Source organism: Charadrius vociferus, unplaced genomic scaffold, assembly GCF_000708025.1.
Source record: "Charadrius vociferus isolate BGI_N301 unplaced genomic scaffold, ASM70802v2 scaffold52, whole genome shotgun sequence".
NCBI lineage: Eukaryota > Metazoa > Chordata > Aves > Charadriiformes > Charadriidae > Charadrius > Charadrius vociferus.
The window spans coordinates 3,521,718-3,622,764 of NW_009647572.1; the positions used below are offsets into that span (position 1 = coordinate 3,521,718).

At 38.6% G+C, this 101,047-nt stretch overlaps 1 protein-coding gene across 1 annotated transcript; it reads right to left on the reverse strand.

Annotated features, from left to right (window-relative positions):
- Positions 1-9,029: 9,029 nt before the first annotated feature.
- Positions 9,030-93,764, reverse strand: CNTN1 (contactin 1). Its single transcript, XM_009880886.1, is given in 24 exon segments — positions 9,030-11,569; positions 11,571-11,616; positions 28,679-28,835; positions 29,986-30,098; positions 31,600-31,786; positions 38,108-38,211; positions 41,833-42,067; positions 47,499-47,569; positions 51,128-51,277; positions 54,503-54,661; positions 59,775-59,895; positions 71,411-71,434; positions 72,588-72,757; positions 75,376-75,503; positions 75,999-76,149; positions 77,795-77,912; positions 79,876-80,000; positions 81,167-81,348; positions 81,501-81,597; positions 82,878-83,084; positions 84,115-84,210; positions 89,356-89,528; positions 93,391-93,605; positions 93,741-93,764. Coding segments are annotated over 24 exon segments (3,060 nt in total). The 3' UTR covers positions 9,030-11,562.
- Between the last annotated feature and the right edge of the window lie 7,283 nt (positions 93,765-101,047).

A 101,047-nucleotide genomic window follows, 5' to 3' on the forward strand; every position in this document is an offset into this window, starting at 1 on the left:
CGGCCCCATGGAGCTGCTGTCTTCCCAGCAGGAAGAGTTCCCAGCACGGGGGATGCAGACCTTTCCCAGGAAAGCTGTGCCGGTCCCTACCTGTACAAACAGATGCCAAACCGACCCCGTTCTCTCCCAGTAGAAATAGCAACTCAATGCTTCAGTCTTGTCTCGTTGCCTTGTGGTACAGTCGTAGCCTCTCCCTTCCTACAAAACTGTAGCCAGGGAGGCACGGAAGAATTACACAGCAAATCTCAGCTCTGCCCAGGGGGTTCAGAGGCTTCCCCCAGCCCTGCAGGTCAGGCTCTGCTAGATTTCAGCTGGGATCACAACTCCCTTGGCTCTTAGCTAGATTTAATCAAGCCAGAATGAAAGCCTGCTCTACAGAGGTCAGTGCAATGTTAAACAGACCGGGAGCTGACAAATGAACTCCCCTAACGTGCATTACTGGAGGGAAGTTAGTTCAGGGTATCTCCTGCCCTTCCTCATTGTTGAGGAGTGCAGCGCTGCAAAAATAAAAATTTAGGAACTCCTTTGTGGCTTTTAAAGTTACTCAGCAAGTGCTTAGAGTGCACAGATTGATTGGGACATTGCTGTAACAAACCGAAGAAGGCAGGAGATACATAAAAACAGCACAACATTTAGAAAATAAATGTTTTAGAGAGGAAAGCAATTCTTCAATACCTCTGCTGTTGGCATCCTCCAGAAGAAATCTTCCCAGCTTGAGTCTGCAGTACTATCAGTCTTTATATTCAGCACCTGCCACAAATGTCTCCAGGCAGGATCAGGTGTTGTGTTGTCCTTCTGGGGAGGTTTTTAAATGGATAATCTGATGAAAAGAATATAAAAATGTGTGGTTTGACGCTTTCCCCCCTCAGCCAAATCATTACAAAGGTTGATCTTTTTGATAATGGATCTATCATATGGGCATTGACTAAGTAAATAGTGGATGTATTCTTAATAAGAAATGAATCTACCTGTAGGTGGAACACTGACCACAAAATGCAGTGGAGAGGCTCTTATGATAGCTCTTAAGCTACTCTGTGCTGAAGTGAACATTTTTTTCCTCTTATTGTCTGTTAGAGAGCAACTGGTTTTTTACATCACGCATTATCGTTTAAAACAGGGTATATAGCCATTGCTCTCCACACTGTGGTTTACAGGCACATAAGCACAAAACACTTTGTGAGCTTAGTCATTATTACGCCTAATGATAAGCATTTAGGAATAGTTTATTAACATCTGGCAGTCATCAGCTGTTAATGAGAGGTAGTTTTAATACATCTATTCCAGAAAATTAATTTTTGATGCTTAATGGACAGAAACATTACCATCCATAATTGAAGGATTTTTTTTTCCAAACATCTTAATTCAACATATATTACTTGTTTTCATTTATTTTAATGTGAATTACTTGTATGTTCGTGTTGAGCACACACTTTATAAAGGAAATTAATGGAATCTTCTTATTAAGACCCAAAGGAAGTAAAAATCCCAAACAGATGGATGCTTTAATGGTTATCTTCACAAATCCACATAATGCTTTCTCATATGCCCTTAATCAAGTGTACATTTGCATTATCTAGAATCTGCTTGCAGTTATACCACAGAGAAGCTGGGAGATTGCATATTTGATATAGCTACTGTTTAACCCCTTTACACAGTTCTTTCAGCAGATTGGACACACAGATAACTTCCAGGTCTCATAGGAGATCAGGGTCAGGAACTAGAGACAAGAGACTGGGGAAGAGGGTCAGAGTGCCAACCATAGACAATCCAGTCACTGGTCAACAAAATATCCTGCATTGCCCCTTAATCATAATTACTGCCCCCGTGAGCAATGGCACACAGCTAACCACACTGCTGTTTAACATATGCTAGCTGAAGAGACCACCCAGTGTTGGTCACATCTTTGTGGAACAGAGCTCAGACGCAAACCTCGCAGTCCTGTTTGAGAAAGAGGTGTCCTCTCGTAGCTGTTGGTACCGATAGTGACAGCTTTTATTTATTCATTTCTTGTAATGCTTACAAACTGTATCCAAGACCTATGAATTATTTGGGCTTCTTCATTTAAAGCCCTCTGCTCCATGACCTTTGTCATGACCTTTGACCATCCTTTGACCATCCTTGACCATCCTTTGACCATGACCTTTGACCATTCTTGCTGCTCCCCAGTGAATCCATGAAGCTCAGGCATGCCATCTCACCGCATCCGCCAGACTAGGGGCTGCTCTCTGCTCACCTTTTGCCACTCTGCAATCTTCACTTCATGTCACTTTTTACTAGTTTTGATGCACAAGGGAATAAAAGCTTTCAGAAGGTCTTCTTAGTGCGTTCTCCTGCTCTTCCTAGCTTCAGCAGCTGCAAACATGCAGTAGACGTGATGTTAGCAGACATAATGTGCTGGAGATCTTTCCTCCTTGTCCGCGATCACAAAAGCAGCTGCACATTTGTGGGGGCTTAGCATGGCAATCCTGTCTGCTTGCTTCCACCCCAAGCTCTGGGGCAGGGGTACCGTGCTCCCCCTGGCTTGGTGTCCCCAGGAGATCCCCGGATCGCTTCCCCATCAGCTATGGCCCACTGCAAAGAAAAGTTTTTTTCTGGACTGGGAATGTCTCACTCTACATTTTAGCCTTTGATCCTTCCCAGTAGAGATTGGACCAAGAAAAGAAGTGAAACCTTCAAAGGAAATAGATCCAGCATGTTGAATGGGTCTGCAGAATTTGCTGGGAGATGGCTATCTTGAGACATGCTCTTCTTCCCCACCTGTTGTTCTTTCAAAGCCTCCTGCTCAGTTAAATCCATAAATGATGAGAAAAAAAACCAACCCAAAAACAAACCAGAAAAGAAGTCTGATTACCAGTCAGTCAGACAGATCTTATTTTCATGGATCCACTCCCAATCCGCCAGGCTGTGTCACTGTTATACATGAGGCACAATAACGCTATTACCCACTGTACATTTTACTTGATTTCAGAACCCCACAGATTTTTAAGAGTCTCTATGGCAAATCTGCCAAATTCAGCTCCTTCGCCACATTAGTTGCTTCAATACCTTGAATAGTTTCTGGTGCTGATATAGGAGATATCATAATGGCAGTAGGCAGAGCACGGCAAGGCTGGTGACCCATGGGGCATGCAAGGAGCAGGGCAGGTGGGGGCAGCCCCAGCCCCGGGCATCGGGCATCTCCCTGGGGATGGGGACGGGACAGGGACAGGATGGGGATGGTGATGAGACACGGACCTGCAGGTGGGCCTGGCTCAGCAGGGCCCATGGCCGGGCAGGGCAGCGCTGTGGAGAGCTGGAGACCAGCCCTGCTGCAGCACTGGTGGGGCAGGGGCTGCCCTCGTCTTTATATCTCTCCTTTGGCAATGTGTTCATGGAGAATCTAATCACGGGACAAAGAGCCGCAAAAGGATATAACTTTTTTTTTCATATTTATCCCCAGAAATCAGTAGAGAACACTAGCATGATTAAAATATATTAGTTACTAGACCAGGAATATGGAAATCACAAACCTCACCGCCACATTCTAGAAATAAACATGAAAAGGGAAATGCTTCAAATACTGATCATATATTTGTGATTGTTAGAAAAGGATCTTCTAGATGCAAGGTTTTACGTTGTAGTTTTACAAGTGTGCTTTCTCATGAGATTTTTTGCATCCTGTGTTTACTTGCATTTTTAAAGGTCATAAATGGAGTTGACTTCCTTTGAGTTTTGATTTTGTAAATTAATTCTCGATAGACATCACAGCTTCTGGCATAACATCAATATTATTGTAGTTTACATGCAATTATTCTCACAGTAGGTTCTAGTTCATTAATTCCTGAGAAGCTAATACTGTCAACAACACTTTGATTTTAATGATATCATTAGAAATAATCTTTTCACTTCTCCTTTTGTTATTTCTCCAGTGGCATATTTCACAGCACTAACTCCTTCGCTTTGGTTGCCCTGAGTTTCATCTGTGCTAGGGTGGTACAAATTCAATTTCTCTTGAGCAGGGATCCCACAGGATTTTACTTGTGGTATAATAAGGTTCCAGTATTTCATTGGTGACTAAGTTTTCCAACATTTCAAGACCTTGCTGCAGAAAACTCTCTGTTGGCTGCTGTTGTTAGACAGCTAGTCTTCCTCAGCCTCCCTTTATGTTGGTTGGAGGTAACCAGCCATCCAGGTGGATCCAACCTAGCTTCACCAACGAGCACAGCTATCCCAGGTGAGCTCTGTTGGTGATGAACAGAGGTGAGGGTGATCACCTTGTGTCAGGGCTGAATGGCTCATTGAGGACTGCCTGGCTGGCTTCCCATGCGTGGTGGCGTTAATGGAGGTACCCGAGTTGGGGTGGAGTAAACTTGGCTATGGCAAGTAAATCCTTCATCGACAAAAATATCCTGTCATCCAACGTAAAGCCAATTTACGTATTTTTCCCCCTGTTCTGCTATGCTGTTTGTTGGAATAAATGCTGGCATCCCACAATCTATCAGTTATGTTACGAAATTAGATGAGAAATTGTGTGTTAATCACCAGGTAATACAAAACGCATAGGTTTTTGCTTAACTTTCAGAGCACATAGCTTCAAATCCTTTAAGACATCCACGACTCTGATGCCAAGACTTTTTAAATCACTAGAATATATCCTTGATCCTCCAAATCTGATTCAGAGCTTTTGGAAGAAGCCTACGCAGGGCTTGACAGAAGTGGAAGTTATGCTGGTTTCACCTCTTTCTTGCATCAGAACTTTCTGGGAAATTGAGTGCTTGCAAAATCTCTTGAATGTGTGGCTACTCCTTAAGGAACTTTGCTTTGCTTCAGAGGTTGACCATGGATGATAATCTTTGCTCAGGTCTTTATATTACCAATGCTCTTTGGAGAAAAGGAAGAGAGGAGGAGTGGAAGAAAAAAAGAGAGAGAGAAGGAAGGAAGGAAGGAAGGAAGGAAGGAAGGAAGGAAGGAAGGAAGGAAGGAAGGAAGAAGGAAGGGAGAGGCTAAATATTTTTGATCATGGAAATAGCCATTTTAGTTTATGTTTGCTGGAGGACTGAGATCAGGGAGAACACTGGCCAGAAGCCACAAGGTTATCACATCACAGCAAGAATATTCTGGAAGAAGCAAGGTAGGGAAATAAAAAATAAGTTCATGCTCTCTGTGACCCCATGTTCCTGACAGAGTGAAAGCTTCTAGCTTGCTCAGTACTAGTTAAAAAATGACCAAGTCAGTGATTATGCTGTTTCTATAGAAAAAAACAAACCTGTTTTCCTACATCCTGGAATCAATAAACCCTAAAGGGGCGAGTTATTGTGCTATATACCAGCACACTATTACTAATAGGAAAACTTATGTGATTTTCTAGGTCATTTCTATTAGCATATGTTTGGCTCAGACTTCAGAGTTTGAATTATTGATTGCTCCCTTGTTTAAACAGAATTATTTTCCCATCTTTTCTCCGGTACCACTGTCTAAATCGTCACATCTGCGACATCATAGAAAAGTCAGTGCTTTACATTAATAATAGAAAACTGTGCGGAGCAGCATCCGGTGGATTCATTCTGTGTGCTCTTTCTTGGCTCTGGGAGCACAAAGTTTAAACTGTCTATATAAAAGCTGCCACAAAAATTGCAGAGCTCATCTGTGTTGGGTTTTTTTTTGCTTAAGGTATTATTTTTTGTCAGATTCTGTTACAATCCCAGCGCATGCTATAACCTCCATGTACGAGGCTCACAGATATAAAAACACCCACCCCCTATAGACCCTTTTGGGTTGTTCCGTCACATACTTTTTACTGGAGATCAAATGAGGGATTGAAGCTGGCTGAAGGGTCTTGGATTTGATGCCAGATGAGACATCATCTTGACCTTGGCACATATTTTGGAGGCCTGCAGTGGTACTGCGGTGCTCTGACAGGGCAGGCACAGAGGAGCTTTGTGGAGTTCTGGCTGATTTTCCACAGCTCTTCAAGCTGCAAGTCAATCCATAGGCAGCCTGCTATGCATTCTGCCAGAATACAGTTAAATTAAGGTCGGTAATTAACTGCTTCAGAGTGCTGTCATAGAGGAGATCTGACTGACGCATGTGTCTCAACATCTACAGCTAAAAACCTCCTGGGCAGAGAAAACAATATATAATTTCATGAATATTATTGGCTAAACATGGACTTGCAAGACAAATAATAGCAATTTAATTATGAAGTATAAGAGGTGGATCAGCAAACGCCTCGTCACACACAGCCTTGCCCTAAAGCCCTGTGCACATCCCCAGATGGGGTTTTGCACAGGGCTTCTCTTCTTGCAGAGAAGAGTTCCCTCTGAAAACTATTGCCAGCACTGGATGAGGAGAAGTCAGATGGGGAAGAGGGAGAAGTCAAGCAGGTCTTAATTTTTTCCTTTCCACACTCGTCCATTAGTGACATCCAGGGCAGATTATATTCCAGGCCGCATGGCATGGCTGCGGTTGGAGATGTGCACCTGTGCCATCCCAACACTCTTGGCTAGTACCTCTTGATGGGAACCAGCCTTCAGCGCAGTGGCTGCCTCTGCTGCCAGGCTGCCAAACACCTCCTCCTGGCGGGTGCAGAGCCCGTGTGACAGACGGTTTTTTTCACAGGGAAATTATTCCACTTTCCTAAGTGGAAATGTGGCAGCATAGCTGCATTTGTGCCAGATGCTTTGCTGACCCAGCATTTTGTGCCGGGCAGTGTCTGATTCTCTTCTCTCCCAGATGACATATGCTCTGGCACACCTCCCCAGTGCTGACCAAGCCTGGTATTACAACACAGAAGGGCTGTATTGCCACACCGCGATCTGCCGTGAGTAGAGGGCAGCGTGTAGATTCAAATCCTCAGAAACAGATCCCTCTACGAGTCGGATGGCACTGTGCCTTTTCTCCTGCCTGCTTTGGGAGAGAAGGAAATGATTTCATACCTTTTTGTGAAGCAGATAGTTAGTGGCTGTGACAACACACTAAAGACCAAAGGCATCAGGTTTTAAAGAGACTATTAGACTCTTTAAATATAGAGCAATAAAATCCACTCATCAATGCTCACTAGGGGGGTTGTCTGTGGAAGTTACCTGCTAAATCATGAGTTTTCTAAGTATTTGGGGGAGCTAAAATTGGTATAATTTCCAGTTTCATCCATATTAATCGAGAGACTAGACCAGATTTGAGATCAACTAAGGTGAAGGAAACACTTTTGTTGTCTTTTCAAGATGTCCTTCAGAGCAGACTTGGCTAATTGGCATCCAGGTAAAAGAAAAACATGTTAGCCTGTCAAGGAAGGAAAAGACAGTGCTACTCCTCTTTGAGATGTAAACATTATTTTTTATTTCCCACTCGTGGACTTTTGTGCTTTCTGTCCTTTCTTCTGTTTTTGGAAACAAGAAGAATGTTAAAATGACGAAACAAAAGGAGCTAGTGGTATAAAAGTTAAAGAAGAGCAGACCATCTCTGGAAAAAAATGGAGAGGGGCAATCTTCCTCTGCAAGACCTCGCTGCTCTGTGCAGAAGGCAGGTGGTTCCCACCAATCTCCTAACACTGTGAAAATATTCCACTGGACGACATGTGCAAGGATGAAGCATACACAAGTGCTAGAAGCTACAGAAATTTATACTGCTGCCAAAGGAATATCCTTATTTCATATTGTACTGTTGTAACCTGAAAGATAGACGTTTCCGTGATGTATTTAAATAAACGAAATCTCCAAACAATAGCACTTGGAACTATTTCAAGATCTGTACTGGAATGTATTTGGGTATTACCTGATGTCTGTTATTTTAATTCCAATAGGAAGTGTAGAGTAATGCAATGCTGAGGCAGATCAAGACTGGAAGATCTGGTCTTCAGCCACATATCTAATATTTAAAGGCATATTTTTTATCATCCTCTGTAGCTAGAGGCTCTGTAGTCTGGAAACAAAGAAGTCTCACAAACAAAAACAAGCTGTTCTTTGAAGGGTGGAAATAATGAACCTTTTCTCCTATGGATTTATGTTCTGTGCCCCATTCTTCCCCTCCTCACTCTGTCACTGCAATGATCTCAGCTGTCCCCTGGTGCTTCTCCTGCAACGCCACACGCTCAGGCTCCCCCAGCCTCACTCGTTGCAGGCAGGAGCAAGGGGAGCCGTCCCTGGCTTTCGGGTGTTTGCTGGCTGGGCATTCAGCAGGCCAAACGCAACAGGTAACACCAGTGACCATGCTGCAGCCACTTTCGATGCAAATTCCCAATTTAAATTTCTACCTTCTACTCGGATTGTGATTTTCTTCAGTAAAACGGTTGCTGCATTTGTCTGCCACTGCCCAATAGGTTCAAAATCATTAGCAGAAAACTGGCAGACAGAGACGCAAACCTCACTTCTCAGACACCAAGATAAAAATACAAAACAAACCTAATCAAAGTAGTGATAATCTCCTCCTCTCCAGGTCTGAGCCCTGCTCTGATTGATTAGACAGTCTTTTAGGTGCAGGGCACGAGGAACACATTCTTTCAATGATTCTTCTCATTTTGGTATCTCTGAAGATAAACGAAGCCAAGTTCTGCAATATGACCGTCAGCTTCACCAACTTCTTACATGCCATGTTTTGTGCGAAGTTCTAGAGCCTGAACGTGACCCCTCAAAGGCAGGCAGTATCTCAGTCGGTTATACTTGATGTCACCTCTTGATATTATTGTGATCACAGAAAGCATTTAATCAGTACGAAGTTTTGCCATTTCAGCCACCTTTCTTTGTCATCGATCTAATGGAGTAGAAAACATTACCTGAAAAAAATGCTCTGCTTGGTTAATTCTCACTTCCAGCAATTTTTAAGAGGTCTCAGGAGACTCTCTGTCATTGATGTTAGGAAATTCTTTCTATCTATACCACCTATAATCAAAGAAAAACGGCCACCCTTATCCCACAAAAGCTCTTTAACTCCAGCAAAACTCACAAGAAGGCAGGGCAGGGACACACAGGATCTCATTCCATCCACACCTTTACTGTCACAGATGACCACATCACTGCTATGGAATTAGAAAGCTCCAATTCAAAAGACAGTTATTATATTTTGAGTAACATTAATACATTTATTTAATTGTAATTTACTTTTCATTCATAAAAAGGACAAAGCACGGTCCTGCTCTACTCATTTGAAAAAAAAAAAAAAGATAAAAAGAAACTAAAAAAACAGTTCAATATTCATCAGTATCAAATAATAGTAATATCAAGTTTCCTGAAATATAAAGAAACAACAAATATGTCTATCTATATAAACTTTAATTAAGAACCTTGCGTTTTAAAGCAGATGACACATTAGTTAGTTTTTCTTGACAACAATTTGAAACTGAAGGTCCCAGTGGAATTTACACAATTCTGTGAAACAGAAAAATCTCCCAACTATCTGATCAGTACATGAGACCTACCTCATCCATGTTGCTGATTTAAAAAAAGAAGTGGCTTTCCTTCCCAGGTCATTTCCATGCAAAAACTAAACAGTTTTGCTTTTTACACCGTGTATTAGAAAAGTAAAAGGCAATCATGCATTTGGCAAAAGGTTTAGTTGTGGTTGTAGATTATATAAAAATGAGTCATACTGCAAAAGAACCAAACCAAATGAAACACAATAAAACACAATTTTTTTTTTGTACAGAAGGCTTACAGCGTATTAGTTTCTCATATATGAAGACAGCTCATTTCTCTTTCAAATAATTATACAATTTATGAAACTCAGTAGTGTTTGACACTTTGACATTCCTCTATAGGGAAGTTATCACTTTCACCTATTTAAAAAATTTTCATCTTGTAACAAATAGTTAAAATGAAACTAAAACAGTATTATTGATATTTCTTAATGAAGACTCTACACTTTTACATGTAAATATATAGTACAAAATTATACAAATAAAAGAAGTGGGTGTAAATTATTAATAGACCTATTCTTGCTTCATGTAAATATTATTATTACGGACCTCTACAGTATCAGTTCTAAAAAGATAAAATCTATTTCTAAGTAGCTAGCAAGGTTGTGCTAATAAAATATGATTCAAAGCTTATAATTCTTGAAGCATCAGACATTGCACTATTACTTGAGCCAGCTGATTCAATATCACTGTGTTTCTTCAACATTCACACTCAAACTAATTCCCAGCACACCATGGGAAATGAAAGGAATGTGCATTTCTTTAACAACTTAAAAAAATCCAACCAAACCAATAAAAAACCCAACACTGAAACACTCTAGACACAGTCAGAACAAAAACATTCTCTATCTCTAATAGAGTTCCCATTTTGCAAAGGCCATAGCAAACATTTAGCTTCGACTAACAGTTGAGATCTGACTTCCATGTACTAACATACAGTTGGATCATTCAGAACTCTATCAAATAGGGAAACGGTCTCAGAACTTTAAAACTCTTATTTACAACACTATGAACATTAGAATAATATCAAGTTCTTGAAAAAGCATATAATTCTCCCAAATGTATACCTTCGCTACAAGAAGGTAACACCTGGCATCTGCAGCATAAAAATGTAAATATAATAATTTTTTACTGTGCTACTCTGTTTTTGCCATTTATTGTATATCTTTTTCTTTTTTTACATTTTAAATCTTTTCACTTTAAAAAATAACATACGTTTCCTACCACATCGTGGTCCACTTGGCTGATCTTTAACATGGACTCCATCTTCAAACTCCTAAGTGTTATATTGCAACCTTAATAATAATAATACTAGTAATGATACTAAATCAAAACCAATACATTACGCTGCTTCCCTGAAAGCTGACATTTCACTCCTAAAATCAGTAACAATGACCATAACAGAATTTTTCAACAGAATTGGTTTAAGAAAAGAATACGGTAAATCTCGTGTCAGTGAAGCATAGCTCCTTTAAGCTGAGCACACTATGCATTTCTCAGGTGTTCTGAACACATTGAAAATAAAAAATTCCTTGTCACTGCCTTTTATTTCAAGTCCTTCAAATTCTATCCAATAGCCTCAAGAAATATAGCTCTAAAAAAATGAAATGTTTTTGCTTTGACTGTCTCTCTAAAAACCAGTAATCCCAATATATGATGATGGGGCCATTCAAAAATATGCAGTACACAAAACATATAGGATAGTACAGACAGACGTAGTACTCTTACATTTATCACATACAATCAACATTTCAATCTCTATTATATTTCACAATTTGTTATTCAAGTTAAAGCACCTACGTATGGTGATTTTACTTTCACTGTACAGCCTATGTTATTGGGTTTTAACACTGTAACTTGCCCCATTGGACCGAATCATGCAACTGTCGCAGATCAGCATAAGTGTTTTATAAGGCATATTGGAACAAGTTAAAAATATTTCTTAGCCTTTCAAAAGTTGATTTACTTCATGAAGGAGTTCCTGGATGCCTCAGTCCTCTTAAAGTTCATAGGAAATCGGTAGGGTAATTTATTTTAAAGTGTAATTTATTTGGCTTAGGATGGTGTCCCAGGAATCAAAAAGAGTCGTGGTCCTCATCTTCAAAGGGAGTCCTTTGTGTTAGGTGGAGGACAAGGTAAATCCAGCTACATTCAGAATCCCGAGCAGGCGAGGACACTCAGGGTAGGCACCACCAGGACCAGGAGCAGGGTCGGTACTCCAGCAGCGGCACCTGTGCATCGAACAGATAACAACACGGTGTTGGTCTTACTTCAGCATTACTCATGGCGGAGGGGAACAACCCTGGATGTGAGCAAAAACGTGGGGTACGAAGGCTGGAAAACCAGCTGGCGTATCTCAGTACAGTCCCTACCTGGATGGATAATATGAAACGGACAGAGACCTGCTACGGCACAGCGGAGGACTCGCTCTTTTGTTCTGCAAGAGCTGTTTCTGCAGCGTGTTTATACAAGCAGCAAGGCCATTCAGAACACATCAGTGTATTTTGATTTGGCCGGTCCAACAAGCCAGGAGGTTATACCAGGAGGTAAAAGGTCAAAATAAATATTTAAACATGTGAAAACAAAATTAATGGAGTCTTTGAAATGTGACGAAGCAAAGAGACACCTTTGGAAATGTTAATGTTCATATGACCAGCAATAATCTGAGAGATGTCAAAGAGCCTGGTCCGTTTGTTTACCTGCCAGATTACAAAGTCCAGATGCCTGACTTCTGGCAGTGTGGCATTTACACATTTACGGCTGTTAAAGTCACAAGGGTCTTTCTTAAACAAATATTTTAAGACAAAAAATACTAATCGACAGCTTACAAACTTTACCTGACTTGCTCTAGCAAAGAGGCATAAGATTGCTATTATGTCAAATGGCTTGTGTTGCCATGGTCCAGCTCCCTGTTAAGAAGCATCAATATGAGAATATAACCAGCCAAACTGTGCCTGGCTGTCAGTCTTGGAGACGGGCCAAAGGAGCTGGAGAAAGGGCTATTCTTTCATCCCAGAGAGGGCTCATCTACGTCAGGATGGTAGCGTGTAGGTCGGCAATGCGGGACACAGCTTACTGCTTGTCTTTCCTGTTGAACATAGACTAAGGACAGAAGTGATTGCAGCTGGTGGTGACAGTGCTGAGCAGCTGCTGGAAATGTCCCACTGGATGGCTCTCCCCCAAATGTTCTTCCGAAGGAAGAAAAAACATACTGAAAAGAACGAAGCGGCACAGATTTCAGCAGGCAGGCTTGTTTTTCCTAACAACAGGCACAGTATGACAAATTTCAAGTATTCTTTCATAGAATTTAAAGTCCAAAAAGAGCATTCACATTTTCTCATCAGACCTCCTGCAAGAATAAGTAAATCACATCATCTGGTCCGACACCATGCAGGCTTGTAGAAAGACAGATCTGTAGGCTTTACATGTCTGCCTCAGAAGTTTCTGCATCTTTCAGGATAAATAAAGAGCTTAATTCTTCATTTTGTGTCCATTTCAAACCTCCTATTACTAAGGCACTTTATTAATTTTAAGTTAGCAAAACAACATCTGGAGGGTTCAAAAAATGCTGGTTTGAAGTGGCCAAATAAACACCTGTAAGAGACCTTCACATATTTTTTCTTACAGTATTTCCTACCCACAATAACAAGGACAAAGAAAGGAAACTACGTGGAAATGAAACTGATATTGATAACAAAAAACATTTTTTATAAAGTTTGTGAACCAAGTCCAAATCAGAAAACTCCAGACTTCACCAGTTCATCAGTTAGCTGTGGATATATGGAAATGGTAGTATTTAGTCATTTGTGGTTCCTACATGCATAATTTCAGGGATTTTTCTCTGATAGGTTTTTCACAATGGATTTGATGTCCTTCAGATCAGCATCTCTGACATACCATACGTGAACTATTTGCAATTCCAAGATGAAAGCTTTGTCCCACAAACAATCTTAACTAAAGATTATCACATACATTCCTAATTTTTGTACTGGGCAGAAAAAAATCCAGATTTCATATTTAAGAACATCCACAGAAAATATATTCTGCCTTTTTCAGACCAGGATAATGCAGTTGGAAAGACATAACTAAACTCATGTTCTGAATGCTTGTAATGAAGGAAAACATGAAAAAAGTTTGCCAAGTGAAGTTGAATGATGAGCAAGTATGAGGAAATTTCTATTTGCATGTAACTATCCTACAAAAAAAAAAGGAATAATAAATCTTCCCCTGCGATGTGCTCACTGGCTCCAGAATTAATAGTTAGCAATTCACTCCATTACAGCAATTCCTTACAAGGTGTAGGCACTGTTGCAGAGATAGGTATAACAGCTCTCCGAAGTGAAGCAAATCCTACCCTTAGCACATTAACAGAACATTAGGAGGACAAATGCACATTAAACAGATCATCTCTTCTTTTTTTCTTGTTAGATTACTGACCCACATGTCAGGAACCATACTTTATTTGAAACGCCAGTCAGCAGCGCATGACAGCCAGTACACTTCTGCAGCTCATGAATGGAAATGAATGTAAGTTTTGCCTGAGTACCGACTACAAGATTTAATTCTCTGCAGTAATGCAGTTGTGATCTGTCAGTTTTAACAATCTTTAAAAACTAGAGAAATGCCTGATAAAAACTTAATGAATGTGTACAAATAAACATGTGGATGTAAATGAAAACAGAAGGATTACTAAGCTCCTTCTGAAGTCTGGCCAGGTATAAGCTGGATATATTTAGCACCTAAAGATTCATTCTCTCCTCAGTGTTATAATGTGTGATGTCTCCTCTCAACCAGCATCTTGCGTATTCAGTGTGCATGCAATTGCAAACTACAGTCATCAAAGTCAAGGCCAAATCCAAATCAGTATCACACGACCTAACCACCACTCGAATACACCACGTATGGACTTCATATCAACAGTCCTTGTTTCTTTCAAATAAACAATGAAACACACACTTAATTTTTTTTCCCCACCAGCCCTAAGCAAAAGAAGTTGTGAAATCTTGCTGTATTCCCATAGAGACCTTGCTACTGTCTGCTATAGAGTTCTCGTATTGACATTTTAAGCCCAAGACTAAACTACAGAAACATATATTCAGAATCTGGCTTAAAAAACAATACAATTTGTATTGGATGCATGCAGTTAACCTAACTTTTTTTCCTGCCTCCTGTTCTCAGCAGACTTCCTCACAAGTGGTTGTTTATCTGAGTAAATGAAGAGAACTGCTGGATGGGTTTTCCTTCAGCAAGGTCTTTGCATATCACAAGAACTCCTGGTAAAGTCCCACTAATCCACAGTTTTCTAGTCATATGTTAAATTCTGTGTTGCCATCTCAGTCACATGAAGCCTAGGATGAAATGATTTACACTTCTGAATAGTGATCCCGGATTTTACTGGCATCTCGAGCAGTATACAACAGTCTTCCAATTATATTCAAAGTAATGAAATCAATTTAATGCCTAAATGAAACAGGCATTAAAACAATTCAGACTTTGATATATTTCCCAAGCCTTTGTAACAATTTGTTATTAACAATATGTCATTATTTTACTTATCTTTAAGATATGACATTTTTGGCACTTTTCCCAACCTCAGTATCTTCTTATATTGGATTGTAAAAAAAAAATCAAGAAGCCTATTTAGAAATCTGACTTTCATCAGATCTGTGAACCAGGAAATTAGTTACTGGTCATCTGTGAAGCTGTCATATGTGAATAACTTCTCTTTCTCAGTGGGAAAGTCTTTGCCCTGCCAACATACACAAACTTCAGGCTATTCCTCAGCTAATCATGAGCTGATTCTGTTGTGGCAAAGCTCCTTCTCTGCTTTTGTTGTCAGGAAAGATTATTCAAGAGTTAATTTGTATTAAATTACATCAGTTTTCTTAGTTTCCAGGTACTGAACATCAAGGGGGATGTCTACACTAGTTTGAGGAGTGTGTTTTTCAAGTGAGTATCTCAGCTGTCCCCTTTATTGGGGCTTATTTTGCACTGTGGAGCTGTCTTGGATATCCTGTGCAGGTCTGGATTAGAGCTAGTGCAAAGTAAAACCTGACATGAGCGTACAGTGTGGAGCTGGATCCTCAGCACTGCTGTTTCTCTCTACAGATCCACTCCTCTTGTGCTGCACAAATTGTTTAGGTGGATGCAGACTGGCTACATGAATGATATAGCTGCTGCAACACAGTTTTCGTGACATACGTTGTCATACATTGGGTAAGACTAAGGAAAAGAGAAATCTTTCCTACAAGGGCTGATATTTCATACGGTTCATAACAGATTTAAGTTTGTAATGTTAACTTCGTAACTTGTTAAGAAATGAGTCTACCTTTGTGTCTGTTTTGCTAAATGGTTTTCTTTTTTTGTGAAAGAATGGCCAAACTCCTACCCATTTTCCTGTAAATAATATTCTCTTAGTGTCTGAGGACCCAAGACTCATCTTCCATCAGGGGTGTCTGTTTTTATGTTTCTCCTTTTTACTTTAAGAAAGATAACTGCAAGGCCTTCTCATATTCTGCTTCTCCCTGCTTGGAACTAAGATCATCCACTTCTCTGGGAAAAAATTGAGCCACCTGAAAATAAAAAGGATTTTGCTTGCTCTGTTTGTTAGTTCCTTTAGCATCTATTAGGCTTCATTAATATCTGTTCTCAGAGTGTTGTTGTATTTACCCAGGTAGAACAGAAAAGCGGGAACGGAAGAAACGTAATTTCTTCAGGTTAAACTAAATTGCACAAAAGAAGTGGGTGGGTTCGTAGTTCTGTCAACTGGCTTTTGAAAATAAATTCCACTTGTTCCAGCTGGAAATACTGTCTTCATGAAAGACTGCTGCAAAAGAAATAGGTAATATCAGCTGACATGACTTAAATTCTGCTATCCCTGAACTAATTAGAATATGCTTATCTTGCATCATTGGCATCATTGCGAAGTCATGGGTCCAACTTTCCCTTGTCTAGGAATATCTTTGTTTGGGCATGAGAAAATTTTCTTCTTGCCTGTGCCATAAACCTTTCAAGAAAGGTGCTATGGAGTATTTCACAACCCTGTAAATTACTGCTTTGCAGCAGAGTAGATGTACAGGATGGAACTAATGCTGTCTGTGCATCTGCTCATGCTTTGTGCCACGGAAAGGTTTGCTGTGCATCTGCAGAACAGCTTTAAAACTATTCTAAGAAAAAGAGAGAGAACATGAAGAACATAGATGAAGGGCTGCTGATGGTCTGGTGGTTTGTCCACTCCATGGTGTTCGTCTGTCTTCTCCTACTTGAAAATCCATATGCCAGAGCCGAGTAAACATTTTGGTTTGCTCTGGCAATGGCACCTGGCGTGTTGGCAGTGTTGGCAGGCAGCTACAGAGGCTTCTTTGCCATTGACTCTGGCCCTGCTCACCACCTGGGCTGCCAAAATGAAAAGATGCCTTGGACTCTGAACAAAATGAGACAATTTTCAGTCGGTGCACTACTACTTAGCTATCAATAAATGTGAAATATCTCTCAGCTACCTCTTCCCCTTCACATTCATTACATATTCTTTTGCATGGAGAGTTAAGTAGAAGATCACAGGTAATTTTTTTGAAACGTACTCTTTTAAAGTAGTATACTCCACAAATAATAGCAAGAACAATCTATGGGGGTCTTTCTGTGACTCAGGCAATAGTTGTAGTTTGTGTGCATTTTGTGAGTTGCAGGATCGCTTCTATGACCTAAAGGCTTGTCATACCTCTCAGCATCTGCCCTGTCTCTCCAGTTGTCAGAGATCACTCCAGACAAACTGGCTCACCAGCAGCACCAGGAGTACTGCCAGGGCAAGTAAGGCTGGATCATGTACTCAGCTAGGAGGAGGTGTTCACTGCTGGAAACTGCCTGCTGAAGCAGCAGGAGGAGCTTGAAGTGAGTTTCGGTAGCTCGTCCTTGTAGAAAAGCTTATCTGTGATCTGTCGTGGTTTAGGCTAAAACGGCTACTGGGCACCTGGGGGACCCTAGATGGGATCGACAGATGCTCCCCTCTACCCCTCTTCAAAGAGAGAGGCAGAGGAGGGAAAAGACATTTATGAGTTTAGAAGGAACTAAACTACCTTAATGAAATATTAATAATAAAATAAAAAGAAATAATGAAATATATACAAAACTGTATCAAGCTCCCGAGATGTCAGTCATGACACCGGCTGGCACTTGGGGCAGTCCCAGGCTGGACTCAGTGATGGATGGGAACTGGATTCCGGATCTGCATTCAGGATCGGGATCAAAGGCAGACAAACAGACAGAGTCCTCCTCAGACACCGGCCGTTGAAGAAAAAGAGCTGACCCTTTGATCCCTCAGCTTTTATACTGAGCATGAGGCAGATGGGATGGAATACCCTTGTTGGTCAGTTTTGGGTCACCTGTCCTGTCTGCTCCTCCCCGCAGGTGGGACCCCTCTATGTTTTTCCGCTTCTCACCCTCCAACGGGGCAAATAACAAAGTTGGTTGGCTTTGGCTGTTATAGCAATAAGTATAAGCAAGGTCCTCTCTGCATACCATGGCTGGGCATCAGCTATAGACATTGGTCTTATCACTCTGAGAGAGCAAACACTGTCTGCACAATATGCTGTTAATTTCAGTAGTTGGAAGAGACCTGGCTAAGAAGCAAAGTTACTGAACAAAATTGGTCCTGTTTTACCTCAAACCAGGACACACTGGTTGGTGTGGCAAAACACTTGACTGTGAATGTTCCCACATAAATGTATTCTGCATTGCCTCAGAATTATGGTTGATAGTCATTCAGAGGAATTCAATCATCCTCTGAGAGAGTCATTGACAGGTTTTTCATCAAAGGGCTAATTTTTCAGGAAAAAATGGGAGGCCAGGAGAGAAAGTTTCATTGTAACCCTGAAAAGAAGAAAGAGGACAGATCTTTGGCCAGCTGGCATGTCAGGGGATTTCTGAGTGAGGAACTTTTTCCTCCTTGTTCAAGAAAATAGGGATCGGTGTATGTTTTTTACAAATAAATTCATCCCAACCATACACCAGATGTGTCACTCCTTTTCACTTGCAAATAGTCCACATTTAAACAACCACATGGTACAACGGGTGAACAGTAGAAACTCTTCAGGGGCAAAATGGTGGTGAATTAATGGGAAAAATACTATAGTCTTGGAATTTCTGTGTTCTTGGGAACAAATGTGGCACATATAAATACCGAGGTACATGAAAAGCCTGTCTTGAGAATCTTCATCTTTCAGCCTGGAAGCCTGGCTCACTCATCAGAAGATGAAGAAGGATGCCCTCAGCTTCTAGATGAGCAGAAGCGCCCAGTCTCAACAGGCTGGACTACGGTGCTTGCTTCATGGCAGGGAGAGGCCACCATCCCTCCACAGCACCCGACAAGACTTGCACAGCATGTACAGTACAGTGCAGGGCTCATGCTCATGAAACTGGCATGTGCTATACAATCTTCATGTACCTGTAAGTCTCATCACTGTGCAGCCCTTGAGAAGGAAGGAGGTAAAGCAAAAGGCAGGCAGCGCTGCCAAAACACAGCCTCCCTCCCTCTGCTCCCTGAGCACAGCAAGCACAGAACAACGGGAACAGGAATTGCCCAGGGCTGGGGAGCAACACGGCAAATAAGCAGCAGAATCAACTAGTGGACTGAGAAGGAGCAAAGAAAATAAGTTAGTCCAACAGGCCAGCTCAGCTTAAATTTGGCCTTGCTACTCAGCAAGGCAGAAAAAATCTTAAATCAGGCATGAAAGTTACTGCAGAAAGGAAGAAAGCAAACAGCTGGCCTAGCACGTGCCTCCCTAGAGCAAAATAATGTAATTTTTACTGATAAGAATATATTTTGAAGATTTGGGTACTGTTGAACCAGAAAGGTCAATACAATTTTCCAAGGTAGCTGAGTAGCAGGATCTCTGGTAAAGATGACAGATAGGAACAGACAGGATAAAACAGCTTAGAGGGCTGCACAGGCTGCATAAACCAGAGAAAAAGTACACTGGTTAATACAGAACCTTTACGGGCAATGGTCTAATTTGCCCAGTTCCAAACAAAGGTAAAATAAAAGGAGGAACAGGTGAAGGTAGAAACTAGCAAGAACACACCAAAACCCAAGAGCAGGGGGTTAGTGTAGAAATTGTTCCTCGTTTGATACATTTGTTGGCAACTCCATTTGGCTTTCTAACAAAGTAATTTCCAGATTGTGAGGACTTCGTAAGTACATGCAGAAAAGGCTGTGATTAGTACCACATTCCCCTCCAGCTGAGCACATCATTTTACATTTTAGTGTCCTGGTACAGAAGTAGTAACAGCCATCGTAACTGAGGGCAAACGCTTCCTTTAAAGCCAGATAAAGCTTTTTACTGCCATACTGTGTAACATCAGAAAAATATTTGAAACAACCCATCGCTGGCTTCTATTATTACAGAAAATAATAATTTAGAAATTCATGAAACATTTGTTTTAGGGAGAGAGAGACAAAATCTTCTCATGTGGAGATAAATGACGGAAACATTTTTTTACAGATAATATCTAAATGAGCCAGCAGTGCCTAAACCCAGCTTTAAACAGCTGCTCATCTGTTCAGATGAGTGATATCCTGCCACATTAAATTCTACATTTCACTTATTTCTGCTCAGCAGTATTCGAAAGTAATGCTGAGTTACAGAATTAAAGCACAGAAAGGATCATTATGTTTTTTAATGTATATCCTATATCATCTAAATATTGCCTCACATACAACAGAGTTTAAGTAGCCTTTTACTTAGTTTCTTCTATACTGAGCCCAGGAAAATGGACTTTTCTAAAACACACCTTCTAAAATGGCTTGCAGCCTTGATTTAAAAACACCAGGAGTTGAAAAGCAAAAAATCAAGCAGATTTTCCTGCTTCTGGAGAAGAAATTTTCAAACTGATCTTCTGTTAGAATTTCTCTCCTGATAAAGTTCTTACTTCAGCCACTCTATAGCTAGAGCCACAAGCACCACGTTTGATACTCTGAAACACTGACATGCAGTTAGATGAAGGATCCTTCTGACATTTCCTACTCTGACAGAAGTAATATTCCTCCTTCCCTTCCCACTGGCTTAATGTAATTGTGTTGAACAGCCACAGAAGACGGACCAGGCAGCACTCTTCCAGTGTTTACTTCAAAGAACTGTTGTCAACTCTCCCTCTATTGCTTCTATGAACAGGCATTAGAAATATGGTGAAAGTAAAATACATGGTATTAATCTTTAAAGCCAAGAACATTTTGACATTGAAGCCCTTCGAGTATTCTGAAAAAGGCACAGAGAATTTCAATAAGATGTCATAAGAAGTACTATTTAATATATCTATGTAAAGAAGGCAAAAATACACACAAGTATTTCCTATATGCTCACTGGCACTTAAATGATATGTTTAAGTTAGCAAATATGGGATTTTATCTGATTTTTGTATCCGTAGTGACAAAAAATCTATTTATACATGAATACAAACCTGCCAAATAATCACAGTACAAACTGTGCTTCTAATGAAACGTTTGTCATTTAACGTACTGTCAGTAGATCTGAAGTTTGGAAGTTACACAGTTCATAGAAGTGCAAAACACCTGGTTGTACCTGGTTGTACCTCTGAGGCTCTCTAGTCTGACCTCCCACTCATATCAGGACTGTCATCAACACTGAATGTTGTCAGTTGCGGCTTCGCCTCTTTGAGTCACAGAAACCTCTGAGGATGAAAACTGCACAGCCTCTTTGGGTAACCTGCTCCAGTGCTGCACTACCCTCTGGGTGAAGTTCTTCCTAATGTCCAACCTGTTCTCAAATTGCCATTTTTGGCCACTGCCCTGTATTTTATCATCTACCATTACCAAGACTTTGGATTCACCATCTTTATAACCACTCTTTATACCGTTCTGTACTTCTGTTAGAATGCCCCTCTCCACCGTGCTAAACCTTGGTGTTTATTAAAGGAACTAGACTCTGTGATACTTCCTGAATACTAAAGAGCAGAGCTGTACACCTTCCTTACTACCAAAGGATGTTTCGGGAGTCCCTCAGACTTTGCCACTGAAGTAACTGGAAAACTATCACTGCTGCCTTTGTCAGAGAATCACTGGGTGTTGTTCTCTTAAGAGAGAGGTTTGATCAAAAGGTGTCACAGCAGATGTCTAACCTAAGTCTTCTGAATCACTCTCCTCGCTAAGAAGAACAAGAGTCTGGCTCGGTTAGGTGCATAAAACTGAGAGGTATGCGTACACCACCATTCCAAGGCACCCATAAAAAGTAAGATAGATTGTCAGCTGCTGAACTGAAAAATACCACAAGGATTTGAATAAGGCTGTTCCACGTCCTGCTACTGAAAATTAAAACACGTAAGAATTGTCATGACTAGAAAGTATTCCCTTCTTCATTCCTTCATCCCTGTGATCACGTCTGCAATCCTGTCTAGATTATTAAGGGGAAAAAATTAATGAGATGAGTCTTCCAAAGATTACTTTAAATCACTTTAAACACTACTTGGCTGGCTTTGATTTCTCAAAGCAATTAAAAATACTGTATAAATATAGTTCAATAGTTTAATGCCCTACCAAGAGGTGAAAGCAGAATATGCATTTGTATTAAATTAAATCATTATGCATCAAAGGGATTACACTATTAAAGCAAAATACTAATCTTGGCGTTTACTCTATGAGCGATGTGATTTTTTCTGTGATATTCTTTTCTGCTGTGTTGCTACATTCAAGTGCAAGAGAGTTAAATAACAATCTTTTGGATTTTTTCCATCTTGTTCTAATGGTAGAGTACAATGAATATAAAATACCAAGCATTTTGTTTCATAAAAGAGAAGGAATATAGTGCTCCTGTGTTGGTGTAATAAAAAACCTGAAAGTAGCTGTAGGATATATCTCAACAACTGGATAAATTAATGGAGAAGTATAGTTCAGCCAAACTGAATTTGAATGTCAGATCTTTAATTCATTGATGAGTTGATGGTCCAACTGAAACAGTTGCAATCAAAAGCTTGCTGATTTTTTTAAAAAGGTATTTCTGACTGCACAGTGAACCCAAACTTATTTTTCTTCTTCTCCTTACACATTTTAAAAGTCAGTCATTATTTGGTGGGTAACATCCAGACTGCTGATAACGGTAAAGAAAGTATTTAAGGGTTTCAGAAGAAGAAATAATCCTCAGTGCATCAACTAAGTATTATTCAGGCATTTCAAAGTACAGTACCCTGAAGCTGGGAGTATAGGGTCAGCTTTAGTAAGTCTGACCAGAGTCATAGGACACTGACTCCCGCAGTGGTCTGTAACAGATGCAGTGGAAAGGGGGGAAAAATATCACAGCATTGCAGACTACTACTTTCCTCATACTCTTTCCCACTTTGTGTCGAAGTAGCTCCTGAGCTACTTTGTAGCTTCTGTTCAGTAGCTCCTGAGTCAGAGTCTGAATATAGGGCACAGTTTTAAATGAGGGCTGATAGACCAAGCCTCTGTTTATAACTTTGTCCTGCACAACATCCTGTCACAGGAAGTTCCACAATTTAATTTTGTGCCATGCAAAAGAGCATTACTTTGATAGTTTCCAATCTGCTGCCTCCTAATTTTACTGCGTACCTTCATTCATACCTTCATAATGTGAAGAAAAGTGAATAATCTTTTCCTACTTACCTCTTCCTATTGTTGATGACTACCTTACTAGTCATCCTTACCCTAGCTGAAGGCTCCTTGCCTCTCACACGCCTCACACAGAATTCACTCCGCAGCTGTGGCACCCTCGTTGATTTTCTCTATACTTTTATAGTATCTTTCTTTAGTATCTTTTAGTATCTTCAGTATCTTCACTTTCTGAGATCCAACAAGAATCTATGTTTTCTGTGACAGTCACACCTTCCTATAGCCTTCTTGCAAGCTTGGGGATAGCCAGCAAAATCTCCAACGTGTAACAAGTTAAAACACGCAACAAGGCATATGCAGTTGCCATAGATTTCTTTTTTGCTAATGTTTAAAGGCGCTGCACAGTTCTCATGCATTCATGTGACCATGCAATAGCCGTCAGTGAGGATTTAGTAAGCAGTTCCCAAGCTCATGCAGACAGGCATGTAGCAACTCAGACTGAAGATGAAAGCAGGAGGAAGTTCCACAGTCCTTTCCAAGACAGTGGCCACTTTTTCTCTTTTCTGATGTACAGCAACTATGGATTCCAGTCTTGTCAGTATTCTCTGATAATGAGTAACCTATCCTGCTCTTGTTTTGTGTGATATTGTTCTCTTAAACCTCTGTTGTGTTCTAAGTCAAGGTACACTCACATCCAATTTCCAGCTATAAAGTCTGTCAACCACCACTGCACAGCTTGGTTTACGAGCCTTATGGCTAAAAATGAAATTTTGTTGTATTCACACTTTGTGCGTATCCAGACTGTCCCATACAAAGAAACATAAATGACAAAATACACAGCACTGGGATTATCATAGGATAATGCAGACTAAGAAAATGTAAGTAGATACGAAAACATTTCCGCAGTCTGTCCTACTGTTGAGTTCAAATACAAGAAAAAGAGAAGAAACTGAAATTAAGGAGAATACAGTTTTTCAAGAAAATGCTTGTTCTAGCACTGAATACATTGTAATGCATGGAATTGTCAAACCTTAGTTGTAAAAGTGAGGCTTGGAAGGAGGCAGTATCAATAAATTAGAACTGTGATGAAATGAAATGTGATGATGAAGAAAAATCAAGAGAAATACCAGAGAACTATGTTGTTTTAGGCAACTTTATGTACCAGGTTAGAGGGTATTCTGAGTATTTTCTACTTGATTTTTGAGCCATGAGATAACAGACAAATTCACTGTGAAAATTACCATTCTTTTAGAGAAGAGCTCTTTTGGAAATGTATTTTTAGTTTAGTAGAAGCTTTTTGCTACATTCTTGTCACAGATGCATAAGTTCCAAGATCAGTAACAGAGGACTGTCATACCAGTTAGAGGACTGTTTTCATCAGCATTCCTTACGATTTTTACCTGTGTTCTCCTCTTTTCTTATTGCTACAACCATCTTTGCAACAGATGGACATTTTCAAATTATGATCAAAAGATTTTTATTATACCACATGAAAAGTGAATGATCACCTGGTTTACTTGATACTAATATGTACAATAAATATTAATGTCCCCTTTAAATAATAAATTAAAATATAAAATAATTAAAATGTTAGTATGAGTTAGTTTTCCTTTGAAAAAGCTATGCTTCAAAGTAAATACTTTTTCAGGATCCTAAAACATGCCTCTGGCAAATGGAATTCATATGTGTATATATATGTGTGCAGTGAACACAGAGAAGCTGTAATTTTGTCTCTTATTATAAGCATAAACAATACATAAATTATTCTTTGTCCATGTCACTATTTAAACTGAGACATTAACCTGATTTCATATTTGAAGGTGAAGGTGTATATTATCTTCATTTTTTAACAATATTTTCCCAAATCAGAAGTTACCCTCCCCTCTTCCCCACTCTGGATGAAATTTTAAAATTTGATATCTTGATTCTATTTTCCCTTACTCTGGCATAAATTAATTGCACCGAGGCCACAAGTGAAGTGAGAAAAGAACCAAGCACCATGTGGTTTTAGTTCCTACTGATTACAAGATTGCTTTGATTACATTAATATTAGCATTACGACAAAGCACTGCTCTCCAAAAAGCATGCAAGAGACAAAAAAAAAAAAAAAATCTCAGATTTAATATATTTCAAAGAGAACAGATAAGCCCATTATTGGCCACTGAAATGGACTCCTTTGGTTAAACAAGTAGTTCCAACCTCCAACTGGTTGTGGTATCTCAAGAGTGAATTTTAAATTGTGTAGCTCGTTAATTTACTATAATGGGCTTGAAAAATATCCCCAAACCCCTAATTGTACAGCAGGCACTGGTCAATAAAATACAACAATTCATGACTGTATTTTACAGTGATTATAGCAATATGCTGAAATTTAGCTCACCATATATACAATGAGTGATTTTATGAGAAGCACTTATATTTCAAGATGTTCACTAAAAAGAAATGCACGTGAGATGGCTGTGTTTGGTAAACTTCCTTTACATCATTCTCAGCTAAAACACTCTATCACATAGGAAGCTGATTGGTTATATGAGAGAAAAGTTATTGCAGGAGGTTTGCCTCCCTCTTCAGCATGTGCCTCATTTTCTGTGAGAAGGAAGAGGATGAGAACATAAAAGATATTTTCTCCCTTAGAGAAGGGGTTGAGCTAGAAATAACATCTTTTTTTTAGTTTCTTTTACATTTGACTTTCAAACATAACTTTTGTTAGTTAAAATATGCTGTATTTTTAATACTTAAGTTAAGACCTCAGGGCCAGTTAGGGTTCCTGAACTAGATGTTCTTGTACTTAAACGTAATTCAGATCTAATTCAGCAAGTGCTAAGAATTACTCAGAGCACATCTACAACAGGCTGACAACACAGTAGACTAGCACAGCAACAGCAGTCACACAAATTAAGGAAATGGTTTTGGTTTGCAAAAGGGTGCAATTCATATGCCTGAAATACAGACCAAAAGGTGTCTTCTGGTGTCCTGCCTGGGCCCCGGTTGCTGATCCAGAAGACCTCAGGTCCCCTGTAGATCATGTCATGCCTGCTAGCATCATGTGGATGACCCTGGTAATCTGGGGCACCTCAAATGCTACATGTTTTGTTTAAGCTTTGGAATTACACCCTAGATGACAACTGATTATAATGGGAGCTTAGACACCTAACTTGGGTGATTTATGTAGGTTACATTGGATTTGATACCCAATGAACAAGAGAAAAACACCAACCTGGAGAACACATAGGTTTTCTAGACATTCTGCTCTCTTTGGTGCAGCCTTCCAGTTTGCTAAAGATTTGGTCATTCCTGGTCAGCATCAAGGCTATTTTGAATCCCTGCCCTAGTTGTTTAATTCTACCCACTCACTTATGCAGGAAATAAATTTGGTTTGCAAACTCTTGAATCAGATGTCTAAAGGTCAAGTAAGGCAATGGTCCTCTCTGGATTTCATAAGATGCCTTACATTTTGCCTTAGCTATTGTTTACCTCTTTCTGTAAATATGTAATTTCCATTTTGGCCAGTCAACCACCAGAACACACGTTCCTATCAAACTAGATCTTCTCTGCAAGTCTCTGAGAAAAATCATCATTACTTAAAAGCTTCTCACTACTCTATCACCCTTTCTGGGTAATTATTCTAAACCCTGTTGCACTACTGGAAAATTTCCTTAAGGATAAAAATTAGTAGACGTAATTTACCGTGTGTAGGTGTTAAAACTATGCTTCATTCTGCTCTTTGGAAAATGCATGGTTTGAGCCCAGAAATAGCCTGAAATGCTTGCCCAATTCTCTGTATACTGTGTATTCCAAAGAGATTACCCTGCCTTTTGTCTCCTTTTTGATCTCCTTTCCTAAACTGAGTCCAGGGAACCCTGGCTTTATCTAGGCCACCAGAGGCACAGTCCCTCGCTGTCTAGCTGGGGTATGGTAGAAGTCGTGGCTGAAAACTTGTCCGCAGTGTGGAAGATAGAGCAACACAAAACTCTACAAACTAGCACTTGTAGAGTGCTGGCTCTCCCAGAGGTGCTAACTCTGTACGGGCAGGCTTGGGGCAGGTCTTACTGGCAAGATTGACCAACTTGTGCTCAACATTGTACTGACATGATGGTCCTGCTTCCAGTCTGGGAAGTAATCTACCCGCTGCTACCTAAAGGGTCTTTGCACCACACTGATGATAGATGATAATATATGTGTGATACAAAGATGACCTAAGACATGTCCTAAAGATAGCAGTTGCTTCAACTTTTTTGCAACTCATAAAATACGTTAAGAGTGATTCCTCCAGAGTATGATAATATAATGCAATGTATTACGGCTTCTGTAAAGTGGTTGACTTGGTACCCCAAGACATTCTTATAGAAAATCGTACACACAATTAACAGAGTGTATGCTAAATGGATTAAGAATTCAATCCCTGGCAGATTTCAAAACACAGTAACTGAAGCATAGTCATTGAAATTCTAGTGTAATTCCACAGTGAAAGGTAACAGACCGAAGGCAATCCAACCATTTTCATCAAAACCAGAAGTGAACGGCTAAGGAACTGTGTACATGAACCAAAATGGCAAAGTAGTAGAGTGATGATGGCAACACATTCATACAGAAACCCAGACAGCATGGGAACTTAAGCTATTCACACCAGCTGTGCTTCATCATAGCCACATGCAAAATTATAAAACAAGGAAAGAAGAGACACTGCCACACAGATCAGGATGGGACAGTGTATCCTGGAAAGCAAAGATTCCAGGAAGGATTTAGAGCTGGTGTTGGACAAACAAGATTAACACCATTTTATAGCCCAGTGCAAGGAAATGAACGGCTAATGAAAGCTTTTCGTGAATAATGCTGGGAGTAGCAAGTGTAGGGAGGCGAGACTATCTCCGCAGACAGCAGAGTTGAAACAGTGCACATAGTTATAGTGCCTACGGTCCTCAGAAGTTGGAGAGGTGAAAAGAAGAGCTGTCAAAACCATTTAAGACCTGAAGAAAATGTTATCACGGAGAAATTCAAGGCGCTCAGTCTGTTTAGCATTTGATCAGTCACTTGACTGATATACATTTCTTAATGGGGAAAACATATGAGGCACAAAAAGATTCTTTAATGTAGGCAAAAGCTATAAAATGAAGCAATAGCCAGACCCCAAACCCAGATAAATATAGATAAAAAATTAGGTGAAAAAAATGTCAACAGTGCAGGTGATTAATCCTGAGAACAACGTATCCAGCAAATGATGGATTCTCCACCTCTTGATTCCATTTGATCAAGACTGGAATAGATGCTTCATACAAACAAAAATTTTCATACCCATGTGTTCACACTAGGTCATATGAGCAGTACATATTATTGAAAACCAGCAGATCAGAGGTTCACTCCTTTAAGAATGGGTAGTTTCTCTCACAGTCTGAGGACTGCACCAGGTAGTTATGCTTGTAGGACACTACTAAAGGTGGTAGCCTAACTGAGGGCACCAGTAGAAACAGTCTGATTTTTGGAAGATTGGCAGTGCTCCTGGGATTGAGCTAGACTGCTGCTGAAGTGTCCTACGTGCATTACGAGTCTTAAGAAAGATGTTAAGATAAACCCTAATTCTCAGTGCAGTCACTACTGAAGAACTACCTCTCAAATTTCAGATGTGAATGGTGTGCCCATGTCTGGATAGTGTACAAGAGGAAAATATTTAGTCCAAGATTTCCAAGGAGTGTGGGAAAGAAGAAGGGAAGTTATCTGCTCACCTGAAATTTTTATTTGAGCCACTTCTCCATCTCCTCCTTCACTGTGTGCTCGGACCTCAACAACATATTCACCATCACTGGGGACTGGGACCTCTATTGTGTGCTTTCCAGTTGAAAACAACTTGCCTTCATGTTGTCCATCTGGTCTATACAGTACCTAGGGAAGTCACAGTAAGTATAGTTATTGAAATGCTACATTTCCATGAAAACACAGTTACATATGTACAGTGTGTCAATGAAAATTTATTAGGTTTTTATTTATATATGAAGTCTATATATATCAAAACTTAGTGGCTGATATTACTTTTTCAATTTTTACACAGGGTGAATCTAGACACAATGTTTTTTCATTGTTTTCTCTGTTAATAAAATCATGCCACCTTTTGAAAAATAATTTTAGCCCTTACATTCAAAATAAGCAATTAAATGATGGAGGATAATAATGCAGGGTGGCAAAGAGCATCAAATAAAAACCTCAGAACTTAGCTGGGTCTTCTGACATAAAATTTATTACTATTTTCATAAATGAGACAATTACTAATTTTATTATTAAGTCTTAGTGCTTTTAAACTATTGCAAATTTGGTGTTATATGTCTTGTGGGACCTTTAGAAAAGAGCTCCACTCTTTCTGGAATCATCTCTGTAAAACATTGTCAGCAATTCCCAGGAAGCAGTTCAACTCTTCAAGCAAAATTTGTACACGTAGAACATGACACTAATTTTCTTACTGCCAAGCAAGCAGCAAGGTTAAACAGGAATTAATTTTTGAAGCTTTCTATACACCCTATAGTTAGTATATACACTTGCTCTAGGTATACAGTAATTGCATCTAACAAGGTTAAGTGTCCCCTCCCTTCCTCTACCTTCCCAGGCTTTGAAGAACTCATGTTCCAGGAACTGCAGCTCCCATGGAGATGGGAAAGGGAGCTGGAACAATGCATTCTGGTATAAGGAAAAACTATTAAAGTGTACAATTTTTGAAACATTATTTTTAAGCAATAGACAATAAATGTAATTATATGGGAAATCAGGTTGTTGCAGTTACCGATCTAAACTTTCCCATAATAAGGCTTACCACCCAAATGAATTTAATGAATTTCAGTGTCCCAGTGTTTTCTTGCCATATTTACTAAGCCGACTGGCTTTGCCCTAAGCCTACTGGATGTCTGTGATCTACGAGCATGATACCTTCATCTTTTGCATGCAACTATGTTTAAGTCTGATAAGGTACCAAAATTCAACACTGCCTATAAAATGTACCTCCTGTGGCATACATAAAGATTAAAAAAAATTTCATAGCTCATACTTTGTATCCTTCAACTGCAGACTCATTTGACATTGCTTTCACATGATCCCAGGTGATGATGTACCTTGAACCAGATCTTACAGAGCTGATAATTCTTGGACGTTGGCTCGGAGCTGAAAAGCAACATATGTATAATGTGCACATAAATGAGATTTCATAAACATTCAATGACATTTTTATTAAAACATGTAAAAATGTAAAAAGGGAAATTAGACTGATCTTTATATGATTAAGGGATAGTCTCCTTGCTGGAATGAGCTGTTACAGCTCCAGCCAGGCAATTTTGGATGGCTTCAGCAGTGGCTGCTTTGTGGCTTTGCCTTTCTGTGTTGCCAGAATGGAAGTGGCCAAGATTACCCTTCACTATGTTGCTGACCATGTGTGTTTGCTGGCATGCCACTATGTTCAGAACCTCCCAGAAATGTGGCTTAAGATGTATTTATTCATTGAGATTAAATATTTAATTAACCATTTAAAGGCACTTCTAGAGCATTTGACTCAGTAGAAATGGGAGTACCTCACTGCGGATACCATTAATTGTATTTCACACAATAGGCTTATAAAGTGGAGTCTTCTTATTCAACACAAATGAACCCTGCAGGTGCAAGTTGTTCAATACACTATGTACTGACAGAAATCCTAAAATTAGTTGTACATATTTTTAGCCCATATAAATGTATTTTAAAGACAAAAGATGTGTTTCTTACTTGAACATTGCTCAGCATTTATTAATGCTAGGTATCATCATTAAGACAGGAGCTATATCCAGAAACCTATTATGGCATGTAAATTCAAGGGTGTGATTCAGATCACCCACTTTTCAAGGCTCCCTGATCCTGGCTCCCTCTACTATTAATGAAAATGGCAATTGGTCACATTTTAATCATCAGAATACAATCTTTTTCACTATTGACTAAACAGAAAGACAGGGTATAGCTGCCTAAGTAATACCTGGTCTGAATTGTTCATCCTTTGGAATATCATGTCCAGCTCTGGGCCCCCCAGTACTAGAAAGACACTGCTAATCTGGAGTGAGTTCAGCAGAAGCCCACTGAGCTGGTGGGGAGCTGGAAAACTTGCCCCGTGAAGGGAGGGTGACACAGCTGGGCTTGTTCACCCTGGATACTGCTTTGGAGGGGGCCAAAGAGCCACTGTCTGTTTTTACAGGGAGATTAACAAGATGGATCCAGTCTCTTCAAAGCGGTATAGCAGGAGAACAAGTGACAAAAGGCACAAATTTGATTAAAGAAGGCTCAGACTACATGCTCAAAGTCAGGCAGTGAAACAGGTTTCCCAGAGAGGTTGTGCAGTCTCTATCCCTGGAGGTTTTCAAGATCCAACTGGAAAAAACCCCGAGCAACCCCGAGCTTGACCCTCCTATGAGCTGATAGTCTTAGTCTCTTTACCAGCTTTTGTAAGATATCCACATTGTACATGGCAACAAAAGAGAGGAAGGAGAGCCTTAGGAGAAATTTTCAAAGAACCAATACCACATAAAGGGAGAACATTGGGTATATGCATGAGAAGCCAAGTTTGAAAACTTGATGGACGTGATGCAATATGCAATAATGAAGTACATCACATCGCACTTAACCTAATGCTTCATTTACTTACGTGCTTTCCTGGTAATAATATCGATGGTTCTACTGGGAGGTCCATAGCCTGCACTATTGAAGGCAGAAACATCTACATGGTAGCGAGTATTAGGCTTCAGGTTTTCCAATTTGGTTGAATATTCTTGATTGCTCACTTGTACCCGCTGTGCAGCTGCTTCTTTATCATGAGCAGCCCAGTAACGAATCTGTAAGAAAGCAAATTGAAGGATTAAATTCAACATATTTAGTCATAAAGAAAGTTTATAAAAAATGGTGTATGCTGGTTGTTTCTACACTACACACTCCGGGTAATAAGTGAGCTAAAAGAAATCTAACATCAATAGCATCGAATTCCTTCTACAGTCTGTGATTTTAACCAAGTTGTATATAGACATAAAGAAACAGAAACAAATTCAGCTTTTATTACGAAACCTTTTCACACAATGGTTTAACTTGTTCTCAGCTAAGTCATTAGAAGTCTGGGAGATGGATAATGACTTCAGAGAACAAGACCATTTTCTTCTTGCTGTTTTGTTTGAGCATTTTGCTCCGAATGTTAATATTGTTTTCCTACACTACACTGTAGACTAAACTCTGCTAATGTTTTCCACAATATTTTGTTTAAAATGTCTTACAAATTTAATCCTTTTTTACTTCTATCTAAGGAATGAGAAGTATTCAGTCATGTTATCAGTATGTGCAGGTCTAGATATGTATAAATAACCATTTTCTAAAGTTCTTTGGCTAAATTCAATTGGATTTCATAGTACAATATGGCATTTGTCAAAGTAGATGAGAAAGAACCTGAAAATGCTTCAACTATGGGAAAAGCATCAATGTAAGCTTGTAACATCTTAAAATCCAACTTCAATTAACTGTACATAGAAATTCTGTGAGGCTGTTTTTCCCAAGAAATTGTTCCATTCTACTTTAATTCATTACGCATTACAAAGCACCAGTTTAAAAGAGAGTAATTCCTGTGGAGTGATGCCATTCCATAGGGTCTGTCCCATACACAGGGTCCTATTCTGCATGGCCTTGTGAGATGCAAATGAGAGTAAAACACTGTCAGTCTCTGGGTTTTGTCTGGTTTATAACCATTTGCATAAGACTAAATTACTGCACTAACCTGAAAGAGTGGAAAGCCATTCCCATTACATTTTGGTTTCGACTGTTTTTACTCTCAGCATTTCTGCTAGGCTTCTGCCTGCCTTCAAAATTATTTTTGGGTATGTTACATGAGGGCCTTTTCAAATCTTTTTCGGAAGAACATAATGTTGTTGGCAACTTCAGACTCTAGGAACAATCTTGCTTTGTAAGATTTGACTGGTGACATCAAGTATCCTGTTATTTTATCTTTTAAATAGCAACTGCTTTAATCTTCTGTTCTGCTGACATTAGCTTTCCTTGGAAACTTCGTTTAAGGAATAGGTTAGAAGAGCAGATAGTTTGTTGAGGTGTTAATATCACAGTTTCCTCTTTACAAATTATGGGCATGACCCTTGCTTGGCAGCTTGGCAAGGCCTTATTTTCTCCTGTTGATGTTTATATTAAAATGCTTAATGAAAACACTTGTTTTATCACAGACTGTGCTGTGGCTGAATGAGGAGAGGTGCAGCAGAGGATTTCTCTTCACCTACTTCAAATGTCTTTGGACATTGTAACAATCAATACCACTTCACAGAGTTTATGATCATTTAAATACTAAAGTCTCTTGGCAGCGTTTGTTGCTTCAGTCTTGCCCACCAGTGTTAGAGGTCACTCATGCTCTGGTTATTATAAATGTGACAATATCATAACGTCTTTTCCTCCTCTTTCCTGGTGCAGAGAGAAATCATGTTCTATCTGCAGGCCAAACTGGCTCCCATTTTTAAATACTGCATGTGTACCTGCCTTTCAGCAAGCATTTACGGGTAATTTTAAGTTATATAAATGTATGTCCTGCACAGCGTTTTGGAATTTTAATCCACTAGCATCCTAAACATCAGTTTACTGTAATTTAGGCACTCACTTGCACGAAACTCCCACTTATTGAGGTGACTATTTTACTGAGTCAACAGCCTTTGCCCCAAAATGAGTGAGGAATGTGCACCCAATCCATCCTGCAGGCTTCTCCAGCAGGGTGGTAACCTCCACTTGATGAATGGTTTTGAACTGGTGTGGATCTGAAACTGTCACAGCCATTTCACCTGAAGCTCTGACTATGATCTTCAAGTCAGATTTTTTAAAAAATATGATTATAATTAACAAACTGTTGTAGATGAGCTGTTGTGGTTGAATGCAACCAGCTGTATACCATAAGCTGTCAACTATAAGTGGCTGACTCAAATGTGAGAGGGTGTGTGCATCATGAGCTAGAAGACGTCATGTCTATCTCTGTCCCTAAGTTCAAACAAGTTTCCAGCCTGCAGCAGAGAGATGTCTGCGAAGTTCTACGTGGCCAAAAGTTTATTAGCTATGACAGGATCGATGGCAGCTTTGTTGCTGATATTAACTGGCCATTGAAGACTAATTAATTCATTTTCAGTATGTTCTATTATGTTAATTAAGTACCTGCTTTACCTAAAGATGGCAAACACACTTTATGGGAAGCTTTTGTTAATCATGGGGCATATGCTGGAAGCCTTTCAATACCTCTGACTTGCAAAACTTACTACAACCCTACAGTTCATTTGCACTACAGTGCTACTAAGGGCGTAATATAACAAGTAACATACAGCATCAAACAAGACAAGTGAGAACAATGCATGAAAATGCAAATTACTACACTAAGAGCATGTTATATTTCAGGCAGAAGTAATATAATGTAAAAATTAAACTAAATTTAAATCCCAAATACTATTGTTCTTGGCTGCAATGTTGTGGACTTAACCACTCCTATAGTGTGCGAGCTGTGTGTCACACAGAATGTTTTTCTTTACCTCTTCATTTAATATACAGTCATATCTACATATTTGGATTATTGTAACTACTCTTGGAAAAGAAAAAAATTTGGATGACTCCCTTGAAAGCTAAGTAAAAGAACGGTCTTCTTTAGGCTATTCCTACATTGCTCTTCTCACTTATTATTTAAATACTTTAAAAGTCTCTTGAAATAACTTGGAAATTTCTTTCACTCTCCTGCCTCTGTGGAAGTGATATCTAGAATTAAATGCCCCATTGTTTCAAGAAGTCATATTTTCTCACTTTGCTCTATAGCCCCTCTCTCTTTTTATTAAAGAGCTTGGACAATAATCCTGGACAGTCTGCTTTTTCCTGGTGCGCTGCATTTACCTTGGTAGGGTAACAAATTCCCAGGGGACACAGGAGGGTATTTCAGCCCAGCTCTAGGGTTTGTTGTAGGAGATAAGCCAATAGTGATCTGTAGGAAGGGAATGCCTTATCCATCATGGATTAGTGCAGCCTTCCATGCTGAAATCAGGGAAAAAACCTCTCTTTTGTGGTCCTCTCCTCTATTCAATTTTTAATATACTGAAATACACCAGAAGTTGTTTCCGTAAGTGCCATGGAACAACAGCTGTCATAGTCATGAAAGTTTTACATAGCAGAGACATAAAAGAGATACTTTACTCATATTAAGAAAGAATGCTAATAGGATATTTCAGTAAACAAGGGACAATGGTGGTGAATCGTGATAAATTTGTTTAATAAAATAAACATGTATCTATTACATGTCTGCATAGAAGCAGCAGGAAACACAGAGAGCGTCTTTGGTATTGCATGCACTGAAGAGCTATGGCTTTTAGCAGGCTGTTGCAAGAACTCATAAATCTTACATTCTCTATATGGATGGAGATAGTTTTCATACTTTATCTCTTCTTTAAGTGTGAGCTGAGGATACTCCTCCGTAATGGCAAAATGTATCAGCTCGCACTCATCACCATAAGGGCAGTCATCCTGACAGTATGCGTTAGTGTCAAGAAGATCTGACTCCTTCAGGTGTAAAAAGCATTGTGTCGCAGGTGAAACACCTTCAGGTACTTTGCTTAGGGTACTCCCACCTCTTAAACTCTAGCATTTAAAAGGTCAATTATGCAATTTTCAGGTAATAAGAAACACCAAAATGAAACCACGAAGGTGTTCTGGTGAAGAAGGGATTTTGCTAATTTGTGTTACAGCTGAGTAGTAATTAAAAAATAAATATTGGACTATTTCTTGATGCCTATAGAGATAGAGCCTTCCAGACATATTCACTGGAATTTTATAACATAGTTTGAGTGCTTTATCCCCCATAACTTGTATTGTATCTTCACAAAAGCTATCTACAGCTTTGACCTTCCAGAAAAGCCCTCTCTATTTTTGCCCTGTCTCATGGCTCCCTCGGGACTGATGGGAGCTATGATCTTCAGGAGCACAAGACTTTCTTTTTGCTCTCAGTGTAGAAGCACAGGCTTGCCCTTTGCTGCTTTCTCCATCACTAGAATGAAGCTGGTGATTGCTCTAGAGAAAAGGATCTCAGAATTAACAACTTGCTGAGCTCCGTGGGGCAGTAATTCATGCCTATCAGTCTGATTATTGTGTAGCCAGATGGGAACTTCTTTCCAGAGACCTGATAACTAGAAGGTTACTTCAGAAAAAGAGGAAGAAAAAGAGAAGACATTCATTCTAATGCCACTGCTCACTTTACGTATTCAAGCCACCCAGTTCATACTGAATTTGTGGAAGAGCAGTATTTCTCTAGGAATGAGTGGATGAAGTTACACTCCAGCTATCAAAATAAGGCCATACCCAGCATCTCTATATTCTGTCTAACAGAGCTCTCCACCCATTCCCAGGGTATCCCACCTTTCTTCAGAACAGCAGTTATTCTCTTTTCAGCCCAAAGACCCTCCACACAGAATTCTTTACAACTTTATTCCCTTTTTTCTATTTACTGTCCCATGCATCCTGTTCTTTCCTGCTGGATCCTCTCCCTTCCCTTCTTTACCTGGATTCCCCTGACAGCAATTCAGATTGCTTTATGTAAAATAAAGCAAAATTTTAAAAAATGGCCAAAAGTGGGTTGCCTATAGGAATATTTTCCCACCACATTCTTTCCCCACTCATCCTTCCCCTCCAGCCTTCCTACCCCATTCCGCATTACAACTCTCAACATGTGTTGTCATGCTCTATCACTGCTGCAATCCCAACCTCTCCATGCTCTCCTTGTGGCTGCTCTCTCCACTCCCCCACAAGTCCCCTGGTGTGTGCCTGCTGAGTGTCTGCTCTGGTTATTCAGGGCGTACAGGCTTCCTGCACAGTTTCTGCGCTGATTGTGCAGCTCAGGAGTGCAACACTCCTATATGGCTGGCTCCTTGAGCTCACAGATCAGGACACTCCACCTGGCTCTCAGTTAAGACCATGAATTTGGCTATTCTATTCTAGTTGCACAATCCCTATGAAACACCAAACCAGTGGGCTGCTTTAGTAAATTAGGAGTTACTGCTGATGTCAGTGTCTTAATTTTCAGCCCCAGTGTTCTCTGTTTGTAATCGTAAAACTTTATGTGGGTACTGTGTATAATCATGCTTTATATGGGACACTATGCTAGTTCCTATTGAGATCTTTGCTCTCATCATGTTACAGTACACCAAAAGTATTACATAAATCTCATGGAGACAGAAACAGAGATCAGGAAATACAGTAACAAGTACTACTAATTAAAAGAACATTTATTCATAGATTCCAGTCATAAAAATGCCTTCTATGAGCTTACTCCACATTTTTATGTGCTCATTTTGGAACATAGAGGCTACCATCAAGCAGCCGGCAACTTAACTCACAAAGCAAGTCACTAACAAAGGCCCAAATCCCTATTTTGGAATGCAGCCAAAGTAAGCCAGCTGTAAACTGCAGAGTTTGTCAGCATCCACTCTACATGGATGATGTTAAGGCTTCCCTGCTGGAGTACTACGTGGCCATTTCTGATTGCACCCACCCTGTGGCTGTTGTTATCACTGTACAAGGACAAGAACAATTTTTACTGGTAGTAACACTTAATCTTGGACCAGATGAACATAACTTTAAGCTCATTTTCATGTGGAGAGTAGAAACTATGAACAACACATTGTTGTCTGCACAATAGCACTGTCTCTGTTATACTGGATTCTGGGCATTTGTCACCTGGTCCCACTTACTATAGGATTTGTGGGTGACATATTAATAACTGCTGAAAATTTAAATGAGCCATGAGTTAGCTACAATTTCATGTCCTTGTTGACAATTACACCCAAAACTTAATTTCAATATGTTCTGAGAAGGTAGAGATAGGCATTCAATTATGTAACATAAAGAGATCAGATTCTGTTACGAAATAATGATGCCTTTTTTCTGTTGAATAGTGAGCACGTACATTCGTTAATATGTTTTAGTAATGAAGTATATAGCGTTAAAAAGAATCTGTTTCTCAGAATGTGAAATCTGTACAGAAAATTACAACTACAGAGAAGTGAACCCTAAGAGACAGAATGCTAGAGTAGGAATTATCTTGCATTTAACTACTGAAATTAAATGAATGAGAAGATATACAGTATCTTCTCTAAACTCACCTGATATCCTTCCACAGACTTATCAGTAACATGGTGCCAAGAAACAGACATTTCAGAAGATGACAAAACTTTCACGCTCACATCTGTAGGTATTTCAGTTGGAGCTGGAAGATGAAACACATGTTAAACATCCAATTTCAACCAGTGACATTGTTATACTCGCTTACACAGGCTCCTCTCACTTCAGTATTTCGTATAATTTTCTTAGTATCAGGGGGCCAAGCGTGTTAGTTTTTAATCTGTTTTTACTTGAGTGAACTTTAAATTCGGTGATGATCTGTATGGGAAATGACTATAAAAACAAAGCAATGATTCTATTACTTGGCTCAGACTATGTATTTTTATGCTTCAACAGATTCCATGCTGAAATCTGTGTAAATTAAAACCAGGCTTTGATAAATAGAATGAAGCATCCAGTGATCTTTTACTAAATTGGACAGCAGCTCACAGATTATGTACATCAGATTTTTTAACCTAGCTACACACAAATATTCACGTATATGTCACTTAGTCCTGATACAAAGTTTTTATGAGACTGAATATTAGTTATAGAGCTGGCCAGTGGCACATATAAACTTGAACATAGGTGTGAAATAATCCAAGAGCACCCTTCTATTAGGCATATGTCACAAAGCTGATTTTGTTTGTGTTCTTAGTTCTGGACAGCAGCCAATGCAGAATACAGACCATTATAATGTGATATGCTTTTTTTCAGGATTTAAATATTAAGTTCTAGTTTAATTATAAGAAGCTGTTAACTTCACTGTTGCTTACATTTTAAGTGAGGTAAGGAATTTAAAAAGGCATAAACTTAGCAATGCCTATAAAAGTTTTCCAAGCTAAGAACAGTTCTCTGTCGTGAATCTTTTGAAACAAGTTGCAACAGACAGGCATGGCAGCCTGAGCTGAGGAAAGCTTTCATATACTTAATCTTCCAACTGGGCATCCAGTCAACTATGCATCAAAACAGCCACTGTTAAGAAAAAAATCAGTTACATCGCTCATGAAAAGTATCCTAGGTAACAAAATAATCTTATATGCAAAGTTACCTTTTGTAATTGTCTTTCAATGACTGTTAATAATGCAAATGTATAATTAAAAAATGATATGTTATTGCAAAATTGTTTTCACAATGACAGGAATTTAGATAAGCAAGAGGCCTGTGCACTCATTACTAGCAAACATTACTCACTACTAGCAATGGCAGGTATGACTAGTAGTTGTCAGATATGGAACTTGGCTTAAAACACATGGGAACACAGAAATTCCCCAGTCACTACAGAAGTGAATAAATATGCCCACAGTTATAACTCCACACACATAGATATATTACAAAATACACAACTTAGTTGAAATGCTGTCATATTTATGTATGTGTGTATATTTATACATATCCATATGGAATATTGTATGACCATATTGCTTTAAAATCTCACTAATACCTCAGAGAACTTGTGTTTTCTGATAGTTGTAATTTCACTTGCTGATTCAGAAGTACACAAGTACAGGTTGAATAGATGTGATCATCTAATCTATTCCCCAATCACTGTCAGACTCTCCTCCATTGTGTGTTTCCTATTGAAAAGTTCCAACTGCCAGCCATTTTGCTGATACAATACTCTAAACAATATTTCAGTGCTTATGCTTGTTTATGAACTCCAAATAATTTATACCCCTATTTGGCATCTATGTTCTATAAATATTTTGCAGTCTTTCCTGAGCCAGAAAGATGATATCAGCTGCTTTTCTCCAGCCTTCTAATTCAGTAATTCTACCAATAAAAGAAGCAGTCATGTGGGCCTCACAATATGTTCTCTTCACTGAAAACACAGTGATCATCACACAATTATCTTCTAACCTTAACTATACAAAATTAAGGCTGGAAGCCAGTAAGGATGCTACAAGGTACTGAGGTGACTTTATGCAAGTCCTGATGCCAGCAGAAAAATACGCAGAATGTTCTTTGGAATAACTTTCATTACACCTATTGGAAAAATTCCTTCTAACCTGCCCTGCTGTTCCTGGATTTCAGGATCATAGCTCTGCACAAGAGCTGTGGGCATTACTGGTAAGGTTTGGAGCATCGTGAATCTGATTGTTTTGGTGACTCTTGTGCTTGAAAGCAAAGAAAAGTAGGTTCATTGACCTTCTATTCCTTTTGCTGCCTGGATCTGGCATATTTTAACCACAAGTGTTTCTATGAAGTGTCTGGACTTTGCTAAAGTCTATGTTAGAACATCAGCAGCCACTGAAGTAACTTATTTATCTAGAAGCTGGCACTACTGCACATTCGCTTTTCTTCTGTCTTTTGGAGCTATTAGGCTCTGCCATGTCTGTGAACTGAGAGAGCTATATGAACATACTGCCATTCCTGACATGGTTAGTGCAATCCTAACATAAACACATAGGAGCTTATCAGTCAGCTGTTGATAACGTCTCCGAGAAAGGATGTATACTGAAATGTTATTTAGCAGATATGGCCTTTATTACACCATAGCTATTTACTAACTCATTTATACAAAAAAACAACTGTTCTGTTGCTGTGGCAGCTGTTGAAGATGATATCCTAAGGTACGCTTTTCTGAGAAAAAGGATTAGTATTAACCTCTTGAGATAGTTAAGTGTCACTAGCTTGAATCCTGAATTATCGTAAGAACAAAAGGACTATTTTATCTTTTCTCTGTGTGTGGGCGATTTGTGTGCAAAGTTCCCATTAGTGCTAATGGGAATCATGAACATAAATCTCCCATAAAGTACACAGAATAAAGAACAGAGTCGGAAGTGTGAGAAGCGGCCCCGTTATCATATCCCTCCTCTTGGCTTTTTGGTCTGGATCTGTTGACTTTGTGAAGGAGATTCTGCTCTATGGAAAGAAAAATATGAGCATTTCTTCTTTGGGTTTCTGGTGGAAATTAATAAACCATATTTTTTAAAAAAATACTTGAGAGATTATGTTGCAATTAGGATGTTGTATATATTTCTTTTGATTGAAGGTAAACCTTCTTCTAGTGCTTCCTCTCTCCTGCTAAGTTTGGAAATGTCATTTAAACTTGAATCCTGATGATCATAGCATGTGAAATAATTCCAGCAAGAACTATGAAAAAGATTTTCGTGAAATGTCAAGGAGGTTTTCATCAAATTATTCACTTGATAGCTCTAACATCAAAACCAGAATAAAGAATGTGGCAGGGATAATTTATATTAATATCTAACATGCTTGAAATATAACCGGATACAACTGAACTATCATTCCTTCATAAGTTTTGGGCTAGATTCTGATGCTGATCTACTCTAATAATAGGCTTTAGTGTAGTCTGTTAAGAAGAAAAAACCCATATATATATGTCAAAAGTATTAAGATCACAGAGACATTGCTGGATAAAGATGTAAATGTTTTAGGTAAAAAGTATGAAGATGAGAATTTCTTTTTTTTTTTTTTTTAATTCTTAAATCTTTTAACAAGCTGTGTGAAAGATCTTGAATGCTTCTGTGTATTGCCCATTCAGACGGCAAGTACAGCCAAGTGTTCTGCATCGCATAGGAAATAGAGTCTGAAGTTGTTTATTCAGAACAACTGCAAGTGTTTTGTGTGAGCAATGTACACCCTCCTTGCTGAAGGTGTATGTTGCTGTATTAATAAGTGTCTAGGACCAGGTTTTCTCTGCTGATGTTGGCAGTGCTGATCTGGGCCCTCAGTGTAAAACTTATCTGGAACCTTTACTCACCATCTTGTGCTGAATAAATGACAGCAGTCAGACTGAATGGTCCATCTCCTTTGTTGTTAAAAGCTTTCACTTTTACTTGGTACTGCGTTGAAGGTGGCATTGATTCATCCTTGTGGACATACCGGCCAATTTCAGGATTAGTAACTGTGACTCTTCGCCATTCTTTGTCACCAAATGGCTTGAAAGCCACTATATAACCGAAGTTATTGCCATAGTGGTATTCTCTTGACAAAGGCTAAAGAGGTAAAAGATAAAACATTACTTTTTGTAGCCAACTAAACAAATGGATGTCTAATTAAATATAAATAATATAGAAAGCATTGATATGCGCATTGTAAAACCACTGAACTCAAGTTCCATTTTCTCCTGCTTTGCTTCTATGGCTTGCTCCCACCTCCTTTAAAAATACACCATCTTCACTATGCAAATCTGCAGTAGTAGTAGTATATCTGCTACTAAAACATTTTAAGATCTTGTTCCTCATCCGAACTCAGTGCAAGACACATCATGTTATCTCCTACAGAAATAAACCAAGAATGATTGTGTACTAAAACTGTTGTCAGCTGTAGCTGGCAAAAAAGGCTTTCTTAAGGAGTAAGTGGTAGTGGATATGTAGCACAGACACACTATGTAAGTACACAGGTCCATGAGCGTGTGTGGAGATAGATATTCTCGTGAAACAGAGAAGAAAAAAAATTATGTGGTTGGCCTAAATTATATTAATTTACCCAAACGTGGTTATCTATGCAGCTTCCGCCATTGATGAATAGAAATGGAAACATTCAAAGAATAATTCATCCTACCACTTCTCACTGATGATGGAGGGCGTACAGTTGCTGGTTTAGATTATCAACCTAGATTCTAACTGGTAAAAGTTTAAGTTAAATGACTCCCTCATCCAGCATAAGCATTAAAGGTACCTATCCAAAATATTCCTTAAAACTATAGCTGATTTCCTACACCTAAGAATTATGGAAAATATAAAATTACGGAAGACCATCTGCTGTAATAAATTTTGCTTCATTTATCAAAGCTCTACATTCATTGATCCCTCCACAGTCCACAGAACCTTTACCACAAGTATTAGACAATGCACCCAACAAGCCAAAATCATGTCATTCATCAGTGCATCTAAAGGCTGACGTGAAATAAACTTCCTGCATCACCTTTTTCCATACTGTAAACCTCACAGAGATGAAATAGCTTATCTTGAGGCAAAGGTCTTGCAGCAGTACAACAGACAGAAATTATTATTCTTAGGTGTTTGCCCGCTGCTGTAGCACTTCAGCCAACATGTGTGGAGCTATTCTGAGCAAGGGTTTATGAAACTTAAATGTTAATAGTGGAAAAAGCAAAAAAAACACCCTAGCTCACAAATTTTGATATTCATATTTCTTTGAAGCAAGAATGGAACTCCAAAGATTCTCTGAGAAGAAAATTGTGGTGAAAACTCACCAGATTTTTGGACTAATAGAAACATTTACATTTTGACTTCAGAAACGTAACACATTGATTAGAACACTGGTATACATAATACAACAAGAAAAAAATTAAGGCAAATACAGATGTTGGAACTCAAAATTTGAAAAATGTCTGATAAGGACATACGAACAATAATGGAACCTCTTTTCTTCATGACAAAGCTTCCAAGAGAAATGTACAGAATCAGACCAAAGGCTGGGACTTCTGACTTTACTCAGCTTAAGGTTAACTGACCCCTGCTCTGGGTATGCCCACTGTCAGATCCCATTGCATCCCATTCTCTCTGTTGCTGCTGCAAAGTTTCACCACTTTGCAACATCAGTGCTAAAGTCACAACAGTAACAATACAGCAATATTAAAAGCAGTCAGCCTTCAGCTGGTTGAAGACAGAAACCTGGTTCTAGATGACAGTCCCTAGACACCCTTGCCTCAGCATGGGATCATCACAGGATACAAGCAAAAAACGGCTGTGGGAGCAAGGCCCAGAATCCAGCAGGATCTACCATCTGCAGAGTTCAGTAACCACCAGATTTTCTCTTGCTTCCTGTTCTTTTTTTCCACATACTGCATCTCCCACAGAACAGTAGCTCAGTTCAATCAAAAACTGGAAAGTGGCCTCAGTACACCATGAATAGGGTTAGGGCACCCTTCCAGAGCATGGGATATGCATGGACAATCTTCTGGACTGAGTGCCTCTTGCTTCCTGGGTGGATACTCTAACCATGACTCCATGTTGCAGAAGACAACTGACCGACGGCAGGTCTCTACATACATAACTTCTTTGGCTTTTCTGAGGAACACAGGTGAAATGCTGACATATGACAAATCTGAATTATAATGGAGCTTTAGACAGTGGAAAGATATCCATCTACCTACAACATGACTTCTGAGAATGCATGAATGACTTAAGTATAATTGGTAATTAAGATGACTACCAATAGATAAAATTCAAGAAACCCCTCATGTGAAAACCGAGCTGGATATTCAGTCTCTAGCTGTGATGCTAATCACAAGCCACCAGGTGAAGACTTTAACTACAAATCAGCTATGAAAAAAAAAATAGTAGATAATCTATTTTATGTGCTTAATTTTTTGTGTGTCAGGCATATTCTGAGTGTACCTATTGGATGAGGTATAACTCATGTCTTAGCTTGTTTTCTACCTCAAGCCTGACTGGACATCAGGTAAAAATTGGATACCTAGTTTCCCAGAACAGCTAATGTACCTTCACGTACCTAAGTGTAGATTCACAGGCAACCTTGCAATTCAAAAAGTAGAAGATTTCATGGACTGGGTCACCTTCGATAGCTCATCTTCTGAATCTATCATTGTATGTAGCTGCTTAAAATAAACCAGCATCCTATCTCATAAGCCAAAGCAAACAGCTTGGATGCAGCCCTAGTCTCAGAATGATTTTCAGCCAGAGCAAACTTTAGAAAGCCAGGAATGGCGCTTAAACATTATATTCTGGAACGTCTTAAATAAAATGTTGAAAGCAGCTCGCTTTCCAATGGCTGCACATAATAAGCAGGTATATGTAGCTGAATCGTCTGTAGTATCCACTGAAAACTTTGAAAAACAAAAGAGAAGAGGGAGAGACAAATGGGGAAAATGAAGAAGAAGGGGCATGCCACTCCTAGCTCTCTTTCTCAGTTCTTCTTTCAAAACAAGGCTCAGAAGAGTTTTGATTGCATCTCTGGCTGTCTCATTCAACCTGGGCTTATGAATCATAGCAAAAGCTGAAAGGGGGTTGGCAGCAACATGTGAGCTTGCCATACATTTTGTTCTTCTCTTCTTAATTAAGGACTATTTTGAGTAGCATATGCAAATGTCATCACATTTGGGTGAATTAATATACACCTTTATCTTAGCCTTACAGATAGATATATTGTTGTCTGTCAGACAGGCTCGGTAAATCTAATGCCTCTATTCAAAAACACTTGCCAGACATAGTATGGAAGATTCTTAGGAAGTAAATATTTGAAGTCATGCTTAATATGTTTGTCTAAATGAGCTACTCATTACAGAACAGATGTAAAAAGCATGACACTAGCTAAGAGAAATAACTGGAATATAAATCTACTTGGGTGTATAGGAGGACTGAAATGATCTTGTACTTCAGATCTTGTATTAGTCAGTATTCTCCTGGTTATAATGTTTTTTTTTTAATTTTGTTACAGCTGAGTTTTCACTATATTGAAAATGCCACGAGTATGGGTCTTTACATGCAACACAAGAAGCAGCTCTGTAGTTTGTTAAAGTTTTTATAAGACAGCACTTGTGAAGAAATAATAAAATAATCTAGGTCTTGTGCAACTGTCCATTGCATATGTTCTTATTTGACTTTTGCTCTTAAAAAATAAATAAATATCAGAATCAAACCCATTAGGATACATCTACTTCCTAACCTGTTGTTAGTGGAACTAAGAAATAACGTTTTCAATATATTTTAATAGAAGTGGGGATTGATCTTCCTTTTTCAGAAACTTAGAAATTTTTTTTGTGTGGTAAATTCATTGCTAAAATACTTAGGCAGACTGAATAAATATTTTGAACTGAATTAAAAAAAAAAAACAAACACAAACACAAAACAAAACAAAACAGGAACGCCCAAATCTGTTAGTCCGAACATAAGGCTGACTATTTCTGTATCATACTTGAGAATTTTTTCAAAGAGGTATGATCAACCTTAAGTACCAAAAGATGGAATGTGCACATGGATTAAAATTTGTGCATTCAATAGGAGGACCCCTATACAACAATGAGAAAGTTACTGTTGGAATTATACCATCTTTATATTACTTCCCACAACAAAAAGCACTCTTCATAGAGGCAAATAAGCTGCTACATCTGAAACAAATTATTCCCCAAATGACCCAAATGGCATAATGTGCCCTACATGCCTTTTAGCCTTATGAAGGTGAACAGAGAGGTCAACAGCAAGATAAACTCGGTTATTTTTTCAAGCATAACATTTAATCATCTTTCTTTGCCAGACGTAATGCTTCTGTAACTCTGTTTTTGCTGGTAACTGATAGGCTCTGACATGAATCAGATAGGCTTTTTTGCTTTATTTCTTCTCCCCAGATTTCTGAAATACCCTTCAGAAGACCTCCAACCCTCTCTTCCATGCAACTTTTGCATACATGACAACTTTGCTTAAAAATCCTTATCCTCTCTTGTTCTGGGTTTTGCTTTCTTCCTGTCTTCCTGTCCCCTTTCCCTTCAATAATGTTTTCAGAAGCATTTTTTTCCCCACATTATATGTAAATTTTAAAAAACATTGCTTCAATACCAGAATGAAGATAGCGTTTATATATATAACTAGATATACAAGACTTTCTAAAATCAAAATATCATGGATTGAATACCTAAAGTACATGAGAGAGATGAAATTTCCAAAAGACTTTGCTAACTGAAAAGCTTTTTTGGTAACACTGTAATTTTTTGAGCTTTTAATTCCATTATTTTTGTGATTAACATTTTATCTCTGTCCCTTTCCCCATTCCTTATTTTGCTTAATACATAATCACTAAAGAAAAATTAATGGCTTGGAGGAAAAGAACAACATCATCAGTATGTGGATATCAATGAATGGCTACATTGTGGTACGAGGCAACATTGTTTTGTATTACCAGTCACATTAGCATAAAATAAAACTTACAAAATGTCAATATACAAGAATTTCCTTAAAACTATAGTTAAAAATTATGACAGGCTAGTTTACAGAATGGCAATGTGTTTTCTTTTTTTTTAATAAAGCCTGTAAATCTGCTCACAGCACATTAAAGTCTTAATTAAGACATTATACTTTTGTTTGTAGTAAGCAATTCTGCATGCTGTTCATTTTGTAACTTAAAAAAGCCTTGAAGATACAATATGCAGAATTTTCAAATGCAGTTACATCAGTGCGTTATCATAGTCAGTATGTATTTCAATCTCTTTGAAACATACTTAGAGAATTTTTTGGATCATATTTTAGAAATGTCCAACACATAAACATCTAAAATATCATCGTCCTTATTCCTTTTTATGTATTTTTATGAGAAAAGTCTGAAAACCTATATACTGTGTACAAATCCTGCTCTCACAGGAGTCAGTGACAAACTATCCATGGGTTTTAGGGGGAGCAAGATCAGCCACAAGGAAGTATAGGTGTCATGCCATCTCAGTGCAATACCTACCATCCATGTTATTGTCAACTCTCGATTGCTTCCACCCCCTCCTCCAACATCAGAAGGAGCCACATTAGGAGCTAGAAAATTAGAAGAGACAAGACAAATGACTACAAAGTATGCAGTCAGTAAAAATACCACTATTTACTTCTCTTTTTAGCATCAGGGCCAATGAGCACACGTGGCACACACAATTAAAATAATGATAGTCTGTAATAGCTGTGAGAGCCTGTGGTCTTGCCAAGACTAATGTATAGCTACTGCTGTGGGAAACCTGACAGTTCTAACCATAACTACCAATCAATCATTCCTATTTTTAACCATATTCTCTACAATTATTAATTGAATATTCAGAAATGGAACACTCTTCATAGGTCTTTAGAGAAGCATTGTGTATTGTTCCTGTGCTTCCTCAGACATTGGTATGCCAAGGGCTCAAGCACTCAGAACTTGAACATGTATTTACCTTAGGAGACTGAGATTATTCCCATCTACTTCAATGGATTTACTCACAATGTATAATGTTTAATCCATGGATACATCTTTGAAGCACTGGCATCCTAATCCTGTTCTAGGTTAGTGGCACATGTCTTCTTGATGCACATGTTCAGAATGGGTAGATGTCCAGAAGTGAAGCTGGTGTAGCACTTAGTAATATACTAATTGCATTTTACACTGATATTCTATGTAATGAAATAAAATCTACTGATCTGTCATTAGTGCACAGCTGAGTGGTAAAGCAGGATACTCTCAAGGACTCCATTATAAATAATTTCCATATTCTCCTTTCTGTAAGATTCTTTGCACTGTGTGATGATTCTACTGCTATCCTCTATGGTGTTTGTGTATTTATTTGCTGTCACTCAACACTGAGGACATATAAAGTACCACTGAAAACTTCAGAAATGACGGCCTACCTATAGTGCATTAAATATGCCCCAGGTGATCATGCATTAGCTACATGCCCCATCTATATGAACATGTTCTTTGTGTTACAAATTCTTATATGATTAGGCATTTTCTCCACTAATCAGTGAATATCACAACATAGTAAGGGGATAGTTCCCAAGTGCTCTCCCACTATTTAAGTAAGATGTTTATTGAGGCCTTCTCTGAGGGTCAGCTGAGGAGAAACACAGAGCAGAGAAGAATTCATGTTTTCAAAAAGGATAAAAATATGTAACAATAAATTTGAAATTGAAATCAGCATTCAGTGCATGGTTTGCCTTACTTATTTCTGGCCTTCCAGAAAACAATTAGTGGAGAAAGAGACTGAACATACATATCACGACTATTCAAGAGGAAGCTTGAACTTATTACTTGACGTTGTTATTACTGAAGTACACAGTAGCCACACTACCTATTATAAGCATGTAACTTTAGTGCTAAGTTAGAAGCAGAGGTTTGCTAGAACGTTTAAGTAGCCAAAGAAGACACACAGGCTGCTGGAAAAGAGAAAAGAGACTGTCTAATGTCTTACAAATCACCCTTTTCAAGAGAGTCTCCCTCATTGTCTCAACCATTAAACCCAGGTTTCTCTCTCCATTAAGACCAGGTCACTAATTCAGACAGCTATACTTAGACAATTACTCTAATGCATCCACAAGCTAAAATACATAAAAGCAGACTTTGATCCATTGAATTTCAAGAAATCACTGTGAAATGTGTTATTGATGAAGCAAGCAGATTTCATTAAAAAAAAAAATCATAGCACCTATTCTTAGCACACTAATAAAAATGTTACTGAAATTAGAGTTATCTACAAGAAGAGATACTTCAAAACTAAAAAAGATACTGATAACATTTGAGTTTAACAGACATTACTTGTCACCCCTACAGTACAACAAAGACACAGAACTGTTTGTTTCTGTTTAACGCAGAACAAATGTTAAAAATAACTACAATGTGCAGACATGGGTTGTTGTTTGTGCAATAAAATATTTCCCTTCTTCAGATTTACATAAAAATGCACATGCAGTACTGGTTCTGTAGTACCCTGGAAGTTGACAGTGCAACCCAAATCCTATTGTTGCTGCTCATAAAAAAATCCAGCTCCTGGCAGAAAATGCACTTGGGCACAGACGTTCATCTGCAAACTGTAACTGATTTATACCCTATTCTGGCATGGCAAGAAGCGCTGACTGATGCCTACATTAACATCTTGCTTTGCTTCACCAAAAATGTCTCACAGTCTGCCAGAGCTGACAATGGTGCTGTGCATGGGGAATCAGACAACAGACTAAACAGACTACCTCTTGCAAAAGCATTGCTTCCTGGTAAGAAACTGGAAAATATGCCGTTTTTAGGGAGGCTACTACAAATACCATGAACGTGGCACACTGCAAACTGCAGGACACTTCCACTGTTCTACCTGTGAGCATTATTTCCCCTCCCTTTCTGTCTCTTCTCTGACATTTCAAAAATGCCTACTGTGCACCAGGCACTCCAAGAAGCATGTGTAGATTTTCATTTAGATTCCTGGGCCTTCAAATACAGCTGTTGAGTCATAAAACATATGATGCTAATAGTCAATTTTATAGGCAGTAATTTCCTTTTACTTTAGTATTAAAGTTCTGTGGCTTTTCCTTCCCTGTCCTGATTGTTTTAACCAATATATATTTCCTTTCTCCCTAAGCAACAAAATTTTTAATGGACCAAATGTGAGTCCTTTTTAATAAACGTTTTGAAATTTGCAATGCAAATACATTTTATTTTGAAAATACTATCTAATCAAAGCAACGACCTAGCAGGTCTAACTGCAAAAAAGAATTTTTACCCTTTAGTTTCAAATCTCAAGCTATGGGACAACAATTTTAAACTGTGGTGGTGGCACATGGATGCTAATATGTATTAAGGAGGATAAACTGGTATACATGTTTTGTTGGATAGAGTCTTTTTGCAGTGATACATTACCTCCTAGAGCACTGCTGTTATCTTCTTTGTACAGTCAAACCAGAATGTATTATCTTGAATAATAACATCTAATTCCTCATTTTGGAGAATTTATTTTAAAAAGGATGTGCCTGAGCCTAAAGGATATCCTTAAATACGCTCTGAGATTTTAACACTGAGCAATTAGACTGATAAGTGCATATGTTGTGTTGGATAATGTCACATCTTTGACATGGAATAAGAAGACACAAGACAAAACCTTCAATCACAGAAAAATGGCATTATCCAGAATAACACACATCCTGTCATGTATTCTTTAGTTAGAATATAAACTAAAGAGCAAATGGACATTTTCCGTGTTAAAAACATGCTTTTTTTTTTTTTTTCCCTAAGTCCTGTACCCTGGTCCCAAGAATGCATATGTATTCATACACACACAACCTGGCTGATAGATACAGTGGGGGATCTCTGAAAGATGCAGTATGATTCTGTTTCAGCAATGGAGGCAAATTTGCCCTTTGTATCACGATGTTTATTTCCTGTCTGCTTTGATGCTACCACATCTGAACAGTCTGGTATTTGCTTACTAAAATCTATAGCAGTGGGTGGCTGAAAATATTCTCCGGACTTGCATCTTATAAAGTGCTTTTTTCAATGAAAAGAAAAAACAAAAATACAAAATTGATTAACAAAAATGTGAAAATTAAGAAGCACATTAAAAAACTTGACATTTTCTGTTTACGTACGAGCGCCTTCAGTTCTAATTCTCTGTGATGGCATACTAGGTTCTCCTGTCCCCAAAGTGTTTGTTGCTATTATCCGGAACTCATACTCCATCCATGGAATTAAATCAATCACTGTAGCAGACTCCATATTTCCTTCAATATCTGACGGATCTAAAAAAAATAAGAAATTGCTTTTGAAAACAGCATTTTTACAATGAGATGAGCCAACAATGTGGTTGATTTCAGCAAAGCTACCACTATTCTGCAACCACACATAGCCAACTGAAGCAAACTTTATGTTGTACACAAGGGATACATTTTACAAGGAGTATTTATGGCAATGACTGGGAATTTGGAGACTATGACACTATCTTGGATAAACCCTTACAGATTTGTAAGTTTTACTGGGTGTGAACTACCAAAAGCATTACATGTAGTTATGAGGTATCCGTACTAATTACATATTGTAGTTGCAGAATTTTATTTTACCTACAGACAAATGTGATGAGAAATCTGGAATGTAAAAACAGTAAAATAAAAATTCATTATATAGACAAGGGCTAGACATATGCCAATGTAGGGTTTGATCAATTGATAAAGAGTGGTTTATAAAATGTGGTCATATTTTGGTGCACCTTGTTAGTAAGCATGTTACAACTTGCTATCTAGTTCTGATCCAACAAGGGTAAGTGTTACTTTAATTCCTGTGAAAAGACTTATTGTCATAAGGATGAGCTGCTTTACCATAAATAAAATATGTAACTCGACTTTCTATCTACAATTCACAGATAATAGGGGTTGTTTCTATAGCTGTCTGCAGTTAAAGACAGAGGATTTTAATTTATTGTGTGGGCCAATAGTTGTTTGTCAAATTAGAGTCTTGGGTTCAGAGGTAGATGAGAAATGAGATATTCTGCACTAGGAAGGTAGCTAATTTGGAATTAAAACATGAATGCAGTGGTTGCAAAAAACCCAGGCACAGCAGTGTAAGCACTGGATGGCGACACAACTTTCTTCTACCTAATGAGCATTAAATTTTTAATTCCAAAGTGCGGCCCTGAAGGAGAAAGAAAAACACTTTACATTTTCTTTCCACCTGCCCACCACCCTCCCTCCTCCTTACTCAAATAATTTTTCTGTCTCATCAATAAAGCCATTGCAAACCTTCTATGGCATCCAAGCCATGATATAAATTGGGCATTCCTTTTCCTTGACTACTTTCAATCTCTTCATTTAATCTTGCTGTGCCACAAATTCCCAGAATAATTATGAATACTCAACACAATGAGAATCTGATCCCCTTAATTGGAAAGTGCAACATAAATGTAAACAACTTACTACATAACCCATGCATACATACGTCCATACTGTGAAGTAGAATACTCTTCTTTCATAAAACACACTTGATATTATACAACTGGAGATGAATGATTTGGTTTGGGAATAACGGTAGTAGCAATAATAACAACAATATTTCCAAAGTGCAATGCCAAAATATATTTTTTTGTTCCCCACATTGAAAATTAGCAGCATTAAATGATAGCGAACACTGAGCCAAACTGGGAGGAGCCCAGAAATTAAGTAAAAGCTTGCAGTGGTGCCAGTGACAGTTACTATAGTGATTTTAACTATTTTTTGAGGCAATCATCTATTAATCAAAATTACACAGTGTTGTTCAAATGAAAAAGCAATGAGTTTGAAAACACTGGAATAGTTCATTTAGTTCATTTCAACTTTTCAGAAATGAGTAATTTATATCTTTCCTGCTAGCTTTTTAAAAAAGGAATTCAACAATCTAGATTCCTCCCTGTCCCACTCAAGATGTGAATCCTACTCAACACATTACAGGAAAAGACTCAAAGCCTGATTGCATGTCTCAATGACTATCTAATTAATTCCGTGAAGCAGAAGAACTTCAGAGGTGCAGGTAAGTGGCTCCCATCATGCTTATAACACTGCAAATAGGGAATCTTCCTGAGAAGTGAGAGAGATGGATTCAGGTGTCTGCTCTGAACCAGAGTGAAGATCTGAATCCAACACTTGCATCTCCCACACACTTTTCTAGTTCTAGTAAGATGCAGCACAAAAGGAAGCAGTATCAGAGCTGCCACCCCTTGCTTATAAATTCTTCCTATGTTTTCCTATAACCTTGTTTCTTCCCAATTCTTTTTTTTTCTAAATAAAATACAATTTATCCTGAAAAAGCAGAGGGTGGCCTAGAAGTACCCTCCCTCCTGCGCAGATTTTTACTGAAGCAAATAATCAGTTACTTGAACAGCTCTAATTTCTACATTAATTATTTTTTTAAAGTTCAACAAAATCTATTCTACAGACGCTATTAAACAAAATATGAGATAGCAAGGGAATAGGGAACCTTCTAGTTTTATTTTCCAAACTACTTTAACATAAACCATATTCTAGTGCTGGCTGTTGGAGGTAATTATATACAACAGAGCTACATGTACTACATATTCTAGAAGAGATATCTGATTTAAGGCAGCAGGCCTAGTATTTTTAACTTTTTACTCTGAAAACGTAACAGAGATTTTCAGGTCAATATGTCAAAGTCTATTTCTTAGACATCTATCTCTGTGGTTTCAAAGGACAACTTCAATGAAAGACAATAGCTGAAACTACTAATATTGTTAGTATTTAGAAATGCTGAGTATGTGGTACCCTAATTCCACAGAAAAGTACTTAAGTTATAATTATTACAGTGGCATAATGAATCATATTGATAGGACAATTCTGTATAGCTTGTAGTAATGCTATCCTTCATAAAGCATTCAAAGATATTGGTAGTTTAAAATTATTTTCATAATTTATGGATTTATGTTAAATCTTGCAAAGAAATACACATTAGCATGCCCTGTGTTCAGGCACGTGCCTCCTCAACTGCAATTATGTGGCACAATGATGACATCCAGTGGTTAGAAGGATAATCTTAGCTATGCTTTCTGTAGGGGTGACAGTTTTAAGGCAACTGGAACTTAGCCTGCTCCCAGGAAAAAGCAGACAATTTTAACCAACCTTCTGCATAACAAATACAGAAATTAAGACAACTGTTTGCCATCCAAATTAACCCATAAATAAATTTTTATGATTCCAGTAGTTGAGGTGGAATCTTTCAAGCAACAAGGAAAGAGTCAAAAAACAGGTAAAAACTCTGGGCTGTTCTTTTCTGTATTTCTTGATATTCAGTTCAGGCCCTCCAACTGCTGGAAACAAACCTGTTGACAACACACTGACGAGGCGGTACCTGCTCCCAAACCCTGTAGCAGACATTAATAGCATCCCTGGTTTTCTTTTATTTTGATTATTTTCTGATTAGCCAAACCTTCTAACAATCAAACATTTTAAAACCTATTGAATTTTTACTTACGGCATTACTCTTACCTGTTTTGGCATCTTTCCACTCTTCAGATAGAAAGGTTTTTGACTGGATAGTGTATTTAGAAATAGGACTATGATTGTCTGTTCCACGACTCCAGGTAAGTGCTACAGCAGTGTCTCTAATTTCTTCTACTCTTATACCTCCAGGAGGGCCTGGAGGACCTGAGAAAAAAAATAACTGCTAGTTCAATTCACAAATTCAATATTCTGAAAATGAAAGTTCACTAACTTTCCTACTTGTATTTATTAGATACAAGGCTTTTGAGTCTCACTTTCTACTTAAGAACAGATTGAAAATGTATATATGTATTTTAATACTCTACAGAGTGATTCAGAGGATAAGTGCCCTTGGAGGTAACAACTACCAAATAAAACTCCCATGATTCCTGCCTAAGTAGTAATATCAAGATTTTCTTAAGTGAAAAAATGATACTTTGAAACTGTTGCTACTCTTTTCTCAAACAACAGGGAACTTGGGAGTCAGAAAAAATACACAAAATCTTCCTTCCTAAATTCCACCTAAGGATGACCTTTATGTCAGGGCCTAAGGGCCCACCTTTAATCTACACTTCTGCCTGTGCCATATTGGCCCTGACTGCAATTTATACTGAAAATCTTGTAACTTATATTGGAGAAAAATCATACCTTGAAAGACACCTCTATAGACCTCTTCACATTTCTCTTGGCCTTCATATTACCCCAACGTGCTAAACCCAACATCAGATTCAGACTTCCTACAGGCTAATATAACTTGAGTGAAAGCAGAAATAGGCAATGTTTCTCTACAGTTCAACAAAAGCCTTCCCACAACAAGAATTTCAAAAATCCACACCCACTGAACTAAAAGCAGTCTTGTGCACTACATGGGTGAAATCAAACAACCTCTGTGCACCAGAATAAACCCACAAAGACCACCACCAAGGAACAGCAGCACTAAGCTGTCAAAGGGAAAACATTTTGCACAAAACAGCCATTCCACATCTGCCCTTTCAGTCTTGATCATCAAGAAGGACCTATAAAATAACTTCTAAAGGGTATTTTTTTCTTGAAAAGGCAGATACTTGCAAAGATTAATTTCAAATTTCATAGCTGTAGTGAATATAAAAAGTCATGAACTAAATACCAATGTTGGCTTGATGGCACATTACAATGCTCCCAGCTAAATCGTTACAGGTAAAAGTTGCTTTTCCTAAACTAGTTCACAGTCTCATCTCTATGCTTTTCAAGTATTAAATACTATTTCTGCTCAAACCAACTACTTAAAATACCCATGTTAAACTAACAGCAATTATTGTCCATCCATATTTGGCTTTGTTAGTTGTACTTCATATCTGAAGAGACAGGCCTCTGTTCCCAAAACTTGCCTGTTTTTTCCAGGTGTATCACTAAACATAATAAAGGGTATTACATCTGTTCACCAAACTGCATCTGGTTTATTTCTGAGCAGTAATAACAGAAAAAACTGCTGGACTGAATGTTCACATTTTAATAAATGCATTTTTAAATTTAAAAAATTTTCTTCTAATTACTACTACTCCCACACCTCTACTTTGTGTGGGTAACTCTTTTATTGTTGCTGTGCTGTGCCTTTATCACCAGAAGAGCGGTTGAAATGTGCAGATCAACAGTCTATGATTTTTTCATAGACTAGAAAGCTAAGAAGAGAGTGATGCACATGCACGCATACTTGAGTACAGTAATCTTCATCTGTAAAAGGCACCACAATGTTCTGGAAGCTGTGCTAATTAGTACCTATTTACAAACTTGACCTATAGATATTTTCAGATCATTCTTTTCATATTGACTGTTCCAGTTTTGTTATTATGCTTCTGTTTTATATGATACACAGTTATGTGATATATATTAACTATTCTGTAAAAACAGAGACAATGCAGTATTTTCTGATTCCACATTCAGAGATAATAACATGCCAACATGATTCAGGTAATTATCCAACAATCTGATTGAATGAGTCCCAGGGCATATTAAAAAAAAAAGCCAACAAGAAATAACAGGATATATTTCTCTGCAGTATTTACAGAGAAACCACAGAAAACAAAAACAACTCAACAAAAAGAAAGGATTTTTACATCAGATCTAAACACACAGTTTGCCAAGTGTATCTTCATCTCTTGAGCTGTTTATTTTCTCCATAAATCTGACGAAAAGGAACCAAATGAAATTAACTGAATCAAACAAATATACTACCATATATTGTTGTTCCTCTGTTTCAATCAATTTATCCTTCTAAGAAGCAAGCAATTCCATTCCCGACTCCAAAATTATTCAACTTTAGACTGGTTCCTCAAATAATATATATGCCATTGCTTAAAAAGAAGTAAGTGTGACCACTATGCACCATCCATTAGGCTATGGCCTATGACTTTGACAATCAAATTGCTGATTGTTTTTTCTGCTAAGATCCAAGAATAGTTCCCATCTAGTATCCTTGGCAAAATGTACATCAGTTGACTACTGGATTGCTCATAACCAACTTCTATTAAAATTCAAACCTTGGCATTGAAAACTAATCTACTAATTAGCTGTCCTCGGACCTTCCTTTCAAGGTAAGGACTAAATACATCACTGCATGTGGAAATGGCCTGTTACTCTTCACAGGGGATGCACAAAGTAGAAGTTGTTGCTAAGAGCTGATTTTTAAGATGAGGATTGTTAGTCCACCCTGGTAACATGCATATTTGCTAGCCCAGCCCAAGGACTCAGGTAGATAAGGCCTGAGACCCATTCTCCTGCAAGACTGTTCACTTCAGAAACCCTCAAGCTGGAAGGTATGGAAAGGTTCATCAGTCCCAAGATCTTTCGTTCCTTCATTCTTCAGGAGATCTCTCTTACAGATTCTCAACTCATTGTCAAAGTTTCTGAAAATGGCATGTGCCAGGAAACACCAAGGGCCAGCTGTTCCCTCAGGAAAGCTGAGCCAGGACTCATGAGTAACCCCAGGGCTGGTTGTTTGTTCAACAATGGGGCACAGTCCCACAGGGTTTGAGCACAGTGGGCAGAGCCGGGTGCTGATATGGTAGCCCTAGGTACCACAAGCAACGAATCAGGTGGATCCAGGTGACAAACTACTGCGTATATCCAAGCAGTTAATCCAGGAGACAAGCTACCTACAGCACAGGTCTGAGGCCCATCCAGGAGGCAGGGCCAGAGACAGAGCTGGAAGCAGGCATGTCTGCAACACAGTTCCAGTCAGGGCTGAAGATCCAGGGTTGAGCCTAACGGGGCTCCTGGGCCTAAGGGCAGTTGCATGGGTGTGTGTCTTGGGTGAGGCTGGTCAGGGCCATTAAGGCCCGTTGGCGCACTCAGGGGTGTGACAGTCTTCACTGTACTAGTATTACTAGTAACTATGAACACAACAGCACTTTTAATACTAGAAGATCACATAGGACAATCCATATGAATTGTTAAATTGTTTTGTGGACAAACAAAGTATCTTCATGTGCTGCACGAACAGTGTCTCACCACACTCATAGTAAAGAATTTTGTCCCGATATCTAATCTAAATCTACCCTCTTCCAGTTTAAAGTCATTGCCCCTCATCCTATCACTACATGGCGTGATAAAAAGACCCTACCCATCTTTCCTGTAGGCCCCCTTTAAGAACTGGAAGGTCACTATAAGGTCTCCCTGGAGCCTTCTCTTCTCCAGACTCAACAACCCCAGCTCTCTCAGCATGTCTTCACAGGAGAAGTGCTCCAGCCCTCTGATCATCTTTGTGACCCTCCTCTGGACTTGCTCCAATAGGTCCATGTTCTTCTTATGTTTGGGGCCCCAGAGGTGAACACAGTACTCCAGGCGGGGTTTCACAAGAGTGGAGTAGAGGAGCAGAACCACCTCCCTCGACCTGCTGGCCACGCTTCTTTTGATGCAGCCCAGGATAGGGTTGGCTTTCTGGACTGCAAGCACACAGTGCTGGGTCATATCCTTTACTGTTTCATTGACGAGATGCCCTGGAACCTTGCTCTGTGTTTCATACTTTGCTATTGCCTCCTCCTACCAATGCAGTGAAACTATAATATCACCTTTGTCATATTTCATCAGATATTTAACCTTGACCCTGCAAGATGCTGAGTCTTCCACTGACAAAAAAGGTAGTGAGAATTCCTCAGGACTAATCAGAAGTGTGTTCATCGTATTAAAACCTGAATGTTAAGCATAAAACAAATGGTAATTTCTTCCTCAACATAAGCTCAGAGCAATGATTCTAATCGTAATTACTGGGTTGGAAGAAGAATCAGAAGCTTGATAAGACACCTTGTCTCTTTTTTTATTTTTAAAAGGAATTGCTTACATAATACTAAGGCACATGAACAGACCCTTCTCTTTTTCTTTGCAAATGTATTCTGCAGTTTCACTACTTATCGTATTTGCTTTGACATTTCATCCAAAACTGATGACATTTCACTGGCTGTTAATACCCAGTGAAAATTAAATACAGAAAGATTCAAGTCCACAACATCCCCACACGACAGAAATTCAGAATCAAGGCACAAGCTATACTTCAGCTGCTATATAGCTCTGTAGTATCACTGGAACGTGGGGCAAAATATGACAGCAATGCAGCCCCAAGCATCTGCTTTGAATTGTCAGCATGACAGAAAGTTAGCACTTCAGAACATGTTATACCTGGGAGCACAAAACAACGTAAAATGCTCAAAGGGCATGAATTAACTCACGTTATTGAAACTATGTATTGTAACAGATCTTGTAGGATACATACTGTATGAGTAAGCACAGTGTTTTGAGACTGAAGTAACATTTAACAGACATGAATCAGTTAACAATGGAGTGACAGCCTTAACCCCAAACATCCTGGTTTCTGTCACTTGAAAACTAGGAAACCTTTTAATGTAGGTCTAGTATTATACAGAATAGTTTAATCCATAAGGCTTTATGAGAAAACAGAAGTGGCTTCTTAAAAATGTTATACAGTGGATACATTGAAATGATTATTAAAATATATTTTTATTAATGAACACCAAATTAAACTGTCTAAAAATTACTTTAAGGAAAATACCCATAATAAAAAAAATCTTTATTGCTTTTCAGGAAAACGCATGCTTAGTTAGACCTCTAAGTGTCTGGAATCGAATCAGTACCCTGAGTAAACTTCAAGGATTTTGCATGTTCATGCACTTCTTATTTTAACTGCTGTCATTTCTTGATGAGAAATAACATATTCTAAACAACCCAAAACACTTTGCTTGTCTAGGTGAAAACCAGCCACATCTGTATTTTACCTGGCAAACCTTACCTCTCACCACAAGGTCAGCCGAAGCTGAGGAGTTGTCAACGATTGTCTGAGCAGTGCAGGTGTACCTCCCCGCATGCCGCAGCTGAACGTTTTTAATGAGAAGCTCTCCGTTGGATTTAATCTGTTAGAAAAATAGCACTTAGTGAAGCTGGCAAGCATCCCTGTACAGACATGTGATACCTACCTACACATCCTTTCCAACTGATATACAGTGGTTGCTATTTCCAAAGAGTAACTGCTTACTTTGAGCATGGATCACCCTCAAAGATACACCTGATTTATATGACAGCTCTTGAAAGTGTCCCATGTTTCCTGAAGAGATGCTGCTCTTTACCAGACGTGAATAAAAAAAAGTTCTTAATAAACGTATTTTTCACAAGCCAACACTGCCCTTTTACTATTTGAAGCCCATATCTGAAGATTAAGTCAATCATTTTAGTCAATAATTTTTAGTCAATTTAGTCAATAATTTTTTCATAAAGAGCAGTCAGATGATTTCTCTGTACTATTATTTGGTTTTTTATGTCTGTTTGTATGATAAAACGTCATGGAGTCCTACTAACAGCTCAGGATACTGTTTGCCTCTTCCTTTACAAGCCTGAAGCAGGACAGATGCTTTTATCGCAGAGAGGCTACAATCATAGCCTAAATAAAGATGCACCAAAGAGGTGCTAAAATGCAGCGACTGCGAAGAAACAATAACGTTGAACACGGGTCGGAGCTCCTTGGAGGAAAGGCCAGTCCCTGCTCTAGCCAGTGGCATTGGCGATGGATAGGAGGATGGCAGTAACCATAACCCTCACGGAGGGAGGCTGGGCTGCCGGGACTCCTGGCCAGCTCTGAGACAGCCCAGCCCAGGGCGGCCCCTACCTTGGGGCCACACGGACCAGCGCGGTAGTGGGGCCTCCGCCAGGGCTGAGGCCCTAATGCGGGAGCTGCTGCTGAGTTGAGACGCTGCCTTTCGCCCCTGCCATGGCATGGGCCCCACTGGTCCTGACTTGCCTGACCACCACCTGACCTCCCCACCAGGGACCTGCCCAGCCACCCCTGGCTGCCACCACCAGACCTGCCCTGCACCCCTCCATCGGTCCCTGCGGGATGGGGACCTTGCTGGCGAGGCCCCTGCTCTTCCAGCCATGCTATCCCCCCTGGCAAACGGCAGCAGGACGTGCAGGGAAGCAATCTGCCATTCAGCGAGGCTCGTACCATCATCGCCATCATCATCGCAGACCCTAATCCTTCCTCAACACTCTTCACCAATGCTAGACTACTGGGAAAATACATAACTCTGTTTTCAGATGGCTATAAGGTCCACTACCTGTGGTTGTACAGGTAAGCAAACTCAATAAAGTACTTTGTCCTACGACACTTCTGTGAACCCACTGAATAACTCAATGTGCACCTGTAAAACAAGGAGAGGAAGAGAGGCCACTATATATACCACAGCTATTCTTAATGAAAAACACATTTTATGTTAAGAAAAATATTTATACAAATGTTTAAAAATAACACGCTTGAAGTATTTTGCTTATCTACCCTGCAGTTTACTCCAGAAAAAGATTACAAGGGTAAATCATAGGGTTATACATGTGTTAGTCTTAAAGATATTTCAGAAAAAAACCAAACGTTCTCTCCAAAATATATCTGATTGCTTTCATGGAAGCCAAAATGTTAGAAAATATTAACAGATGGATTTATATCACACTATACTGAAAGGGGCAGCATTCAGATTTCCTAACTCACTGCAGATTGTTCAGAAATGCAATTTTCTTAAAAAAGACAAACACTGAGATAACTCACTGCAATCCTGAGACCTTCACATGCAGGAGCAAAAGGAATTCAGATGCAAAATGGTATGTTAAAAAGAAACTGGTGAATATTTATGTATAAGAACTAGTGTCATCATCAAGGAAAGTTCGAGGGAACAGCAAAGACCTTCAATACCATCTCAAATATTATGGGCTGTCATTAGTGTCTCTGCATTTAGACATTCTGAAGCAATGAAACAAAGCTGTCATCCAGTTTATGTTTCCCAATTCAGAAGGGGGGGTGTGTGTGTGTAAAATCTTTTCCAAATGTTCTGAAATAAGAATGCCAGTTTAGACTCTATATTTAGGGGAGATTAAAATAGCCAGATAAAACCATCCTTTTCCTTTCCAAACTCCAGTGATGATTTTGGATGCCTGCTTCAGATTCTGCTGGCATAAAATTTCAGCACAAACTGAAATCTGTTAATACCAATTCTTTTTGTCCAACATAAAAATCCACATTTTTAAGAAATTACTGAGGTAAACTGTTGATTGGATAAAGGATGAAAGAAACTGCTTAATTCTGGCTATCAATACTTCAGCTGTTTGCCTCATAGGGTCAGAGAGAAATGCAGGTTACGCTGTACCTTTTCAATTTTTGAGTGACACAAGTGCTGTTAACAATGATCAAACAGATTAGACGGATCAGTGAACAACCCAATATTCTTGATATATTTCTGACCTTTTCCCTTTTAGTTACTATTAAACTATGTCCACATGTATATACATATATTTTCACACTCAAGACTAATATGACAGGGCTTTTAATTTAATTTGCCAAAGTGCAAGCAAGATACAGAGATGAGGTGAGTTTGGGACAGTGGCATTTCTGTGCAGGTGCCCAGCTCGTTTTACTCATGAGAACTCCAGGGCCACTGCCTTCGAGGACAGCATCCTTTGAAAATCTGTGGGGATTACTGCATAAGCGAACCCTGGCTGGCCGCCTGACTAACCACACGTAAGCCTTTTGTGTCTAGAGTGGGCTATGCAATGCTGTCAATTGCTTTCAGGAAGAAAAATCAGTCGGGCTGTCAGTACTTCTGTGGGAGGAGAGAGGGCAGCGACCTGCTCCTCTGCCCTCCAAAAAATTACAACAAAGAAGCTGCAGAAGTTCTAATTCCTTAAGTTTTCAGTTCCTGTTATTTTATTTTATTTCATTTTGTTCTTATTGGTTTTGGTTTTAATAAAAGAGACAAATAGTTCACTATTTGACTTCTATGTATAAACCTTTAGTTTATTAACACCAAATATCATCCTAGAAAGAACCACACTGCCTGTGAATCATTGCTTGCACTTTGATTTGCAAATAAACATTAGGAAAAGGTTGGGCAAAGCAATAAGGTATAGAAAAACTGCATAAACTTAGAATTCTCATAATCATATTATTACTTCAATAAGAAATTTCAATTACAAATTCCTAATAGTCTTAGTACTCATTAATTCCTATGTTAGCACTTTAATTAAAATACTTTATTATATTTACTAATGGTGTGCCCTTGTACTTGCTTTAATATTAATTTCCCCATATCGGAACTCGGTCTTAAAATCTAAATGATGAAAAACAGATGGGAAAATGTAACGTAATTTAAAAATCAACAACTGATAGATATGGTACTGTATCCTGTTGGTTCAGAAGCTCTCCTGGAGCAAGGTTTTATGCAGTTGGTGATGAAGATTTCCATACCTCAGAAGAAGCCTAAGTTCTTAGTGGTAAAAGAAGAGCTTACAAAGCAAATAAAGAGCATGGGCATCAGCAAATTCTGTCCACAAATTAGATATGAAAGCACTGTATGTTTTCATTAAAAAACCTCAGCTTGGCTAAGTTTAAAAATGCCTTCCTTAACTCAGAGAAAACTGAATCACAGACTGGAAATAGTGATAGCAGTGCTAAGGGATGTTCCAAGGGTATCTGTGGTTCACCACTCAGTTATTTACCAAGTTTCAAGCAGACTTTCATCATATGAGTCCTATACTTATGTTTTAATAGTGATGTCAAAAATAGCATCGTATGACCTATTTCTGAGATTCACTGTTCTCTTTTGACTATCACCTTTGCCAGTGCACTGGATTACAGAAAGCCATCAGAACGTGCCCATGTGTTCAAAAATAATTGACAGAAATCTAGTCTTTTGACTGAAAGCAGTATCCGCTTCTGTTGGGACCTCAGAGGCAATAAAGGAACTTATCATAGAATGGTTTAGGTTGGAAAGGACCTTGAAGATCATTGAGTTCCAAACCCCCTGAGATAGGCACGGACACCTCCCACTAGACCAGGTTGTCCAAGGCCACGTCCAGCCCGACCTTGAACACCTCCAGGGATGGGGCCTCAACGACCTCTCTGGGCAACCTGTTCCAGTGCCTTACCACCCTTAAAGTGAAAAATGTCTTCCTAATGTTTAATCTAAACCTGCCCTCTTCCAGTTTATAGCCATTCCCCTTCTTCCTATCACTACATGCCCTAGTAAAAAGTCCTTCCCCAGCTCTCCTGTAGGCCCCCTTATGTTAGTATGAAGCTAACAAGCCCTTTGTAATAATAAAATTAACTTGGCAGAAATAGACGAACCTGGTAAGCAGACTGTCCTTTTTTTAATTCAGGTTCAAAAATTAGACATCTGAGCTTCAGAGGTGTTTAATACACAGTGGTGAAGAGAACAGCTTTTCCAAAGTGAGCAATGATTTAAAACATCTTTTTCTATTACCTATACCTAAAATTATCAACTTTAAGTGAGTTCATGTGATTTGTTTTGTTCCTGCCAGTAGAGGATCTGCTATGTGGTAGATACAAGTAGAACGGATAATCCAACAGCTGTTGATGAATGTTAATGTAAATGTGATTATAGCTGTTTTCCTAATATTGAGATCAGAGATGACACGGGGATAACACCATCAGTGCAGCTCTATTGTCTCAATCTTATTCACAGGAGAGTTTATCTCACTTCACTTGTAAGCCATGGCTGGCATGAAAGTTACGGGCAAATAAAAAACCCAGCAGGATAATGATGACAGAGTCATTCCCACTAAAGAATCTCTTCCTTCAGCGAACTATATTTATATGTAAAGGAAGTACAGTGCTAATTCTACCCCTGAAATGCGGACTGGGAAATATTTCCAACAAATATATTATTCTTCCCCATTCAGCATACCGCTGAGAATGCCTGAGGACACTGTGCTTTGTACCAGCATCCCTGTGGTAATATGCCCTGTTGTTTCTTTTCCAACAGCAGAAAAAGCCTACGTACATGTTCACATACTCATGGCTCACAACTTCATGGTTGATGATGAAAATTCACGATACACTGCAAACTGCATTTCTCTGAGTAGTGCTCACACCTGGCTTTCTCAGCTCCTGCTACCTAACTAGGGATGGTACATAGATTTTGGTAGTTTGTGAAGTCTTACAAGCACATAAAGTTACAGTCAACTGATTTTGCAGTGTATTTTCTTAATTCTAGCACAGAAGTTGGCATATCGTGATCCTCTAAATGGATTACATTTCTTCATGCTGGAAATAGCACTGTGGATTAATAATGGGTTTCCTCAAAGGCTTCTGTCAGAGCTAACTGCTTGTTGGCTTCACCCTCAGCACTATGTCTTCTGTTTTCCTTCCCCTCCTTGTTCTTAACCACTGACTCCATCCATCTCATTCCACGCTCGCTACATTACTATTAGGCCCTAGCCTCTAAATTTTACCCCAAACCTAGCCATAATATGTGTCTTCCAACTAAATCATGTCAAAAGCGTCTCCCTAATACATCAAGGCACTGAAAGCAATGTTTTGAGACAGTGCTTTTGGAGAGTCCTGCAACTGTTTTTCAGAAAAAGCAGTAGCTCAGCTGATTTGGTTGGCCATGCTTCATGAACAATCACCTGCCCCCTCAATATAATCAACAAATTGTACTGAATGAGCTCACTATGACACTGCCTGCCAGGTTTTGTTCCAATCCATACGCAGCCTCTTCTTCCCAATCCATACACAGCTGCTTCTTCCTTGTCAGGGTGTAACTGAGCTTTCCTATCTAAACATTTTTCTCTAATTCTTCAGTTCTCCTGAAGTTCCTATTGATTTCCTGTCATATAGCTGTAGCTAGATTCCACACTCTGCAAGAAGGATCACTAGGGGAAGCAGTGAAGAAAAATTAAAATTATACTCTTTGTATCTTTTCTGCTGCAGAAAACTGTGGAATGTGCAAGGAGAGATTTATACAATAAAACTAAGTGTCTCCTCAGTAGTATGTTGAAGCAGAAGCATGCAGTAGAACACCTTTGTCTACCATGTCCAGCCAAGGAACTGCAAATTGTAATAATTTACAACAGGTATTAAGCTATACTCCTCTAATAGGATTTTTATAGTTCAAGTTATTCTCTGTGGTTTGCAAAAACAGCTGTTTTGGAGAACTCTCCTTTTTAGCAAATGTCATCTCCAATGTAGAATTAATCTCACCTATTTTAGACATCTGTAGTGTGGGTTTTGATATCTGAACTAACCACCTTTTACAGTCAAAGCGAAGAAAAAGGCCCTTCCATGTGTCATTTACTTAAATGTAAAGTAACTGTCTGGCCACGCATCTCCAGAATGTTATGAATTTGGTCCTAGAAGACTCCAAACCTTTCTGTACTTTGGAGAGGGATAAAGTACGATGAATAATATTTGCATAAGGAAAAAAAAAGTTTTTGAAAATACATTGAAGTCCACACTATTGAAAGTTAACTGTATGATGGTTGCAGGGACACCAGAACAAGTTATACACAGACAGTTTGGATTCAGAAGTGACTTCAAAGCAGAATAGAGCCTGAGCTACGAGCCCTACAAGTTCTGTGCTGAACATGTTTGGTTGCCTTTGTGTCATGTCTCTGAACCTATGAACACTGGAAAGTGCGCTGTGGATTCAGCAGGTTTTAATTCCTGCTCAGCAGCAGTCATGACACTGAGGTGTGTCAGCACCATCTTGAACAATGCTCCTCATTCCGGGAGAGCTTTTTAGTTGGGTGCAATGCTATGAAATGTCCAGCATCAGTGAAGACACCTTTCTTGTCCTGTGAACTCCCCAGGAAAGATTCCCTATCAATTCTCTAAAAAAAAAAAAATCCATCATTAAAGCTGGTGGTAAGGTAAAAAATTCCTAAATATTCAAATGAAATTATTTGCCAATTCTCAGAGTGTTAAATTTTTGATGGAAATCAGAAAGAACAAAGCATAACGTTCCATGACACGCTTTGCAAAATGACCTCATTCTTGCTGGTACCAAGCTTTGGTCCAATACCCTAACTCCTTATTTCAAACACCGGAGCTTCTGCTTGTGGTGAAAGGTGCTGATATGCCATTAGACAAATGACTCTGCCCCAGCATATGAATGTATTGGCTGAGCAAAACACTGCTGCCATCTGCTTTCAATACTCAATACCATCCTCGATACACTTCATTTAACTGTATTTTTTACATAACTATATTAAACCATCACAGAATCACACTATAGTTGAAGTCATAAGGGATCTCTGCTGAAAGCAGGGTCGACTGGAACAGGCTGCTCAGGGCCTTCTTCAGTCCAAATATTTTGAATAACTTAATGGATGGAGACTCCATAGCCTCTCCAGACAACCTGTTCCAATGCTTGACCACCCTTCCTTATGTTTGATTGGAATTCCCTCTTTTTCAGTTGCTGCCCATCACCTCTTGTCCATTCACTTGGTGCTAACGAGAAAAGTCTGGCTTTGTTTTCCTTAGTTTCCTCTCACCAGGTATTTACACATTTTGACAAGATCCTCCTGAGCTTTCTCTTCTGGAGGCTAAATAATCCCAGCTCCCCTGGGCTCTCCTCGTATGTCAGATGCTTCAAACCATTAATCATCCTAACCCTATCACTGAGAAGTTCAGCAGAGGGTTTGGGGGCATGCACCTTTGATTTTTCTCTCTTTACAATACGAACAGAATGATAGCTTTCTACTTTCAATATTTTTTAAATGCAAGATGTAAATTTCATAATGAAACTCAAGTACGAAACAATAGAAACCATGAATCTTTGACACGCCAAAAAAAAAAAATTAAAAGAATTCAAAAATTCTGTCAATTTAAAAAAAAAAATCTTAAAAAAAAGAAATCAAAGAGCTGCAAGTTTCTCTTGTCAATAGTCTTGGTCACTCAAATTTTGCACCATTTTGGAATTCTGTTTTTTGCTGGCTTTATTTTGTTTTTGCAGAGGAGAGGGGAACTCAACATCTCTAGTGAGGCTCCATGGAATGCTTTTTTTGATAAATTATGATCACAAAGCAGCATGAAGCCTTGAAGCTATCTGCTGTGAAAATAAGGACAGTACCTTCTGTGGGATGTAAAAAACAGACCAGATGCCAAGAACAGAACTTACAAACCACTTTAAGGTTACTTTAAATGATCCAGATATTACATGATAGGGTGATACAGACCTACATTTTGGTAGGTGTGAAAGCATCTCAGGTACTCAAATACGGTTTTTCCTTATGTTCTTTTGAAAATCTCACTGCTAACATGAAAACATGAGCAAGCAACAAGTCAATGGTCTCTATGACAAAACTTATTGTCTGGCCTTATTGTCCGCCTTTGTTTTAATTCTTATAAAATGAAGTTATTTGCAAGCAGTCCAAGTTCCTGAACACTCGTATGGTGATTTAATTTAATTTATTAAAGATAAAATGGGAAGAGAACTATCAGGGTTTCAGGTTCACTGATACTTTTTAAGACAACTAATAGACAATGTAGCAAACATGGGAATATTGATGGTATGGAAAGTATTTTAAAATGTATGCATGTCTATATGTGACTAAGACTATTACAGCCTCCTTTTGGACTCTTCCTAAATGTATGTACAAGTTTCTGACTTGAATCAGTTAAATTACGGAGTTCCTCTTCCTGACTATCAATAGAAATGGACTAATGTAGCTTCAAAAGTACAAAAAAAATAGTTATACACCTTCACATGTTAAAGAAAATTTTTTGTAATAAACTTAAAAGAATATACTTATTTAGATAGCGTATATTATTAAATATATATTAAAAGTAAGCTTTTCAATCTTCAAATATACATGACAAAATGCAGATCCATAAATAACAAATGACTGAACACTAGAGTTTTCCAGATTACTTGAAGTGCTATATCTCTATGGGACTTAAAAGGATGTGTTAATTTTTAGTTCCTCAATCAAATAATCAGAGGAACAACCATACATAAAGTCAAAAGCAATCAATTTAATAGTAGGATTTCAAAGACTCCATCTGACTTTTTGAAAGCTAACCAATTAATATATATATTTTATTTTAAATATCACTGTCATAGGAAATCAAAACAGCACTGACAAATGTTCTTGTGATAAATGAGTTTTAGTACTAATGTAATGCAAATTAGTTCTGCCTTCAGCAAATGATGGAGATACCAAAGCTTCCATTTAACGAAAGAAGCCTAATGCAGGTATTTACATGAATTTCATTAGCATTCCATTATGTGTATGTGACAACAGTATTAGTATTATTTTGAGAATTGAAATACTGTGGCCGTATCAAGCTTCAGCGTGTTGATCTGCATTGTCACATAAATTAATAGTGATATTATCACGAAGACAGATGAGGATCCTTCATCAATAGGAAATTACAGCACAGAGAGCATGCATCACATATCCAGTAATTTTAATATTATGATGGAATATTTTTTTCTTTTATGTTTACGAGGGGTTGGGTGGCAGCACGGGAATCCACTGCTTAAAGCCCAGCAGTTAGGGCTGCTGCTGTCAAATGCACAACAGCTCACGCCTTTGCATCTAAGAAAGCCTGAGCAAACCTGCCACCCAGTGACTTCAGCTGAGAACTGCCAGAGATGGAAGCAGTAGGCAGGAGAAAATCCCTTTGCTCACACAGGAAGGAATAAACCCCTTACTGCAAGAATACGGTAATATATGAATGAAACAGAAATACTGAAAGTGGATATTCCTCTTAATTACATCCTATATAAACCTTTGTATTGGATTAGTTGAATTTGTTAAAAATTCTGCATTTGTTATTACTTAAGTGCTGAATCGCCAAATAGCTAAAAATCACAACTCCAGATAACTTCAAACACGATTCTACTGTCCCCTCTGTCCCGAGTGATGAAGACTGATCTGCCTGTGGAAAAGGAACAGAGATTAGCTGCACTTGCTTTGCATTTGAAATCCCAGAAATAAGGCTTAGGAATGCAAAACAAGAAGCTGCCCCAGCTAAAATAATTTCTACCAGTATTGATCAAGTGCAAAAGGAACACAATAAACCAAGAAAAATTCTTCAGGAAGATGGAGTTACACACTGACAAATAAAGTAACTGATGTTTGGATCTGACCTACGTAACTTTAACTGTCTAAGTGAATAAAGAGTTAGCCACTCTTCAGTTACTTCTGCATCCTATGGACTATCCATTTCTATAATCTACTGAAAGACGAAATCTTCCAGCACAAGATTCAACACCCTCATGAAGTGAACCACCTCTTCTTCTCTCTCTCTGCAGACCACAGAAGGTCTGTAGAGACGAAGTTAGCCTACAAAAGCTAGGCTCATTTGTTTTTTAAATCAAGCACTTCAATAAAGTGTCTAAAATACCATGGAGCTAGTAAGAATTTGGGATCAAGAGATCCAGGAGCACTGGCTATCTGGAATATGAAACAGGTGGCTGGGAACCTAAATATTAAGTCCATCTTCACAGAGAATTAAAGCTTACACACTTGCTGAGGTCCTTATTTGGCACCAGATTTGTTCACTTGAAGTGTTTTGCTAGAAAGTGCCCTAAAATTGGGATTACATTTCAGAATTACTTTCCTTGAAGAGAAAAAAAATCCAATTCCCTTCTGTTTTCATTATTAAGAGGAAAACCAAAAAAAAGTATGTCAATGATATAAAAACTTTTGTTCAACATATGACCAACAGATGGAGAAAGTTCAGGTTCCTTTCGCTTGCATTACATGGTCTTGCATTACGAAGTCCTCTGGTAAAGGCATTTTTACCTTCCTTCCAGACCAAAATCACGGATTCATCAACACTTTCAGCCCGATTTTCTGTTTCATGGAACACAATTTCTTTGTGTGACTTCTGTCAGGTAGCTAAATGCAATCAACTAAACAAAATTTGACAAAACCAGAGTGGTTTTAGTTGCTCTTTTACAAGGAATACATTTAATGGGGCATTACTCCTTAAGCTCTTATTTTGACTGACACTCAAGACTCATTCCAGCCTTTATCTAAGGAGGAACTAATGCCATTAGGAGGTGATTCAAGCTTTTCAAGGTACTCTTATGCACTGATTAATACTGAAGTGTAAACATAAACCTATCAAAAGTATGTCTTAATAGCCACATGCAGGAAATGTTTTGAATGATGCTAGTGTACTAGTATAGATCTACATATTTTGTAATTCCTGAGGCAATACAAAATACACCACAAATTGCTTAGTACCCTGCTGCTAAGTTTGGACATAGACTTTGGGGAGGTTTATTGCAGAAATGGGTTTATGTCTTTGGGTTTCAATGCTTTTCAGCTGATCTTAGCACACTTCTACTGACCTGCTGGGCAAGGACTTGTTCTCTCACTGAAAGAGAGCAGTGTGACTTTTTAGGAATGTTTACAACTCAGCAAATGAGCAGGCTTAGGCAGCTCTTGACTCCTCAAAGGACTGGTTGGTTCCAAATCAGACTAGAACAGTTATGGTGAAACATCTTCTCACATGGAGATAAACAGACATTGAAAAAGAAAGAGACAAAAAGAATCTCTTGGTCCATGGAAAATCAAATAATATTGCCAGCTTAGCAGAAAGACTCTGCAGGAGGCACTGTTATATGGTACATCGTTTTGTGTGGGAGACCTCAGCTGGTCCGAGGGATCAGAGTACAAGTTTAACATTGACCCTGAGCAGATACCCATGTACCCTTGAAGAGACAGGAAAATCCTGAGAAGATCCAAGCAAACAAGATAAGGGGTGGCAAACATCCTGGCTTTTCCCAGAGCATGAACAGCGCGCGATCAACAATTGTATTGGCTGAATGGTGTATGATGTGAGAGCGGATTGGGCAAAAGTAGAATGTTAGAATATATGCACAGATAAGCAACCAGCTAAAAGGATATAAAAGAGCACTGCTTGTAAAATAAAGGGACGATTGCTGTAGCTGGATATTCAGTGTCGTGTCCGTCTCTACAACAACAGTTTTGAACATGGACCTGAAACTGAACACGGCCCCTGGCATTCCCAGACACCACAGGCATCACTAGCAACCTTTTTTCTCCACATCTGCAATTTCTCTTGGGAGTACAAAAATCCCCGTATCTAAATTTGAGGATTTGTGTATCATTTAAACCCAGAAAAACAGAATAAATATATACACATGTGGGCAACCACTCTGAGGTTGCTGTTGAATATTAGGTAAATTAGCATGTGATTAGACATAACCAGAACAGATTTCGACTCGAGATATTAATTTTGAATAAGCCTGATAGAAGACTGTAAAAAGATAAGCGTACATGCGAACATGAAAGATCTACGATTCCTCTTTCTATGTGCCAAAATGAGTGTCTTTGTATTAACTTGTTTAGCCTTCACACAAACTCTTCTTGCTCAGTGTTTACAGACTGTTTGACTCCTACCCACCATCTGGCTCTTTCTTGTGCCAAATTCCAGAAATGTTGATGAGAAAAACATGGGTAAGTAAAAGTGAATGCATATGCACACTTTTTCAATTTGCACCCTATTTATGATCAGGCTACCTATTTACCAGCTATTTTCACTATTAATCAGAGTGGGATTTAAACACTTACGTCAATTTAGATATCTGATTTCAAGTATCTACCTGCAAGTGTCTACGTGTCTGTAAGGCGTCTAAATTGTAATTTTATTTTATGTTCTTAGCCTACTGCATTCTTCTGAACCAACACAAGAGAAGAAGTAAACCAGAAAAGACAGCTTTTCACAATAAAGAAAACTAGGCTTTCATGTATTAAATAAGGATCTATAGTATCTTACCATAACGTTCCTTTCATAATGTTCGTGCTCTTTCTCAAAATCTATTACAAAGCCATTCAGTGACCAAATAAATGTCAGGTCTAATGTGGGATCATGGGATGCAATGCATTGCATGGTAGCATTCTCTCCAACGGTGACATCAACATTCAACGGAGCTAAAGTAATCCTTGTAGCTTCTGTGAAGTTAACAGCAAACATGGAAAATTCCAATAAATAAATGTTTATCCAAATGTAAGCTCAGCTCCATAACTGATTATACATTAAACCGCTCCCTCAAGCTCTAATTTACATGTTATTCATGCAGCTACATTTCAAAGGACCAAACTAAAGAGAACAAAGGAAACCTTTTACAACTGAAATGCCTAACTTCTGCTTAGCTGTCCTTTGAAAATGGCTATGTTTCTGTCTCTGAATCACATTACTGACTATGTAAAGTTATTTTTATTCATTGACTGTATCTCAGGTAGAAAGAAGACAGATGATGAATCTTATGTGACTTGTGTTGCATTGCTTGTTTTAATTATAATGTTTCTTATGTTTTAAAACCCGTCTCTTTAACAAATGGAAAGTTCTACTCAGTTGTCAGGCCAAGTCAGATTTCCATTAGAGCACTGCAGGGACTGAGATCTTAATTTATCTACTGAGAAACAATATAATGATGCATAACAAACCATGCAAATAGCTACATGTGGAAAGGAAGAGAAAATTATACAACAAACGGAAGAAACCTGTATATCCCCCAGAAATGCCTTTGTTATTACGGAAACAAAAAAAAAGGCAAAGATCTCATGATACTCGCTAGAGATCTTGGTATGTGCATCAAACTCATATGGCAAATTAGCAATATGGTTCTGGAAGGGACTCCCTGGATCACTGAGACCACCTCCTTTTCTTTAAAATATCATAAAACAAAAAGCCACAGAATATCTTCCTCATGCCATGACACATGATATCTTTCTCACCAATACAGGAGTGGGAGCAGGCTACCAAAACCTGGAAGACGACAGCCATAAGAAAAGAGCTATTGCTACTAGTTAAGACCTGGGTTTTAGCATGCTCCAAGGAGCACACTAGACCCCATCACACACAGAACAGCAAAAAGTCCTCAATAAAGCCAACATTTCTTGCCCATCTGCCCTGGAGAGAAACCTTTCTCTGGATCCTACTCCAGTAACCTAAAAATGGCTTAGTACTGGGACTATAAGCATGGCACAACTACTGGCTTTTGCAGAACAGAGTACCTCATAGTGCATTGGAACAACATGTTAACATCTGATCTATAAAGTACTAGCTCTAGGCACACACTTACGATACCTGCTCCATTCTATTGTTGTGCCTGTGCGTTCACGATCTGGTTCTACCATCGGTGATTTTCTAAATGTTTACATAAAGTATTCTACCAGTCTAAGAAGTTGCTGAAAGAGTGGTCCAGTGGCAGTGAACAAACAGTGTGTGGGAAAAAACGTCAAACTTTATAGTGCCTGTCAGCTTCAGATTTGACTTTTTAATTTCCTGTAGTCATGCGCAATGTCTGAGAAGTTTTATGGGCCACACAATGTGCTTGGGAATACCATTTTCAAAGCATTCTTCGTCAACTCTCATCATTGTCAGCAATGTGAAAATAATTTTGAACTACATCATCTGACCCTTCTGTTTCTGCTATGATGTGAGGGAGATGTCTTAGTCTTTTGGTTTTCCTTTTTAGATGAATCAAAGCAGAATTCTCCAAAATTTTAAAATTCTTTATACCTAGTTTATAAGGTTTATAAACATATGGTTTAAGTGTTTTACTGTGCGAATTTAGCATGCAAATGTTCTTCCTGATTTTAGAAGTTATAATACAACTATTAAGGGGCTGGCTACCTATTTACATAACCTTTCAAAATAATGAAATGCCTGAGGGTAATATTAAGACATACAAATCTGCAGAAGATGATAAACAGTAACTGCAAACATTAACCAAATCTGATTAATCAAAATCAAGTCTTACAATTCATTTGGTACAATAAATTTGGTATAAATCAGCCAGAAAAATGCTTTCATATGATCCAATGCTGCAGATTAATTCTTATATTAGTACATCAATATTGTGGCATCAGCTGTCACATCCAGCACGATTTCTGGAACAGACATTGAAAATCGTGTTTGATAAATGACTCTCCTACAATCAGTGATACTTGATAGACATAGCTGTTCATAAATATCATCTTTCTGTATTCTACAGTTATTTATTTATTTGACATCAGATTTAAAATACACAATTAAGGATATCAGTACTCAATCAGTAAACCCTAATCCCCATAAAGAAAGGGAATTTAGTAATGCAATCATATGGCTATATGCCCCTATCTCACACATGTAATGCAGGTTTCTTTAACTGCAGTGCTTTCTCAAACTTGCTTACCCCACCAAAAAAAAAAAAAGAAAAAGTAAGGAAGGTCCATAAAAGTCCCATTTCTCTGTTTGAGTCATGGCCCCAGAATCCCATCTGAGCCTGAGCACAAAGGTACCAAATTGAATGAATACATTAAAATGTGTCAATTTAATGGATCAGATTTAATAACCTCTTACAGAAAAATCAACCCTGAAAATTGAGATACAGTCTCAGAACTGGTGAAAACATTTCCACTTTCTACTGAGCAATATGCTTTCAAAGCATCAATTCATTGTTTAATGAGCAACTAAATTAGAAAAAAAAGATATAAAATGTCTTGCAAAAGTAGTGCAATGCTGGAACAAAACTTAGGGATTTTGGATTCTATATGAAATGAACTAACACAATTTAAAGGTTTACCTGTCATTTCTAGAACACCAGTGCTATTAGCTTTTCCTCGGTTATTTTCTGCAAAACAGGTATAGCGACCTTCATCCAGCTTTGTGATATTGATAATTTCCAGGCTCCCATCATCCCAGATACGTATGCTATTGAAAGTGCAAAAAATACATCAGAAGAAATTAATTTTTTTTATTAGAAAGCAATACTTTCAGTAGAATTGTAGTAAGCGAAAGGAAAAACCAGAAACATCTCTTGGAAGCTCACATCTCACTACTGCATTTACAAACACTCCTACAGTAAAAAATATTTAAATAGATTGTGGCATAATTAGATGCCCCACATTGCTTGAGCAAGAGAGAGTACTCTCATTCACTTGTAGTCACTCAAAATATTTTTCTTACAGTCTTGTGATCCAATTCAGTTTTGAATTGCAAACAGCACCAAACAGACTGGTTAAAGTTGGATACCCTCACAGCTATTTGGAGCCACGCTGCTAGTAACATTTTGGCATATCATTTTCCTGAAATTACACATTCTCCTGCCCCTGAAATCTGCAAAAGTGAGAACTAGCCTACAGGATAAATAGAAACATAAGGCAGAATTTTTAAGATTCACAGTGTCCACTAACAGCCAATACTAACCGGCTCCCATTTACAAGCAATTCTGTTCCTTTGCTCCAGGAGAACTTTGGCTTAGGAGCAGCTTTAGGCTTGCATTCAATGATTACACGGCCCCCTTTAGCTGCTAGGATTTTCTTCTTCATAGGGTTCAGTTCAAAAGTAGGAGGTGAAGCTGAAAGCAAAAATTAACACAAGTACTGCTGTTAGTGATTTTTCTGCAGAATACAATTGATTTGCAACATGAAGGTAAATGACAGAACTCCGAATTTTATACAAGTGTCCATTATCCAGACCAGTGAGAAAAAACATCAATGACACAGGGAAGTGGCAAGAAGTAGATGGTGACCTAAAAGAAACAGAAAAAATCATTATGCAGTTCTATGCTGTGTTACACCAGAGGCTTCTTTCTGTTGATTTCTGAGCCTCCATCTAAGTTTAATCTAACAAGATCAAAGTCCCCAGAAATCAATAGAAAGTTCCTCCCTTTCAAAGGCTTTTTGATCAGTCCTAATAAAATTTAGATTCCTAGAGCCCAAGTTCTGTAAAAAGTTGCTCACTTGATCATACTTTCAAATAATAATTGGGTTTACTTTTCAGTGGTTTTAACCCCCCTTTAGCAACTTCAAGGTTGTGACCTTCTTCCTCTTTGTAGTTCTCTGTTTGGCCAACTGGCCTTAGGTGCACTCTCAGATGTTCAAGATTAATGAGACGTGACTAGCAAGCACCACACTTACATATCTGAGGTCACACCTTTGCTTCCCAATTTTCTCTTTATTTGTAACCAAATAAAATAAAATAAAAAAAGCTTTTAATTATTTTGCATCTTGGCATATCATCATTATTAATCATGCCAGAAAGTATGTGCACAGCTCGAGGAAAGAGGGTTATTAGTTAATTACAGCAGTACAGAGAAAAACTCTGATGAACATCCACATCTTACCAACACTGAATTTTGAAAATGTGCATGCAAAAAGTTCTCATTTCTGGGTAATCCAAGCTGGTAGTGAGTACATAGTAATGGAAGAACAGTGAAGGATGAAGTGTTATTGTGCAATGGGTTGGGGAAGTCAAGAACAGTTTAGCTCTTGGGAAAGTCTGAAGGCAAGGGTGAGATGGAAAGAACCCAGGATAACTACTGCAGGGAAATCTAGGAAAGCCATGTCATACAGCCAGTACGCCTGCTCTGATGACATCAGTAAAAACATCAGAAACTGTTTTAAGCCTCAGCACTCTGGATCTGAAAGGCAAACTTTCAACAGGCTGCTCCTTAGGAAAACACAAAGGATTAATATGTATATCCAGCCATCAAATGGGACAGCTATATTGCACACAAACACCGCAGCTGGTCGTAATGGGTTGTAGAAGGCAAAAGCAAAGGGGAGAGTGAAGAGGAAGTGCTTCAGAGGCCTGGTGACTGACAATGTGGTTTCTAAATAGGCAGATTTTGCCCCACTGAGAAGTGAGCACAGGTGAGCAAAAGAGAAAACACTTCTCAACCAGTCTGGCAAGCTCGAGAGGGCAGACAGCAACTCTACGCGCTTCATATAATTTCTGCACAACCAGTTCCTCTGGGGGGCAACAGCAGCAAGCAAACATCAGAAATAATACAGCAAACATTCCCCATAAATTAGTAACTTGATTCCTTAAGTTGTTGCCAAAGCCCAGCTTGGGAACTCAAATAAACCCCGTCTCACCTAGATTCAGTGACCGGTCTTAGCTTTATCCTCACAGGACTCTGTTAACAAACAATGCTTGCAAATATGACTGCTATCTTACTCAAACCTGAAATAGCAAATAGAACAAATAAACCCACTGACCCACAATCTTCAGTTCAGCATTTGCATAAATAATTCCGTGTGTGTTTTCTGCTATACATTGGTACATGCCGGCATCATCAAAGGTCAGACCTTGCATTCTGAGTTCACCTTTCCGGAACTGAAACACAGAATCAATAAAACAACAAGGTATTCATATAGACTACATATGCTGAAGAATTCACACCCATCCCGGTTTCTTCATATTTTTTTTAGTGACAGTGTTCAGAAGAGAGTCTCCCCCCCAACATTCAGGCACTTTATTTTATCCATGTTACAATTCAGTCGTTGTGACAATGCGTTAACCTTTTTTTAAAAAAAGATTCAGTGTCGATTGATATTTTTCTGGAAAATTCAAAGCTGAGTGGCATTAGACACATCTATTCTTCAGCCTACTGTTACCATACCAATGCAAGCACTACTGATTCAGAAATAAGAATAAGAAATTAATTTCATTTTACGCACATAAGCCTTGTTTTACCACGCTCAGTGTTTAGTATGTTATATTGTATGTACCTTGTTTTACAACAGTAAAAGGTCAAAGGAAGTCCCAGTGAGGTAGTTTTTCAGAAGATTCTTTTGGGATGTAGTATAAACTATTTTCTATTACTTTTTTTAATATAAAAAGAAAATTTAGTAAATCAAAGTGTAGTACTGGAGCTATTTCTAAAAAATTGTGTATAAAACCGCACAAAGTGTGGTGGGGTATTTTGTAAATTACAAACAGATGTCAATCAGTTTTTGAAAGATCTTGTTACTAAATCCTGTTTTCTTGTGAAAATTAAGCTGAAAAGCTTTAATTTTGTATATGAGTCAACTGGAGTGCACGGAGTAGTGGAAGATTAAAGGAATACTATTTACCTGAAAAAAAGAATAGATTAAAAGAATCATATTTCCTGTATTGTTCTACTGAAAAACATTTAAATCAGATTTTCTACAAGAAATCTTTGTTTTGTGCTAAGGGAAATACCTAATTAAAAATTATCTGATTTAGAAACAAGCTATATTCTCAAGGCAATTTAAGCATTTTTGCCATTTTCCATTTCAAAATCAGCTCGTAATATTAACACAGAGCACAATCTTCTTAATACTGGAGAATTACACGCTGCTTTCTGCAATCCAGTATGCAGATATTGTCAGTGAAAGTCAAGTTCAGTGGGGACCATCAAGCAATTCACTTGCTAAATTACTTGTTTGTAGTAACTACAGAACACAGAAAACAGCATTGCTTTTTCTGGTTTAAGCCATGTCCATATGGCAGATGGTGATACCCCTGTTCTCCCTCCAACCTTCCACATTTTTCTTAAGATACACAACGAAAACAACGCTGCCTCATTGTCTTTTTTTGCTCTCTTGCCAAGATGAGTGTCACCACAGCTCAACAGATGCAGTATTACATTGTGCCCTCTTCTGCTCTCTTAAGCCTCATCAGACAGTATAGGCAATGGATATTAAAGATGTTGATTAAATGCCTGGACAGAAAATCTCCTTTGTTGAAACAAAGTATCCAATGTAATAAGCTTAAATTATCAAATGGTACTCATTTAAACTTCACATCACCGAAAATAATGGAATTTTACAATATTCTGTAGCTAGAAAAAATATGAAAACGTACATCATATAGGAACACCACTGACCATTTAAAACATCGTCATTCTTTTTTCTCTTGTTTCTACTGACTCCATTTTTTCTTACGTTTTTAGACTCACTCATGTTTAATGTGATAAAAAGGATTGTTTTTAGAGAGAAGCTGATAGACAGTTTTAATCCAGCAGGAAGAAAATAGCATTTACTTATAAAGGCCTGGAGAAAAAAGGATAACCACCTCCCAAACATGTGATGAAAAGGCAAGTTCGTAATTCAGAGCTGAATATTAAATAGCCTGAAGAAATGCATTTCAAAACTGAAGAAAAGTTTGAGATAAAACTTCAAAAATTAGATTTTAGTCCCTAATGCAAGTGGAATCAGCAAGTATTTGTAGTATTATAATTAATTTTCTCAATCCTTTTAACAATGCATGCTTCAAAAAATCATTTCTATCAGCTAACCAATCAATCCTGCGTTAACTATGGCAATATACTTACCGAGGCACCATTTTTCAACCATCTAATTGTTGGAATAGGCTTGCCCGTAGCTACGCAAGGCCAATATAGGTCACTGCCTATATCCTTCTCTGTGTCATTGATATGTTCTACCCACTCAGGAGATGCTGAAAAATAAAAACCATGATGCCTTGTAAATAAGCAGATACATATTTAATTAGCATTACAATCTGTAATTCCACTGCTTTTTCCATGATACTTCAGAGGTCACACGAAGTAATGATGATAACTCAGCAATGCACCAGCACAAGAAAGAATGAAGTGATGATGTTTTTGTCTTACCACATAGCCTCAAAATAACTTCAACCTGGTTTTTATGAGAAGAAAATATGGAATTGAAATAATGCTTCATGCATGTCCAAAGATATAAGAAGTTAATGCTCACACTGACCTATGGAAATTATTCAGTAACACCATAAAAATCATAGTTAAATTACATGAGATTGGCAAAATCATCTACGTACCAAAAGGGTCTCCAAGAAAAATATTCTCTTGGTCCAGAGAAGATATTAAAAAAATTAATATTGAAAATGTCCCAGCTTTTAATAAGCCATGAGTCTGTTTATTAGCTTTACCTATAACAACAAGTAACAACCTTCCCACAGCAATTTTGAAAGTTCAAGCACTTAACTGAGCATCTTAACCCAGGAAATGTTCTATAAAGTCAATGAAATGAGACAGAAATCTTCTGAATGTAATTCAGATGTTATGTATGATCTTTTCATGTCACAGTTTTGTGGTATAATTCTCAGTCAAGGAGTCAGGTTACTTGGGACGATTCCACTATGAGCAGTAAGACACAAGTTTTTGGTTCCCTCATTTAACCAAATGCATGAGGGGAAAGGACAGAGGCTGAAGGAACAAAGAACTGACTGGAGCTAATAAGATAACTAAGACAGTTAGAAAAGACAAACAAAATGAGGGAGCAAGAAAGCATACCAAACCTAATGGTCTCTTTTTCTTCCTGTCTGTTCTTTCACTTCAAGTACTGTAAGTGTGCTTAATTTCCATTATGCATAATTATATTAATACTAACAGACATTGCTGTCAAGGTGTATATACATCTGTCATAACCAGAACAAACCGAGTAGTTGTTCAATTAATACACAAATGTTACGCCTAGCAGTCAACGCATGGGTTTTGATTTTGCTCTATTAACTTGTGTGTCAGGATGATGCAGTGAGTCAGCACTGACATCAAGTGTGAGAACACAGATACTTCCAACATAAGTAAAAGCAACATAGACCATGAAGAATAAAATTGTTCTACCTACCTTGTACGTAAACTCTTGCTTGATGTTTATCTTTTCCTTTATAATTTTCAGCTTCACACTCATAAAGTCCTTCATCTTCATACTGAATATTGAAGATCTTAAGAACTGCACCGGACATGCTTATCTCAGCAGTGGCTGGCATGGGTTCAAGGTATTTACTCCATCTCAGTTCAGGAACCGGACTTGAAAAGTACAGTAAAGTACAAATCAGCATGTTCAAGAACTGGCTGTTAAATTCAGGCTACAAGGAAGTGTTTGATGATGAAACATGTATTTTCATTGCCTGAAATACGAAAGCTAACAGTGCTCCACAATAACTTTAAAATACACTTACTTCCCAAGAGCAAAACACTCCAGCGTCACGTTTTGCCCCAGGAGAGCATATGTGTCCTTGAACTTCACCTTGATATCAGCAGGATATACTTTTGCACCTAACGTGAAAAAAGAGAATCTCAGAAAAGGTAGAGCAGAAAGGAATACAGCTATTAAAAATTCCACAATTCAAGAAAACTGTTCTTAAAATTCCAGAGAAAATTCTTCTTTACAGTGAATAAATAGCCTGGCCATCCACGAAGTTTGATTTAGTGCTGAATTTTTAATAGTAAGGCAGAATTGTTTTACCCAGCAACTAGTTATCTTTCTCTGGACAGAAATGCCTAACATTTTTTACAGCACAATGCTTTAACATAAACTCATTTACTTCCATTTGAAGTGTGATGATGTACTTTGTGTGTGGGTAGACAAAAGCCTGTCTCTATTATCCACAGATTCTTTTACTGGATAGAATATTTTGAATTATTGTGAATTTAAGCTCAATATTATCTTAGTAAGGGTATGAAGGAGCTAAAGTCAGCAAATCTACAGCTTAATGAGGGCACAGGGATGCAAATGTAATCAAATCTACCTACTGGTGATCCCTGCAGGACTCCTCTTATAGTTCTAGATGAAGATCTCAGTGTGAGTATTGGCCATGGAAAATTCAGACAAAGATCACTGATTTGTAATTACCCAAATTCAATCACAGTTCTGCACTGTAATAGGGGAAATTTAACAGATAAAAGGGTCAATGAAATCTTGATCATCAGTTTATGAGACTCTAGTGACTGACAGTCTGAAGTGGCAAAAGGGAACTTGGTTACCATTTGGAAAACATGCAGTTTTCATGAAAAAAAGCCGGACAATAATCTAGTAAAACAAAGCCACATAGGTGTCTTAGGGGATTGGCCATGAGACACAAAGCCCTTAGGCCACTGTTGGATAGGAAATTTCAGCAGGGGAAAAGGATTTTCCATTTTCATGGGGGATTTCCTGGGAAAAAAAATTAAGTCCTGAAGCCATTTATCAACTTCTACATGTTCTGCAGTCATGCCCCTTTGAACCAATGCCAAGATCAGAAAAGATATTAAAGATTTTGGGATGAGTACAGGGGCTTATCACATAAAAGAGATGGGGACTCTGGGGATGAGAACTCAGTTCTCAATGATATGAAAGGAAATTCTTGAATGAATCTGGGGAGATTTCCTTCACAGAGTTTTCATTGTGGATGGGAATGATTTGGACCTCTGTATCTGGAAAACTAAATAACATTGTGCTGTAGCCATTACAACTTGCCATATAATTCTCCTCACAGAGCTGAAAGTAGTTACGAATGAGCAAAATGAAAATACAAACAGAACACTGCATGTACATAATATTTCCAATAAATACTTACGATCAGACTGTGGAATAAGTGGAATAAATTTACTGAAAACACTCTTTGTTATGGAGGGGCTGGACACAAAACACGAATAATTGCCCTTATCTGATGCTTCCACATTTGCAATGTAGAGATTGCCGTTCGTCTGCGACACAAATCGTCGTTTGTCCAAAGCAATGAATATTGGGAACTCATTTAGAAGCCAGCGATAACTGAGATCATCTGGAGGAAAATATTTTCTAGTCAATATTAAAAAACAATACTATCAGCTACTTAAGCCACAGAATACGGTTTGCATATAAACTACTTCACTCTGATTTCTAGCTTACAGATCTTCTCTTTGGAGAGTCAGCTATGTGCGAGAGAATATACACGTGCCATTAACCTGTCTACACTGAACATTGGGGTGCAGATTACTGGGGACACAGTGTGCACAGCTCCCCTTGGGCACAGCCTTCCCACAGGAACCGGAGAGGGGTGGGAGGAGGTGGGCAGCTGGGTCTTGACCTCATGCAACTCAAAAGCTGGGAAGGCCTCACCAGTCTCGCATTTTAGACAAAACCTTAGAATATTTTAACCAACAGTATGCTTCAATTCTTCAGTTCCTTGCAATACTTAGACACAGAGTATGAAAACTAAACTAAAAAAAAAACCCCTAACTAAAATGTTAATGCCATTTTACAAGGTAAAAGAGATGCTAATAGCCAAATTCAGCCCTCACGATGGAATTGCAGATGCTTGAGGTTACAGGCATAACCCCTGCAGAGCTCTTCAGTAGCTAATGATGAGAAAAAGGAACTTCCAAAGCATAAATCACCTTATCTCTGACCCTCTGGGGGTGTCTACTGCTGCTCCGTGGTTTTAACAGGAGCACATGATTTGTTTCTATTGAGGTGACCTCATTAGGTGGAATGAAACTGGGCCCTGCCGAAGGCCAGCAGAAAGTCTGGGATGACAGTGACACAGTGACATGTACTCAGGTCTTTTGAATGGTAGGCCAAGTCTCTCCTCTATTATCCAGACTAGTCTGATTAATTTTACTTGTAGTGTCAAAACCTATTTGCAAATTCAATAATATCCTTTACATATGGTCAACAAGCATATAATCAAAATGGAAACCTAACCTAAATGGTGATTCTCAAGATGCATAAAAGTAACAGTTTTAGTAAACTTTAAAAAACTTTGAAAAATTAGTATTATTTTTTCTTCTACTCTTAAGCAGTTGAAAATTAAGCACTTTGAGCTGAATTACCTGGGTAGTGGTAAGGGGGCTCACAAAGAAGCACTGCTCCAACACCTTCTCGCACTTTAACCTCATAGCGTTCCTCAGGTGGAAAGGGATCCAGATCTAGTTTAAAAGAAGCAGGGGGAAGAAAACTGGGTTTTTCACTACAGTAATATTTTTATTATTATTTTCAGCCCTGTAGAGATTGTTATAGAAATACAACAATATATGGCAGATAGATACCTGTGGACCCATAATACCAGTTTTTCTCATTTTAACTATGTCATTATCAAGTGAAATGATTTTTTTTTTTTTTACAGTATTTTAGTCATCATAACTGCAGATGCCAGAAAAAAAAGAAAGAGTGGTACAGATTGTATCCCTAAGAGTAGCCAGGTGAGCTACATTTGAAGAAGGAATCCCAGGAAGAGAAAGGAAAAGGGTTTTCAACTGGTTTCTCCAAAATGCAAGTTTAATTCCTTACTGTAACTTAAAAGTGGCTACTCTAAAATGACCTGGCTGTCCTCCCTGACAACTCCAGCTGCCAAGGACTGGTAAGCAGTTAGCTCAGACACACCTTTTGTGTCAGAGGTTTGGGAGAGAAGTGGCTCAGTTCCCAGGAGTAACCTTAGCTGACCCTCTTTAAACCAACTTCCATGCAGCAAGGTAAAGGGACTGTCGTAAAAGGTTAAAGAAACAAGTCATTCATGGAGCTATATATTGTCTCACAGATTGTGGGGTAACAGTAACGGTATCTGCAGCGATAAGACAACAGTTGCATGAGTAACCTTCAACTAGGTCAATAATTGCACTTTGCTGCTTCTCTTCACTCTCATTTTGTGTATCCAGTCTGAAATCAAACTTGAGGCAGGGAATACCTCTTGTGAAGTTTCTCCATGTCATCAAGCGCAGGGAGATTGTAGAGATCCTGACTACAGTCCTTCTCTAAATGCTACTGTGGTGTAAACAGAACATCAGTAATAGCCAACTGCACAGCCTCTGAATGCAATATTGTACCATAGAAACCACTTAAGCCAAATTCATTCAGATTACTTCAGCTCTCTTCAATGGCAGGCAGCTGTGCAGTTCTACAAAATTCCTAAGGCTAGCTCTGAGATCTAACTAAAACTTAAGTTCAAGAGCAGCCAGCTAGAAATAATAAAAAAAAAAGAGGACAGAGCTACATGCAAAAAGAGATTAACTAGATTATTATTAAACAGATAGTAGTCACTACTGTAAATTGCAACATATAGTTAAATATATCCAGTAGACACTTTGCACTATCTAAAAATGATGTATTCCTTAACTTTGCAACAACTGCTACATTTACTATGTATGGTACAGGTAAAGTATTCCTCCAAGGCCAACCACAGCTGTAAGACCTGAATGACTACAAGAATCTAAGAAGAGAATACCATTACACTTTGTCAAATGCATGAAAAAAACTCTAGGAGAGTAAGTCCAGGGAAAAGACACCTCTCCCAACTTCTGAAATACTAATGTTTATCCTGCTCAAACAGACCAGAAGATAATACAGATCCTTCCAGTGAATGACTGGATCTTGACTGGATCAATGTCTAAATGGTAGGCATTGTAATGGGCCATTCTAAGGACTTCTGATTATTATTTTCTAAAATTTTACCCTGTGCCTTAGTGCAATGAATGTATTCAGTTCTCCACAAGCAGCTCCCAATTACTTTGGAATATTATTCTTTGATAAAAAATAAATTCAGTATACCAGACTGACTTAGCAATAATTAGCTATTTGACCAGAAAGATCTTGTAATTGAAGCCAAGCAAGCTCTTCACACAGATTGGAATACCTCTATTCATATAAAAGCTGCAGGGGTTTGAACATACTCCCATTCCATTTGTCAGCATGGACCTAACTACACAACGACTTTCTATCTTCAAAATACTGACTGATCTCTCCTGAAAACATCTGTTTCCCTTGCTGCAGACCTTTTGATCATCGGTTTTATCTACTTGCCACTATTATTCATTTCTGCCTTCATTGGAACAGATCTTAAAATCTGTTACAGAAATACAAAAAGAAATTAAAAATTACAATAATTGGAACAAATCTGTTGTTAATTTGATACCGCTTTGCATATGGGCAGTGTAGTGTTTGGTGAAAAGAAAACCTATCACTGCTTTCAAGTTATTTTAGCTATTTCCAATTTACATTTTAAGTCTAGACATTTTGTATATAATGTTCTTGAATAATCTTTGAAATTCTATGACAGTCACTACAAATTTAAAGACATGGCATAGGACAAGCAATTTGTATGTGTAAAAAATTATGTTAGTACTAAAATAGAACAGTCTATGCCAGGTGCAGGGAAGCCATACAATTATTGAGACGTAATTGTATACCTTCATCTCATTTATGAAATGCTCTGTACTCTGATTGGGTCTTGATGTCTTCTTTGCGTAAGCACTACTTGGTTGTTACTCAATAACTATAATAAATGTGATTCCATGAACTCTTAATTGGAAGACATTCATTTTTAGCTAGAATGAAAGAATTAGCATAATCACTGCACTCCTACAAGCATACAGTTTATATCTAGTACGTATGGAAATTTGTTTTCCTTGTTCTTGCAGCCTCTCTGCTATGAAATTGCTGTTTTACTATTCTGACACTGTTTCCCAGCAAATAAAACAATAAAACAATCAGCTTCTGATTTTGCTTAGCACACACCAAAAAAAACCCCACTAAATATTCCTGCAGGATAAAATTCCTTCCCTCAGGAGTATGTGTGTAACAGCTAAAAAAGATTTTAATGGGTTTTAAAACACTGGATCTACAAAGAATATGAGCCGACAGTGTGCCCAGGTGGCCAAGAAGGTCAACGGCATCCTGGCCTGTATCAGGAATAGTGTGGTGAGCAGGACTAGGGAAGTGATCATCTCCCCATGCTCGGCACTGGTGAGGCCCCACCTCAAGTACTGTGTTCAGTTTTGGGCCCCTCACTACAAGAAGGACATTGAGGTGTTGGAGCGTGGCCAGAGAAGGGCTACAAGGCTGGTGAGAGGTCTGGAGGACAAGTCTCATGAGGCACGACTGAGGGAACTGGGATTGTTTAGCCTGGAGAAGAGGAGGCTGAGGGGAGACCTTATCACCCTCTACAACTACCTGAAAGGTACACCTTTCTCTTCTGGTGAGAAGAGAACACCTCTTCTCCCTGGTGAAAAGTGATAGGATGAGAGGAAATGGATTCAAGTTATGTCAGGGGAGGGTTAGATTGGATATTAGGAAACATTCTTTCACTAAAAGGGTTATTAGACATTGGAACAGGCTACCCAGGGAGGTGGTGGATTCTCCATCCCTGAAGGCGTTTAAAAAAAGGGTAGATGTGGTGCTTAGGTATATGGTTTAGAGGTGGTTTTGTCGGGGTAGGTTGATGGTTGGACTTGATGATCTTAAAGGTCCCTTCCAACCTTAGCGATTCTATGATTCTATGATTCTAAGATTGACTGGATCAATGTCTAAATCAAAAATGCCTATGATCAATTATCATGGACAATGTCTAATGATCCATGATCAATGTCTAATCTAAAAAGAACCAGTTCTACTCAAGACAGTGTTCTCAGATTAACTGACATGAAGTTTACGAGAGAATGTTACTTTTGTTTCACAATTTCAGCAAATTTGACAGTAAGACAAAATAAAAGGTCTCAATCATGTATAGCTGGCCAAGATTTTTTTTAAAATCTTCTAAACAGTTGTTACCATTTTTCAATCAATTTATGCACAAGCAAAAGATCATATGTTTTCTATATTAATTTTAGCAACTCTATAGTCAATTTTTTAGAAACACTGACTGCGGAAGGAAATGTTTTTTATAGGTGACCAGAAAAAGGAGAGGGGAGCAAACACAACAGTGTAAAGAAGAATAACATTTTTTTAAACAAGTATTTATCAGTTCCCCGCTATCTTTTCACTTCTATTCCTCGCCTAAAGAGGAATATTTTCATTTAAATAGTTAAATATTACATATTAGGGTTCTGTTCAGTATAACTGTCCAGTACACTATCAACGTCCAGCTCATGCAGTCCGTTAGCTGGTAGGCAGAAAACATGCCTCAGACTGTTTTGATTCTACTTTTTCCATCTGTTATGGGCATTGGTTTCATTTTAAGTAGCTACAGCTATTCTCATAGCTTTTATCCTACTAGTGGTTCAGCACTGGCACCACTGATGCCTGCTTCATTTGGGTGTAAATAAATACCCTGTAAACTGAATTTTGATGTCATCTCCATTAGAACAAAATAACAACTTAGCCTTCTATTCATTCTAGAAAATACACAAGTTTAACAGCCTAAGACTAGATCAACTACTATGCAATCCATCAGCTCTTTACAGCCTCTTGAGTTTTCTTGGGATATGTGGCCCCACAGTATTATAATCACTAGCAGAATTTTTCCCTTCATCTCTGATCTTATACAGTAAGGACTGAATTCTTCTCACGGAGGCTGCTGAAAGACGAGAGGGGCACTAAGCACTTAATGTCAGGATTAAAGGGCACACAGGGCTCTGTGAATGGTCACCAGATAAGAGTGGATTATTTTTTTGTCCTCTGATGAGAAAATATACCCGGGGAAAAAAAACCAAAACATCGTAAGGGAAAATAAAATAGAAATCCCAAACTCTGTCTTCAGTCAGTAAAATTTTACGTTACTCTTCATGTAGTACATCAGTTCTTTACAATGCATGTATTTGTTGACAGTGTAGGTCCGTGCATATGCATGCATTCATAAGACTAGTCCATGAACATCTGAAGCTGACAGAAATGTCCCCCCGCAGGGTCTTCACCATAGCCTAGGAGTCAAGGAGCATGCTTTACTAGCAAGTGCCATGCCTTCCCCCTGCAGGCATCCCAGTTGTGTTTGCGCGGCAGCAGCGCCTCATCATCATATGCCCCCGCTTACATCTTTCTTTTGTGACTATTTCCCCTCAGGTTCTCCCATGATTTAAAAAGAGTCTGGACATTATTATCTTAAGATCTGGCTCCATGAGTCTCTTCAATTAATAATGTAACATTAACTGACTGAGAAGGTTGTCTTGTCAGCTGAATGGTAATGAATATAAAATTCTTATAAAACTTATTTTGTGTTGATCTCTGCAGACTAAGGCACTTAAGATACTGTTTTTACAGAGTAATACAGCTATAGCACATGTTAGCAGAAGACACTGCAGGGTAAAACATTGGGCATTTCAAGCTGACCGTAAGGTTTCTATGTTTTGACGTAAACAACAGCTTACATCCAAAATTCAGAGTGGCTTCACTGCTTCTGACAGTTCCAAAGATATTCGACACTACACAGACATATTTTCCAGCATCCCTTGATTTCTCTGGATTATTGATAACAAGTCTGCCTCCCACCATACTGTAGCGATCCTTTGTTAAATCAATATCCCAGTTGTTGAGTTTCCACCTATTAAAAAAGAAAAGCCAGACATAAGATTTGGCCCAGAAAAACAAACCTAGTAAGAAATATGATTTGAAAAATAACTCATAAGTTGTGATAAACTATGCAGGAAGTTATTAATATACGTCTATATATGTTTTAAGTTTTGCTTCAGCAAAAGCCACAGATTTGACGAACTTCACGGGTCTTTTAAACATAACAGTCTCAGTCTGCTTCAGCCTTGTGAAGATGTGACGTACATTAAAACCTGATTGCTGATCGTATAGCACAGGACGCTTGAGTCAGCTGCGAGTGAACTAGCTAGTGATCAAGCACTGGGATTATAAAAATATCCTCAAATAGTTATCTAAAGCCAAATTGGCTAAAAAAATACTCCCTCTGCACCTTTAAAGTATGGACTAATGAAATTTTTAAAAGCTTTTTTCAAATTTGCTGTAGGGGATGATAATGTTACATAAAGCCTAATGTGCCAGTGAAGTCTGTGCAAAAACAGTGGCACACCTGATCTAAGACCTGTTTACTACTTTAAAAAAATCGCTGGACACTCCCACCTTAATTACTGTAAAACCCCACAGCCAATTCAGTGACTCCCCGTAACTTTCACTTCAGGGACTACGAGAGGACCAAGTCTGGCCCTTACTGACTTCTACTGACTTCCACCAAGTTACAACACAAGGAGTGGGTACCAGTATTCATGTTTATATCTATTGTAGTGTCCACAAGGGGGAGCCCATAACCTTCTTTGAACAGAATTACACATTTCCTGAGCACAAATAGGGAAAATGCAACTTAACTACATTTAAAGATCATAAAATTCTTCCAGTGTAAATCTTTTCTTCGTCACAAGGTAAAGATCGGCACTAGTGTTTGAAAATGAGAGTGCATACCCTATGGGTTGCTTCCTTAATGAAATGTTGTACCAAAATATACAGAATAGTCATTTGGAAGCTGAAATTGCAATTGTCATAGAAAGAAACAATAATAGAAGTGGTATGAACAAAAAATAAATTAAAAATAAAAATAAATAATGAAATGGTAGGATTTTCAAGATGCCATAGATAGCATTTAGCTTCTACAAGATTTTAGAGGTATTGCTTCAGTCCTGTGAGATATACCTGTCTCTACTATAAATAAATCCCCTGTTCAGAAACACCTAGGAATAACTGTCACAAGGACAGCTTATGCTGCAAGGAAAGAGATCAGAAAAATATTGCCCAAAATGTGTAATTGTGAAGAGTAAGAATTAAAAATTGTTTTCTTCTGAATTTATTAAAGATGAAAACACAATCATATTTTTATGATATAGCCTCATTTTTTTTCTCTGAATACAGTATTAAATTATATTCATTTTTACGAAACAGGGTTACTCTGCAGTATAAAAAAAATAACAAAGGTAGTCACGTGCTCTTCTTGTTCAAACCTTTCCTCGTAAATGGCTCTCCTTCATTCCACAAAAGCTGTGTTTGTAAGTAACTTCATTCACATGGGTACTTCTCACCAGGTTCAGTTGTTGAGTGTTTCTCATACATGCACAATGTTTCTCACACATGAAAATGCTGAGTAAGGTGCTTCATGACACCCAGTCAGACACACGGAATTTACAAGCAGTTGTATCTCATAGGAGCTGGGAACAAATATTTTGGGGGGGTTTTTTTGTTGTTTTGTTTTGTTTTGTTTTTAATATAAACTGCCTAGCAGCTTAGGAAGGTGTATGAGTAAAACGTGTAGTCATCTATCTGTCTTCTCTTTTTCCAAGGCTGTTTTGACTTTCTTCCAGCTGAGATGTAAAACTGCATGAATATACATATAAAGATATCGACAGGTGAGTCAGGAAGCATTCAAGAGGCTGTATCTGAAGGGAGCCTACAGAAGGAGAGGATGTTTGAAGAAACCTTAGAAATGCTAGGACCACCGAGAGACTGACAAAATCTCTAACGATGGTAACAGCACTATAGAAAAAGGTCACTGATAATCACCAGCGTGTATTTGCATGAAAGGTCATTTTGGGAGAAACAGTGCAGTATTCTGAGGTCCATGATTTGCAGATGGGACTGGCAACTAAAGGACTCGTATCTTGTCCCCAGGAAAGTTTGTTGCCTTTCATGGCAGTGTTGAAGGCTCCAGCAATGACGGGGGGGGGAAAAACAGATTTCTAGAAAAGGTGATGAGTAATTGAACTTTAGCAAGGGTGAAGGACCATCAAATACAGAAGGAAGAGTGGATGTATGCTTAACAGTCAGTGAAAATAAAGAACTTCTACAAGAAGACTGAGAAGGTGAATGGTCAGAAAAAACAAAAGTGGTGGGAATGATTTATCTGCCCCTGAAACAGGAGAATTTTGGATCACGAACTATTAGAGGGCTAAGAAATTAAGACAATATATTGAGGTAGACACAAATAATAAATGTAGACATAAAATAAATAAATAATACATCAGGAAATAAGGGAAGTGGCCTTTCTCGGTATTGCAATTATCATCACATCAGACATCAGCAATAATGATCAGATTTGTTCTTAGAAGAGCTCTGGAGGTGTGAGGCAATTCTTCCAGAGTGACTTTACTAGTTCAGATTTTGCAGAGCCCATGACAGACAAAGAACACTAAAATTTATGTAGAACCTGTAATCACTCTATATATGGTATATTTACATAGTCTTGCAGAAAGGGCGGGGGAGTCTCTGGACAGACTGGAAGTGATGGGTAAGCGTATCAGAAGGGTATTGAATCCGGTACACTTTCAGACCTTTCCAAGCATGTGGAGAGCAAACAAGTGCAACAGCAAAATTCTATGTAGAAAAACTTGTAAAGATACTAGGGACAGGGATCATATTTAAAAGCGATATTCCAGCTTCCCTTCAAATCCTTCAATCATAGGTGGTTCTATGTATGTAGACAACCTGTAAGCATATTTTTAAAAAGGCAATGAAGACTAGTTAAGCTGTTTTGATGGAAGAATACCATAGTTGACCACAATATTGTAACATTTAAAAGAATGGCCAGCAGACTCAACTGCTTTTGCTGTCTTACAAGTCAGAGTCTAGGAACACAAGTGAGTACTGGGGGCAGATCATAGGGTCATAGAATAATTTAATGAAATGGATGTCTCCTGCTGGCAAGAAATTGCATCTCTCCCTTAGTATGATGACAGCAGTTTTCTGCCCGTGACTAGGCTGTAAATTAGTCGTGGTCTTAATAGGGACAATCTTAAGTACATTTCTGTGCATAATGAGCAGATAATAGCAGGCAAACTCATATGGGTGCCCTGAATCTCACAATGAAGAAGAATTGCCCTGCTAATAAGGCAGTTATTGTGCAAGAGGTCATGTGCGAACCTCCACTAAAACTAGTTGAAACATTTTCCGAGAAGAATGTTTTTCATGTCTTCAGTAGCATAGCTGACACATCATGAGCGTCTCTCTCCAATATGGTGGATGCCATAACAACATAGGATGTAGAATATTCTGATTCAACAAACAGTCCTTCTTCTTTCAGAGTAAAATAGGACAAAATCTGTTCTGAATCAAGAAGAACAAGGACTTGAACCTCAGTCATCCTTAGCCTAAGCTAGAAAGATAGACTCCTAATTATTTTTTAAGGGTCACTGTTTTTTTGTTTTGCATCTGGATCGGTATTCCTTTCAAAAGCTGAAAACATTTAACACAGAAGGAATGTACTGCTTTCAACACCATCCAGACATTTTGGCAAATTGAGTCAAGGTTGATTTTTACTCAAAAATTGCAAATCTCCCCATTTTTTCCTGCCTTGAAGACTTTCAATGGACCTGTTAAGACAGTCAATTATTTATAACACAACCTGAAACACTTGCTGAATAAAATACATAAGACCTGAAAATCAAAACGAGAATTACCTGTAAGTAGGAAAAGGAATTGCTCGAGCCCTGCAGTTCATTGAGACTTGTCCATCTGAAGATTCTTCTGGGTAGATGGTATCAATGGGTTGCTCCTCAAAAACGGGTCCATAACCTTTGTTTCCTTCCTCTGAAAAAAAGTTTGAAATGAATAATTTCTTGATTAGTAGGCAAACTGAAAGTGCCTTCAAAATGTGAAGGCTAAATAGTGAGCCCTGTAAAATCAAGCTTTATATGCATCAACAAAACTAGAGCAGTACAGATAACAGAATGCCTTCCTTCACTGACTCCTGCTTCATTCCTGCCCTCTGAGAACAAAAGTAATTTAAACTACGTCCCTGTAAAACTACCTTTTTTGCCTTCTCCACTGACATTGTAAATTATTTGATGGAGGTAATAGTGAATTGAAGATATGCCCTTTAGGAATGCAGTGACACCAACTTATTTCACAGAGGCCAACAAATTCTCATTGAAAAGGTCCAGATGCAAAACAACTATCCAAATATTAAGTGTTTCTTAACTTATAGCCTAATCAGCTCCGATTGTTTTATACATTTGGAAAGAATCTTTATTGTATCAGACAAAGAAAATCTGATGTTGGAGATCACAGCTGAGAATTACATTGTTTCCAGAACATATTTCTGTGCTTCCTTTCACTCTTAGGTATATGTAATACGTTAACTCTCTGTCCTCCCAAATAAAATTTTTAAAAAGCCACACATCGAAAATAATTTAAGTCTGTAAAGTCAAGCACTTAAAGGTGAGTAAATTGCAAACAGGTTTGACAACAAACTATTTTTTTTAATCTTTATCCCCCGTTTGCAGATGCTAATGTACAGGTTACAGGGTCTGCCCACCCCTACTGCTTTCCCTTTTTTATCTCCTCAACAGGTAAAGACTTCTCTTTGGGGTCGAAAAAAGCAAGAATAGGAGCAAAGGTGGAATGCTATGGGAAAATTCTGCTCAACAAGTCCAGGATGCAACTGTTTTTTTCTGCGAAAACAGCAAATATGCATTTTAGGTATAGAATGGCACTGTGAGAAAATGGTGCATTCTCCTTATAGATAAAATTTTTAGACAGCACAGCTCAACACAGGTGTCTCTTGAGACTGAACTGATAGTGTGGTCAACTGTAAGCAAACGCATGGGGAAAGCCAGGTAGTACATGACTGCTCCCAGGTCCACTTTCCATTCCAGTTCAGAGCCTTGCTCCAACTCCTAGACATGCCAGAGATCTGGAATTATGACTGCAGGAATCTTGTAATACAAGGGAAACAAACACAGTTTTCCTAATATGATCTTTAGAGATGGCTGAATCTTTTTAGCTTAAAAACTTCCAAAAGCAACGGTTAAGGATGGAAAAATCCCAACATTTTGCAATAGTACCTGTGCTGCCTATAAAAAACCGCTACATGTCTTGTAATTCTACATTTAAAAAGTCTTCACAGATCAAGGGATAAACTGGCAATATAACAGATGAATGTGCTTAAATCAAATTATGATTTTGTATTCATCCCCTTAAAATTCTTGCCTTTGGTTATAAAACATTTTAGACTAAATTAGGCAGGTTTTATAAAACCTGAAAGAGAAGAAAGAATCTATCTATGTAACTAAAGAATGTAAATTATGTCAGTGTTAAAATATCACATATATGTAAAACAATACTTTCGCAGGTATCTTTTTTATTGTTCCATATTCATAGATATAGACTGGATTACAGCACTAGCAGAAAGTTGCTTACAGATAAAAAGTAAATTCCCTTTCCAATTCAAGTTTGGGGAAAATATCACTGTTTCCTTTGGGGACAGGAGCAGGCCCAGAAGGCACTGTTATGCTGCGACACGTATGGTCAGGCAACTTCATTTTTAAAAACTAATTCATGTAATGAGAAGAGAAGCCTTTCAAAGAAGCAAAAAAGAGCAACCAGAAAGAAAGGCAAAGCTTTTGGAAAATGGTCTGCTTTCTTTGATATTTTAAAGCACAACACCATGTAAAAATCTACATATTGCTAGATCAAAAGAAGTAATTTCAGACTGAAAAGGCAAGAATCACGTATTTGCTCAGAGCCTGGAATGGCTGAGCCACAAACCTGATGGCACCTTCTGTACATTCTTAAATACGAACACAGAAGAACAATGGCCTCAAGCAGCCATATCACAGGCAGCTGATTCTTTCCACCTTAAGACTCAAATGATGGTACAAACCACTTCGGCATTTCATGGCATGCATTTTTAATGCTGCCAGGACTATTAATTATACTGAGTGAACGTCTGTTTCTCACACCTATCAAATATGCTTTATAATGGCACTTCTGATGCAATCTATTATGAATCTGGTTTCAGATCTCTGGCTGAGCAGAAAAAGATGCACAGACTGCATGTCAGGTGTGGCGACCAATAAACTTTTTATTCTCAGTCACAAGCTGAGTGTGGACCATTAATATATAAACAGCATGAGGGAGAAAAGGGAAGAGAAAGGGTTTGTGAAAAGATGAGCAAATGTTCACACTTTGAAGTACCATGCCAGTGTGACTAAGTTCGGAGAGGGAGGAAGGGCAGACTAAGAGTACGAGGAAAAAGATCACTTGATTGAAGTTGTACCTACAAGAAAAGGGGGAGAAGTAAAAGTAGAGAAAGGAAGAAGGAAATGGATGCTTTAGATAAACTATGAATGAGAAGAAAAGCACATTTCATCCGTTCTGGTCCTGCTTTAGACATCACCTCTGTGCCTGGGAAGATCATGGAAGCGATCCTCCAAAAGGTATGCTAAGGCACATGGAGAACAGGGAGGTGATGCGAGACAGCCAGCATGGCTTCACCAAGGGCAAGCCCTGCCTGACCAACCTAGTGGCCTTCTGTGACGGAATGACTACATCAGTGGACAAGGGAAGAACTATGGATGTTGACTATTGGACTGCTGTAAGGCCTTTGACATGGTCTCCCATAACATCCTTCTCTCTAAATTGGAGAGATGAATTTGATGGATGGACTGTTTGGTGGATGAGGAACTGGTTGAATGGTCACATCCAGAGGGTAGTGGTCAATGGCTCAATGTCCAGATAGAGACTGGTGACACGTGGTGTCCCTCACGGTTCTGTACTAGGACCAGTACTATTTTAATCCATGACATAGACAGTGGGATCAAGTGCACCCTCAGCAAGTTTGTGGACAACACAAAGCTGAGTGGTGTGGTTGACACACCTGAGGGATGGGAGGGAGTGCAAGGAGGGACCTGGACAGGCTTGAGAAGTGGGTTCATGTGACTTCATGAAGTTCAACAAGGCCAGGTGCACGGTCCTGCACGTGGGTCAGGGCAGCCCCTGGTATCAATATAGGCTGATGGATAAAGGGATTGAGAGCAGCCTGCTGAGAAGGACTTGGGGGTACTGGTGGATGAAAAGCTGGATATGAGTGACACTATGCGCTTGCAGCCCAGAAAGCCAATCGTATCCTGGGCTGCATCAGAAGAAGCATGGCCAGCTGGTTGAGGGAGGTGATTCTGCCCCTCTACTCTGCTCTTGTGAGATGCTACCTGGAGTACTGCATCCACCTCTGGAGCCCTTAGCATAAGACAGACATGGACCTGTTGGAGCGGGTCCAGAGGATGGCCACAAAAACGATCAGGGGAATGGAACACCTCTCCTATGAGGACAGGCTAACAGAGTTGGGGTGGTTCAGCCTGGAGAAGAGAAGGCTCCAGGGGAGACCTTATTGAGTACTTATTCAGTACTTAAAGGGGGCCTACAGGAAAGATGGGGACAGACTTTTTAGCAAGGCCTGTTGCGATAGGACAAGGGGTAATGGTTTTAAACTAAAAGAGGGAAGATTTAGAAGGTAGTGAAACACTCGAACAGGTTGCTCAGAGAGGTGGTAGATGCCCCATCCCTGGAAACATTCAAGGTCAGGTGGATGGAGCTCTAAGCAACCTGATCTAGTTGAAGACATCCCTGCTCATTGCAGGGGAGGTTGGCCTAGATGACCTTTAAAGGTCCCTTCTAACCCAAACTATTCTATGGTTCCATGAGGATGGACTTCATGACTTCTCAAACACCCTTACTGCCCTATTTTCTGGGTACATTTCTTGTGATTCACATTTTTAACTGGAGCAAAAGCTACCATCTAATTCTGACTATTTGAATCATTCCTCAGTGAGTTCTGCAAACGAGATTCAGACTTTTTAACAGTGATAAAACATAATAGGAAGTCTTTGCAAAGGTCAAAAAAACCTGCACAGCTGATGAGATCATGGATACTGTATAATAACCAATGCTGCTGGAAGGTGGCCCTGTCACCCCTTCTTCAAGCGATACTCTCCAGCTGGGCAGTGTCATTCTCCCTCTAGGCGTTTCTGCAACACCTCTCATGCTTGTCTGACTTCTTAGGTAGTTGCTGAAGCTAAAGAGAGTGGAAATCTATTCACTTCCAGCACTCTGGGTTAGATTTCTGCCAGTCTAGTGAGATGAACTTGTTCACTGATGAAGACCTGTGCTGTTGCAAAGGGTGGAATAGGAGCAAGGGTTTAGGCTTCCACCTTTTGAGTGGAAAAAAGTTGTCTTATTAACTGAACCATCTGAAAGAACTGCTGCCTAAGAGAGATATATCTGAAAGCCTTACCCCTACTTGCAGATGAGCTACAATATTATATTACTCCATCTTTATGTCCCTGCACAAGCCTGTGAGAGATCATAACATAAAATATCCAGCACATTCAGAGAAAAGGAACCAAAAGGATGTCTGAAAATAACAATCCGAAACCACCTGAAGCAGTCATTTTCAAGTCATCTCAAGAAATTGCATCAGAAGAGGGAAAAAAAAGCCACAATAAAAACTCTTATTCAGTGCACTCTGTATATATTTAATTCAAGAAATGTTCAATTTCTCCATATAAATTTATTTTTTAAAAATGAACTAGCTCTCAAATGACTTAATTTTGCATGGTAAACAGCACTGTAAGAACACAGAGACAAATAGGTTTTTCAGCCCATATACACTCCTGTTCTATTACTTAGGTCATAAAAAGAAAAATTAAAAACAAATCAGTGGCTGATCATCCTTGCATCAATCCTGCATGGATCTCCCTTCACCTCATATCTCTCTGTGTCACCACCATTTGCCCACTCAAATGGTCTAGCAGCCTCTATGCACCCTGCTCCTGGTTCTCCCTCTCATGTCCTTCTCTCTGATAAGGAAATTATGCTTATTGTACATCAAAAATACTCTAAATTAACCATGCAACCTTCTAGCTTAGCTTACTGGTCTTCAAAAGCACATTTAAGGAAATTATTCATTCAGTTCATGATACTGGAGGGTCTCCTTATCTGTCCTTTACACAGGCTTGCTGCAGAGAAGAAGTCGGTTGAGTAGGGGTGGGGAGAATACGGTCACTTGGTCAGTTTGGGATTCAAGGATCGGGAGCCTGAGACGTGGAGAAGACATGTGGTAAGAGCATCCCAGAGACGAAGCTTGGGACACTGTGAAAAAGGGAGGATGCAGGTATTAGGTCTATGGCTATTTTGTCGGAATGACAAAGTGATCTCGGTCTGCTTTGGCATTATTGTGATGAAAAGAAATAGATATATCTAGGGAAAGGAGATGGCATAACTAGAAAACTGCTTGGGATACAACTCGGGAGGGAACCAGAGGATCTGAAACAGAAAAAGGAAACTTCACGTGGTATAAATGAGGTGCCAGGAAAATATTGTCCAGTGTAGACATCATCATACAGCTATAACTTCGTGGCAGAAATGTGGACAGTCTTAGGGGAAAAGTGAAGGGAATTCTCACCATCTAGGAAAGGGAGAGCAGGGCTTACCTGCACAGGAACATACACGTACAGACCTCAACTGATTCCCAACTTCTTTCCCACCCAGTAATGTTAAACAATGTTTGAAAAACCCTTTTCTGAACAAATACTCCATGTTTTAATATCTGGCTGATTGTATTAGTTGTTCATAAAATTCCTCAATGGCTGCATTTTCTTGGTTTGGCACTATCCCTATTGTGACAACACCTTTTTTGTCAAATCTCTAATTATCTAGACTCTTCATGTCCGAGTCCCAGCCTGTCTGAGACCTGACACAAGACATATGTACTCCTAATGTGGAGAGCAACATGCCTTCCATTTTTTCACTTTTGATTTTCCCATGTACGTTAGTTTTAATCCTTTTAAATACAGCAAATGACCTGCTGGGTTTTTTTTATTGTGAAGAACACTACAATAGAGTGACTGATTACCTGATACTTCTCCCTACCTGATCTTGGTAGATCCTACCAGATCTACCATATTAAATCATCTCAAAAGGTGTCTTTTTGACTGATACTGAACCCCTCCAAATAGTAAGACTTCATAATTTATTTTAGCAAATCTATTCCAATGTCTAACAATGCTTACAATTAGAATATCTTTCTTTTTAACATCTAAATTTTAATATCTAAAGATCTTCAAATTTTAGACCTTTTTAATGAGCTTTCTGATGTTACTAAAAGTTCTCATGTTAGATCTGAGTTTCATCTTCTGGTATTTTACCGGCCTCTTTGGTCTTTCCTCTTATTAGTAAGAAATAATGAAGAAAAAATTGCACCACTCATCTCGCTCTTCATGTGCAATAGAAGTCTTTAAACATAAATATGCAACATAAATAAGCAACCACGCCAACCTATTGCTGCCATAGACAATATAAAATACTGAACTCAAAACATCAATTTCAGTGGGTTAGAGTGCTGAGAAAAAATTCCTCGGTCAAAAGACAGCAGGGTTAGTTTGCTTGTTTCAACACCAGTCATCCAAATCACTTTCAGACAAGTCAATTTATTTCATTATCAGCTAATTCAGTCCTTACATGCATCTAATTAATTCTGAAAATCGATTTTACTCCTAGATTAAGGATAATTTCATGAAGTAAATCTGCTTATAATTATGGGAATGGCTGTGTGTGTGAACACAACCAGAAAGGGAAGTTAAAAATATGTAGTTTATTAAAGACTACTGTGATTTTTTTTTTAGTTCATAGGAGAAAACAGAAGTTCTTGGGCTTATTTTTTCAAATAAAAGGACTGCCGCCTAGGAGAGCAGCACAAAGTAATTACAGCTGCTCCAGCCAAGTCAGCCTCAGCAAAGGCACGGCTGAAGTGCCTCTATGCAAACGCACAGAGCATGGGGAACAAACAGGAGGAGCTAGAGATGTGCACATACCTCCAAGGCTATGATCTCATTGATATTGTGGAAACTTGGTGGGATGACTCCTATGACTGGAGTGCTGCCATGGAAGGCTACAGGCTCTTCAGGAGAGACAGGCAAGGGAAATGAGGAGGTGGTGTTGCCTTATATATGTTAACGAGCAGCTGGAATGCATGGAGCTCAGCCTAGGGATAGATAAAGAGCCAACTGAGAGCCTATTGGTCAGGATTAAAGGGAAATCAGGAGCAGGGGACATTACAGTGGGAGTCTGCTACAGGCCACCTGACCAAGAAGACCAAGTGGATGTAAGCCCTCTATAGACAGATAGGGGCGGCATCATGTTCACAGACCCTGGTCCTCATGGGTGACTTCAACCACCCTGACATCTGTTGGAAGGGTAACACGGACAGGCATAGGCAATCCAGGAGGTTCCTGGGTTGCATTGAGGACAACTTCCTTCTCCAAGTGGTTGAGGAACCAA